This window comes from Diadema antillarum, unplaced genomic scaffold (genome assembly GCF_040938485.1).
Source record: "Diadema antillarum isolate AM-2024a unplaced genomic scaffold, OU_Dant_1.0 scf00000101, whole genome shotgun sequence".
NCBI lineage: Eukaryota > Metazoa > Echinodermata > Echinoidea > Diadematoida > Diadematidae > Diadema > Diadema antillarum.
The window spans coordinates 287,183-403,904 of NW_027270990.1; the positions used below are offsets into that span (position 1 = coordinate 287,183).

At 39.1% G+C, this 116,722-nt stretch overlaps 2 protein-coding genes across 2 annotated transcripts; one reads left to right on the forward strand and one right to left on the reverse strand.

Annotated features, from left to right (window-relative positions):
- Positions 1-4,815: 4,815 nt before the first annotated feature.
- LOC139718895 (exportin-1-like) lies at positions 4,816-36,663 on the reverse strand. The gene is made up of 23 exons (XM_071630343.1): positions 36,436-36,663; positions 29,944-30,139; positions 25,839-25,940; positions 24,529-24,663; positions 24,072-24,232; positions 23,115-23,229; positions 21,533-21,652; positions 20,434-20,562; positions 19,322-19,480; positions 18,929-19,129; positions 17,226-17,364; positions 16,744-16,847; positions 15,915-16,149; positions 14,108-14,271; positions 13,766-13,900; positions 12,751-12,855; positions 12,140-12,325; positions 11,297-11,419; positions 10,100-10,340; positions 9,396-9,530; positions 8,632-8,794; positions 7,749-7,845; positions 4,816-7,019 (listed from the first exon to the last, which is right to left on the reverse strand). Exons 2-23 carry the CDS (start codon positions 30,067-30,069, stop codon positions 6,873-6,875), a joined length of 3,222 nt encoding a protein of 1,073 aa, XP_071486444.1. The 5' UTR covers positions 30,070-30,139; positions 36,436-36,663; the 3' UTR covers positions 4,816-6,872.
- Positions 36,664-41,913: 5,250 nt separating this feature from the next.
- LOC139718896 (uncharacterized) lies at positions 41,914-115,561 on the forward strand. Its single transcript, XM_071630344.1, has 25 exons — positions 41,914-42,048; positions 45,582-45,984; positions 47,331-47,486; positions 48,351-48,492; positions 64,793-64,929; positions 68,625-68,697; positions 69,670-69,827; positions 71,184-71,335; positions 72,800-72,965; positions 75,155-75,358; positions 76,682-76,786; positions 77,779-77,942; positions 78,842-78,953; positions 81,919-82,014; positions 87,491-87,583; positions 88,382-88,459; positions 89,474-89,569; positions 92,348-92,680; positions 96,481-96,573; positions 97,877-97,939; positions 99,510-99,539; positions 101,639-101,857; positions 102,596-102,886; positions 104,315-104,482; positions 112,966-115,561. Exons 2-25 carry the CDS (start codon positions 45,622-45,624, stop codon positions 112,993-112,995), a joined length of 3,522 nt encoding a protein of 1,173 aa, XP_071486445.1. The 5' UTR covers positions 41,914-42,048; positions 45,582-45,621; the 3' UTR covers positions 112,996-115,561.
- The last annotated feature ends 1,161 nt before the right edge of the window (positions 115,562-116,722 follow it).

Consider the following 116,722-nt stretch of genomic DNA (forward strand, 5'->3'; position numbering starts at 1 on the left):
AAATTTAATTTTTTAAGTGATTATTGTTTGTGTCCTGTTCTCTAGACACTAAATAATTGCTGCCAAAAATATTGAAAGGGACTGCTAACTGCTACTCACTCAGTTTTTTTTTTTTTTTTGGGGGGGGGGTTTGCAATTGAGGAATAATGCAACTTACAGTTATGTCTTGTCAAAGCAATTTATCTAACACCTGTGATAGCACGCATAATTCACTGCGGCACAGAGCATGTGTGCAAAGGAGAGATTCTTTTTTATTACTCCTCCATCACCTCCCTGCTTACAATCATAGCATTCACATATTAGCAGCCACATAAAACAAATCAATTCAAGTTTTTTCAATTTATGAGTGTTCAACAGATTTGATTGATGGCTCTGAAGTAATATGTAATCTCATGGTTCCTATGAAAATATTTACTTCGAGTGGTAAGCATCACAGAGATATTAAGGAGTCAGTTCAATTACTGTAAAACAAGGAATGTTTGCGTACATTTTAATTTCGCAAATTTTGCGAGAGCCAAGATTCGTGAAATCAAAATGCATTTGAAAGTTCTTGTCTACACTATACGCATTGAATGTTAAGGCAACTCTCAAAAATTTCATGCCGCGAAAAAGGATGTCGCCTCCAATCGGCGAAAATTTCATGCCGTGAAAATATCATGATTTACAGCCTTGCTCAGTGCTTGAGTTGGGTAAATACAACCTTGAAGGCAGAAATGTATGGAAAACAAATGCACTTTCAATACTCTGAAGTCTTGCTGCAACATAGGTAAACATCCTTGTTGCAACCCGTAACTTAATCACTTCAACCATAAAATGTTCCTGGTCAGCAGTCATTACAAATGATTATCTGATCATCACTGTTTGCCAGTACTAATGGGAATGATTTTTTTCCCCTTAAATTTCGCTCACATTGCAGGTCAAAACAGGCGACCAACAGCACATTAGGAAGCTGCAAGCATGAGATACACACACACACACACCTACCCCCCCCCCCCCATACTTCTAGAGTATCTGCATGCGACACATTGATTCACAAGTGCAAGTTAATAACACAAACAACTGAACCACAAAGGCAATAATATGGAGCATCCTTCTTGGTCCAAGATACAATAAATGGAACAGTCGGCTCACAGGTCAAGATCTAGTTTGTTAAGTTTTTTGTTTATTTGTTTACATTTCCTCAAACATTCATTCATGTACAAACATAGGCAATAAGGTAAGCATAACAAAATATACAAATGGAACAAATTCATAATCAGCGTACACATGTGGGCTCACTCTTTGCAAACCAGCAGTTTTTTTCTCACTATCTCTATAGAACTCTCCAAAGCATTGCTGACTCCCTAGAAAGTCACAGCTGTATGTAAACCACTAAGCAGAGTTTTCGTTGACCATTCCCTTTGACCATTCCCCTTCCCCTGCTTTGCACTGTTAGGTATGGCAGCACATACACATTCACAAAATATTTGCAACAAATTCACGTTCTGTGTTTGAAAACTGTCACGTCATTTATGAGTAATATCTGCATCAGTTATTCAACTAAAAACATGTAGCAACCTTTAAGCAAGTTCTGCATCACAGATTTTCTACATAAATGTAGGAACACATTTTGCAAAATGAAACGGCGGCCTTCACAACCTTATAGAGTCAAGCATTTAACTGAAACACATGCAATGCCCAAGCAAGATTTCAACTGAAGGCATTTTATCTTTAAAACTGAGCAAAACAGCTGGCAAAGAAACTGCCCACTCCATGAATAGACAGACATTTCTTTTAGATCATAATCACAATAGCATTACAAGACCAAAAATATTATTTAACTATCCATATATCATCAAAACACATTGGTAACGCCTTGTCTTACATACATTTTTGTAATCTCTTCACATTTTCCTTCGAGATTTGATCAAAATACTACACTAACTCTTGCAAAACAATGCCTTCCATGTACAAAAGTAAAATATTCTGACACGTGTAGAAAAGAAAATATAGTTACACAGCATGTTGAGTACCTTGCCCAGCACAATATGATGAATGTCTTAAGCCTAAAGCATTTTCAATGCACGGTGTCCTTTACATATGTACAACTTGTGATATAAACTTTGGCAATTGCGCAGTAGCCTTGTAAGCAATTTACTCTACATCGTATTTGAATGAGAAACAATGTGCAACAATACAAATCATGCAAGTGAATTTAATCTACCACAACTATGGAAACAACACACCAAAATATGTCCTTTTGCTGCTGTCTACATATCGATGACAATGTTTTCTATTCTACAGTCTTGGGGGGGGGGGGGTCTGTAACTCTTTAAGCAACCAAATCATGGGGGGATATCCTACTCTACGGTTTTACTGTCAGTTACATGTTTTGTTTTATTTTTTATATTCTTGTGTATCGTATATCCTCCTCACATGAAATTACAGGGCTATGCAATGTTGTTTAGAACCACCCGCTTCTGCTCTTGGCAGCACTGTTGGTGTTGCATATCCGTTTTGGCAAGGTGGTCAGTCGGGAATAATGTTTGGTAAACTACAGCTTGTGAATAATCCGGCCTAGAATTCATTCAGCTCGGCCAACCTGAGCCATCTATACACATATATACTTGGTGTGCTAAAAAGAGCTGTAGCTCTCGAGAAATTTAACTTTTGGGATAATGTGTTTTTCTTGCTCTTGGTACATGTACAAATTTCTCAGTGATTAGCATTGCACTTTGGTGTATGCATTGTGTGCAAATAGATCCACTCTGAAAGATTTGGTGAGTTGACCACAGGATGTTTTATTCTTGATGACACATGATGCTGCATATTGTCAAGGGATCCAATTGCCTGTGAAAAAAGGAAATATTAATGAGAATTTGCCTGTTTGATATTTAAATTGTAGTTTATGAGGAAGGCACAGGAAGAGACGATGATGCATAAGAGCTATGATAAGACACTCTTACACATTGTAGTCTCTTTCAAAACTTCCACCATAAGTGGACATTTAGGACTTGGTGTGGGAAATGACAATCTGCGACAGGTAACAACTTATCCAATGATGCAAACAATGCATCATGAGGGAGTCTATCATATCATACGTCTACTGTAAACGTGAAAAGTTTCACGCATTTCACGCAACCAGAAACTAAAAAGCTTGCTATATTGTTAAAGTTACAGTAAATGATGTCTTGATTCCGCAGAATCAAAAACCTGCAAAATTCATCTTACCAAGCTGAGGATGGAAAATTACTCGAGCGAAAATATCCACATGTACAGTATTTCCCTCTGAGCTTGTTTCACTGTGTGATTGTGTGATTGTGTGTGTGTGTGTGTGGGGGGGGGGGGGGGGCAGCAAACCATTCTGGGCTGTTAGGCAGCTCTCATTGTGGGTCAAGTCCTGCTTCTGTGAAGCGACATCCCTACACCGTTTCATTGACTTGCTCTTTCATGATTATTGAGTAATCTAATCAACTCTAAAGGCATGTATAACAGCAATTCCACCAAGGACAACTTTGCAGATAGCAGTCATCTTGCTTTCATCCACAGACCTACAAAAATGCAGCACCCAATATCAGCTGAAGCAGTTCACTTCCAAAGTATAAACATCCAAAAGTTTCCAATGATATAAACTTTCAGGCTGTACAGAATCACTATTCCTACAGCTCACATCAGGATTCAAACTGACAATATATACAAAAACATTTTGGGAAAATCTAAACCAATTAACACTTGTTGAAAATATCCATGGGTAACTACACCACAGAAGGAAAAGCTAACAAAACGACTAACTGACAAAATTCAGTGGAAGGCATCCACACATGTTAATGAATACCTTACAAAAGGGAAACTATGTTTGGACTCCTCATGGATTCTAAGGGGGAAAGCATCTTCATAATCCTGGCACAAGGTTGTTTCTGAAAGATCTACGTGTGGTACTTGGAGAGTACCTCGACACTTCTGACAGTACTGGTAAATCAATAGTTAAAATACTTACTCATTTATTTACACACACAATTCGAGGATATATAAACTCAGTTGTCACAATACTTATAAGCACACAGTATAACGGGACTGTTAGAAATGGACAGAAAGTACAACAACGAAAGTCTCACACATGAATCAACAGAATGTCATCAACCTACCCATGCTACAGACTGAAATGAGTGGTCATTATGGATCTGCTCTACATTCTATACTGCTTGAATACAGTCAAAATCCTCTGTCCATTACATTGCAGTTGAGGTGGCATAGAACCAATGAATTTAACCGCTCCTTCATCACATACTGCCTACCAAATATGTTTGTGATTTGGGTCTTCATGAGGACATCCCAAGATCTTGCACTGTATGCCTCTCTCCACCCTCCCCCCCCCCCCCAAAAAAAAAAAAAACAAAGCCCCCAAACCGGCAACCTATCGCTCGGATGCTACTGAGCATCTGAGAAACTAGAGGATGCCCCATTATGTCAAGCTGCTTTGGAAAAGATCTTTTCATTTTTTCAAAAGTTATTTACACATTTTTGGTTACTTACCAGAGGGAATTTACAAGTGTGCATTGATTTTAAAGACAATGCCATGTGGTGACTATAGTTTGGCCTTGATTTCAGACCACTCAAAGAGATTCAATGTTCCTGTTACTGAACACACCTGTGTGTTTCATCCAAAATTAATTTATAATTTACTCAAGTCACAAAGTGTTGCATTGATTGCTTGCATTGATTGCTTTGCTCGATGCGTGGATATACTCTCCCACAGGTACAATGTAAGAAGATTTACCATACACTGAAAAGAATCTAAATGCTTGATCTTGGAGGGGGGGGGGGGGGAAGAAAAATGCACCCCAGCAATGGCCTTGCACCTCCCTTGGTGCATGTGGGTTTGAGTGCCGCCAACTCTCAAACATCTATGAATGTCATACTGCATTAAAAGGAGACTAGCACCTTGAACAAAAGTAACTGAAAAATGAGATAAATACACTGACATCATCTGAGGCACAACAGTCATCTACACATAAGTGAAAAAAAAAACCACAACAAAACAAACGCTGCTTCGCTGTGAATGTCTACGGAAGCAATGAACAATTTTGAACCGAACTCGACAGAATTTAAGATGGTAAGTTTTTTGCGAGAGGGAGGATTGCCTATCCTGGCTCTGTACTATACTGGATAATACTATTCACAAAACATTCCAGTTGGGTATCTATCTGCAAGTTTACAAATAAGCTACACTACAAAACAACATTTTTATTTATTTATTTGTTTTTTTTGTTTTACTTGTACAATACTGTATCTTAAAGTGGTGAAACGGACTGATAATATTGCTCGAAAATAAAATCCACTTGATGAAACACATAATAACATTTCAGTGTTCTCGGACAGCCATATTTTTGTACAAAAAAACTTAAGATATAAAATGAATACATACGACTTAATTCAATCAAATTTGTTCAGACCCAGTATGAGAGGCTCAAATCTGCCTGACTCTTGCTTTATAAAGATAAGAAAATATATGCCCCTGACACCAGCAGTGACACCAATGGTTTATCACCTGATAGCATATTCAGCATCATCTGACTTATTTGATGAGTAAATATTACACATATTCTTGATGCAAGACAAGCATTAGATTTAATTTATTTAATCTTTAGTATATATTTGTTTTCAAATCAACGTATCACCGGACTGATATGATCATGACACCGATACCCCTTCATCTCTTCATGGATCAAAAATAATCCACCTACATTTCTCAACTCTTAGAGTTGGGTTTCGTTCCGAAAGCTGCAGCGCTCTCGATCTGAAAACTGGAAATAATCAGTGCTACGCATCCACAGAATTTGGCAACAAAAGTACATCTACACTGGCAACAGCAGAACTTTGCACTGACCCTGAGCTTTGTAAGTCGTTGCAAATCGTCTGAGATGAGTTCAATCTAATACTTGCACATTTCTTTTGATTTACATTAACAATACAAGTGCATCCTGGAGGTACGGCCTCATCCCCTCCCCAACCCCAGTGCAATCTGACCATTATTGTGATAAGCGCTCAACAAATATGTTATGGTTTATCATATCCTAAAAGTGCCACAATAAATTGATGAACTCCAAATTCCAGTGATAAATCGTATGATTCTGCATCTGTGTCTGTACAAAATATCATCAAAAGATGTTGACCTAGTTTCAATGCCTGGTGCCGTGACAACCCTGATGTGAACAAACCCCGATGACAAATACGGCAATCATGCAGCCAAAAATTGACTTTATGTGTTGATTATGTTCAACGCAGCAAAGCAAAGATACGCCAAGTGACAAAATCATGCTGTCACCTATCTATGTATACAGAGACAGTCTGGATGAATTCTTCACTCATTCATGCATTGATTCTCACTGGGGGGAAAAAAAGCGCATGCTCTGCCAAGTCTCCACTGGCAAGGCTCTTCCCTCCAAAAACAATCCTCCACATCCTTTGAAGCTGAATGTGCTGCCAGATGGCAATACTTGAAATGGGTGTTGTCACATGGGACTCTCTTCAAATCTCTTCTCTTTCCGCTCTCTCTCTCTCTCCCTCTCTTCAATTCCTCTCACGACAGTTTATCTTTGGAGACTCCTGTAGGGATTCCAGCTGGCAGGGTCCTCCCTGAAGCTCGCCTCCTTCTCCTACAAGATGCCTTCTCTCCTTTCCTCTCATCACTGCTCCTCGCCAGTTTTCGACGAGGCAAAATGTTCAACAGAGTCTCTGGCATACAAGTTTGCACAAACCCCAAGTTTGTCCCTGGCAGTCGTCTATCATTGAGTGCAATGTCTTTCTTTTTTTTCTCCTCCATCTCATCTTGAAGCGACACTCTCTGTCTCCCAGTGCCACTCAAGGGTGGGATGATATGTTTGTAACACCTCCTAATCCTGCATCTCCTCTGGCATGTCGTGGGGATTGATGATGCCTGGAACGGATAGCTGGATCTTCCTCTTTTCCTCCTCGGCGTGCTTGAGGTCTGCCTCCCTCTCTTCCAGGAAGAGGTCGCTTGTGTCATCCCCAGCTACCTCCTGGTGGTCAACAAGGAAGAGAGAAGAGTAGGTAGATGAGTTACTACAAAGGCTACTTCAAGGTGCTATGCCACATTATTCATTACATCACATCAGAGCATGTACTTTAATGTTTTTATCATATTAGAAGCCCTTATGCATCATTTCATCCTAGAGCTGCTTTTTTCCCCTCCCTCCCCCCCCCCCTTTTTTTTTTTTGGGGGGGGGATATTTTCACTCTATCTCATCAAAAACAAAGGAACTGTTTGTGACATATATACATTAAAAACAAAGTGATTCTTACATACCCCCATACACACAATGTGTGGGTGGGGTATAAATATGTGCCATTCATAATATGTAACATCACAATGGAGTACAGAAAAGTGGCTATGTATCTCACATAGGATCTCTCATCACTTCCATCAAGGTTATGCTATTTCTGGCATCTGTTTTGTTTGTTTGTTTGTTTTGTTTTATTGCAAAGTTATAAAATTGATTTTGATGACAATTTCAGGATAGGTCTCTTGCAGTAAGAGAGACATGCCATTACTTTCAAATGGTGATACAGATCATGATCTGGATCTATGATCCCTCAGAAGGATACACTCATTTTCACAGCATTAGCAACCAACCTTACAGTCTTGGTGGAAGTTTGCCCCTTCAAATAATTCAAGTGTTCATATTGACAAAACTGCAATGCATGGAGTTCAACTGCCAGCAAAGAAGACATGCACTCAAACACCTTACCTTTATCTGGACCAGGAAGTCTCTCAGATGTTCCTTGAAAGCAGGTATGTCCTGGTTTAAGCTGAAGAGGCCTGTCACAAACAGCTTGATCTGAGGTCTGTAGAATTAGATAAGGTGAAAAGATCTCTGGTCTGAAATATTTTCACTCTATAAACTTCTGATACATTCGAAACATTCATTCTTTTATTCGTTCAATTAAATTTATTTCCTTCTAATTTCACACCCTCATACCACAGACATTATAGCATGAACCCAATAACAAGTTTAGTGTCAAGAGAGAAAAATGCTTCTCTGCTTACTTTCAAAGCCATTTCTACCTCCCGTGAAATATCTCTCTAGTGTGACAGATGAGCACTGAGCAAATGTTTGAGCCTCTTTCTGTATGAAGGAACAGATTTATAACAAATTTCACAGGGATTCTAACAGCAGACTGATCAAACCCTTTCACCACACACAATATTTCAGAACCATACCAATTCATTGAGCTGTCTCTAACACAGCACAACATCATCAAAGTTCAGTAATATTACGATGGTATCTCCTTTTCTTTTCTTTTCTTCTCTTACTCTCAGTCTGTATATTTCTTATCCACTTGTCACACAGGGACCTGTATGTTTACATGCACTGCTTATCTCATTTCCCCCTAACCAATACCCTACATACTTTTACTTCCCACTTTAAGTTTTAGGTTGGATAAAAATAAAAGAACCCAGTCATGTCATTCATCTTTTGTTATCTCTGTTTGCCGATGAATCACATAATGTTTATCAACGAATCTGCCACTTGAATGCAACTTATACAGACATTTAATCTGCACAATCAGTAATGAGACATGCTTCAAACTGACTTTCATCCCTGGGGGGTGAGGGGTAATGTTACTCACGCCTGCAGGTGGGGGAAGGCTGCCTTGAGAAGGCCGGCGGTGAAATCCTTGATGTAGAGCTCATTCGTTCGTTCTCCTTGGGAGGCATTCAGTGGCTTGGTGATCTTGTTGTTTTCCACAATGCTGAACATGTAGGCGAGGATAGTCGCGTGCAGGGTCAGGCCTGTGGAGCAAGATTGTGAACAGGTTGGCAAATAAATGCAACTTTTCAACTACAACAACAAAAAGGAAGTTTTGAATGAATCAATGACAGTAACTAGATGCTGACAAATTTCATGCAGTGAAACGAACAGCATGTTGATCAGGGATGTACAATTTCTGTGTGAAAGGCATACTCATAACACAAGGTATGCATGACATTGAAAAATACTGGATGTTGACCCCAACCTTTCATACACGAAATCTGACTTAATCACAACAACAGACCAAGACCATAGAGTTCTCATGAAAACTCTGGGATCCAGTATGTTTTAACCCTACATTAGGAGGCTGTCTGTTCGCATTTTCTTTTCAATGGCAAATCAACAGTTTTCATTACTGTTTAGCATGCCTTGATGTCGTACAATGGCATTCCTAGACACATTTGCCCTCCTTCCACTCCCCCCGAGATCACATTGTGGGCATGCAACGGATGCTGCCACTGAGTCAGCTGATTCAATTTTCTCCGCCAAGTTTCTTGTGGTGTGACACTCTCATTGGCGGCGACACAACATGGCCCTGACTCATATCCCAGGAGAACCTCGACAGCTGGCGGGACCTCTCACCTGCAGTGTGCGACGTGTCGGTTACCACGGAGAGGACATGTTGTAGGATGTCCGTGTAGTATGTCTGGTAGAAGCTTTGGGCCACTGAGCTGTCCTGCCACACGTTTTGTAACAGCCCATACAGAATGGATAAACCTGGTGGAGAACGCACATGAAAAGTATTTTGAAGCATTTAAATTTTGTGTTGATGCCACACAGATTCTCTTCGTATTAGTTTTCAGAGCAGGGCATGAACACATATTATGGAACTCTGCAAAGGACCTTTCTATCCGTTATGCTGTAGTTATTTTTTTTCTCCCCCCCCTTTTTTTTTTGAGGAGGAGATAAGTAGTAATTGCACTTTCAGAGCTCAAACTAACAAAGACTGGGCCTTGCATGTGGTAAAATTGATCACCACCTTTGATTTTCCTACTCTTTTCTCTGTTATTTTTTGTTTGATTCAGTTAATGGCATCACAAATCCTAGATCAAATGCAGAATTTCCGTATTACAAAAAAATTCTAAAATATCTTCATTCGATTCCTGTCAGCCATTTTGAGTTTTATTCATTTATATACTGCAGTGGTAGTGCATGACTTCTCTACATCTGTCTATACTCAGTATTCACACGTTCTGAGGGGTGGAACCACAATGAACTTCACTCAGCTAAAGCACAACCAAACACATAAAAAATCACATAAGCACAATAAAAGAGGGTAGTCAAACCTGTATCTGCCACATTCCTCATCGTGTGCTTCACAGCCCAGACAATGGAGTTGAGCACCAGCTTGAACTGGACGGCGGATATCTTGAGCAGGGCGGGGAAGCAGTGGCTGCTGACAGCCTGCAGGAGCAGGAAGAAGTTGGTCCTGTGCTCCGGGAACTCCTCAAAGTCCTTGTTGATCATCTCGAGGGTGCACTCGAAGACGGCGTCGAAAATCTGCGGGATCTCGGCTGTGATGGCCCCCTGGTGGAGGAAAGTCAGCGAAGAGAAGAAAGTAGTACAAAAGGCTAGATGTCCAGTTCTCCCCCAACGACACGCTCATTGCCAATCCAATTGCCGAGCAGAACTGTTTTGGGTTATCATCTATGTACTAACCCGTTGAGGACATACTGATTTTGCTTTAACATGCATTTCCCACAGACACCTGCTCAAGTGTTCTCGGGACTCGTCTTCAGTGGGTTAAAGCACCGGTAGCGTAGAAATTTAGGGGTGGCCTGATAATTTGTTCTCCAGAGTACAATTGAAAACCCTGAAGATCACTTGTTGGCAAAAAAATGTGCATCCAAAGGGTACACTTTGGTAATGGTTGACTCCAGTCGAGAAGCTTCGGCCGAGTGTGTACTTACAGAGAGATCAGTGATACAGCTGTACACAATTCATAATGGGGATTCTCAAATATGCATGAGCCAGGCCAGCCTTCTCACTCCATGGTATCCTCACATTAACAGGTCTTTGAATAATACTTGATGTTCATCATTCTTAAATGCAATGACATCCCCAGACTCAATTGCATGCACACTGTGATGCCAACAAAATAAAATAAAATAAAATAACAGGAGAATCTGTGTCTCTAAATGCTCAACTCTAATCGGCTGATGGACTGTTGCCTCTGACTGCCTGACAATCTTCGCTTTAAATGTAATAAGAGCAGTTAAGCAAATTCGTTCTTAAACTTATCTCATTATATCTGTACAATTTTCAAGAGACTTGCTAAAACATATCCTCTAAACTGAAGCACTTCCTCATGGTAGATTTAAATCAATCTACTTGGTACACAAAGCATTGCACGAAATGTACATAGACTGGCATACATTCTGAGCATTTTCCCCCTGTAAATTTCAATAATAATTTGAAGTGAAGAGAAAGGCAAACACATCCCTACATTGTAACACATGCCATGAAAAACTGAAGTTCCTCACCTCAAGCTTGTTGACAATGGTTGCCATGGTACTGAGAACTTCTGGTTCCCTGGAGTCGGGGACATTATTCCTATAGTCGATCAGCACGGCCTCCAGCAACGGTGGGATGAAATTCTCACAGACCTGGAGAGCAGAAAATATACAATCCCTGTTAATATTTGCTCATAGCAAATAATCACATACATAGAAGATATAAAAACAGTCGCAAGTTATGTCACTGTGGGGTCTAGTTGTTTTTTTTCAGCACGGAAGGCAGAAGAACATGAAATATAAATGATATGTTAATGTGACAGCTTCTGGAAAAATGACCACGGAAGGCAGAAGAACATAAAATATGATAAATGATATGTTAATATGATAGCTTCTGGAACTATGACCACAGAAGGCAGAAGAACATGAAATATGATAAATGATATGTTAATATGATAGCTTCTGGAACTATGACCACATTGAAAAAAAATTTTGCTTCTCGTTTCAGACTTGACCTCGTCTTTACACAATTTCACCCATAAATCTGATCAGTGGGAGGCCACTATTACCCTCTTGACAGGCTTCATACAAGATGAAGACACTAGGTGTGTCACGATTTATCATGAATGTTAACAGGACTTTATGTCCTCCATATGAACTGTTAAAACATCAAGTGAACAAGAGCAATGAATGTACATTGAACATAAATACCATGCTTGATCGAGTTCAGACTTTCCATCCTGACTTTGGGTGTAGAAAGTGACACCTCTCCAAACAAAGACTGTTTTTCTATCTTCTTCTGATGTACATCCGACTGGAAAGGGGTAACCGAAATGAAGAGAACGAAGTGTATTGAGAGACCGAGACACTCACCATGGAAGGGTCTGTTGACCTGCTGACCCAGCCAGAGATGAGCTTCAGGGTCTCTTTCTTGACCGTCCTCATGCTCCTGATGACCGGCTGCTTGGTGACCTGTACGCCGTTCTGCTGGATTGCCCCCGAGATGTTCTCACTCATGCACTTGTACACGTTCAGCATATCCAGGTATATTCTTCCCAGCTACACAACAGAAATAAGTGGAAGAAGCACAGATAAATAATTGACTTTTCACATTGAGGCTCTCTTAATTTGGGCAAATCTCCTCAACACCAGTGTGATGTGTTGCTTTGAGTGATTTCAAACAAATATGTGAGACAAGTTTTGAAATGTTATCACATCATAAGGAGTGGAGGAGTGAGCAATACCTCATGATTCTAAATATTAACAGCATGTAGAAGTTACTATGCCATGTGTGCTTTCAGTGGTTCAACATTGAATGCAATTACAGCAATGCGTCAAGAATCCTTTGGGGCAAAGGCATTACAAAAAAAAGAAATAGCATGAGAGTGGGAGAGTGGTATTGGGTATACAAACACAGTCAGAACTGAGGATAATGACAGAGCACTCCATAATAGTAAATAATTATTTTGGTTGACGCTTTTTACCTGGATCACAAACGGATGTCCGATGGCTTTACAGGCCCTCACATTTGTCTTGAGAATACTTCCAAGCTGTTTGACGATGTCATGGTCTTGAAGTTTGTCAACGTTCTGCACATGCATGTAGGACATAAGATGAACATGACAGAATTTGGAGTCATGAATTGGGAAATCAGTAAATGTATCCATTCACCCCTCAGACAAAACAAACCTGCCACCCATTCACTGCAAAACTTGCTCCTTTTGACTCCCATCTTTATTTTTTTCCTTGCCTTATATCAGCTGCAGGTGATTTTGCCATAAATCCACGAAAACTATCGAGGCGAGATCTCGAAGCGCACGGAGGCTCACAAATTGAAACATATCAGAGGCACCATCTTCACGGTTTGCTTCCAAATTGCGAGCATATTTCCAGTTATTTTGAATAGTAACATCAGTGCCTAAAAGCTTCTTGTGCTTCTCTGTCACAGGCGCTGTATACGTTGTATAATTCATGATGTTTCATTTTCGCGAATTTCATTAGTCACTAAATATTCGCAACATCAAGAACTCACAAAGATATTGCCTCCATCAACACAAATGCGTTGTGTATATCTCTGAGGTGAAAAATTGCTAACTTATCCTTTCTTATTCCATCAATGTGGTTCTTGCTTGCCAATTCAACCACATGCAAAATTGCTCCACAAATCCAAATTTTAAAAGTAAATGGTGGATCCAGTATTCAAATAATGGCACTCCATCCAGAGTTAATGCAGAGGAAAAACTGGAATGATATGCCAGTGATGTCCTTGTCCATAATTATAATCTCTTTTGGTGATCCCAAAATTCCTTTTCCACAAGAGTAACAGTGCAAAATTCTCTAAAATTCCTGATCATCTAATACTTCATCACTGCTTCTGTCTATCACATAGCTACCATCACTTGGAACCTGACACCAGTCATCAAACAACTTATACACAAACAAAGCCCTGCCGAAAGGCTGGGAGAGGGAACCTGGAATGGAGGTTGCCTTTATCCTTACCTTTGTAGCTTGCTGAATGATGTTATCCCAGACTTGGTTGGGCAGCAGCATGTACTTCTCAATCAGATGTTCCTGGACCATGCTTTCTGACTGGGCACTGATCATGTAGCCTACTGCCTCATAGAATGTGTGCACCTGTTTAAGAAAATCAAGGGTTGCTCTATATCAATGGCTTAGTTCTTGGGTGAGACAACCACAACACACTTTCATACACTTCCTTGTTCTCAGTTCTTGTTAAAATCTGCCCTTTCAATGTCCATTCTTTTCTCTTTTATTTTCTTTAGCTTAATCACAACCTTTAAAAGATACTATTAAGCAGTGGACATGCTCCCTGTCCCTCACCTGCTGGGGTTGAAGGTCACAGATGATGGTGTTGATGTTGTTTAGGATCTCTTCCACAAATGGCATCACTTCACCGACCTGTACCTGCACAAAGTGGCGCCTGCACTTCTGCGCGATCTTGATGAAGGTATCGCAGGCCATGTCCTGTACACCATCGTGGGTCTCTGTAAGTTGCAATATACACACAAAAGAATGAGCTCAACACAACCTATGACATATTGACCCACACAAGCTCATCATCCTGTATTGGAACAAGCAATTCAAGCACTTGCACATGCAAACAAAAAGAAAAAAATAAAGGTAAAAGTCAAACTGACCACTTTAAATAAGCTGTTTGAAAGGAATCAAGATCATTTTGTTTTTCCCTGAACATGACTTTAATGAGAACTTGGTCTAGAAAGAAAACACAGACATTCCCTGAAGAAAAGGCAGTTACCTTGCAAACATAAACATTCAAAACTTAAAAAAGAATAATTGTGAAGTTCAAGAAATATAGCTTTATCACCAAATGCTAACTCATTACAATTTATGCAAGATGTGCTGCACATGTCTTAGATGAAGGGCACATTAGCAATGACAAGTATATCTTGATGTGGAACGTACACCTGTGTTGGGTTCATTTGTATTTATTGTCTCTTTCATACGTGATAAAAGAAGAATGATTACACTGATAAACAAAGAAAAATCATTCAATAAGTAATACCCATAAAGTAAAAGACTTTCACATCCAACATGACATCAACAGATGCCTTTCACAAGGCAAAGTTTCCTCAATATCAAATGAAAAAAAAAAATTGTCATGCACATGACATTCATCATCAGAACGCAGAGGGCATCCATGGAATGCGTTGTATTCCTGATTCATGCACACTGTCAGAACTGATTGCCAAAATTCTGGGAACTCACTAGAAACATCTGTACTCTTTTCCACTGTTTCCCAATCTAATGTGTACAGACAAAAGTTGGAAAGACCATAAGGCACAAGGCAGATACATGGACAACACTGTTTTCTGACAGACAAAAAACGCACTTGGGTGTTCCCAAACAAACATGTGGCAGTTCATGCATGAATCAAAGCAACACATTGCATGAATTACCCTGCTGCGGTATAGTTCACAACGATCACAAAATACAAAACACACTCACAAAGCCCACACATAACAACAAAACAAGGATATAGGTCTACAATTAGCAGATTGCAGGGTACCCAGTCATGCAGTCATATCCAAAAGAGGAAATCCCCACCAAACTTTCCCTCATCTCTACCTTTCTTTCTCTTTCTCTCTAATAGAACAAATATGCCCACTGCTCTTTCTGCTTGAGGTAATTTGCAATACTCTTACTTTTGCAAACACAAAACAAACAATTATATAAATGTACATAGGAATGCACCATGTTGCATAATAACAATGCTTCATTGTAATAGTAAAACTGTCTCACAGTTGCTATGACATATAAATTAAAGGGGTAATTTTGAATTGTTGTTGTTACTAACATCATGAGCTATGGCATTGCTGCAACACAAACAAAGCAAGACAATCTAAGGCTTGCTTTACTATTACTTATGCCATGCCTCCCAATAGAGTGAATATGTTTGGGAGTATTCGCTCATGACACATAAATATTGCGAAGTGCTACACACCATTTCCACTACACAAAATTACACAATGAGACATGCATTACCAAAGACAAGCTATATTGTGGAAAACTTCTCACAAAACAAATGTAATCACATCACTATCTCATCTTACAAGCTGCCACACATAAAGCCACATGAAGGAAAGACAGTTCTAAGGTGGTATCTTACCGTGCATGAACTCAAAGAGCTTGTTGACGACCGTCTTGAGGAATTTCCAGTGTGCCCGTAAAAACCTCGGGTACTGGCCGACAACGTACATGATGTTGGAGGCAATGATAGCCTTGTTGTCCTTGCCACGCTTCTGTTCGCACAGCCCAAGGAGCTCCTTGATGACTGTGACCAAGAAGCGCTTCTCGTCCTCCTCGTGCATGGCACCACTGATGGAGCCTATCGCCCAGCAGAGCTGTGGGGTCGAAAGGGTTAAACACGGCCATTCAATACTGTGTTACAACATTGAGATATCCACAATAATGTCAACACAGATGTTCTCCCACGAAGATGGCATACTGTTATAAACCAGAAATATTTGCAGCATCAAACTTTCATGAATTACCACTAGCATTCAATGCATCATTGTGTCGACAAAACCTTTCGCATGCATCTTACTTCTGAGAATCCTGGCTCCTCGCTAAATTCATGAAAGCTTCATGCACCAAAAAATTATGGCTTTACAGTATCAGTACACTGGTTCACAGTGGCAAACATGTCCAATCAGCTTGGTCTGGCTGTGATTTGGAGAAGTATTCTGGGAAACATCCGGCCATATCTGAAAGACACTGTTTACCACACGCACGACAAATTGAAACCTAGATCATTCTTGCTTTTCATAATGCCCAGTACGATTTAGTCACTGTTATTTTTGTTTTTACTTCATTGCTAGGATTATGTAAAAAGTGAAAATTATGAGAAAATAATCACTTCTTTGTTTAAATTTTTCAGCATTTTTAACCACCTAAATGACACATCCAGCAATGCAAACATGCAAACAGTTACTCACAGTGTTGAGATTCTTCCATGACCACTCTTGCCCGTTGACCTGGAGCTGCAGTTTTTCTGTCATGATAGTTTCTGTGTCTGTGTAGTCCAAGTGGGTCAGGTACACTGCAGAATGAAAAGATCACAGACCATCAGAGATTGACCTCCAAACAAGTATCGGTGCTATGTGTCTGGTTGCAGACAATAAGATCAATTTACAGAAGTTCAGTAAAATCAAAGAGAAGCATACACATACTCTTGCATGAAGACACACTACATTCCATACATGAGCAATTATAAATATTAAATATTGGCATCTTTATTTTCCTTTTTTTTTGCCACTGGAGCACCATGACGACAAGATGAACAAGTTCCTTCAGTCTGTGAGTGTGGGTAGACACACAGTATAATGACTTTGGTTATTTACAAACATTCATGGAGCATCAGTAGAAGTAGTTGCAGGAGAGTAATTCCACTAACTTCTTTAATCATGGGTAAACTTACCAAGTGTCTCCCTCATGTTCTTGTACATGTTAATGGAGTCTGTGTCCTTCATGAACTCCCTCACAACTTCTCCCTGGTCATTCTCCACGACTAGTACTTCTTCAGGTTTGGCCATCCGAGAAATCATAATTCTTCTTACCTGTTTGCACAAGATTAATGAAAAGGACTTAATAATGTTCACAAACTTTATAATAAGTGAATGAAGCAGTGTGAAATATATGCAGTGAAGATATCACATGAGAGAATGGTCCAAAAACTCTCCAGGTATGTCATGAGAAACCAACAATTGAGTACAACAAAACGCTAGAAGTCTAGCAGCAGTTTACATTCTATACAACTGCAGTCAGTCTACACAGTTTACATTTTGTTGGCATTCACTGTCATAGTGGCTGCCTGATCAGTGGCAAATTGTGTAAAAATTGACGAGAACCTGAATCTATTATGTGATCCTTCTATTTCTACAAACAAAATCAAATGGATATATCACCAGAACAATGATTTGTCACAAATATGCACATGAGTTTGTCTTCACTAAACTAGAAATGTCGCTACAGCGACTGGTTATACCCCCGCCAAACAACATTTCATAAGCTTTGGTCAAAACAACATTTCATAAGCTTTGGTCAAAAAACTGAGGAAGTAGTTAAATCCGCAAGATCTTTCCTTGATCTTCTGCCATTAATATGCCGTTACCATGGCAACGTACTTTCGGGTACTGTCAAAAATGCGTCTTGCACATCTACAACCAAAGGCACACATCTGTACCAAGTTTCATGGAAATTGGGCAAAAACTGAGGAAGTAGTTTGCAACACAAAATTTTCCATCATTTTGGCTCATAATATGTGAGCTGTTACCATGGCAACATACTTTTTGTCACTGTCAAGAAATGTGTCATGCTGATCTATATCCTAAAACAAACATTCAATATGAATTCCATGAGAATTGGAAGAACACTGATGAAGCAGTTTTGCCATGAAGCATTTTGCCCTATATTTTACCAATTACATGCCGTTACCATGGCAACGCACTTTTTGCCACTGCGGAAATATGTGTCTTGCACATTAACATATTCAGATGAACATCTGTACCTTATTTCATAAAAATTGATCAAAAACTGTGGGAGGAGTTCGCGACGCAAGATTTGTACCCATTTTTGCCCATAATATGCCGTTACCATGGCAACGTACTTTTGGGTACTGTCAAAAAATACGTCTTGCACATCTACAACCCAAGGCACACATCTGTGCCAAGTTTTATGGGAATCGGTTGAAAACTGAGGAAGTAGTTCGCGACGCAAGATTTGCAACGGACCGACCGCCCGACCGCCCGACCGCCCGACCGCCCGACCACCCGCTGATTCCTATATACCCCCTTCAAACTTCGTTTGGCGGGGGTATAAAGATAGAACTGTAAATTATGTTACAGGGCTTGCTCTGTGGGCCCTGTTTGAACAAGATCTGGGTTGAAAAATATAATAAGAAAAAACACCAACATAGCAATGTTTCATTTCATTTTTAACAAAATTAGATACAATACACCCAATAAGATCATATGTTTACATCATTGATTTAACAGCATTTCTTCCATCCAAAAGAGCAGTATAATCCCACAGCAGATATGGTATGCTTGGGAATTCCTTTCAAAGTACCATTGTTGATACGTCTTACAGATGGTAAACCTGACTGGGCATGCAAAAACTCACTCTTGATAGTACGTGAAGGTAGAGCTGCCGACGGGGTGGGACACTGGAGTTGGCGCTCCCGAGCAGCAGGGGCGAGGAAGGAGTGGACGGGAAGGGGCTCTCACGGTAGAGCTCAGAGGCTAGCGTGTTCCAGTACTCCAGGCAGATCTTGAATATTTCTGTCTCCTCTACCTCGGAGATGAGGAGCAGGTAGTGGTGCGCCTGTGAGGAGATATGGAAAGAAAAAGCACACATATGACATGGTTACTCATGAATCACTCAAAAAAATAATTGTTTCCATACAAGACAGGAATCGACAGACAGGGTTCAGACTTGACGACGCGACATGATGACCGTGGTCTGTCTCCGCATTTCTTAAAACTGCACGAGTAATGACTAGGAAATCGTCCCTACCTCGAGCAGAATTTCATGAAACTCTGGTTTCTTCTCGATGAGCTCCACGTGCTCCTTAAAGAAGGTGCAGAGGAAGAGACTCAGGTTCTGGATGAAGTTTTGCTCCTCATCCCTCCCATTTGCATAGGCTTGCTTAATGTTGGTGGTAGAAGGCAGCATCTGGGGAAATAGAACCAATTTGCAGAAAGAAATTTTCAGTGAGATACAACCTATTATCAGCAGCAGTTGCACAAACACAGCTGAAAATCTACACATCTGTTACCACAAAAGTGACATGAAGAAATATAAAATGATGCAATGTGACATAAGCATTTATTGATATTGTATGGACAACCTCTGACATCTGAAAAGCGTACTATGTTAGTACTGGCCCTGAGAGGCCCTCCCTGGATCTGCCACAACAAAAAAATTTAAAGTAAAATCAATAATGTGTTTACTCGCAACATTTCTGGTTTTACAGAAGATTTTTTTTAAAATAGATATTCAAATTTGGGGATTTTTGGGGCCCCTCGGAGTCGAGGAGGGGGAGGATGGTGCCATTTGTATACAAAATATATATATTTTTTTACCCTAGTGATAGTACCTGCTAAGTTCAGTGACAAATTTGACCTTGTGTTTTCAAGAAGAAGATGAAAATGTGAAACTGGCCCTCACTTTGGTCTCATTCCCCCCCCCCCCCCCAATCTTAGAGGACATGAACCTCAGAATCAGAGAATCACCAGATTTTTTTTTTTTATCCCACGAAAAGTATTCTTCATACCTGTTGGTATATAATAAAAGCAATACGTTTCCTCAGTGGAAAAGTTCTGTCCGTCCCAAACACTTGAGAAAATGAAAATTAGTTATATGTGTGTGTGTGTGTGTGTGTGGGTGTGTGTACAATTCAAATAGAGAGCTGCTCAACAATGAGATCACACAGAGTTGTCAATTTGTCTGAGTACTCCATAAGCTTGTACTATTCATGATTTCTTTTTTTTTTTTTAATGTCAGATTTTCCCCAGCTTTTCACTGATATACTTTTCTTATTTTTTCTGCTCTCATACAAAGCAGCATATTAACAGGATGGAATTTTCCTTAAACCACAACACAACAATTCCACCGGAAGCACTGACCTGTTTCAGCTGCGTCATTGTGAGTGTGAAGAGCACCACAAACTGCTGATCGTATTGGCTAACGTTCACTCCAGCAATCTCCGTCAGGCACTTCAACGTCACATTCCGGAACATCGGCACATTCAGGAACTGTTTCACGAGATAAAATGCATTTCTACAAAATATAGAGAAGGCAAACGAACAATGTTCATGACAGAGCATTCACATCACCAGACAAACCCGACAATATCGACAGAGCACAATCATAGTAAAAGTTTACAAATTTGGGAACTAAACAAAGTGAGTCAATTTTCATGGGATTATTGATTTCCAGGTCTTTTTTCTTTTTTTCATGTTGGATGAAGCCTCAATGGAAAACAGTCTTCCATTAATTTTTCTAAACACGACAAAAGCAACTTGACTACAACCTGCAGCTACCTGTAAAGTGGGATGTCTCCATCTATCATTTATTCTAATCACTAGTGTGGCCCCTCATTTACAATTAGATGAAGTTCATAAATCTTGACTTTTTAACTCAAGTATGACGTAATGTCTGTTGAACAAGGAAAATATCTCCCAATTCATTACCAATTTTATGTCCTAAATCCAATCAACCCCTTGACCATTGCTGCCAAGGCGAAGTGACCACTGACAAGAATTTCTGACCTTGCCCATCGACAATCGCTTCATCTGAAGTAATTTTTCATATTTATATTTAATTTCTTTCTACCGAGTCATATCACGACTAAGCATTCCTATATAAAGTTACAGCTGCGAGAGACATTTTCAGCTGAAGTTCGTTGACCCTGACCTTACGGGAACTTCTTTTCTAAAAATCTGATTCACGCATCACGATCACATGTAGAACACTGTGAACAAATATTAGAAAAAGTTGCAAAGGATATTTTCTCTCACACTGTGCTAAAAGATCTAGGGTACCAAGACCGAGAGACAGACGGACAGATAGACAAGCCCAAACATCATGCTTTTAGAACCCTTAGCAGTAGAGGTATAACCCCCACCCCCAAAGAAAAAAAAAACAAACACTGTACATCAAACCACATACCACCACGTGGACACACAGAACAGATATATCGATGAAATGCACCACCGAACTCACCTTGTAAATAAGTGTGCTTATCAACTTTGTCTCGTAGATGTATCCGAGCGGAATCCAGTTGAGAAACCGTAGTAACGTTTCCAAGCATGATCCAACGAGTGCAGCATTTTGAGAATTATCCTGACGAGACAAGGTGACATGTAGTGTGTCAAATTACAGGCTGCCCTACGCTACATGAAACATGCCCCCAGTCTACATTGAATGCTGGTGATGTCAATTGCCATAACATGTTACTTGCGATGATATGTACATGCATTGTTTAAAACAACCCCCATAAGAGCAGGTCAAGTACTATGTCTTCATTTCTGCATGAAATCATCTATCTTTGCTTTAGGCAGTTCGATGACTAAGCAATTCTCTTTCTCATCCGGCACAGGCCAGAATTGTAAAGTCAGATTACATCATACGTGCAATATCACAGATCTACATCTACAATCTTCAATGCTTGTGTTATTTACTTCATGTCAAAGGTCTTTGTCACCCTATACACAATTTGTCTGGGGATTTGCACTGAGCACTTTAAAAGCTGCTGTCACGAGTGGTCTACTCTCGTCAAGTCAGCTCCAGTTGGATCACAGAATATTGGCAAGAGGCCAATGTTGACACAGCAGTCTGACAAGAATGCAATCAATGGTCTCTTGAATGCACTTATGGAAGAATGCTGTCACGATGCATGTGAAAATGTCATTCATTGCTCATTTCAGACTTGCTCCTCTACTCGAGGAAGAATTGTCTTTAAAACTTCAAAAAAATTATAAAAAAGAAAACATTGTTATACCATATAAAAAACAAAACAGCAAGTTGGAAGTACAACATGTATGTTACATCACTATAATAAAATGTCCTCACACACTGAAAGACAAATAATAACCTTATAGAATTAGAGATCTAAATTTGAGAATACATGTACTACCATTGGAAATTAAACTGAACCAATCTCAAAAGTTGCTAAACCCGATTTCAATCTAAGGAGGGTAAAGGTGCTACTGAACATATCAAGTCATAAAGGTCCATCTCTACATTTTGAAGAATCCATACTCACAGCAGTTATCTAATATCAGGTTTCATGTTTTTCAACTTATGCAGAATGTTTTCCCTGTTTTAATATGCTGGAATCTCAAGCTAGCCCAGCCTAAAACATTTTCCATTGATAGACATGAAATGACTTTACTTAGTAGAGCAATAATTATATTTGCAAGTCATCAATAAGTCTGCCAAAATTTTGGCCATGAGTGCTACAGTAGCACTTCTCCAAAACACGGTAAAATGCACGCAGCCATGTGAAAGGTCTAATCTGCATCTTTCTTGTGGGGTAGTACATGATAAAACATTGCTGTACATGGACACAGGTTGACACTTGGCTTATTGGGATACACAAGGGTTTCCAAGACACATTAATCTACAGTACACTCACAATCACATGGGCAGATGAACGTATGGATATACACACACACAAAAAAAAAAATCAGCAGACACATACACAAACAGACAGACAGATGACAGACAGACAGACAGACAGACAGACAGACAGACACACACACACACCATACAGCAACATGCCCAAGAAAGAATAGAGACCTACCATGACAAACTGGCACAGCTGAAACACCTGAGAGAACTCATTACACATGCTGTCCTTGAGATGCTTGGCCTTGGCCTGGGTCATCTGTCCACTGGAGAAGTCAAACACTTCCTCACTGCAGAGAAAAAGCAAACATCCAAGACCAGAGTCAGTTACTTCTATCCGCTCGCAGAAAAGCCTGGATTATCCAGGGTCCATTTTTTTTTTCCTCACCACACCCTAGTTACATCTTTGACCTGTATCTCATCATACCATAAAAAGGTCTTTTTTGTGTGTGCTCAGCTGGGTAATATGAATTTGCTGTGTTTTTTAATACCACGGTATCATGACATTAAATGCTGAAACATATGTCATGCAAACATATTCCCGTCATTTTATTTTTGCGCTAGGTTGTTGTGCGAAATGTGCAAAAATTTCCACTTTTACAGTTAGTCTGTAAAAGGTAGGTACATTTCCAGTATATATCTCTAGATGCTTGCTTGGTATCATAAGACAACTTGTATTTTTTTTTCCTATTCCCCTTTCATAACAGTCTCCTCCATCACCCCCCCCCCCCCCCCTCCTTTCAATCTTGGTACACACAAACCAAGAAACAACGGAAAGAAGCAATGATCTAGACTGACATTTAACATGGTCAACTCAGTCTTGGTTCTATGCTGGTGTATGGAAACTCAAAATTTTTTTTTGACAAACTAATATAAGACTTCCAGCACTTGACTGAAACACTGGGGGTCAAAAACATCAAAGCCCTTTTGTTTTTTCTTTTATCTTTTATCTTAGCAACAAAGCTCTGTGACTTGTAACCTGTATGATGATCAGCACATGAAGCACTGGTTCTGCAAAACAATACTGTCCATTCAACAACTTCCTGCATTTCCTTTCTTATATTTAGAAAACTACAAAAGGTGTCTATAGCTTCAAGGACAGACTTAGGTAGTGGTTGGTGTAAGGGCATACCTTAGCAGTTTCAAAATGGCAAGGTTATTCTGACACAGCGATTCGTTTGTCTTGCTTGCTCCAACTATGTCGCTGATGAAGGACGGCCAATTCCTTGGCCATTCATGCTTCAGGATTTGTACCAAGATGATGTTGAGTTTGCTCAGATACACTTTTTCTTTCTGGAAAGGAGAAAAAGAAAACAGATACAATAACTTCATCTCAGTTATAAAAACAAATAATAATGATGAACTGTACAAAAACAAATCAAAATCTGGTTTCTGCACCAATAAGGTTCAATGGGAAAATTCTCAAATTATCCTCCCCTGTTTAAACTGCCATGGTACTAGCAGCGTTTTCAAAACCGAAATTCATCTTGTTTGTACACATCTAATTTTATTTGAGAATAGTGACTATGGAGTGTTAACACAACCTCCCAGCCAAATACAAAGGTACACATCTCATTACACAAACTTACATCAGCCATATCCTGTTCTGATGAGATCTTGATGATAAGCCCTACTGTGTACTTCTTGATTCCTTCGCACTGTGTCCTCGGCAGCACCTTCCATCGAGTTTTGATGACGTTCTCAAGGATCTGTAGCCCATAGTACTGTTTAGAAGTTGAAACAACATGCTCAAAAATTAGGAAGTAATACTGAAACAGAGACCCTTATGTAAAACAAACACACATTAATGAAGAACAATTTGACTGCACAATTTACTGGATACCTCAGCAATCTCACAAATAACTATATTCCCCACAAATACAGCCCTTCATAAACATCTAGAGGAAGTTAATTAAATCTTTACCACAGACCCAGAGGATTGACTTTTAACTCTTCTCAAAAAAGGGAATACTAGTATTTGCCACATCATTGCTATCCATCATTTCTACATGAATATGATCTACCAGGTATTTTTATTCACTTACGCATAAGAGAGCTTTAGAATTTTAATCTTATCTTTTATGTATAAATTGTCGTTAAACTAGCCAGTCCACAGGACATCTGTAATCTGTGTATTTCTAAGGAGGGAAAATCTATCACAGAAGGCCTGAGGAGGCTGCAGTTTCAGTGTCATGTGTCCCATGAAGAGTTTACAAACATATACATTATGTTTATGAACTCATATACAAGTACCCTTTTTTAGACTGGGCCAAAGTCAATATTCGGAGTATCACCTTGGCTTGAGGCACACATTTTATTGATCACATGACACAAACGGTTCAAAATGCTATCAACAGCCATTTCCATACTCCACGATTTACCACATCCAGAAGCAATTCTTTACATGGAAAACACATACAGAACGGCAGTTAACTGCAGACAGATAGACTGATCTAGGAAATAGGCAGACAGAGTGATTATGAGAGACAGAAAGACAAACAGAGAACTTGCCAGACACTGAACAAACAGAAAAATGTTCTTGTTCCTTCCTCTATGGGCCTGAAGATACTTGCCTTTGCATTAATACTGGATTCTTTGTACTTGAAAAATAGAACAATGTTTATTTATTCTTCACTGGCTTCAATTTCACTTTCTTTTATTTGTGAAGCTTTAATGTAACATTCTCACTTTATCTTTCCAATTATCACTATGATGACAATGATCCTGACTATGAGAACTTTCATCATATAACAGACTTCGACTGACTTGGTACTTCTTCTGGGCTTTAATCCAACAGGGCCCTGGATGTATGAGCATTAACGAAAAGAGATCCATCTAAGGGCCAGAAGTAAACCGTCTATTTTACCATGTTTTGTCTCAAAATACTTGATGGACTTACTTTTGTTTGTTGATTGCTGGAGTATTCCAGTATGGTGTCCACTCTTGTCCATGCATCAGGATGTTCTTTTAGGCTGGTAAGGATCTGCTGAGCCATTTGTTGCTGGAAGAAATCAAAAGCATTTGGACATTGTTCATTCATGTACACTGCATATATTTTGCAAATGAGAAGGATGTACTCTTTTCTTCCATTTTTCTCACAATATCCCTTCTCTTAGAGACACTGAGTGGAGTGTAATGATAGAGCATTAACAAACAGTTCAATCAAGATGTATACCCTCAAATTGTAACATACATGTACACACTTCAGCAGAAGATTGCATCCAGTACGGAAGAGGAATGTACAATATAATGCACACTGTATCACTGGGGTGCTTCAAGAAGAGGCTGAAAAAGTAACAAAGTTTATGCAATGATCGCAAAAGCTCACTTCAGCCTTGGGATCAGGTAAGCTTTTAAAAAAAAAAAGTTTCGCAAAAACAGACATCAGTGTTTTGTTACAAGCCATATTCAGGCTCTTTTGTGAAAGAATACATTAACAAAGCAAACTGAAATGTGTTTATTATCTAATTATTCAATATATATAGTTTATATGTATGCATACAGCATAATACTTCTAGTGTGCCATGTACTTGCACACTATGTGCACTGATTGAACTATCATGAGCCAACAATTTGCACTTAGTAACCATGACTTACCAGGTACACTGCAAGTTGCTTTGCTCTAATACCACTGGGAAAAAAAACCCTAAAAACTAGAAATGTCGCTATGACGACTGATGCCTCCGCCATAATGCATGATTCTCCCAATAGGTGTATAGTGTAGTACAATGCCTTCACAATGTGTGATGACAGTTTCACATAAATGGCAAAATACTGAAATGACAGGTTTGTCAGAAATATCTTGAATGTTCACTTTCCTTGAACTGGGTTTGCTACAATTGTCTAAGAGTGCAGGTACACATATTTGGGGAATTGAGGATTTTTACTTGACTTCTGACCGACCCTTTTATAAGTTTATGCATTGAGTAATTCTCAAGGTATGAAAAAAGAGTGTAATTACAGTACAAAATTGATTTGTTTTTTTTTGCATTTAAACCTGACCTTTGACCCTTAACCTTTGACCTTCTGGCTGGAAATTTCCCAGAGAATATCCATTATGTAATACATGTACATAGTTTTAAAACTAATAATGCAAGCATTGCATATACTAGTACATGAGGGAAATAGTAAAATTTTGAGGAGTTGATCTTGACCTTCGACCCCCCTGACTATTGACCCATGACCCCTCAGTTCCCTAGATAATCCCTGCCAGTCACTACATCCGTATGTACCAAGTTCCATGAAAATACATTGAACCATTTGTGAGAAAAGGGAAATTGTAACATTTTCACCTCACCTTTGACCTTTCAACCTTTGACCTTATGATATATGAAACTCTCTCTGGAGAATCTTTACGCAGTAATACATGTCTGCACTAAGTTTCAAGAAAATACCTTTGAGCATTGCATAGATATGGGGGAAATAGCAACATTTTTAGCATTTGACCTTAACCTTGACCTTTTGACCTTTGACCTCTTGCAATGTCACTAAAATCTACTCAACTAATTGCCCTATCATACATTATCCTTGGACCAAGTTTGGTGAAAGCTGCTTCATCCAGTTTTGAGTTATCACGTAAACAGATAAATTTTAGGATTTGACCTTCATCTTTGACCTTTGACCTCTGTCCAATTTCACTCAAAAACTAATAAAGTGATTGTCCCATCACACATCATCCTCCGACAAAGTTTGGTGAAATTTGCTTGATCCAGTCTTGAGTTATCGCATAAAGAGATACAATTTCATGATTTGACCTTGACCATTGACCGTTGACCTTTGGCCGATTTCACCCAAAATCTAATCAAGTAATTGCCCCCATCATACTTTATACTTGGACCAAGTTTGGTAAAATTCCAGTCAATATTACTCAAGTTATCGCGTAAACAAATGCGGACGGACGTACAGACGTACGGACGGACAAACAACCCGAAAACATAATGCCTCCGGCACCACTTCGTGGCGGAGGCATAAAAAAAAAAAAAACACTAGTATGGGCCATGACGCGAGAAAAGGGCCCTTAGAGCCGCTGCGTGCAAACGCCACAAAACGGCGCGGAAGTTTGACAAAGCAATACGCGCAAAAAGAGATCAACTAGCTAACTGTGCAAACATGCATAGACGCATCAAAAAGTGACAGGATTTGGACAAAACATGTTTTTTTAAAGGACAAGTTCACCTTCATAAACATAAGGATTGAGAGAATGTAGCAATATTAGTAGAACACATCTTTGAAAGTTTGAGGAAAATTGGACAATCCGTTCAAAAGTTATGAATTTTTGAAGTTTTTGTGCAGTAACCGCTGGATGAGAAGACTACTGCAGTGTGTGAAAAACTTAGATGTCACATGCGTACAACAATATAAGGAAAATATAAAGAGAATTTCACAAAATTTCATCTTATGAAAAAAGTACACATTCCCCCGACTCGTTACCGACAAATGTTATGGATAATATTATTCCCCCTGCCTTTAGAAAGAGGCAAGTCAAGTGCTCTTTTATTATGCGAAAAAAGTGAAAATATGTTGAATTTTCTTCATATTTTCTTTATACTGTTGTACGCATATGACTCACAAGCTGTAGTAGTCTCCTCATCCAGCGGTTCCAAAACAGAAATTTTAAAAATTCATAACTTTTGCATCGATTGTCCAATTTTCCTCAAACTTTCACTGATGTGTTCTACTAATATTGTTGCATTCTCTCAATCCTTATGTTTATGAAGGTGAACTTGTCCTTTAATGTCGTAATTGGGGCATTTAGGAGTGGAATTTTAGAAAGAGGCCTGCATATCTGAATACGTCAGAGTCCTTCTACAATGTGGAGGTGGAAAATCATTTTCAGTATTCAATGCCCTAAGGACCTTTTTCTCGCGTCATGGCCCATATAAATGTTTTTGATTTCTGAATTACATTGACCCCAGCTCACAACAGCTTGTGATGCTACTTGGAATTTCAGTCTAGGGCATAATTGTTTAACCTTGTCTACTACAAAGACGTGCAGCTTGAACTAGGGCAGGAGAGATTTTAAAAAGCAGAATGTGATGCCACTTTCAGTGAATTTGACAACTGAAGTGTATTCAGGTGTAGAGCAAAGTCCTTTTATATAACTCTTTTTTGTACGACTTATTTTCTCCTAGTACGCTACACTGTAAAACTGTTCCAGAGATAAGAAACATATCTCAAAGGCAGTCAGAATAAAGTTAACTGCTACAAAAGATACTCTATTTCAAGTCAAAAAGCCAGCCCACTCACATTCATGTAGACATAGAGACAGGAGAAAAAGCAAAATCACAGAAAGGAAGAAAAGTATGCAATTGTTAAATTTCAATGTGTTATCATGGACTGAACGATGACATCACTTCCACCATATAACACATCAGCTAAATAAGGTATGAATGTAATTCATCTGAAATTTCTTCAGTGGTTGGTACTCAAAAGATGAAATTTAATTCTTACAACTTTTTTCACTACTTTACAAGATACAATTTCATAATGATTTCACATTTCCCCCCTCCATTTCAGAGAAAAGCACATAAACTACATGCTGTATCACTTGCCTGATGAGGTACATGGAAAGATTACTGATTTACCTCCACTAAATGAATGAAGGTGGTTATGTTTTTGCTGTTGTTGGCTTGTTTTAATCTGTCTGTTTGCATATAGCTAAAAAGTTACAAACTGATTTGGATGAAATTTTCTGGAAACGTTGACATTAAATGGCCAGCTTGCTTTTGCAACCGTCAGAGCCACTGTGCTGATGGCCAGAAAGTACAGTGGAAGCAGCAACGGCTGGTCGGCAGTGAGGGTATCTGCTGATGGTGAAGGAATCTACAAATGCAAATGATATGAATATAGTCGACTACAATATAGAGCAGAATCACATTATGGGTGGAAATGAGCTGTTTGGTGGAAGTCTGTGCTCTCCGAGTGCGATTTGAGTTTTTGCTTATGAATCCTTTTCTTTGACGATATCATCCTAATACAGTAAATATATCTAGTTGTTTTCTTACCTCAGGGCCTTCTCCATTGTACATGCAGCCCACCACAGTGTCTAGCAGGTTGATGTCGAGCTTCTGACTAAAGTCGAGCAGCTTGGCTGCCTGCTCAGCCAAGGTGGCCATACTTTGTGAAGGCATTGATCACCCAGGAGCAAGCAACACTTTCCGTCTTGGAGCTGTCCTTGGAGTATCTAGTGCCGACTCCCTGCTGTAAAGGAAGGGTGCAAAAAAGCAACTGACGCATAAATATAAGAGTGAGATACAGGTGGCTCTGTTCAGGTCAAAGTTATTTCTACAGCACTTTTTATTCATTTATTTTTCAAAGTGAAAAGGTAGAAATGCTAGTTTGGCCAGATCATACTAAAAAAAAGAAAAATAATAATAAATAAATATATGGGATAAAATTTGCTTTATGCCTTGGCAAAAACATACAAAAATCTTCCTGTGAAGCATCATAGCCTTGATACAGATTCAATTTATGTTCTTTATGTTTTGAAGCACTTTTATTTTGTGACATTCTAAGCCTTAACATGAAGGGCAACATAATGTCTATTACTGCTGATCTGATGTACATGTAAGTACAGAATTAATGCACTGCAGTGAGAGTGCCTCCCAGAATTCCAGACAAGAGTGTACAGTTAATCAAAACTTCTCAAATAAAGGACTCATTCAGATGAGTCAAACACTGCTCTTATCTCCATCTAGATTCTCAAATCATAAAAAACAACACAGTTGAGTACTTTCCCCCATCCTAGATACACGGTACTAATGATAAAAAACCCAGGCTGTCATTTGCATATTTGACTGCCCGAGGAAGTGCAATACACAAATAGGCAAATATTTAAAATTTCATCAACTTTCTCATTTTCAATAACATTCTAGGCATGCACAGTTCAGAATATTGAAGTGGTTAGCACTTGCATCAGAAAGTTTGTTTGTTTGTTTTGGCCAAGTGTGAACAATGGCAATAAAATTGAATTTTGCATTGCAATGTAAAAAATGATAACTCTGCATTGTGTTTGAATGGCCCTTTCAATCATTTTCACTGCTAGTGTTAGACATCCAGATGCAACCAGTTAGATGAATCCTATCTGATGCCAAGCATCAACGTGAGCTTGAGTCACATACTATTACACCAGTGAAGACAAGTGGAGAATTCAATGTACTGGTAAGTTTATTTCACCTTACATAATGTTCTCTTGGAGTGATCAATAGAACCGCCATTTTCACCTATAGATACTTTTAATACACTGTATACACCCCTTATACACAGTCTACATACACACCAACTGATGATTTCTATTACATTATCCATAATCATGCTTTACTTGACGATAACGGGACCATAGGTTCCACAATAATTCAGCTTTCTTTCAATTGAAGACAGGAACTCAAAACACCAATCAATAAATTCTCTAATTAACAGAATTTACCTGCTTGTACTCTTAACTCAAACAAAACTAAAACACTACACATACATGTAAACAACATATACATGTAGCTACTGTCAGCTGTAATTTAATGGACAATACAAACATAAAAAGACATGGCATGATGAAAATTCATTGTATCAGCAAATATCAGTAAAAATAAAAAATTGACTTCCACTTTAAGACGAAGGGTTTTCGTTAATCCCAATAAATTCGCCTTTATAGGCAAGGTTGACTGTTCATACTTGACAGTATCATCGAACTACATATTAGAACCATCAACATCCAACATAAAGTTGCAGTTTGCTAATACTTAAATGACTTTAACAAACTTTGATCTCCTGACCCAGAAATTTACGACATGTGTAGCTACTGACAAATCACTCATATTCCCCTTTCAATCAATAAAACTGTGTCTGCAACAGTCAATAAAACTGTGTCTGCAACAGTCAATAAAACTGTGTCTGCAACAGACAAAAAAATATAAATAAAATCAAGAACGAGACATGAAAACTCGTCACATTGAGGACGAGTTAGGTGATACGCTTGGGGTCATCAGATGACAGTCATCTGTGATCGACAAAGAAAAGAATGTGATATAGGCACCTTGAAGTTATATTGAGCGTGCATGGGAAACCGTTTCTGTAACCACTCGGCCACGGGTCATGAACGGAAATGGTTAGACAAATAAAAACAACAATGTATAGATATAACAGGGGGAAAGTCAATGCCCACTCAACTAACGTGGCCGTGTGAACATCTATTGCATTGCTAGACGGAAAAGCGGCCTTGTAACGACTGAGGTCGCTATGCCATTTCTGGCAACTTGGGAAAAATACGTCCCGCAGACATAAAACCTATAATCGGCTGGTTTTCATACCTTGCCTTTAATCACAATTTTCAGTGTAATGACGTCATCAAATTACAAAACAATGACATCGTCTTGAAAGACAATTGTTCAAAGTACAACACCTCAGTCGTCGTCATTACATACTATGATCGGTTTGACAAAGTCAACCTGGAAAATTTTGCTGCAGTCGAAGCAATGTGGTCTCCAACACACAAAAAAGAGGGATATGGCGTGTGTGTGTGTCTGTGTGTGTGTATAGGTGCGTTTATATACGAACGTGATTTCTACATGGACGAATATGTAATACAAAATTGAAGAAAAAAAAGTAAAATAGCTAAGTATTTTGTTTCGTGATCTTGTGGGGTTCGAACCCGCAACCTCACGTCTCTGAGACGTCGCCTTTAACCACTCGGCCATACGTCTCCACGAGAAAACATGAGGAACGCAAACTTATGTATGTGAAAGATGAATCAGGAATCGTTTCGTCCACATTCCATTCTCATTTTCAGTTTTAAACTGCAAAATTGTCAACCTGATGAGGAGATTTCGAAGAAGAAAATGCATGATTATTGCAGCTTATTGTCTCAGCTACAACATACTTAAGTTTCAGAGGAAATGAAGCAGAATCAGCTGAGATAAAGGTGCTTAAACGTTGTCAAGTCAATGCATGGTTTTAAAAAAGATCCCCTCCCATAGACATAACACGTAAACTTGTCCGATTTTGCGTCTTTACCTTTAATCACAATTTAAAGTATGATGACGTCATTAAATTTCAAAACCATGACATGGACCTGAAAGGCAAATGTTCAAAGTACAACATATCTGAATTTGGGATAATATTGAGCTTAAACAACAGAGATACGAGCAAATGAATGTCAGAAACAGTACCTCAAAAAAATTAATTCCACTTTTTTGATTTCAGATGATGATATGATGACGTCATAATGTAATTATGGAAATATTAATACTTGAAACGTTATTTCCAATTCATATGTTTTTGTAATATGCAATAAAAACATAGGGTAACCAGACGTTTTAAAGAGCTATGGCGAAATAAACAAAGACATGTTTTTCGCTATATTTGCACAAAGACGCGCACACGAAATTTCAACTTTGACGCCAACGCATTCCTTTGTTATAGGTCAAAATTGATCGGAAATCAATGGATATTGTTACTTAATGTATCAGGAATCCAAATCTGTCAAAAAATGTGCATTTTCAGTTTGCTTACGCGCACTACGCGCGAAAATGTGCGGACGGACGCGAACGCGCGAAACGCTTAAAATTGTCTGAAACTTCGAGATTTCCCATTGGTAAGTTGTTTTGAGCCTTTTAAAAGTTTGACGCGCGCGTACGCGCGCGTAATAATGTCTTAGGTAATTAGCATTAAAATGTATGATAGAGCGTGACCTGAACTTAATGTCCGCCGAAAATGATACAGACATGACCTTTAGATATGAAGTTATGATCGATCATGTAACATGGTCCGAAAATCACAAAATGGCGCCTAGATGACGTCATAGATATGTTACTGTCATGAAAACCTTATTGTGGCTAGATTTTGTCATGAGACATGTTCCCTGAAAATGTCATGTTATTCCGTAATGTCATTCTTGAGATATTGATGACACAAAATTGTCCAGAAAGAAAGAAGAATAAAAAGAAATAAAGAGAGATTTTGACAATCACAATAGGTGATACGCTGATAGCGTATCACCTAATTATAAACATGTTCCTTTGGGCGCTTTTTCATGCAACTGCAAGAAAAGTGCCCAAAGGCTGGTGGACAGCAAAATTCACAAAGAAAGTGAACCTGTAATACCTAATAAGTGATTACTTTGCAGAGAAACTTGAGTACCGGTAGGTACTCACAGTGTGGAATCGTAATTTGGAACAATATAAGGCCTATGCACAAGATCAGGTTAGTTCTGATTCTATTTTTCTCTTTACAAATACAATGTATTTGTGATAACAAAATTATATCAGACTTCAGTTTCATGGGGTTGATTCGTGTGTGGAGAGGTGAGAATCACAGAAAAAGGCGCCGAAAATTTCGAGTCGGATCAGGTCCGGAGGTGCAGCAGCTCTACACTGAGTGAACCCGCAGGCGCCCTTGCTTCAGTGGGTCGCTGCACATCAGTTTGTTTAAAAAAAAAAAAAAAAAGATCGTCAAAAAGTGCAGACAGAATTTTTCTTCTTCTTTTCATCATGGACAGTGGACATGCACGTGTATCAACAAAAATCACTGTGCAAACTACTGTAAAACGAGAAATTTTCGCGTGCATTTTAATTTCGCGAATTTCGCGAGCGCCAAAATTTGCGAAATTAAAATGCACGCAAAAGCTTTTGTATACACTACATGCATTGAATGCCAGTAGCAATTCGCAAAAATTTCATGCCACGAAAAAGGCTGTCGGCTCCAATTCGCGAAAATTTCATGCCGTGAATATATCATGTTTTACAGTAACTTGCAACAATGTCAGATGTGAGATGGGCGAGACGTGAACAAACCCCTCTTGAGCATCACGGACCAAGGGTCTCACAAACATCCCCACATTCAGAGACTCCAACCCCAAGCACCTTCTGATCTGGAGATTCTCCTGCCGGAAACCCCTAGCAAACGGGAGACTCAAAGTTCATCAGTGCGAAGTTCCTAGGGTTCTAGATGCTCTCTGGTGCTATCCAAGGCTTATTTTTTCAACATACGGTAGCTATAAGTAAGAAATCATTTCCAACGGGAGACACAGAGCCAGGGCGGGAGGAATTAGATCTCAAGCAGGAGAACGGGAGATTTTGCAAAAGTGGGTTTTTCGGCAGGAGATCTCCCGTCGAAAACGGGAGAGTTGGAGTCTCTGCACATTGCTCATTCATGAGGGGGTGCCTGGACTGATCTGAACCCATTAACTTTATCAAATTTTGTCAGGTCACAGATAAATGTTCTTCTTCAACCACATGCAAAAAAAAACAAAAAAAAAAAGACGAAAAAAAGAGGGTCTTTCTGTTCAGTTTAACTTGTCAGAAGTGGCTGAATGGTACACACACATGCATGTGTGGCTGTATATCCACAGATCGGTGATGTGATATCATCGAACAGCATGGTATTTTCAGACGTGCACATCTGTGTACAATAATGACATTCAGTACCATGGTACACACGGAACCTTGTAGACTAGTCTTTCAGAGCATTGCATTGTATGGGCCGTAATCGCAAAAAAATTGTGACACAAAAATGTATTTGTTAGAAACACTAAGAAATTCACATTTCATCTCAGATTTTGGAAGATGTCAATTTATCACAAGATTTTATTGCTTAGAGATTCTAAATTGTTTGAAATGTTCATGTTACATGTAGACTTTACACTGTCACTCTACAATACAAAATTTGAGCCTCATTTGCCAATGTTCTCTTTGTCGTCCGCTCGGTCCGAATGTGTACTGTAGTCTGTAATGTGAATCAAGGGTATTTACGCTTATCAATATTATGATTATGGTGCATGATGGACAAGATGTGAAAGACGTCGATTATTCCATTATGAAAATCGTGTCCGGAATCAAAATGCGATTTTACACTGCACTATGTTTTCTATAAGAAAACTTAAAATGACCCAAATTATCCTGGGCTGGAGCACGTAGCACCAGGTCCACATTTGTTCTTCTTTTTGCTCTTTGTCTGATCAGCTGAAAGAAATTTGTGAGATATCATGTGATCTGGACTCTAGTTAAATCTACCTAACCTTTGTTATGAGTTTGACTGATAGCTGCTAGCCCTAAATCATGCTAATCCATTATTAACGTTAGAGTCTGGACTTCTAACTTTAGAAGCGCGGGAATCTAGCCCTTCAATTCATCCATCAACTGACCTGTCGTCATTATTTTGGGCCGTGTAAACGGGGCAATGAAAATGACCTGGCCAGCTTACAAATAATTTTAGCTTTACGATTAATACGAATTCTATGTTTCTTTACAGCATGGACTATGGAGCACAGACTTCTAACGTTACAATGTACCCGCACTCGTACATCATCACTGTCATTTGAGGTAGAAATCTAGCAGAAAACCCTGCCGACGATGATACTGCTCCGTGCCTGGATGGGATGGCATGGCAGCTTCCACGGCAGCACCAGCTGGTTTTCATGGGGGCAAGTCGGACATGCTGCATGGTGCTCGAGAGTCAACCCACCCAGATCACGCTAACTAGCCAATGAGAATGGAGCATTCACTTACTGATTGGCACCCGCTCGCCGTCCGCTCTGGTACCCACGTGAAAATGCCGTGTGAAGTCCCCTTCTGGGTACGCTAAACACGTAGTCTGCAAAGCACTCCCAAAATTTAATCCACTAAAGAGTTTACGAAGCTACAACAATCATTATCATGTGTGAATGTTATAATTCCAGTCATTTAATTCAACAAACCACGCAGAGTAACGTAAATCCACGTCCGCGTTCGGCCGAAAATGCGTCTGGAGTGATGGAAATTTTTGGCGAAGAAAAACCGGTCAAAACCAGTTTGGCGCAGATTGCTATGCGCGGTGCTTGTCTGTTGTTTATTTCGCTCGGAAATATATGCCACGGGCCGATTTTGGGGGAGCAAAGTAACGATCAGACCAATCGATAATGAATTACATGTGTTGAGATCTTATTCTTTTATTCATGCCTTTCATTTTACGTGTTCTAGGTAGAATTCATATTAATTAAAGACCGATTATACGGCAAAGGTAGAATCTTGCAAAATATATTCGCGGGCAATGTTCGATTGCGAACGAATGGCGTGTGTAAACATATACAGAGGGCGCTGTTGGCGTTCAAGTCGTCTCTCTTGTGGCCGCCCGCGCCCCGACACTTCACTTTGCATGCTTGGCCAAATAGCCGAAATACCGTACTACCGTACACAGCAGTAATGTAGTTGGTACATAAACGAATCTATTCGGCATAAATTATCTGCGAATGTTCACTGTCCAGTTATAATAATCATGCCATTGTCAGTGATTTAGTTGATGGCGAAACATTGCTGAAACAGAGACTCGATTAGAAAGCCCTGAGATAGCGCAACGCGTCCTGTATGGTCTGAAACAATTTTGCTATCAGGCTTCTTCAAATTTCTTTCATTGCACAATCATAATCGTATTATGATCTGCCACTGCCCCGACATGCGGCGATAGGTTATATTTTTCTGCAAGTTATATCAAGTTCATTAATAGTACCTAGGGGATTTCCAGACTTTGTTTGTTGCAATTGTATCTTATGTACTCGACCACGAAATTAGCTAAGCTTGAAGACCCTGCAACAGTGCAAGAGAGGCCAGTGCGCAATCACGAGATCATCACGTGCAGCTAGCCGTAAAATGCTAAAAGCGTGGTTTTGCATTATCGTAGAGTTTTGACAGTGGGAGGTTGAGTAACTATTCGGAATGTGACTCATTCAAATTTCCACCATGCTGGCCAACATTTACGAGTACACAGTGTCCACAAACCTTACACTTTTTGCTTCGTGATCTCTAATGTTTGACTCTCATTATGATTCTCTCAGACTCTGTATCAAAGAAACCAGCAATATCTCACCCCACCCCCCCCCCCCATTAAATTCTGCGTCGACAGACATAATTATACGTTACACGTGCATAAAATCAATGTCTCTGGTCTGTCATCATAATTACTAGTAAGCAAATTATGTCGATATATTATGGACGAGCAGGAATGAAGGATATGAGTATCTTTATTGTTTTTTTTAGCCGTTTCGTACTCCCCTTCGCATCAGTTTTCCGTTGAGATGCAATTAACATGCAATCTCAAAATCTCTTGTTATAAAACTGAGTGTAGTAATCTACCTATGACAATTAGCAACAGCATTTTGTTGAGAGAAGATGAAACCAGGTTATTATTCGTTGTCACGATCACGTGGTTGCTCTTATTAAAGACTGTACCAAATGTAGGAAACAAAACATAGTGAGCTAGCCTTTGGAAATTTTAGCGACATACTATCATTTTTCTTTTTTTTTTAATGGTGTGCGCATTTAGCCTGGAATCTAATCTAGACACACGTACCATCAAGACAGTGATGAATAGCAGTCAAGTTCAGGGCCGGTGGAACACGGGAAGGGGGGGGGGGGGGGAGCTCGGGCCCTCCCCCACTTTTTTGCACCCACAAAGGAATACCCAGGTTTCACCACTCATGCTCCTCCACCCCCCCCCCCCCCGCTTTTTTTAAAACCCCGGAAGTGCGTATAAGTGGGACTAGAAAGAAATAAATAGAAACCTTGAAGTGTGAGCGCAGTGGCTTTATTTTGTTTTATTTATTTTTTGTTTTGTTTTGTTTTGTTCTGTTTTTAGTTTAGTTTAGTTTTGTTTTGCTTTGTTTTGTTTTGTTTTTGTTTTTGTTTTTGTTTTTGTTTTTGTTTTTTTGTTTTTGTTTTTGTGGTTGTTTTTTTTTTATTTTTTTTTTTAATTTTTATTTTTTTTTTTTTTTGGGGGGGGGGGGGGGTGTTGCTTGTCAGCTGAAGAAACCCGGAAGTGGCACCTTACAGAAGTTGGGCTGAAGACGAAAGTGTCACCAGAAGTCTGAAGTGCCCCCCCCCCCCTTTTGAAAACGTGGCGCGTCACGTCGAGGTGAAGGATGCTGAGTATAGGTATCATAGACCCACAATACGTGACATGCTGATGAAGTGCATGTGAATGAGGCAACCTGCTGCAATTCCATCTCGAAGTGTTCAAAACATCCAAAGGTCTTCAGTTTTCTCATGCACCTGCCTACTCTCTAAAAAAAATCGAGTGAAAATTTTCACTCTAAAAAGAGTGAATACAAAAAATACGTTAAAAAAGAGTGAATTTCGAGTGAAATTGGAGTGAATTTTGAGTGAAAATGCTCATTTTCACTCATTTTGGAGTGACGTCAGGGATCACTCGAAGATTTTGGAGTGATCCCTGACGTCACTCCAAAATGAGTGAAAATGAGCATTTTCACTCAAAATTCATTCCAATTTCACTCGAAATTCACTCTTTTTTGTATTCACTCTTTTTAGAGTGAAAATTTTCACTCGATTTTTTTTTTAGAGAGTAGTTCCATTTATAGGCATTGTAACGTGAGGTAAAAATCCGAATCAAGAATTACGAAAAAGGTAAAGAAGATGAGATTATTAGCTTTCATCGATTGCAGTTACCAAAAAGTGAAATGATATAAACCAAATCAGACGAGAAAAGCGTTATGATACACATGGCATTAATAATAGTGATAGAGATGTCATTCATTCATTCCTTTAAATGAGTATACAGGCTCATGAGTGGAATAACACAATGAACCATTAGAGTAAGCCTATTGTGCAGTTCGACACCAGATTCTGTTTATCCCGAATATACGCGTGATTATGATAATAGAGTATAAATCAAGCAATCAGCGATGATAAAAAAAAAAAATCAAACATAGGAGCGCTACGGGCTTTCAATGTCTCACATGTTTTCAATTTGATTATGTGATTTGATTCAATGTGATTAATTTAGATGACCCAATGATACCACCACCGCACAAGACTTCCGTTGACATGTGCATGCTCGTTAAATTTCCATCAAAGTTCTTTTAAAAAGATCAAACCGGAAATACGGATATGAAAGTTTGATCACAAAATGGGTTAAGATCCATTTTTAAACAACAAAACAAAACCTTTCCAGTAATACAATACCTCGATCACAGTCTTGCATACCATAACAAGGAATGCTTTTGAATTTATATGAGTAAAAAATTTCATTATTATGTTCGTATTCATTTTTTTTTCTGTTGCATCTTTAACCGTAAATATCTCACATTACCAAAATGGAGTAAACCTCCTTTTGCGATCAAACTGTTCATAAGTTTCTTAAGTAGTAGGCCTATACTGCTCCTTCGGAATCTTGATTCTTGGCCCAATGTTGATGAATTATATACTTGTACTATTTTGTGTGATGCGATCAAAGACTTTTTGACGTTTCGCTAACTTTTCAGGAAACAGTTCTGAAACAGTTAATATGAATATACAGAGTAGTAAAATTATGATATCATTCCCCGAAGTCACAACTTGTCATATAGCCTATCGTAGGTCTTATAGCTTGTACATAAAATTTTGGAATTTCAAGTGACAGTTTTTCGATCAAATGCAATGACGCCCAGTCTTAAATCCTCATCTAACTGATCATTATTCTGAAGTTATTCAACTGGGAAGTTCATCATGTTTTACACTTCAATAACAGAAATACTGAATTTTCATCACTTTTTTTTTTACACAATCAATGAAAAATTCTGAGGTGGTGACATCATCAGCTCACTCATGTACATATTCATTATCAAATATTCGAGAACTGTTCTGCACAGAAATTAGCAGAACTTCACAACGTCATAATTTTCCCAGGTATCCGATTTTGATCGAATTTTCATTGTTGTACATAAAAGATTTTACTCTTTTTTTTTGTTAACAGACTAACTTATAACTGGACTAAAATTCCTTTTTAACTCTATACAAGAAGTAATGATAACCGTTTTGTATTGTTTGCACTGTTTAGAGCTCTAAAAAAAAAACCACACAATGATGAAAATTCAATATTTCTGTTATTGAAGTGTGATGGGAGTAGCTACAAATATCTTAAATATCTTTCCATTTTTGCCAGGCGTGATTATCTGCATGTTACAGTATTTCAAAAAAGTGAGACATATTATCATCAATAATGTATTCTTCAGCGTATTGATCGCTATAATTGAAGAGTTTGTTAGGTCCATAATCAGACATGTTTAGCAAAACAATTAACCTTTTGGCACCTCACTCGTTACACGACAAGAAAATATTCTTGAAGTTATGATAGAAGTTATTATAATAAAAGTATATCATATCTTTTCATAATTTTCTTTTTTTTATAACAGCTTTGAATGGAAATATCACAGATCAATACCAATAGAGTTAACTCTTTTTTTGCGATCAAACTCTTGATGCTCTTTGGAAATACTAGTAGTGGAAAACCCATGTGCGAGTCAGAGGTTTGAGCCTCAGCGTTGACTCAGAGCGGGTTGATAGATACTGTATTTATCAACCCGCTCTGTGGGGAGGAGAAAAATCTCTTTGGCGTTGACTGTTCTTGCGCCATCTATGGCCACTTCGACGCAGCTGCGACACTTTGCATGAGTGCAAATATGTACCAGTCTCTTCTAAATAATATATAATCTAAATTGGATAAAAAATCTCTTTTAGTAGGATATCATGTTTAACAATTGCTTTAAACAAATTTTGATAAAATAATTGTAATCATTTTAATACATAAATGAAGATATTATGATAAAACTTTTTATATTTTAGGTACTTTGCCTTCAATAAGTCTATATCATACCTCTTGCAGTGCCATGTTGGCAATTGGCTGTTCTATCCTATAAACCCTTGACTTCATCACCCATTTTTAGCCATATTTCAACTCCAGTTTATTTTTTCAAATGTTATCAAGTGGCCATAAAAAGTGATTAGATAAAAAATTATGTCTGTGTTGCAGTCACGCAATCAAACGACCTCCAAAGTAGAATATAAGTATCACATTGGTAATTTCCAGCAGGTCCGCAGATAATGCTGAGAAACTATTTTTTCAAACAGCTTCTGTAATTCGACAAAATATATGACAGGTTGTCAGATCAGCCAATCAGCTTTGATCTATCACAACCCGGCTCTTCCGCTACAGCACACATCCTTTCGTAGGTACGGCACAGTTGCTAGTCGCTGAATGAATGAAAGTTCCACCATCGTTGATGAAACCTAGCGTGACTTTCCGTCAGGAATGGTTATGAGCGATAACAGAGCTTTCGTACCTTCTTGATTCCCCAACTACCATTTCTCTCTCACGTAAGTAAAGATTTCATGGTGAAAGAGCGTTCTTTTGCTGTATGTTTGTGATGGGTTACGTGCCCACTTACTTTCGAGGCGGCGCTTGCACTGACGCAAGCAGTAGGTAGGCGTAGCCGCGCCGACGCGACGGTAGGCCGTTGGTGTTGAAGAGTCGCCACAGGGTAGCACGTTTCTTTATGTAGAGCAAGTGGCAGTGCGTGCTAGTGCAGTGCAGTGAGTGCTTGTGTTCAGTGGATGGTGCAGCTGTATGTATGAAATGGATGTGTGTGTGATTGGCCGTTCGTACCGACTGACCTTGGCTTGGTACGGGACCATGTCCACGTGTGGTTGTGTATTATCATGTATTCACCTGTATTCACCGCACCTGTCAATTTTTGTCGGGCTTCTTGAAAAACAGTACCGTAGTTTATGGGTAAACTCGGGGGCCCCCAGTGCAGCGCGCGCATTTATTAAGTTGTAACGTGCGCGTTGGGGGCCAAGTTTACCGCTATGCCGAGTTTACCCATAACTACGGTAGTCTTGTAATGCCCTCCCACATTCAGCAAGTTTCCACTGTATGCAGAGGTTTTCGACGGGAGATCTCCCGCCGAAAACCAATTTTTGCAAAATCTCCCGTTCTCCCGCTTGAGATTTAATTTCTCCCACCATGGCTCTGTGTCTCCCGTTGGAAAGGATTTCTTACTTATTGCTTTTGTATGTAGCCTTTAATAGCACCAGAGAGCATCAAGAACCCTAGGAACTTCGCGCTTCGCACACATCAACTTGGAGTCTCCCGTTTGCTAGGGGTTTCAGGCGGGAGAATCTCCAGATCAGAAGGTGCTTTGGGTTGGAGTCTCTGTGTATGGGGTATGCCAACTTGATGCCTCGTCTTTATTGCAGAAATGACAATAAAGCTATTCAATGTGATTACTCTGCGGAGTATGAGAACTTGTTATAAATTTATTTCTTTGTAGACTGAGAAATTTTCTTCCTGCTTTTTTGTTTGCTGTGACATATCGTCGCTGGGGTGACAAGACCTCGTATCTACAAAATGTCAAATGTTCAGGAGAGCAAAAAAACATAGCACAATTAGCAGCCAAAGCACTGCACTGTATCCAATAGGATAGACATTCCTTTGACATGCTGTGGTGGCTTCATTTTGGGGTAAGACATCTAGGATTTGGACAGGACATCACTTAACTGATTAACTGACCATTAATCCAAAAAAGTCATTTTCACCAAAATTGCAGATACAAGGTCTTGTCACCCCTGGCCCCAGCGACGATATGTCCTCTGCAATTGGTTAATTATTTATTGATCCCCTGCGTGAGATGCAGTGCAGCTTCCACGTCCATTCATTTAAATTCATTAATAAAGGGAAAAAGTTTACCACTGGTTGCGTTCCGTTGTGTGCACAGCACCCTGTTTGTCTCTGCTCGATCATGCCGTGCAGGGAAGGGCGTTAGAGCAACCATGTGGTGTACCTTAAGTGCTTTCATTTACGCACGCACATGTTGACACATACACACACTGCATCCATATGCGAAATTTCAAACAGGCACACAGTACAGTAGTCGGTCCAGTACCGCCGGAACACGTGCTGCTGAACCCGTGGTGCTTGATAAACTCAAATTCGCACGCACTGCTCGTCGATTAGGGTAAAATCTTGCACCGGTAATATAGGGCCGTAAAATGCATGATTGCCAACTCTCAACCCTCAACTCGATCGCGTCACAACAGACAGAGGTAGAATCTACTATGCTACAAAAAACAACAGTTGCACCAAGGTTCGACCTCCCATTACAAAATTTAACTTTGTGCAAAAGCATATCTACAATTTTGTAGATTTCTATATGTAGCAGGCGATTGAATTTTGGAGGGCGTTATGGTCGAATTTAGGGCAGCTTGCAAAAAGAGTTTGAATCCTGTTTTACGTGAGTGTGATAAAGTATGCAAAATGGTGTGTATAAGAAGAATAAATCATGGAACTGATGAGCTTGACTTATTCCTTGAGTTCTTGGTATTGCCAGCAGTACAACGATACACCAAAGGTGGATGGACTGTATTGAACAGGAAGTAGAATATTTATAGAGATATGCATGCCAAGTTTTGTGATCAGTTATAACGGAAAAAAGGGAATTCTACCCCATTTCCTGCTTGTTCTCATTGGATAACTAAGTCCACACAGCAGAGGGAATGAAAGTTTAATATACAGTATGTCTGTTGTGAGGGGCCGACTGTAGTAGCGACCACCAACAGCGACCATCATTAACAAGAGGCCACTGAACAACAGTCAGATTTTTTGGTCTAGTCTATTACCATCTTGTGTTAGGTAAATGACAGTCTCAGTACTAACTTGCTCCTGAGGCCAAAGAGAGGCATGTCTAGTTCAAATTCTCTACCTCTGTGTACTCTTTGGTCTTATGGCTAGGTCAGCTATATGACCTTGTACTGATTTCTTCTCTACTTTTTTACCATTGTATGTTTTTATAATGTTTATAAATAATCAATTTTACTTTGCTCATTCAGATTAAACACAATCGCGAATGAAAGCTTGAACACATGAAATGTTATTTGATTGAGGAAGTGTTGCTTGTCACCAACACACACATGCTTTTGGCAGTCAAATTAGAATATTTTACTTGTGATGCCACAATTGAAAGGTGCATCTGCATGCTGACAAACTTACCAATGCTCAGTAGCTGTACCACCAGCTAATTCTCTCACATTCTGATAAATCTAAACATAGCTGCTATGTTTAGATTTATCAGAATGTGAGAGAATCAGCTGGTGTACCTTTAACTACCAATTCAGAGTTCCTTAATGTCTGAGCTTCATCCTCAAACTTGGTCAATCTCATGCATATGGTAGTTTACAGTGGCATGCGTGCAGGGATGGATACATGTAAATAAAGTATGGTATTTGACTTTATGGAAAAGTCATAAACTAAAACTACTGAAAATTATCAACATGTTTAAACAATTAATCAATGTAACTTAATTCTATGTTGAATCAAAGTATGTGCTTTCAGGGACTAAAATCATTGGCATAATTGAGTTGTTTATCAATGGGCAAAATTTTGAGGATGTTAAGTCAGCCTTTAGTACCCTGAATTAAGGTATTACAGGAAATTGTATAGTATTTTCTTCACCTCAGCATTTGCTCTATATTTGTAGGTCATATAATGCTCTATATTTGTAGGTCACATATTTCTAATGTACATATTCAATATTTGCTGTCTTCATCTACTGCAGCGTGTAGATAATGTGCTAGCCATTTCAACAATTCATTTTAGCTGATTTCTGAATTAGTGTTGTCCACAATGATTTATCATCAAATACTGAGCGAAACTCAAATGCAATTTGCGATCAAATGCAAGTCTCTTTTAGCAATGGAACATATAGATCATAGGCAAGTTGTTGGCAGTACTTGTGTTTTTGTAGTGTGTTGTGTTTGATCACAAGTCAAATTTCCAACAACAGGGCCCAGCCAGTTCAGTTTTGGATGAAAGCTTTTATAATCTGTAAAATTTGGTGTTCATATTTTTGCAGTTCTTCTTCCTTTGGAACGGACTAATTGTTCAGCATCATCATGGTTGTCGATCTGTACGAGCCGCAGAATCTGGCCCTCCTTGTGTTTGGCGGTTTTGTGGTGCTGTCCTTCGTGGTATATGCCGTCTCTGCCTTTGGGATCCAGGAAAAGTCCTATGAGCAGGCAGTAGCAGAGCAGCGAGCCAGACTTGAGAAAGAGCAGCAGCACCAGCGGGAAGCCAAACGGCAGAAGCGCAAGCCGTTCTTCGAGAAGAAAAAGCGCGAGCGCGAAAAGCAAGACAGCAGCCCTGGGATTTTACAGCAAGAAGTACCAGTCGTCCAGGCATTTGACTCCTATGTTGCCGAGCAGCCAGCCCCGCTGCCACCATCTGATGTGAAGAGCTCTCCAGCTAAGGAAGAGAAGGTAAAGGCTTAACACTCTGTTTGGACTTTATTTGTTTGTGATAGGTGCATACAGTATGTGATTTCATGTTTGTTTGTTTGTTTGTTTTGTAATTCAGTAGTTTCTTCAGTGCAGCCTAGTTTATATTTGCATGGTATGAAATTTATTTCTGCCAGCTAGCAGGCTAGAGACTTGTGGATACAGTTCCAATATATTTCCAGTATGGTGTTTAAAGGGATCTGTAGTTTTGGTTGAGACCTAATTTCAGGTTTCTGACATTTTTTTGGTGAGATAATGAAAAACCTCTTATGAAATATGAAAGAGCATGTAATTCCATGAGGAATTCAACGTTTAATTGATGAAAATTGGTTTTGAAATGGCTGAGATATCGAAAACTGGACCCACACTTTTATTACGATCGCTTTATTTTACTTTGTTTTTGGATGTTTCTGTTATTTCAAACCCGATTTTCATCAAATAAACTTTGAACTCCACTTAAAATGGTATGCTCTGTACTATTTCATAAGTGTATTCTTGGTATCTCACAAAAAGTTAAAAGCCCAATTCTCTTCTCCACCAATACTGTACCATCCCTTTAAGCGTTGGTAAACTATTTCAAATTATTGCTGTCCATCCGCATGCTTACAACAAATGCTTGGCACGGAGAGTAACCTACATGTACACATGAAGCACATATTATGACTCTTAATCGATTGAAAATACAGTGCAGACTTCATTGTGTTGTTGTATTTGTGGTATGATATTGTCATGGCGTACAAGTGTATAGTGTTCACTTTGTACGAATGACAGCAAACAATCAACAGAACATGTAAACCAGAAATTTACACATATACAGAGCTGTACATACCTACCTATCCAGACGTACATGTGTAGTTTTAAATCGTTTATGCCAAAAGGTATTTCTTTTTCACAGTTTTTTTTTTTTTTTTAATATGTCTAGTGTCTTATTGCATCAATGCACTAATGAAGTGTTGAGAAACAATCCTCAAATATAGAAATATGAGTCTCAGGCCAGTGGACTACAAAATCATGGCATTGTGCATCATGTTATTTGTTTATTTATTTGTTTAACAGCTGGTATGTATTGCACAACTTTGCTGTTAATTATGTCTGCTTTACCCTGAAAGATATTTCAGTAAAGACAGCCATGGCTGAGAAGGACTGTAGTTTCTGCAAGAATACTATCAATACCTACTCTCAACTGTGCTGCATGTGATCATTAAAGATGATTGCTAAAGTGCAATAAAAAGGCAAAATCCTCTATCCCTATGAATACCACCTACCGTGAACTAAAAATTGAATATAAATTGATAAATTGGACCATTCTCTGAACTCTTGAACACCAGACGAAGGTGAAGCCGTCCCCCAAGAAACCCAAGCAGCCCAAGCCCCCCAAGCAGGCAGTAATTGAGGAGACTGTTGTGGAGGACAAGGCTGCCCCTGTAGAGGAGTCCATCCCTCCACCAAAGGAATCGCACACAACGAAGAGCAAGCCACCCAAGGTACTCTTCATATTAATGCTAAATTCGACCGTTATCAGTAGGAATAGTGTGCATGTCGTAACTATGGAATTCAGTCCCCTCATGGCTTTGCCTTGTCGGTTGAATATTCCATAATTACCTTATGCACACAATTCTTAGTGATGCACACAGTCCTGTGTACCATTTGTATACTAGTACCTGGGCTACTATTTGAGTCTAGTGTAAGGTCAATGCACTATGGGAATAGTTATATGAGTGTATTTGGGTGTGGTTACAGCATTACAAGCATATAAGATGGGCATACTGTGTTTTAATTTCTTTTTTTTTTTAAAGGATGAGGCCTATGTGCTCTGAAAATTAGTTTGCATAAATAAAAGCAGTGAAACAAGAGGAATAGGAATGTAAAAGCTGATGATAAAATTATGAAAATTCTGAATTTGTGGTCAGTCAAGCACACAGTGGCAATTCCATGACGTAGAATTTGTGCTCATCTTTCCTGTGCATGAAATTCCATAAAATCTCTCTATTGCTTTATTTATCATTATTATTATTATTATTTTTTTTGAGGGGGGGGGGGGTTTATTGTTGATTGGGATATTTTTTTTTCTGTTTCCTTTTTTTTTTTGCATGGAGGAATGTGTAGAAAAATACCTGTAATGACTGTGTCAAGGTTTTGTTTGTGTTGTTTGTTTGTGTGTGTGTGTGTTCGTGTTTGTTTGTTTGTTTTTGTTTGTGTGTGTGTGTGTGTGTGTGTGTGAGTTTCAGGGAAATAGGAGGTTTTAAGAATGACTTTCAAAATTTGCCTTCTGGCCATATCATGCAAGTTGCAGGGGAAAAACAAAAACAAAATGATTGTAGCAAGGCCCTGTGTGTGTTTCTCTAAAGGTTGTCGAAGAGGTGGTGCAGAAGAAGGCCGCCCCTGTGGTGGCTGCTGCTGCCCCGTCCACCCAGGCAGCTCCGCCCCGCCCCGAGGAGGCATCTCCAGTGAAGGCTAAGAGCAAAGCCAAAGCTCCATCAGGAGATGCAGGTAAGATGCCGGCCATGTTTTTGTGTAATCCACAAGGGGGGGGGGGGGGGATATTTGGCTACCAGATAGATGACCTCGTGACCTATGTATTCAAGGAAATGATTTCAAGGTTGCAAGAATGTGATATGATCAGCTAACTTGTTGTCCCCGCCGAACGAGTTCGAGCAGGGGACTATGAAACGGGCTCCGTACGTGTGTGTGTCCGTGTGTCCGTCCGTCCGTGTGTCCGTCCGTCCGTCCGTGTGTCCGTGTGTCCGTGTGTGCGTCCGTGTGTGATCAAAATCTTCAATTTGCTACTTCTCTGTCATTTATGAGCCAATTTTGATTCTGTTTGCTTTATATGATAGCACTACATGGGAGCTTTGAAACTTCTACACAGAATTTCAGTCGTGACCTTTGACCTTGACCTTTGACCTATATTGTACATTTTGCTACAAAATGCTACTCCTTCGCCATTTCTAACCCGATTTCGATTCCGTTTGCTTTATGTGATGGCACTAGGTGAGGGCTTCAAAACTTCTACACAGAATTTTGACCTTTGACTTCTTTGACCTTTGACCTTGATTTTTTGACCTATATTGTACATTTTGCTACAAAATGCTACTCCTTCGCCATTTCTAACCCGATTTCGATTCCGTTTGCTTTATGTGATGGCACTAGGTGAGGGCTTCAAAACTTCTACACAGAATTTTGACCTTTGACTTCTTTGACCTTTGACCTTGATTTTTGACCTATATTGTACATTTTGCTACGAAATGCTACTCCTTCGCCATTTTTAACCCGATTTCGATTCCGTTTGCTTTATATGATGGCACTAGTTGAGGGCTTCAAAACTTCTACACAGAATTTTGACCTTTGACTTCTTTGACCTTTGACCTTGATTTTTGACCTATATTGTGCATTTTGCTACAGAATGCTACTCCTGCGCCATTTCTAACCCGATTTCGATTCCGTTTGCTTTATGTGATAGCACTAGGTGAGGGCTTCAAAACTTCTACACAGAATTTTGACCTTTGTCTTCTTTGACCTTTGACCTTGATTTTTGACCTATATTGTACATTGGCTACAAAATGCTACTCCTTCGCCATTTCTAACCCAATTTCGATTCCATTTGCTTTATGTGATGGCACTAGGTGAGGGCTTCAAAACTTCTACACAGAATTTTGACCTTTGACTTCTTTGACCTTTGACCTTGATTTTTTACCTATATTGCACATTTTGTTACAAAATGCTACTTCCGGCGGGGACATATGTTACGCACCGCGTAATTTCTACTTTTCCTTGTTATATATAGTTTGCTGGTGCGCACGTCTTACAGCAATAAACTTAAGCCAATCCATAAGCTTGATTCATTTGTTAGCCACCAGTTAACACTGCATTATGCATTGTTTACTCTGTGTGTGTGTGTGTGTGTGTGTGTGTGTGTGTGTGTGTGTGTGTGTGTTTGTGTGTCTTATTGTTTGCATGTATGCTTCAGATTCTTTCAAAATTTGTTTTAATTTTTACCCAGCCACTTGTTGCAAGTGAGATTTTGCAGTCTTCTAAAGATTGTCTGTTATTCAGTCATGCATGCAAAGATCCAAATGAAAAGGGTGCCAGAAATGCCGCGAGGATAACTCTACCAAGACATATCATGAAACCCATGATTGAATGTTACTTCAAACGAGATAACTTCAAAATGATGCGGACATTTTTTTCAGACTCCACTCTGTATAGAGAACATGTGTCTTATTCAGCACAAGTGGTTTCTACAAAGACACTATTTAGAGTGCGCTATGCCCAAACGGTGCATACTTTGTGTGGATGAATATCAGATGCACTGCACTGTCTGTTTCCAACGTCATGGTCTCTATCTGAGTGAAATGCGCATGCCAGATATTATGCATTCCGTTTGGGATGAATATGAATACAAAAGTAGTCAAATGATTCTGCTGGTGTATTAAGGTTTAATCATTCTAATGAACATTTGAAGTGTGTCTTGAGTGGTGGTAATGCAAAGTATTTTGGGAAAAAAGAGGTGTGATTGTGACAGTATTGTTTGCCGTAACAGAAATAGTGCTGCAGTGATTTACTTACCATAGTTTTGGCTTCCTGCAGGTACTGTAAAACGAGAAATGTTCGCGTGCATTTTAATTTCGCGAATTTCGCGAGCGCCAAGATTCGCGAAATTTCTTATCTACATTATATGCATTGAACGCAAGTGACAATTCGCGAAAATTTCTTGCCGCGAAAAAGGCCGTCGGCTCCAATTCGCGAAAATTTCGTGCCGCGAATATATCATGTTTTACAGTAGTTTTAAAAAACCAAACAAGTGGGGGGGGGGGGGGAAGGAGATATCTGAGGATCTTTTAAAATGAAATATGTGCCACACGGTTCTGTACGGACAGCTTTTTACACTGTAGTTAGTCTTACTCTGCATGGTTTATGTTCTTAGATATATGTGAATATTGTATGAACATATTTGTTGGATGCTGCAGCACAGTGGAGGTCCTCATACCACTTGATCAGAAATATTGCAGACTGACATCATTGTAGGAAATGTTGTGTTAAAGGGGATGGCTAGTAACTGATCAGTGGGAATCAGTGGGAATGCTGGAGGATGATTGTTCCAATCCTTGTGGGATTCATTTAAGAGTACATTATATATCTATTGTTGTGTGAATATTATTTGCTTCAGAATGGTCTCATATTCAAGTAATGTGCAGTTTAATGTTTCCAGGTTAGCGTGCCTGGTCAGTGACGGGGCATTAATCTGCACATTACTTGAATATGAGACCGTTCTGAAGCAAATAATTTTCACACAACAGTAGATATATAATGTACTCTTAAATGAATCCCACAAGGATTGGAACAATCATCCCTCAGCATTCCCACTGATTCCCACTGATTGGTTACTAGCCATCCCCTTTAAGGAAAATGGCTCTATTATTGGTATAATGGCTTCGTGTTTTGTATACTTCAATATAGCAGGAATAAACTCAGCTGCATAGGAGCTGTACATTTTTAATGGCAAGGAGGTTATTTTGATGTTTTTCATAGCAATCTTTCTTGCAGATAGGTATTTTTTAATTTCCTGCATCTGATGGTAGAATTTATAGATGCACTCTTTTCAGTAATTCACATTTCTTTTTCTATTTAAAAAAAAAAAAAATCGGTATTATACAGATGTCTTGAATGTGTTATTCTTGTACATAGAGGTTACTGTCGTACAAAACACAAGAACAGATGCCCGGTGCTACATTGATGAAGATGTCTGCCATATGGCATGATATCATTAGTGATACATTGAATCTGTGGTGTTGGTGGTGCGAACAATTGGTGGTATCTGTCTCGTGCGTGTGCTACTATAGTCTTTATTGATCAATCCGTTGAAGCGTCCATGGCGAGGTATGTCAAGCTCTGTCTGTGAGCAGGTGCAGGCAAAGTGCTTTGGAAGTACAGTGCGTGTATGTAATAACTGTGCAGTGATTTAGCAGGCAGATTTCGGTGATATTTAAATCCATGTTGCCTGGAATGACATTGTACCTGTACAATATGTAGGTTGTGTGAACTGTGAGCGAACACAGCAAAATTGATTGTACAAGTTGTAGGTCCTGTTGGTATGAAACCATTGATTAGGTGATGAGCATCTTCCACTGCAAATGAAAGCTTTCAGTAGTCTAGATTTATCAGAAGTGCACGTAATTTTCTAGTCAGTCAGTTATTTATTTATTTTTAAATCTGTCACCCATGATATGTCAACCTAGTCTAGGGCTACACACTTAGAATACAGTACGAGTTATAAGATATGTGTTGTAAAATGAAAAACACTTTACGAAAGCAATCACATTCTTTGTTCTACCTTGTGTTATCTTGTCTATTATTCCCAGGGCTAGTAGTGATACATGTAGGAAGATGCTTGTCATTAATGTAGCAATACATTTCAGTTGTGGCATTTGTTTGTTGCCCATGATTGAATTTTGGAATCACTTGATTTCTTGTGTGAATGGCTTGATTATAGATCTGTTGCATGTGGAAGAACAAGAAGCACCGAAATGCAAGCGAGATATGCTAAAATGACCTCTTTTTTTTTGGATGTCTTTCATATGTATGACCCAAAGGTTAGAGTTCTTTTGAAACGATGAAAATAACCTGATTCAATTTTAACCCTGTACATACTTTCTTTTTCGATGGTACAGTGTAATTTTTATATATAATATGTATGTATTTTTTTTATCCAAAAGAAGTTTATTTTTCTACATTCTAGCTTATTTACCCCCTGGTTATAGTTGAATTCATTTATTGTTAATTTGTTTGTTTATTTGTGTTTTTGTTTATTTGTTTTTTTTTATACAAGTAATTTTTGTTGTTGTTGTTATGGTTTTGTTTTGTTAAGTAAAAACTTAATGTCATTTGCAATGGGCCATACAGTGTTGATGGTTTTCATGGGTTGATCCTTATAACTAGTTGTGGAAATATAAGCCTTGTTGACTAACAGTGTATACTATGATGACCAAAATAATAATGACAAATGAAGAAAATTCCATAAAATTTTGCCCCAACAATCCCCCCCCCCCAATAATAGGTAGCACATGTCATGTTGGATAGTAGTGCTATCTCAAATTCGGTATGTGGCCTCATGTACGTTGGCATTTGCATGCAGTTTGATGACATTAAACATGAAATGTCAATAGCATTGATACTCTGTTTCCGGTCAGGAAATCAATATTTTATTTTTACTGCAGGAGTTACTGTTTGCTTCTAGTTCTGTGAAATGGTTAAAAAAAAACCCCAGAAAGCACTTACATGGAAGTGTGGTTTTAGGAGGAAAAGGTTATGAAGAGCAGAATTATTGTCATGTCATTGTCACCAGCACTCAAGGATTATAATAGGCCTATTTATTTCATTTGCGGTTAAAAAAAAGGCAAAACAAAATACAAATTTGATCCTCTATCCTGATATGATGCATCGGAAGCACATTGCTTACTTGTGTTTTCGTGTGTACACGCTCGGACGCGTCCTGTTTTTGATTGGTGTGGTAGAGGACATGATGAGAACATGGGAAATGGGAAGTATTTGTTTTGAAGCACACCGCAAAGGGGGGGGGGGGCCTTGGCCTTTGTCCCCGTGCGGCCACTCACTGAGGCTGCAGATGGTGACACTACGTTGGAATCTTAAATGAGTCCTGGGTACGTGTGGCTAAAGACTTCACGGCCTAACTCCAGTTCCTTGATCACCCCGTGGCCAGACTATTTCCTTTCGGTGGGGTCGAACTCCCGCCCGCCTGAAATAGACGCCCTCAAAATAGAGAAACGGGGAGAGGAAGCTCCGCTAATGACGGGCGAGTGCATGGTTGAGAAATCTTCATTATACAATGTGTGCATAGGCTGCAAGAGAGAGAGCCTTTATGATGCAAGATTGTGAAATCACAACTCTCATATCTTTCCAACAAATTCATGGAGAATTAAGTACATTGTAAGCACTTATGTGATTACTCAGATGAGTTACAACTCCAAATATTTCATGCAATTTCTGAGATTTTGAGTACACTTATGTTTGTGTGAATAAATAGTAAATAGTATCCTTATAAAAGAATTATGATCTTGATAGGTATACTCGTGCAAAATCCGATATATTTCGGTTCTATGTTTTAGACTTGGGTCATGATGGGATGTGTTGATGTCATGTTGTTGACGTCAGCAAAAAATGGTGAGAATTTCAAAGGGAAATTAATCCCACATATGAATAAATGAGTTGGGATGGCTTCATTTTGTATAATAATTCAGAATGTGGACACAGTGTTATATATTGATCATGGCTGGACAGAGGTGTGTTGCAGTATGAGTCAGTAGTAGTGCTACATGTATGTCCTGCTCTTGTTCATGTATTTGTGCAGGATGCTAATTATCCAATTGTTCCCCTGATGGAATATGTACACATATATATGTGAGAATCATGTAATGTAGATGTCTTAGAGTCTAACAGGTGATTTTGTTTGTTTGTGTTAAAATTTGAAATGGCCAAGAAGGAAACATCAAAATTATTGATTGAGCAAACTACTATGGGACTAATAAAAGCCCCCTCCAAAGCACTTGGCAATGAGGATCGGGTGCCTTGCCCCAGGGCACAACCACTGCTGCCAGCTCACACCTTGTACTTGAGCCAGGTATTTCACAGATTGAGAGTGCATGGTCTGAACCACTTAGCCACTTTGGCTGTAATGCACTATCGTATGTGAACTAGTTCTTTCCGCTCTGGTGGGCATTTTGTGAGACTTGCTCTGGAAAGAATAGGGATTGTCACTGTTGTACACTGTGCAGTAAGCTTCTCTCTGGAATGGGCTGGTTGTTGACCCCCCTCCCCCTCCCATTTCTTCTATTGATCATGGCTTTAATGACAGATGATCAGTTCCTCATTTTTTCTTAGCATAATGTATTAATTTGAACAGAGTATGAGTGAGGTTCTTTCTGGTTTTAAAAAAATATCAATGTGCCCATAGTGATGATCAAAAAGGACTGACATTCAAAATTAAGACCTGTTGAAAAGTGTTTACTGTTAAAAGTATTGATGCACATAGTACATACAAATTGTACTATGCTAATCAAGATATCCCGTAATGTGGACCACCCCAGTATAAAAGTACAGTAACTTGCTAAATTGTGTTTCCCTGTTTTTATCACATCTATGCTCGATGGTTTGCCTTCTGGGAGCCACAAGGGCAGATATTTGACATTGAGATGCAATATCCAAGTGAACAGTGTAGTGATATTTCTTGTGAATGTTATGAACACTTGGCCAAAAGCAGCAAGTACAGTATCTATTTCTAGCCGTGTCCTCCCCTTATCTTCTGTTCAAAGTGACTGCCAAGATTGTAGTAGCATATGACACTAAGTGCGTAAAAATGGGGATTGATATTCAAGTATTTTGATGAGCTTTCAGGAGCTGTGTTCATGTGTTTAGCCAAGAAGTGCACCGTCTCATGAACTTTTGCCAAGGTTTCCTGGAGTGTCACTGTTGTCATGTCATATCATGCAGGCTACTAGCTTCACTCAAGTGAATATGTGTCATGTACTGTTGGAATCAGTTTTTTATTCAGAGCACATCTGTTATGACTACTTCTTGTAGTGTATCCTGCTGTTGGGAGTGCCACAGCAAACACTAATGATAACTGTCACCTTTCAGAGATATGGAAGAGCTTTTTTTAATGATAAATGGGTTGAAAGGCCAGAATATGTTGATGACTGTACCCCAATCTACTGACAGATTCCTGTGTTTGATATTAATTTATTGGTTACAGAATGATGTTGACTTGAAGCTTCCTGTTTTGTTGACAAAAATCATATCAGAAGTATTTTTTTTTTCCAAATCAGCAAGCATGTGAAGACAGATTTGATGACATTAGTTTGGAATTAACATGTAGTGTACTCATACTTGTGTAGACTGATATGATTGAAGAATTGGTGGGGATTGCCAGCCACGGCTTGATTTGAGACATAGTCATGCGATGCGACGTGCCCTTCGTCTGGTGGGTGACCCAGTGCGGATCTACATGTGGGCTCGAAATGCGCCGACCCTCATGCTTCTATGTTGCTGTGATACACGGCGTGTGCAGTAACCGCCCTCTTCCTGCCAAGTAACGCACAATCCTTGGAATTAGCGTGCAGTCTCCCAGCGGGGCAGGCCTCTGGGTATTAGTCTTGTGCCTGCTATACCTTGATCTGTGTGCCTCTTGTACCCACTGTCTTGCTATCATGGAAAGACAAGGCTCCATTCAGTTTGTTTTCCAGGATCTCATCCAGTGGTTATCTCTCATTAGTCCATGATTAGACTTGCCTTTGTTTGTGATGTAAGTAGCGAGTACAATATGTAGTATGAATGACCTTAGAACAGACAGGATTTTTATCTGTTTCTTTCAGATTATGTGAATTCATGGATTAGGTGTAGAAGATGGGGAATCAAATGTAGTAAGTTTCATATGGGTTCATTTGGGACTAGGTCTGTACTACAAGGAGTACCAGGTAGTGGTACAAGAGTTGTTGCACAAATGATTTGGAAAATTATTGGCAATCACTGATATGAAAATAATGACAGTCTAGAAAAAGACTAGCACTATTCCCCCCCCCCCCCAATCAAGGACATGCGAGGTAACAGGCATCTTCCCGCTTACCCTACAATGTGGAGTGTCTGTTTAGCGTGACGCTATTAGGCCATGACGTAGAGCTTGTCGTCATCATCAAACTCTTTTGTATGACGAGAGTTGATTTAAGGGATGGCGCATGAAAACGCTCGCTTGTATATTAACTGAATGAGTCATTGCGTGTCTGCTGCATTCTAGAAATTGAACAAGTTGGGGGGGGGGGGACTTCAGCGCATATTTATTATTCTGAGACATGCGACTGGCTGTTACCTAATGATGTTGTTCGATGTCTGTACTGCACTCAATGTGTTTGAATTTACTACACTACAGTCTTCATCTTGAGTCGTGTAAGTGATAGGCAACTGCTCAAGTGAAGTACAATATAGTAGGACAAGGATTGATTGTCCTTCATGCAAAAGAAGAATGATGTCCCCCTGTATACAAATATTGAACTTTCCTCATATGATTCCAACCATATGTGTACAGGTACTGTATCTTGTTTGTAAAACTAAGATGATTAACCCAAGCAGGTTTATGCCACTGTTTTTGGTAATCATGCCCAAATATTCTGAAACATTGTGTGCTGTAGATCTTTTCTTGCTATTAAGGACTTGGACTAATGTCTGTTACATCGGTAGTGCTTTAGGAGGTTTGAAGATGAAGTCAAACCGAGTGAGAATGTTGCGATAAATGTGGCCTTTTTTTTAGAGACACCCCCCTGTTGGCAGACCATAATTATAATACATGGATGAAATTACTCACCTGTTGCTTAAGTACACAAGTTGTGTCCCTGGCTCATGTTTGTCTGTGTGTGTGTGGTTGTGTGTCTGTGGGGATGCTTCTGTGTGCGTAGTGGAGTGACGTGTGTAGTGGAGTGGCTTGTACACGTCAGACCTACTGAACATATGGCCTGTGTCCATGTGTACATGTGTGGTGGGTAGGGCACACGTGGCACATTTCATCATTGCTGTACTACTCTATCACATGTGGCATATCATTGGCTGTAGTGTTCAGGGAGTTTGTTAGTGCTCAGGAATATATTAAATTTAACATTGGGCAGTTGATTCTCTTTATCATAAGCACCATGAGCCCCTTCAAAGGCAGATATGGTACCAGTGGTATACAAGAAGCCATCATCATCATCATTAATGAGAAGTTGTGACAATTCCATATGTAATGCACTAAGGTGAATGAATAGGACCTATAGTATTTGGCAGTTGACTTGGTGAAGGTTTGTAAGGCAAAATTCATTGGACTGATAATTGAAAATATATTTGTACATGTTGAACATTAAATATTTATGTTTAAGGTTGTACATGTATACGTCAACAATTCTGAAAAGTCTAGTATGATTAGGAATGAAAAAAGAAACCAGAAAAATTTAACTGTTTTCTTCAGACAACTATAATCAGTAAAATGCAGCTCTGTAGATTGTGCAATTGTATGCATATAAACTCTCAATGAATGTGATTTTGGCACCAACTGCGATTTTGGTTGGATTTGTATAGGATATATTGATGCATGAATGCCTTTGATGCATTATTAACTGCATCAAATGCTCCTGTCTTGGTGTGGTCATATGGCATGTGAGTCTGTATTCATAGAATCAGTCATCTTGTCCAGATGTCCAGGTGTATGTACATGATACAAACAAACTCGTGTGCAGTAAATCCAGGGTAAAAGCTCTGACATTGACCATAAGTATCGCCAATCAATGCCGTGAGGTAACATCTGGCGTTTTTTGCCACTTGTTGTATTGGGTTGGCCCTTGATGGTCATGTCTTACATGTATTTCATTGAGATGCGTATTCACTGTTTGCTGTAAAATGAAGGAGACTTAAACAGGTAAATGTGATTTTAGGAATTGGACTATATAAATCTGGATTTTTTTTTTTTTAATGAGAACATCATAGGCAGTGTTACCCAAGTATGCTGAACATCTAAACCACTAAGTATACTTCTATGCATTTTTGTTGTACCGGTACATTTGCATTTGTGTCTACTGCTGTATTTGTGCTGGGATTACGAAAAAAAAAACACAAAAAAAAACCCAAAACAAAACAAAACAAAAACAAACAAGCAAACAAACAAACAAACAAATGCTTTCAGCACAAAACTGGTTTTCAGCTCATTTGTACAATCAAAAGGTTTACCAGGTACAATGTAGGCCCTCTACGAAAGTAATACATGTAGTCATTGTAATGAAGAAGACATGTAATACAGTTGAAACACATCAAGGTATTATTATATTACAATTAACTACACACACACACACACACAAAAAAAATATGGGAATGGTAAATCATGCATGACAAAATACATTGACATTACAATTATAACCCGAACTACATGACTAAAAACACCTAAAACAGGGAGGCCAAGAAAACGAGAAAACCTGTGGTTTACAACCTGTGATAGCTTTGCACAGACAGAAGAGGTCTACATGTAGGCCTATAGGCCTACGTTGTCAATGACGTTTGACCCTTAGGCCCTCACTGTTGTGGAATACCATTAATCCTTTATTTAACGACTTTGCAAGTGGTAATGAATTAGGCCCTACATAAGATTTATTTATAGAATGTGTAGTGGAAGGGATACTATGGATAATATGGTCTTTGTATTTGACTTTGACAAGAAATACTGCAAAATTCTATCATGTGGGAGGAGAAAAGTGTAGTTTCAATGAGCATCACAGGCTTATTATGACTAAAACAGACAGTGGCCAACTGTACACCAACTTTTAACATCCTTTCCTATGCATACACACGTTCAATGCCAGGATCTGGTGTGTTCCAAATCACGACACACTTCATGTTCTCTTGTACATTCAAAATTCCCATTGGCTTGTTTGAATGAAAAGTTCAAAACTAGATGGATTGTAAGAGGGCAGACAAACGCCCAAGGGAGCCAGGCTAGCTGCGGCAGTCCCCTCCTGTAGTGTATCAGGGAGGAAGTTGTGACCTGGTTGACCCTGATATAATTCCCAAGTTTTCCATGGTACATTGTACATGTTCCTGCCCACCCTGTGGAAAACTAATCGTTGCTGGCGAGTGGTGCCACTGTTTGGTGGGAACTATGCATGGCTGAAGCGCAGTGCTTTAGATTTATCGTGCAGAATGCTTGAATGCCTGGTAAACTAAACTTGACTAATTCTCATCATTGTTTCAACCCCTTCACTGGAGAAATGTCACTCAATTCACATGTACTACGTACATGCTTAATCTCAGTAGGGAGAACAAATTCTTTGCCTATGTACAGTACTGTAGAACCACAAACTCTTGAATTGGCTTGATCTGCTTAGAACCAAAACTCTTATTGTGATTCCCTGCAGTGCACCACTCATTCACTGTAAATTCTGGTTATTTCGCATGCCAGCTTTATGCCTCTAATCTAGTAAGTTGTTCATGCCTGTAGCACACTACTTGTGTTTTTCCTGTCAATGTTTCATTGCAGTTGCCCATAGTTCATGATGAATGAAAAAAATTCACACCTTATCCTTTGATAGGTAATTGAATGCCAAATGCTGCTGACCAGAGCTGTGAGAACAAATCAATACCATCACACACATATGGTTCAAAAACTGATTCATTTATTAGGGACTGTCTGTGGGGGCAGGCATGCATGGAGACATTCTACCCTGCATGGATGAGGTTTTGTGAGTTTTGTGTTGACCTTGCCACCCACAGTATTGACATTTCTGGTATGTTGCAAAGTGATTTGAATAAGCCAGTTCGCAGTTCCACCTTATGCATTCGATGAGCAGAAAAGGGTCATTTGTACTAACAGGCATGTTGATTTTAAATTCACTTAGATATTAATAGCAACTGCAATGTGATGGTTGTTCATGAAATCCTTGTGAATGTATCATGTAGGAACATCTAAAAAATCAAGACATTTTCCACCATTCCTAGAGATATAATGGAAGTTGTTACAGGTTTCTTAATAGTTATTACTCTCCTTGCAGCAGGAGCCTGTAAAGTCCTTCACGGTGTACTTTGCATTTAGGATCCGAGAACGCACAGGATGTCTGCTGTATACCTCCACACCCAGTGTTTATTACCATCATGGCTTTATTCAGAAATTTCCAAGCACAATCAAGGAGTTTAAAAGCAAGAGGGAATTTAAATGTAAGCTCAGCGTGATGTTAATATGATATCATAGTTAATTCGGGATTTTTTGTGTACACTGTATGCTCGTGGTTTGAGACAGATGTCTATGTATTGTTCAAAGCCTCAATGTGTGCATCCGGTTTTGCTGAGGAATGAAAAGTTTGTGACGTACCATCTTTACATAACTAGTAAGTTGCATTGAAATTGGACACAAGGGGATGTGATCTTTGTTAATCTGCTATTAATAGTTTTGTAGTTTAGTATGAACTCCTTACTCTATCTAGGAAAGAAGGATGTGCACTGGTAATATTGTACTTGCTCTGCAAATTGAAATATAGAGTCCTACCATCCATAAGTTACAACACTGAATGGATTAATGCCATATATTTAGCAAGTCTAATTTTTTGCAAATCGGGACTTCCCAAAGATTTGACGAGTGGTTAAATTGGCAGTCATGGAGTACAGTACTGAACGGAGAAATGTATCTGTGCATGTCACATTCGTGTCGGGATGAGAGTTAATATTTTTGCATGTTTTTAAATTTGTGAATTTCACCTGAGTCGCAAAATTTGTGAAAATAAAAACCTCACCAAATAGTCAGCATACAGTATTTCTGTGGCATAGCGCAGTATTCGATATAAAGTTGCGAGTTGATTTTTTTAGCTCACCTGAGCCAAAGGCTCAAGTGAGCTATTGCGATCGCCCTTCGTCCGGCGTCCGTCGTGCGTCGTGCGTCGTGCGTCGTCCGTCGTCCGTCGTCCGTCGTCCGTCGTGCGTCGTGCGTAAACTTTTTACATTTTCATCTTCTTCTTGAAAACCCCAAGACCGATTTTCATCAAACTTGGCAGGTAGCATCCCTAGGGGGTTAGGAACTCAATTTGTTAAAATGGGCACCATGCCCCACCCAGGGGGCCCCCAGGGGGGCCCAAACCCCCCAAAATTAAGGAATCTGTAAAAATCTTCTTCTCTAGAACCAGAAGTTATAGAGCTAAGTTAATACTATGAGTTAGTACATTGATGACTGTAGTTTCAAGTTTGTTCATGGCAGAATCAGGGGTGCCCCCCTTGGGACCCAGGGGAGGGGGGTGGGGAAGGGTTCTAATGGGGCCTAAATTGTACATTTTCATCGTCTTCTTGAGAACCCCATGACCCATTTTCACCAAACTTGGTAGGTAGCATCCCTTAGGGGTTAGGAAATCAATTTGTGAAAATGGGCACCATGCCCCACCCAGGGGGCCCCCAGGGGGCCCAAACCCCCCAAAATTAAGGAATATCTGCAAAAATCTTCTTCTCTAGAACCAGAAGTGATAGAGCTAAGTTAATACTATGAGTTAGTACATTGATGACTGTAGTTTCAAGTTTGTTCATGGCAGAATCAGGGGTGCCCCCCTTGGGACCCAGGGGAGGGGGTGAGGAGGGGTCCTAATGGGGCCTAAATTGTACATTTTTATCTTCTTCTTGAGAACCCCATGACCTATTTTCACCAAACTTGGCAGGTAGCATCCCTAGGGGGTTAGGATCTCAATTTGTTAAAATGGGCACCATGCCCCACCCAGGGGGCCCCCAGGGGTCCCAAATCCCCCAAATGAAGGAATCTTTATAAATCTTCTCTAGAATCAGAAGTTATATATAGAGCTGAGATAATACTATGAGTGAGTACATTAATGACTGTAGTTTCAAGTTTGTTCATAGGAGATCCAGGGGTGCCCCTCTTGGGTAGGGGGGGGGGGGGGGGGGGTGGTTGGAAGGGTCCAAATGGGGGCCTGAATTGTACATTTTCATCTTCTTCCTGAAAACCTCATGATGGATTTTTGTCAAACTTGGCAGGTAGCATCCCTAGGGGGTCAGGATCTCAATTTATCAAAATGGGCACCATGCCCCACCCAGAGGGCCCCAGGGGGCCCCAATCCCCCCAAATTAAGGAATCTTAATTGGGCCCTTATTGTACATTTTCATCTTCTACTTGAGAATGCCTGGTCAAATTTTGGTAGAGCTGTGAATAATTTAGATTAGTGACTGCGTGAAAGGTGAACTTGCGATACTCAGGTGAGCGCTAGACCCGCGGGTCTCTTGTTTTTCTCTCATGTCTGACAAGAGCTGCCAGCTTTGAATAGCATGAAAAAAAAGACTAGTAGTAATTGTGGATCAGTTTGCATTTGAGGGAAAGTTTTGCCTTACACCCCTCCGTTACTTGACTTGGAACATGAAGAGGAGATACATGCTTGAGAGTGATTTACCCTTGTCACTGCATGCTAATCCTGAGTAACAGTCGACCAAAACATCTGCTGGCAAATGAACATTCCTTTCCTTCCCCTTTTGTCTTTTGTCTAGATGTGTATTAAGAAGTGGTTACAGTTTATCTGTGCATGCTTTCCTGACTAACAGTTCACTGGGACAGGCACATGGGCATGGATATCTCTTCTTTCTTTTTTGTTTTGGGTGTTTGTGTGTTTGTGTGTTTGTGGTAGAAATTTTCCTCCACATGCTTTCCTGAGTAATAGTCAACCGCAACAGGCACATGGTATCCTGTCATTTTTTTGTTGTTGTTAGCATGTGTGTATATACATGTATGTGTGTGTGTCTGTGTGTGTATGTGTGTGCACGTTTGAGTGTCCTGTGTCTGTTTGTGGTAGAAATTTACGTACATTCAAATGTATGAAGTGCAAGTTTTACCCAAGGTACCAGGGCATAATTCAGTCACCTTGCAGCCTGCAGCCCCTGCAGCACATGGATGTATACACATCCTTCTTATCCTTTCCCTCATTTTTTTTTTCTTTGTTAGACTAAAGAGGAAGGAAACGATTAGACAGTGTCAGAGTTAAGGTGGCGCTATCTTTTGTGCCCATTGTTCCTCTGCGTAGTGCATGCAAAGGTGGTAATCTTCACACATCCAGTGTTTGTAGCCATCACAAAGCCACATGCTGAAAAGCAATTGCCAGCTTGCTCTACATGAGAACAGTGGGAAGTCAGAGAATTGTGAACCTGAATTTTTAATTTCACAACTGCAGTCATTTATAGATTGGTGTGGTGGGAAAATGTAACACTGAGGGTCATGGATAAAGATGATGCAAAAAGCTGTGAACTACTAATACAGAACTTTGTATAATGTTTATTTGTTAAAGGAACACATTTCATATTTTATCTTTGGATTGTATACTCTTCTATGTGTTGTTTTACACTGCCCACAAGTATAATGTTTTATTTTTTTCCCTTAATACTGATTGAGCCACCCTGAATGAGAATTCTGAATATGTCATGTATGCGAATAAAATACTACTGTAAAAGTGAAAATTTTCGCGGTGTGGAAATTTTTACACATTTTGAGCAACCAGAAGCTAGTGCGAAAATAAAAGCATGCGAATATTTTTGCATGCCATATGTTCCAGTAATGAATGTCCTGATTCTGCGAAATTAAACACATGCGAAGTTTTTCTTCCTTGGCCAAGCGCGAAAAATTAATCACGTGAAGATATCCACTTTTGCAGTAGTAGCAAACCAATGGGCTGAGACACTTTAAATTTACAGAGTTATATGTCTTATAGAGTAAGTGGTAGTAATAGTAAATAGGGATACCAATGTGGAGGTGAAATTTAGAATCTGGGAGCATTTGCTAACAGAGAGAATGTAGGGCCTAAGTGTGACTTCGTAGAATAACTACAGCTACACTATTGTAGCAACAGCTTAATGCTCACAATTGATGGAGTGTTGGTCAACTGTCACCACTGTATTTAGTAAACTCTAGCCGAGGTAAAGCTGCTGTTACAACTCTCCAGAAGGTGGCCTGGCTGTAGCTCTGTGTAGTTGTACACACAGTTTAGCATTTGGGACTACATTTGAAAGTGAAAGGCAAAATACAAAAAGATGAAAGTCATCATCTTGTAGGATTATAAAAGATGAGATCTATTGATATAGATACGAAACTGTAGTGCACAACTAGAGAGCCACAGTCTTGATGCAAGCAAAAAAATTGGGTATAATCAATGTATTATACACAAGTCTATGTGTCATTGTAGATGAAACACTCATATTGCATGTGCATTACATGCCTGTCTTTTGCTTGATCCTACCCACCCAGACCCATCAGCCCTGCGGGGGAAGTCCCTGATCTCGGCCGTGAAGACTGCCCCTCTGAAGGACTCTGAAATCCAGCAGCTGATAGAGATTCTCCTCAACCGGCAAGGGGGCTCTTCATCCGCTGACGACTGGGTCAAGGTTAGTGCAGGGGGGTTGTCGTCGTCGTTTGGGGAGGGAGGGTTAGCAAGTGAGAGCTCTGTTTTAGTGGGTACGGTGGAACTTTGTAGCGATACTCTCTGATATTTGCTTCACATACTGAATGCTGTTTGTAATGCAATTTGTACCCCCTCCCTCCCCCCCCCCCCCAAAAAAAAAAAAAATATATATATATATATATATGTACAAATATATACAGGTTTAAGGTAATAGATAAGAATAAAGGAAAGTATTTGTAGCGGTGTGTTTGTCATCTGTAATTTGGTATGTGATTAAATGCCAATAGTGCTTACTTTAAAAAACAAGGCCTACTATACATTTTCATATCAACAGTGTTTACATGTTCATCATGTAATTTGTCTAATTGTGCTCTTCTTTGCCAAAAACATTCCATACCTCAACAAAAGGTATACATTCAAATGAGTAGTTTATGGCTTACACTTTGGTTTGATATTCAAAATGTTTGTTCAGTACAGTAACACCAGAAATGACTGTTACGAAAGATGATACAGTTTAGAAGTTCTGTGAAAGTTAATTGCTAAGTCACTGAGGATATATTCATAGTGATTCTGTAATTTTTGTAAATGTCAAGTAGAAAAGGAGGAATACATTAATGTTTGTGGCACAGGTTTACACAGTTGCCAATTCTTCTTCTTCTTTTTTTTGGGGGGGTGGGGTGGGGGAAGAGTCAAAAGGGTGTTCATCGATACCTCTTGCCTACCCCAACCCCTTTCACCCTTTTCCCCGTTGGCAAAAGAAAGGGCAAAATTGATTTAGGGATTTAGAGTGCAGTTGTAGGAAGGTTATAAATGCATTGTTTGATGTGGCACCTCACTTTGACCCTGACTCAGGAACTTTCCGAAGTGATGTTGAATCACAATGCGACATGACTTTGTTAGACAGCTACAATGGTAGAATCAAAGCCCATCGATCAGTGCACTGCCAACAGCAAGCCTAAAAATAAACACAAAAACACCAGATCCAGAAAAGAAATTTCACTACTCACGCTTTGCTAAACAGAAGTAAGCAAAATGGCAGTAAACTTTGTACAGTTTTTATGCAGTATGACATTTTTGACAGCTCATGGTGTTGAGTTTTGAAGAAATCTGTGCTTACAGTTGTGCTGTATTTCACTTTTGTTCTGTCTTAGTGACATTTTCCCCCCATGCCACATCACATTTTCAGGTAGATAATAAAAGTAGACTCGCACATGAGCAGTGATGGGGCCACATTCACAGCAATCACATGATCCTGTTCATCAATTTGTGCATCCCTTCTTGACAAAATGGCGCCCAAACCTTCCTGTTTCTCTGTGTAGTGTGTACAGTATCCAACAACAATTTGTAACAGAAACAAGTTGGAATCGCTTGGTGACCTTTTTGCTGAAATGATCTTTCATGTAGCGGCCCTCCTAGGTGTACACTTCTGACACAATGATCCGGCAGCCATTTTGCCTTGAACTAGACAGTTGACCTCTCTAAACTTCAGTGCACAGCAGCCTACTGATAGAGTTGAAATATATTATGCCAAGCTATTAAACTGATATTAATTAAATTAATAAATGTGTATTGTAAAATACAGCCTGTTAGTATTGATGCTTTTTATATGCCACAATCTCAGACCACAAAGTAGAATGGTTGAAGCCTCATTACATAAAAAAGTATTTCTTTTTATGAAATGAGTGTAGCATGATTGCACAGATTTAATTTTTCGGTATTTGATTATGACCTTACTTAAACTTTGAAAATGACATTTATCTTGTTTTGCATTCAAAGTCTTCATGTTATACCGTGTATTTACATTGTACGCAAGAATTAAATGCAAAATTATTTTTATCTTCATTAAATGGATGTGTGGAGGTTGTGGCTAAAAGAAGAGCATGCGTGCTAGTAATGTATTTGCAGGCATTTGTTTGCAAATGAACTGCTTTTGTCTGTGCAAGTCAAATATAGTGCAGAATAATGACCTTGCATGTGCAGTGATCTGAAGAATATTTTTTGTGTCATCTCGCAGCGAATTCGAACACTCTTGTGGACAGATCGCCCACCCAACAAATAATTGGTAAAGAGTCTCTTCTCTTTACCAAGCTCTAAGGCTGAGAAGGATTTTCATAGTGCTGCTTGTCCTGTTAACAGCTGCACACGTACACAACCTTCTAAAGGCCAAACAGACCTGTGTCATGGATATCTGTATTCTTACACGAGCCTGTCCTTCACAAAGTCTGCAAACAGAAACCCCAAATCACTTTTGGGTCATGATTCAGTTTCTGGAGGCAGAACTCATACCAGTATTTTATAACAAAGGAATCCACCGCATTTTTACTTTGATTTGCCGTATGTACAACTAGGCAAGGTCCGTGGCGCTGTGAGATTTTGGTTGTAAAAGGGTTAAACATTTATTGATTGTGTTGATTTCCCACCTACAATTTGAACAGTTCATCTTTTTCATTGTTATTGTTGCTGCTCAGTTGTGCCATAATGATTCTGAATTCTGAATGGAATGAAAGAAAAGTCAAATAGGGTCACTTACAGTGCTCAGTTAGCTTCCTGCATTTTCACTGGGTCAGTTGTTTACCAGCCATGACCTGTCCTCAGAAATTGAGATGTCCAAGCCATCCCATTGTCAAATGACCTAAGAAATAGGGCGTGATACACACCATCATGGATCTACCTTTTTTTTTTTTTTCTGGAACAGTTGATAACTTGTGTAGCTTTTTATGCATTCTCATGAAAATTTTGTGTCCACTGTGGACTGTAAGGAGCATTCTGCACAAAATGCTGAGAAAGGAAATTAAATTCATCCTATTGGCAGAAAAAGAAAGACACTTTGTGTTTTGGAATTAAAATTCACTGAGTTACTGTAAAACTAGACATATTACTTCGCATGCATGAAACTTCTGTGAATTTTGCATGGAGCCATGATTCGCAAAACCAGAATGCACATTAAAGTTTTATTTGTCTACACAATCCATTGCGTGTAGTTTACTCGTAAGTTTTTTTATGATCGGCAATTCATGAGAGTTTGATGCCATGCAAAAGGCTGTTGGCTCCAACTTGCGAAAGTTTCACGCCCTGAATGAATGTATCTGGATTTACAGCATGATATTATAGCTGTCAGTTCATTGTCATGATAACAAAAAATGTTGGCCCCAAAATACCTACATTGTGCTATAAGCACTTAGATACAAAACAAAACAAAATACAGGTAATCTAAAGTAAGCCACCACCATCCCCAACAATGAAACCTAAAGTAGTAATAAAAACATATCTGCCAACTTCTGTTCACCAAAGTAAACATTCTTTTAAGCTATATTCAGGCTTCGATTTGCTATATTTGTAATTATCTATTGATAGTGAAGTATTTAAGACTTACTAAGACTCATTATTTGGCAATCCACTTTTGCTGTTGTCCTTTGAGCTGTGGGTTTGGCATGTCTGCAAAATGTTACTATGTTCTTGGTAAACAAGAACTGTGGAAGTTACAGAGCTTGGATGCATGATACCTTATGATATAATAATAATAATATTCTTATATGCCATTATTCCCTCTAGGAAGAAATCTATATACATTGTATCTTATGAAGCATAACTATAAATACCCTAAAAAGTTAATCATTTATAGTACAGAGTGAAGGCTGTTAAAGAGCTTGCTTGCCATTCTCTCTCTCTGTCTCCCAGGCCAATCAGAGGAACGACCCTGTGTCTGCCCTGAAGAAACAGCTGCAAGAGAAGGAGCAAGCCCTTCACAATGGTGAGTAGCACAGTGTATCTGACTTGTAGCCATGGCAACCGAGTAAATCTGGTATCCTGAGGAAGAGACGGATCGAATGTACTTATTGGGGAAAAATATAATAGATGATACCAGAACCACGTAGTAGGTGCATGAATAACAAAATAGAATCTTTAAAGGTCAAGTTGTATTTTGACATTGTATAATCCAACATCTAGAATATCAAAATATGATGATAATTTGCAATTTACAAAGTGTTTACCTCCATACATTTGATGTGATGTTTTGGAGCAGTATCTAAAGGTCTATGGGAGAGTTCTCTGGTGTGAAGGGCAACTCTGCAAGGGTTGTATTTTTCGTGGAGGATCTCTTTTCATAGGTGGAACAGTGTGTAAAGACTATTGTCTGCATGGCAAGGCAAGCAGTGACTTTAATCTATGAAACTGTAATGTGGTCACGGACACAAGTGGGCTGATTGGAAGAGGAAATGATGATGGTTGAACGAGATAACATTGCAGCTATCCCATCAAGATAGCTATACCATGTTTCCAGGAAAAAACATGCTCATGGCAGTCGTAGGAAATCACACGAGGAGATGAAAGGAAATATGTGGATTTTTTTTTCTTCGTAGTGAACATAATTGTGATCAGATGAGTGGCTCTAGCTAAAAGTTATGACTTAAGATGTTCTAGTCCCAACTGCTGTCTCGGGACTAACATCCGTAGAAGTCTCCAGGGCTTACAAGAGGAGATTATCGGCTCATTTGGGAAGCCTTCAAGTCATGTGTGTGAATTCTTTAATCCTTACGTGATCTGATGAGTGGGTTCCAGATGAAACACAGGAATGACAACTCATTTACAGTTATTTAAAAAAAAAAAAAAAATCATACTTGCACAATCATATGCAAATGTAAATTCGTGTTGGCATAAGGTGGTGTGTATACTTAAAACTTTCATCTGAACCATGTTCAATTGATTGTTTCTTCCGTCCCAGAAATGTTGCTTGCCCAGTCGGCCTCCCAGAAGGTCAAGGAGCTGCGCCACGAGCTCAACCAACAGAGGGAGCACTCCGCCACCGTGGAGGGACAGTTCAAGCTCAAGTGTGACACTCAGGCTAGGGAAATTCAGGCGTTCAAGGTCCGCATGCAGCAGGTACGCCTCCAGATATCCCGAGCTCAGTTGAATGACAAGATGAGAACAAACTTGGATGAAAATTCAAGTATAATCCTGCCACATATATATATACATGTATGTTTCTGTCAATGCTGAGTAGGTAGAGAATTAAAAAAAATGAATAAAAAAAAAAAATTGACAACTTGTGAGTTGTAATTACAGCAAGGGTAGCAACCACTTAAATTCTTACAGCTGCTTGGTAAATACCCAGTGTTGCCATGGTAGCTGCAATTATCCTGCCATACAAATACTTTGCACAACGGATGTACAATTTCTCTGCTTTTTCTGAAGGTACAATGATAGTTTTCCTGGTTTCTAAATCAAGTCGAATAAAAGAGAAATCCTCAATGAAATCAGCAGAACAAACTCTGATTGCCCTTGACATTTCATGTCCGTCATCTGCTTATTGCTACTTACGTGCCATCACAAGATTAAACACTCTGTACCATGATTGACATTTAGACTTTACTATTTCCCCAAATGTCGAGAGTTCATCTACAACTAGCATGTGTTCTCTCAAAGACATCGGATGAATTGCTGAATGTACCCAGTCGTAATTCTGTAATAGAGATAAAAGCATTCTTTGACGTGTGTGAATACTCTTACTTGGTGGAATCAATGAAAATGTCTAAATCCTTCCTGTTGTTATGTCTGTTCTCTTGACAATAACTGATAAATCATTAATATTTCAGATTGAAATGAATGTGACCATGATGGATTTCTCAAACCCTATCACCTTGCGGAAAGATGAATGAACAAAGTGATTACAGTAATTTGTTTCATAGCTCTTTAACTAGCACAAAGTCACCTTCAACTCATATCATTATATTGTGCGCATAATGCTATTTCAAGGCCATTGGCAGTAGCATGATGATTGTCTCATGGGATGCCATCGTAAGGGGGAAAAGGAATTGGTCCAATGCGCATTATGATTATGCTTTACAAGAATATCATATCTGTGAATGTTTCATATGAGTCTGGGTTGTAATTTAAGATAAAAATTGTGATGAATTTGGGTGTGCTTTGGTACTCTTTAGTCTGCTATTCAAAGTACATTCCTTTTCCAATTAAGTGAAGTATACTTTTTCCATCATTTCATTTTTTTTTTTTTGGGGGGGGGGTGGCTTGCCTTAACGTTGAATACATTGGGAGTGAAATCTGTGGACCATTTATCAGGTTTCAAATTTGAAACTAGCACGAGAACTTATACCAGTTCAGTCTACTTACAGCTTTAACTGTTTTTAATTGCCAACAAGACTCAGAGATCAAACATGCCAACTAGTAATTTGGAGATTTACGGGTCACATTTCACTTGCATGAACATTATTTCTACAGAGTCACGAGTCGCACACACATGAGATGCAGGCCCTGCAGAACCTCAACAAGCAGCTACGGGCTGCCCAGGAGGAGTCGCAGCCGGATGTTGTCGCTCAGCTGAGGGAGGAGAACAACCGGCTGAAGTCCGAGGCCAACCACAGCGCTCAGAAGTAAATTCTATAATCACTTCCTAACCCCCCTTAGCAACAAATGTACCTTGAAGTAGTGATGTTGCTTTTGTTTGACTGGGATTACTATTGACTGATATTAAGGTCCTTTGTATTGATGTCATACACTATTTTTGTGTCTGCAACTATTCTGCATGTAAACATGGTAATATTCTTGGGAATTATTGTTATGTGTTTAATCTTTATCTGCGATAAAACCTGATATTGAGTAGAATCACAATAAAAATTTACAAATATAGTAAGATTGATAGCCCCCCCCCCCCCACACCTTATTTGATGCGGAGAGTTATTCAAGTTGCTCATACCTTCCTACACATCTTTTGTATTTTTGTATTTTTCCACTGTTATTTTAACAATGAATTCACTTAAGCAAATGTAAAGGTAGCCAATGCAGCCACAGTAAAATAAAACATTTGAAGCTGTACAACTGGTATAGGCCAAACTCACTTGTAGATACTTTTCCCAAATGCCCTTTTTCTGTCCAGGACAGATTTGTCGTATGTGCCATGTACACCAGTCAAGACGTATGAATCTGTTTGACAGCTAGTTGTGAGTCACATGCCAGTGCTCCTTTCAAATTGTGATAACCCTCTCTCCAATTATATCCCCCTCTCCATGCTTATTTTCTCCCTTCTTATCTCCATCTCTGTCATCATGTTTGCCTTTTCCTATCTCCCACCCACTTCATGATGTCTCCTTTCTCTCCTCCTTGTATCTCCTTTCTTCACCCCTCATCATCCACCCCTCATCCTTCACCCCTCATCCTTCACCCTTCATCTTCCATCCCTCATCTTCAACCCCACATCCCTCACCCCTCATCCTCCACCCCTCATCCTTCACCCTTCATCTTCCACTCCTCATCCTTCCACCCTTTATTTTCCACCCCTTTTCTTCCATCCCTCGTTTTTCACCCTCATCTTCCACCCTTCATCTTCCATCCCTCATCCTTCACCCCTCATCTTCCATCCCTCATCTTCTACCCCTCATCTTCTACCCCTCATCTTCCATCCCTCATCTTCCCCCTTCATCTTCCACTCTTCATCTTCCACCTTTCATCTTCCATCCCTCATCCTTCCACCCCTCGTCTTCCACCCCTCATTTTCAACCCCTCATCTTCAACCCCACATCCCTCACCCCTCATCTTCCACCCTTTATCTTCCACCTCTTGTCTTCCATCCCTCATTTTTTACCCTCATCTTCCACCCTTCATCTTCCATCCCTCATCCTTCACCCCTCATCTTCCATCCCTCATCTTCTACCCCTCATCTTTCATCCCTCATCTACCCCTCATCTTCCATCCCTCATCTTCTACCCCTCATCTTCCACTCCTCACCTTCCCCCTTCATCTTCCACTCTTCATCTTTCACCTTTCATCCTCCACCTCTCATCCTCCACCCTCCTCCTCTACCCTCTACCTTGCACCCTTCTCTCACGCCCCCCTTGCAGGAAGGAGCAGCTGATGGGAGCGGAGCTGGCCCGCCTGCAGGCAGAGCTACAGAAGATGCAGTCCAAGCTCAGCAGCAATGAGAGCCAGCTGAGGCAGGGTGACGAGAGGAGGCGTGCCCTGGAGACCCAGATCAGCCAGTACCAGCAGCAGCAGAGCCAGTTTGATGCTGGCCAGGTAGGTCAAGACCTCATTCTTAGAATGCAAACAATTGAGAAGAAGAACTTGAATAAACAACCAACCAACAAAAAACAAGAAACAACCTTAAAAAGACACACACACACATGCAAGAACCTTAAACAAGTATTTTGGTGTCTGTATACTCATATATAATCTTTTTTTTTTTTTTTCTTTGCAAATTTAGTTTTATCCTGGGTGGCGTTGTCAGAGGTCAAGCACCGTTGCATCATGAAGAACTTGACCGTACACAAGCAGAACACAAACCCACCAAATCACCCTCTTGATCACAACTTAATGACACACGCTTACAAAAAAAATAAAAATAAAATAATGCCATATTTATGCTGTTTGCTGTCTGTAACTGGTCGCCTTGGTCAGACCACAGGGGACCAGTATTCGCTTGATTGCATAGGAAACAGACAGTATTTCAAGGTTTTTTTGCCACATTCTTTGCTGAATGGGAAGGCAGAATCCGTAGTGTTATATCAAAATCACTTTGAGCACTCAGACATCCTTGAGAGAGCGAGAGAAAAAAGAAGAGGCATAAAAATATCCACAACAAAATGCATTGATATTCTCCATCACACTGGGAAACTTCATTTTACATGCTCTCCAAGGGGAATAATCTCCCCCCCCCCCCCCCCCACCAATCCAACAGAGGGGAAAGCGTAATAGCAGAGAGCTTTGCCTAATCTAGTCTCACTGTCTCACAGTGACTCAAGCTAGCGTTCTTGTGTGTGTATTTGTGTGTGTGTGTGTGTGTTTGTGTCAGTGTCTGTATGTGCTGCTCAAATAGGAAAGAAGAACCAAAGCAACAACAAAATAACAGCAAATGACTTCTTACACATACATTTTCAAAGAATGAAAAGTGAGCTGATGTAAGGAAAAAAAGGTATTTTTATTTCGTTTGACAAAGAAATCCGTAGTCATGCTAGTGATGGTACTTTTTGCAGGAAGCAGTGTTTGGCAATGATCATGGGTTTTTTGTTTTGTTGTTTTGTTTTTGTTTCCTTGTTTATCCCTGTTGCTATGGCAGCCGGCATGATTGCCACCAAAGACATAGAACATTTCCTGGATTACATGGGGGAAAACTGTGCAGTTCATGACTTTGTCCTGTATTAGAGAGTCATGCAAGGTGATAGCACTACTTGATTGAAGGGTCACATGACTTGAATGCACTATGAGTATGCAAGCATTATTATATTGGTTTCATCAGAGATGCAGTATGAAAATCTTCTTGAAAGAAAACTAGTCAGCCGCAATGCAAACCATTTTTGGATCATATTCTAGTATCTTATTCTTTTATTTTACATTTCTGATGCTGTATGAAAATCTTCTTAAAGGACAACCAGTCAGCCACATAACAGACGCTTTCAGGATCACTTCACTTATTTGTATTTTATTCTTTTGTTCAAATCTCTACCTCTTCGTGGTAAACCAAGGCATAACAGACGTTATCTAATTATAGACAGATGGGCTTGTAGGTATCATGTTGATAGATTATTTGTCTGTTCCTGATCTCATTGTTTACGATTTAAGAAAAACCTTCAGTTTCTTTTCTTGGTACCTGGTCCAGGTATACATTATGAAGTTAAGATGCTCTGAGTAGATTCTTTGTGAAATCCCTTGAGGCGAAAGGTCACTGAACTATAGCAAAAGACTGGCATTTCTTAGTTGCAAAATCTGCTAGGAGTGTTCGGAAGTAATTTAGTGTGGTAGGAAGCGTAGGCAACTTATGAGCCGAAGAGGGCAGTGGTTGATAGTTGACAGTCACTGTACTTTCCAATGGTACCGTAATGTAATAACCAAGGTAAAAACAGTGCATGGAAAATAATATTCATTGATTGTCACAGGTTAGGGTTGAACGTCAAGGTCAAAGGTTATTGCTATACTTTGGCTGTCATCTTCATTTAAGAGCAAGGCTATGGTCCTGAACACATAGTATGCAAAGGCATCCCAGATCGCAGTGTGCACTGCAGCCACTTTGCTCTAAGTATAAATTGGTTGAAACTGCACATGACCCGTGATGTCACACAAACCTTGGGGAATATAGTTAAAAAAAAAAAAGAGACTATATTCCTCGTCTGATTACGCTCTTTGATGATGATCAAGTAGTGGTGTTTATGCTTGTTAACCTCATGTATTCCATTGCCACCCCCCCCCCCTCCGCTCTGCAGAGAGAGAGTGAGTCCGCCCTTTCCAAGCGCCTCATGGAAGTCAGCGAAGAGCTACGAAAGGCCGAGGCTGTCAACCAGAGCCTCAACCTGGCCAAGGACTCCGCCAATGAGGAGGTGGAAAAGGTCAAAGGTCAGCTGGCCGAGCGTTGCCGCCTGGATGGAGATCGGACTGCGGCCCTCCAGGCGATACAGGCCAAACTCACTGTGAGTCCAAAAAAAAAAAGAAAAAAGAAAATGACCAATTTTGCAATTGGGCTTTTGTATCGTTTATTTATTTGTGTATTTTTTGTTTCCGTTGTCAAGAAATGAGTTTTATTTTAAGCCCCATGGATATGCGAAATGAAATATTCTTTCAAACAAACCCTATTAAAAGCCTTGATCCCTGTACCACAATGCATTGTGGCATGGCAGATTGTACTCAGACAAAGGCTTACCACAGCATGAAATGGTCATGTATGAAGTGATCCTATGAAGAACATATGTGACCCTGCACCTCAAAACAAATAAAAAGTCGCCAGACATGAATTTTTAGTTAAGACCATATTCTAAAAGAGCAGACTTTAAGCTTTAAAATGATGTATATTCAAATCAAATGGACTCTCCTAACCTATCTAAATATTGGAAAGAAAGCACAAACTCAGGAAAAGTGTGAACTGAGAAAAGAGGCTCTGAAGTACAGTGTTTATTCAAGTGCTTAATCTTTACCAAACCGTGCTGGCTGTGCGGTGAATGGGACAAAAAAACAGGAAGTAAGCCACCAGAGTAACAACAATGAAGGGATTATCAGATTAAACTGAAATTAGGCATGCCTCATTAACACATTCTGTCCATAATTAATGCCAACTTTCAAAGCAGTAGCACTATCCTTTCAAAAGTTATTAAGAGTTGAAAGTGAAGAGTGTGGACAAGGTTTTTCAGAAATGAAAAAGGGATTCTAAACACACACCTAATCACACTATTCTACCAAAAATGTTCGAGATAAACTGCTAAAAAAACACACTTTCCTGCCCGTTTTATGATACCAAATTTTAGCATAATGTTAAAGAAGACCCGCTCTTTCAGAAAATATGAAAACGTCAAGTTCAGCTAGGTTGACCCATTTCACTTATTTTCAGTCCTCACGCAAAATCAGTGTGTGCGACTTTATGTTCGTTTTGAGGTGCACGGTCACATATATATTTTGAAAACTGATAGATTAAATAAAATGAAACTTCTTGTCTTCAAGGGAACCCTGATTTGCTCAATAGAAATAAGGGAATAGACTAAATCTTGGCTTTGGTCTTTTTCCAAATTTAGAACTGATGTTACAACTGGATCCCATGGAAGACCAGCTATTGTAGCTGAATATGGGCTATCCAGCCACCTTCTCAGGTGGAAATGAAACAAACAAACAAACCTTGTTACAGGATCCCATGTGTGTGTGTGATGAAAGTTGAACAACTTTTCTTCAATCTTGGTATACCCTCAAAGATGTTCAGAGATATGTTTACAGATGTATCTGCTTACCCCCTTTTTCCCGCTTTCCAGGACTCAGAGAGCAAATGCAACAGTCTGGAGGGGCAAGTGAGGGCTGTGGAGAACTTGTTGGAAGAGAAGCAGCAGCAAAAGACGCAGGCAGACCAAGAGCTACAGGTCAGTTTATACATGCTCCCCTGGCCACCATGGACAGTATGGTCACGTTCAACTCCTAAGGCCACTATCTGCCTACTCACACACATCCAGCCTATGTCTCCCTGCTTTTATCTAGCTCCCTCCCCCACTCCTTCCCTCCTTTTTGTCTCTTTCTTATTTCTCTTTCTTCTTACATCCTTTCTTCCCTCTTTTCCTCCCCTCCTTTTCTACCTTCAGACCTTCACTCTTTCTCTCTCCTTCTCTATCTCCCACCTTTTCTCCTTCCTTATTTCTCCTTCTTCCTACCCCTTCTCCTCCCTCTTTCCCAACCCCCCCCCCTCATTTCATACCTCCCTACCTATCTGAATCTTCCCCCTCCTAGAGCTTTATCCTTTCCTGTTCTTTGCCTCCTCCCCTCCCTCCTTCCTCAACTACTCTCCTTCCTGCCATCCTCCTCTCCCTCCACACCTATCTCCTACTTCTGTCTATCCCTACCCTGTCTTCCTTCTCTCCTGCCCCACCTTCTTCATGGCTCTACCTCTCTACTTCCCTCTCCATCTTTCCCAACCTCCTTTCTTTCCTCACCTTTCTTTTCCTGTATATATTGTATCTGTTCCTGTACATGTTGTATTTCAACATCACTCATCAACCAAGTGTTTTATAAATGAAGAAACGGTAACCATGGCAGCTCTGCGCTTTCAGCAAATGTTGTATTTCTCTTTGTATGACTGCTTGCATTGTGCGTTGCCTGTTCGACAAGAGATTCAGAAGAATGATACAGTAGCTGAAAGTTTGTGGAAAGTCTTTACTGAGACTTTGTGATTGTTACAGCGCTTGCAAATCAAATTTTGCAAGCAATGTGCCCATCAAAGTCTGAGCACCTGTAACTCCAGCCATGATTGCCATGTCTAGACCAACTCTGTCTTTTTGTGCTGCTCTCTCGCTATCTTCCTCCCATGTGTGTCCCATTTGTGTCAAGTTTGACATGGTGGTCTGCTCTTCCTTTTTTCCAGGCTCTGAAAAAGGAGAATGACTCTCTCCAAGGTCAGCTGCAATCCCGGGAGAAGAGGTCAGAAGCCGAGGGTCAGGAGGCCCCGCCCCCAGCCAGTGATAGTGCAGACCACACGGATTCCGGACCCAAGGAAGAAACTGTGTTGCTGAAGGATCACAACACCATGTAAGTTTGACTCACAGAAAAGATGGATGTAGTATGCATTCTTGACAGAAAAGCATTAATCAACATGTCATATTGATAAACTGATATGACTGCATAGCATTGAAAAAAAATTTGATTGCAGAAAACAAATAGAAAATGAATAAGAAGAAATTATGCAACATTCATGAAAGAATACTGGTTGATTACAGTAAAGATGCAATTATGTTATCAGAGAAAGTTTATATTTTGGGGCATGTTTAAGCATTTCATTGTTTCGCAGAACAAAGGCAGCTGATATCAGACATGAGCTGAATGTCAAAAGCCCCGTGTTTAGTTACACACCAGATGTTTCTTTCCTATATTGTGTAATTTTGTTTCTTTTACAATGTTATGATTTATGCAATTTTATGTCCATGATATTGAGATTAGATTTTGCTTGTTTAGACCAAAGGATGTTATAGATAAAGGCAAGTGGCAAGACATGTGTAATTACTTTTTTTATGGAGTATCACAGTCACTTATAATTTGCTGATATTATCCCTCTTAGTTGTTTGCAAAGCGAAACAGCAATTGGATCACACTGTCAAATAGCAGTTAACGACATGCCCTGCGCAAGTTTGTCTTGTTTTCAGTCAAGCATCAATTTATGATGTGTACTTTATTGTCTCTGTCACAGTAATTAATTCCTCGTTCTCCATTCTATACACAAATAAATTCCTCTATGTCATTCATAGTACTCCATCCTAAGCACTCTGTTTAGAATATTGGCGACAGATAAAGGGGTTTCAATTTCTCCTATCGCACCTGTGATTGCCCGTCCAAACAAAGCCCACCAGAAGTAGATACCTATGATGTATCACTCTGTGTGTGTGTGTGTATGTGTTTTATGGGATGTTGTTATCACCTGTGTATGTTTGCAGTGTAGCAGATAAGGAGAAGACAATAGCGGGACTGGAGGAACAGCTGAGCTCCAGTCGGACAGAGCTTGAAGGACTCCAGGCAGTGGTGGAGCAACAGAAACAGAGGAATAATGTAAGTCCCCCCCCCCCCCCCCTCCCCCATGCCCTTTGGATGTGGACTTTGCTCAGGTCCATTGTTTACCCCCTCGTGCTAGGTTATCTAGAGTAGCCAACCCATATTCAATCTCCACCCCCCTCCCCCCCCCCCCCAAATCTCTTTCGCCTTCCTTTCTTGTAGATCAAATATAGCTCTTTCCACAGACTGTAGTCAGAGCTTGAGATATGAAAGAAATGTCAATGATACTTGAAAAGGCAGTAGCTCCGTATGTCCCCGCATGTGTCCTTCGTGAAGGGGCCGAGAGCAGAAGAGATTAAAATTTGCTGAAAAGAGAACACCCCCCTCCCCCAACCCCCAACCCACTCTCTTAATACCCAGCAATCACAACAAAATAATACCTCCAAATTAGATATCAGAGAAAAAGAGAGGAAATCTGTGCATTTCAGTCACTCATCGTACATGTATACTGTACTTTTATAGACATTAATACATGTACACACATTCAAACATGCTCACATGGCCGACATGGCTTTACCTGAAAGGGGAATTCCAGACCAGTTAAAATGGGTCTGTTAAGGAAGAGTAGAATTTTACAAGCACAGTAGTGAATATTTGATCAAAATCACATAAAAAGTAAGAAGGTTGTGAAAGTATGAAGTTTCTTTAAATTTCACAAAACAGTTCTTGAACAGTCTTTATGAATATGCTAATGAGTGAGTTGATAATGCCGTCACCTCACACAACTTGCCATATAGTTTGTACGCAAAATATAGAAATTTTTTAGTTGTTGTTCAAATTTAATAATGCCCAGGTCTCAACTCACAATGTGTCTAACTGACTATCATTTTGAAGTCATTCAGCAAGGCATTAACAGTATGTTTTACTCTTGTGTAGCAGGCAAAAACAAAATGGAATTTTTGCCATTTTATTTTATGCAAGATCCACGAAAAATCTGTAGGTGATGACATCATCAGCTTATTTGCATATTCATGAAAACTGTTTGAAAACTCTTTTGCAAAAATTAGTGAAACTTCACAATTTCCTAGGTTCCTTGATTTTTATCCAATTTAATCATATTATCACTGTTGTGCTTATAGAATTTGACTCTTTCTTTTCAGACTAACTTTTTGCTTTTCCAAAATTCCACTTCATGGGCAACTATTTTGCATCTGGTATATTATAATATCACTTTGGAATTTGTGTGGAAACTAGATAACATTTGGTTGTTTGGCTATCAAGGACTAGCATAACAAGAAATATTGCATGAACGATGGCTGTTCTTTGGAACCATCCGCTCATTCTAGCCATGGTCACAAAGCTATAAAATCGGCTCAAGTGTTCATGAACAGGATGCAACTGCAGAGCACTTGCTAAGTAACTGTCAATCTATGGTAATCCACAGACATATCAGTGTTGGTTGGCTAATTTGGAATTAATATATCCTGGAAGTGGCTCAGATTGGTTGATAGCATTTTGACATTAAGTGTAGTAGCTTTCTCGTACAAAATGTAGGGGAAGGAAGGACCTTTACAGCAGAGAAAGGTCGCTTTGAGCTTAGAATGGCAGTCTGAAAAGAAAAAGAATTTATCTTAAATTTCCTTCTTGTGTCATATCACATGACATCAGAAGTTCTGTGAGTAGCTTGAAGCAAGTGAAGGAATGGGGGAGGGATGGAACAATAAAACAAACAAACAAACAAACAAATCTGTTATCCACTGGCAAATTGGTGAAGAGCTGGGTTTTGACTCAGGTTGCCACGGAAATGCATAATCTTCTTCAGGAACGTTGGGTTAAATCAGCATAGCTATTGCCATATAGAGTGCGGCCTTGAAGATTTTTGTCCAACTCATGTTTTACAAAGGGCAGTGTACAGTGCAAACTATCAAAAAAGGTGGAGGTAGAATTTGTCTGGGAAAAAAAAATATGTATATATTGAACCACATGCTTGGGTCATAATACACTATCTTTCAAATCTACCATTTGATATATTCATTTCTGTGCTGTACTGAAAAGCAGCTGTTGATTTTAAATAGTTTATGCTGGTATGGTCATTTTCGAAAATGACACAAATGTGCATGACCCTGTTAGTCTGCAAACAGTATGTACACATATTAGATGCCACATCTGTAGGTTTCAAACAAGTACTGCTTACATCCCATTCATTCTGTGGAGTGAAATTACTGAGATTAGTTTGTTAGCTTTGGTTGAAATTTGTGTAGACTCAACCTCTAATTATAGTCTTGTAATTGTATTTTTAGCTCCAAATCTGTTTATCCGATAAATCTCGGCCACCGTATTTCATATGTCTGACAACCATTAACAACTGTGATGTTTTTTCTGTACCTCCATCATATTTTCTTTGCTGGAAATAATGCCTCTCTAACATTAGCTGAATCATGGCTGTATGGCCTATCCCCTTGCTTCTGAAAAACTCCGTTGAAGTTTTCATTAATTCCTGTGAGTTGCTTTATACTGTGTCTGTGTTCTCACATCTGCTTCGGTACCAAAATATCTCCTCTGCACTTTCATCCATCCCAACCTGTAATGACATCTCCACCACTGTAGTCCATGTTTACCTGCTCTGCATTTATTCACAAACTGATTCCGAGATATCATGTGTGAGAGACCCCAGGGAGCATTGAGCGCATGTGGCTAACTTGGACGGACAGATGTCCCCAATGTTGATGTGTATTTTTCAGAATGTACTAATCATCTTTGCAACCTTTTCTGTTGATCATATATCGAACGAAAGGAGGTATGATTTTGTGCAACAAGTGTTCAATGAAATTTGAACTTGCTATTCATCTGTCTGTGTGGATGGGTAGCAGAAATCTTGAATTATCCCCCCCCCCTCCAACCATTTGACAACGATGTGCCTTTGTCATGTTCCAAAATTGCTAGTCAATGAATTGTTTTGAGGTCTCGTAGATTTTTCTTCTAGATCTTTTTTTTTTATGAACCTGTTTCCTACCGAAACCAGAACCTACGGGAGAAAAATCGGAAACTTATGGAGGTGGTCTCGGCGGCCGAGAAAACGAGTGCAGAATCTGCCACTCAGGCTGCGAGGGCAGCAAAGGTACTGACACGAACCTTTTTCCAAGATGTTGCAAATGTTAACCCCTCTGCAAATAGCCAAGTCCAGAGTCGCGTCTCCATGGCTGACAGTTATCAGTCAATTCCAAATGTGATTGTGAACCTCCATATTGTGTGCACTGTGGCGTGTGTTAAAACTGTATGGCGATGACTGTCACATAGTAAATGAAAATGTGAATGCTTGTAGACACCATCTTCAATCCCCCCCCCCCCTAATCGCACGATTTATGATAACCATCATTTGTATGCACTCCTCAAAGTTACATGTTTTTGGTTTACTGATGGTGCTGTACTGGTGTGCATGACTTGAGTTCACAGAATGTTATGAGATTGGAGCATGCCCCATATTAGTTGGATAATTTTATATTTGATCTACAGATACAATGAAACTTAGCAGCCGATTAAGATTGTATCACGTCTTTGTAGTCTATTGTTGATGACCCTGTGGTGTAAACACAGTTGTGGAATGTTATTGCTGCAAACATTGGATGTATGATCTGCCCCCCCCCCCCAATTGATACATTTTTAACCCAACAAGCCCCACAAATCTTATTCCCATGGTGTGGTGCTGTACTTTTTTGTTGCCATAATTGTTGTATTGTTACAATGTCAGTATTTCATAAATTAAAGTCAAAGATTCTCTTTCATTTGAGCAATTCGTTGTTCATTAATTCTTTGTTTCTGTTGCAGATAAGATCCTTAAATTGGCAGTGTTTTTGAGAAGATTAGAGTTATTTGTTTCTCTCTCAAATTGACAAATTTTTGTCAATTTCTTTTGGATTTTGCTCAGGTTCAACAAATTTAACCTGTTCCATCTAATCACTCGACAGTGTATGATAAGCAGCAGAATTTAAAGTTGCCAATTTGGTAATCTCTGCAGCAAAACTATCCCAGGGTATGATGGCATATGCCCTCAATTGTACTGCTTGTACAGTTTGTCAACATTTGTCCCACTCTTGCACTGGGTAACATAATATCATGCATCAGATTTCCACCAGAGAAGCACTTTGACAATGAGGTGTTCTTCATTGTTTTGTTGTTTTTTTTAATAGATTTTTTGGTAATTGTAATGCTTTAAAAGTGTGTTACAGTTTTGTTTGACAGGGAGTCCCATGTACTGCAAGAGTGGCTTGAATTTGTTCAGTCAAAATTTGTATTGATTTTGTGCTCCACAGAACTAATTTCTGGAGGCATTAAAGTATGTGCAGAGTTATTCTTATCTGCAGAATTTCCTCAGCATAGATAAAGCTCCCATGTCTCTTGCTCCTGAAGTGCACATTCAACTCCCAATCATTGTATTAATGCATGTTGTCATTGGTAAAGCCCCCGTTCCACTATGCCGTTCTCGCTACGATTTGACAATTTTCTCAGGTCGGGAAGGATCGGGTAAAACCTGAGCCGATCTAGACACAGTACGATGTTAGAACGCTTTAAGTACGCTGCAGTTACGACTACCAAGTGCTTGCTACGCTCTTGCTACGATGATCGGGAATGAGACATTACGATCTCTGCCGCTGCCGGTACGCTTTAGAACGATATAGCTACGCTGTCAGTGCGATGTTGCCGATGTTATCCGATCGATGCACGCTGTATCTACGCTCTTTTAAAACGATCTATACGATCTTATCACGCTGTTACCCCGTTCAGAGAGCTGAAAAGTGCCCGATGTGCCCCGATGTACCCCGATTCGACTGTCGGTCTGCAGTCAGTCAACTTATTAGCATGCAGAACCGAAGAAATATACTGTGGACCTCAAAGAGGCTCCTCAACTCACGGTTCTTTTGCAGCAATGCATTGTATAAACAAAGACGTGCTGATTTTCCAAGGCTTTTTCTTGATGTCCTTGCTTTTATAGTCCGTCTTCCTCCAGTTGTAGATGATTTCATATTCTTCAAAATTCTGCTATGTCCTCTTCCTCCTCTTTCAGCATCACGTGCAGTCTTTCTTTCTTCGCCTTTTGGGTAGCTGCTTCGCTGCTTTCTTCTCTTTTTCTTCATCTCTTCTTCTTCTTCGAAAATTACAGCTAAAATTACTTCCCGTTCTTGTGCCGATGTTACTACGCTCAGAAAGACCTTGCTACGCTCATCCCGCTGCGTTTACGCCGTCACTACGCTCTCCCCGCTGCGTTTACGCTGTCACTACGCTCTCCCCGCTTGCCGTACGATTAAAAATATGTCAATTTTGATCGGGGAGATCGGGAAGAAATTTTGAACCGGTTCAAAATTTCTTCCCGATCTGAAAAAATGCCCACTCCAACCCTGACCTCCACACGCTGCTGCTACGATGCTTTCGATCCCCGTACGCTTTTGCCGCTCTCTCCCGATCTGCTAGATTGGGACAGATCGGGGTCCAAATCGTGATAGTGGAACGGGGGCTTAAAGGAATGAACTTATGGGGGGGGGGGGGGGCAGGTTTCCCCAGCATATCATCTGGATTCAGTACATATATCCACAATCTATATACCAGTACATTATGAGTGAAACTTTCCCTTTGATGCCACCTGTAAGAGAAAACTTAATAATAAAAGAAACCTTGTATTAGCTACGGTAGTTAATTATCAGTCTACTTCAACCATTTTCATGTCAACCAGTGATAAAAAGTACTAACAGTGAAATGGATCGATTGCAACTCTTTTGGCAATGGCCATCTCTGCTCAAAATGATTGTGATTGTGGACATGATTAGTTTGTCTTTGTTATATTGGCGTCGTAGGTCGGGAAGGAGTCGTGGTAGAGTCAAGATCACTGTTGGTACAAGGGAGAGTGGAGTGTAATTTTTATACCCCCGCCAAACGAAGTTTGAAGGGGGTATATAGGAATCAGCGGACGGTCGGGCGGTCGGGCGGTCGGTCGGGCGGTCGGGCGGTCGGGCGGTCGGGCGGTCGGTCCGTTGCAAATCTTGCGTCGCGAACTACTTCCTCAGTTTTCAACCGATTCCCATAAAACTTGGCACAGATGTGTGCCTTGGGTTGTAGATGTGCAAGACGTATTTTTTGACAGTACCCAAAAGTACGTTGCCATGGTAACGGCATATTATGGGCAAAAATGGGTACAAATCTTGCGTCGCGAACTCCTCCCACAGTTTTCGATCAATTTTTATGAAATTAGGTACAGATGTTCGTCTGAATATGTTAATGTGCAAGACACATATTTCCGCAGTGGCAAAAAGTGCGTTGCCATGGTAACGGCATGTTATTGGTAAAATATAGAGCAAAATGCTTCATGGCAAAACTGCTTCATCAGTGTTCTTCCAATTCTCATGGAATTCATATTGAATGTTTGTCTTAGGATATAGGTCAGCGTGACACATTTCTTGACCGTGACAAAAAGTATGTTGCCATGGTAACAGCTCACATATTATGAGCCAAAATGATGGAAAATTTTGTGTTGCAAACTACTTCCTCAGTTTTTGCCCAATTTCCATGAAACTTGGTACAGATGTGTGCCTTTGGTTGTAGATGTGCAAGACGCATTTTTTGACAGTACCCGAAAGTACGTTGCCGTGGTAACGGCATATTAATGGCAGAAGATCAAGGAAAGATCTTGCGGATTTAACTACTTCCTCAGTTTTTTGACCAAAGCTTATGAAATGTGGCACACACCTTGATCTTGGTGGGAAGATGTGGAAGACATATTTTTCGGATGTGTCGGAAGCTGCGTTGCCATGGTAACGGCATATAAATGGCAGAAGATCAAGGAAAGATCTTGCAGATTGAACTACTTCCTCTGTATTCGACTGAAGCTCATGAAATGTGGCACACACATTGGTCTTGGTGGGAAGATGTGCAAGACATATTTTTTGGACGTGTCGGAAGCTGCGTTGCCATGGTAACGGCATATTAATGGTGGATGATCAAGGAAAGATCTTGTGGATTGAACTACTTCCTCAGTTTTTGACAAAAGCTTATGAAATGTGGCACACACAATAGTCTTGGTGGGAAGATGTGCAAGACATATTTTTCGGACGTGAAGGAAGCTGCGTTGCCATGGTAACGGCATTTAAATGGCAGAAGATCAAGGAAAGATCATTCCTTGGGTAAGACTGTCGTCATGGGGCGGGGGTATTAATCACCTTAAGTGATATTTCTAGTTAGTTGCTGAGAGAAACCCTGAAGACATACAGTAGATTTTGATTCATTCAATAAGCATGATAATGATAAGGTAGCTGATCTGTAATAGTCTAGTTAACTGGACTCACGGGACAGCGCATCTGAGGGAAAGCTTCCATGACCCAGGAATTATAAAACATGTGCTTTTGAGCATTACATAACGTTGTATTTGCTACTTCAAAACAAAACCTTTGGTGGAAATGGAAGGGGGGGGAAGCATGTAAAAGAAATTTGTAGTCATGTGCTGGAATGTTTCTTAGTTGACGTAGCTGTGGTTTGCCTGTGGCTTGAGTAGCTATTGGAGGTTTTATCATCTCTGGCCATCACACCAGTGTTTCTATGATACCAGTCACTTCACTCATGTGTACAGTTAGCTGTATGTAGCCGTTAATAGGACGCCCATAATTTGCATCTGGCTCACTTGTACCTCTTGTTATGTACATCTCGAGAGTGTCATTCTAACAGTCATAACAGACTTTTGTGTGTTGATTGAACGATTCATTGTATACATTTTATGAATTCATATATTTATATAGATTGTAAGCTTTGTTATGCTTTTATATACATGCATGCTTATACTATATCTTCCCACCTATTTTCTGTCTCCTATTTGGTTTGCTTGTTGCACTTCATGTAACACTACTTACATCCAGTTAAATTGTGGGCCTAACCTTTTTCAATACACAGCATGTTGTTGTCATCAGTAATACCGCTTGCATCTCATGTTATAAGGACTAATGAAAAATTCATTACCAATAATGTATTGACAAAAACAAACTTATATTGAGCAGTGATGTCAGACGATTAATTGCTGTTATATTGACGGGAAAAAAAGACATTATAGATTGCTTGATCTTGATACAAAGGCATTGTTATAGATCCAGAGGTAGAATGGTTTTCAGATTTTATTTTGTGTGTGGTATAACATTGGTTCATAATATGTGCCCTCAGCACTAGAATGTTGAGAAAATTCTTCAGAAATCACTGCGTTTTCTGAGATATTCTGATATTTTCATTCCCCACCAGAATTTCAGTGCAAATGATAACATTCTATTTGAAGTGATCAGATAGTGTTTAGAGTGTTGCATGATACACATACTTTTTACAGTAAGAATCTGTGCTATCAAAAAGAAAGAAAGAAAGAAAGAAGGAACAACATGAATGTATCTACCTTCTGCAGTATTTGTGCATTGACATACTTTGTATGTTGCTGTTCCAGATTTTCCCATACACACACACACAAAAAAAGTGTATCACCTGCATAAGCCTGGCTCCATTATAGTTTTGCAAATGTCTTGTTGCCGTGGAGATTGCTGTCGTGATGCTCAAAGCTCTCATTTTCTTCTTACCAGGAGGATGTGTCCTCTGCTCTTGCCCAGGAGCAAGCTTCAACAAAGACAGTGCTAGAAAGACTATTCCCTGGTGTCAGTTTAGAGTCATCCTTGGTGAGTCTAGTGTTGCATAATCTTCAGCAAGACCTAAAAATGGATAAATCAGTACTGAAAATCATAAATCGAGAGTTATCACAACTTTGACTTCCGACTTTCAAGTCAATGTTTGGTATATGGAAGCGGATGAAAGATAATGTTTCAATACAGCCAGCTATTCAATTGTTTAACTTGAATAAAAAACAACAACAACAAGGTGATGATGAAGTATAGTGTTCATACCACAGCACTCTCAGAAGTGTTATCTTTCTCTGCATGTGACAGACATGGCGTACCAGCAGGTTATACTTTACTTTACTTTACTTTACTTATAGTCAGTACATTTATTTTTATAATCATGATTATAATTAGGATTTAATATTCTCATTGGTGCTATTATGACAGTGATGATGATAGTAATCTCGCTATCATAATTATGTTCTTCACTTTGTGCATATTTGTTGTATTTTTTTGAATGTATATTTAGCAAATGACAATACAAAAATTGTATTGCTTCATTTTCTTTCAACACATATACTTACAGTACATGTTTGTTACTAGGCTAGTCGTGCAAGTTTCATATAATGCATGCAGTGTGTTGTAGGTAACTGTTTGGACCAGTAAATTTTGGAGACTCGTGAAACTTTCCTTATCAGGAAATGTCTAGTGAGAAGGTGACATTCAAGTGATGTTCAGTGGTTGCTTGCTCCTTGTGAATTAGCATCTTCTTTAATGAAGTGATGTGTAAGAAAAGGACAGAAAAAACAATCCTAGTAACCATAAGATACTGGTGTGTCTTTACTCCATCTCGTGTAGGCTTACAAGGACTGGTTAAGTAAGTTTGAGAAGGAGGCTGCACAAGTACTTAGCAAACAATCTTCCACAAGTTCAGAGGTGAGTTGATGAATCTCTGTTTAACTATGTTGTGTGGCTATCTATGCAGTCATAGAAGCTTGAAAATTGACATACTTGTTGTATTTGGGTGAGATTGAGGTATATGAAGTGTTTATCGGCCAGGTGATCAAGATTCTTGATGTGACAGACCTTGGCCCTTTGTGCATTATTCGCTAATATCAAATGTACCATGATTTTAGACTTCCACTAGATAGAAAATAAACTGAAGCAATTGGATCAGGGCCATTTTGAGGTGTATGAACATAGATGATTAGTGTCTTTTTGATGTAATTTAAAAATCATAATTTTTCCACTGTGCTTGTCTTGTAACTCATCAAGTCCTCAGGAACATTTGATGCAGAAGTTATCATGTCATGGCATAGACAGCTTTGATCCTCACTGCATATCTTATATTGGAATAGTTGATAGAATTGGTTAAATCTATAAAATATGTACAAAATCAAGAATAGTGTAAAAAATGTGCCAATTTTAGAGAGAAATATGTACTTTGATCATCTGTAGTGTGTTGCCAATAGATAATCGGGTATTAGATTAGCAATAAAAAGGTTTCTACTAATTCAGCAACCAGAACAAGCAACTAGTTATATGAACCTCAAAGGGTTCAATTGAAAGACAATTTTTGTTTTGTTTTGCTATGGTAACCCGAAAAACAGATATACAAAAGCACATTTTGGGTTCATTTTTTTTTTCCTTTGTATGTTTAATCACCTGATATTCCTTTTCTCCCCTTTTGTCTTTGTTTTTCTTATTTCTCTTCTATTTCTCTTCTTTTACTCATTTTTACTGTGTGGTGTCTTGTATATCTCCTCTTCTCCTCTATCAACATCCTCATCACCATGTTCTTTTTTTTTCTTTTCTCCTTCTCTTCTTCATCCCCTTTCTTTCTTTCTTCCTTTCCTCCTCCTCCTCTTCCCCTTCATATTCTTTATTTGATTATCATTCTTGCCATGGTCTACCTCTGTGTACTCTCTTCACTTGCTGTCATGATGTCAGGCTGAGGAATATGCCCTGAAGATCAACACGCTAGAAGCAGAGAAGGACCAACTGTCGTCACAGTGCCAGCATTACCAGTCCGTGCTTGCCGAAACCGTAAGTACCCCCTCTTAGGTTTCTATTCCAATGAGACAGAAAGAAGGATATTACTGGTTGTTGGTTTTCCAGCAAAGTAAGGTGTATCATTTCAGTTACGATTCGACTCATAAACATAAAACAAAACCAAAGGAAAGTGGGTGAGCTGTATCTCTTTAATAAGTACATGTATAGTTAATGTTTACATCATTTTTTACTTCAAACACACAAACAAACAAACAAACAAACAAACAAACAAACAAATAAACAAGAGAGAACATTTCAAATGCCAAAAGTGCTTCCTGGGAGAGAAATGAAACAGGATGAAAAGAATAAAAGATAGATACACAGATAGATAGGATAGAAGAAGCGAGAGAGTTAGCGAGGGCAATTATCGACAACACAAAAGGTATTTTTTAGTATTATTTGGCTCTTTTAATGTAAGCATTCTTAAGGAAAGAAAAAAAAAACTTTCTTTGCTGTGCATATCTAATGTTTTGTATATATTTCTTTCAATCAACTCATTTTATTTTATTGCATCCATAATTCTATGTCAGTCAAATGTGCAAATATGATATTTGATTATTCAGTACACACGTGTGAAACATATCTTGAGTATTTTCTACAGTTTTTAATCATAGAGAATATATTCATATTTCAAACAAGTCATCGAACTTGGTTTTTCTCAGATCTTTGATTTTAGAGTTGTTGTATATATGAGATGATTTCTTTTATTATATTTCTACTTTTTATCAAGTTTGGATGAAAAATTTCCCTTGTGTCGATATCACATGTTCATATTATGTCATAAATGATTGTCCACATATGTTTCACTTGATTAATATAAGACCCAAACAAGCTTGTGCTCTGTACAAAGTCTTGAGGTTTGATTGCCTGCATTAGAAAAATGTTTTATTTGTTTGTTGATTTTTTGCAAGGGGAAAAAGAAATTGTCAATGAGCATGTTCAAATGTAAACATTTCTGTCGAGTTTTGTTATTCAACCTGATATATGTTGAAGAATGTGACAAAGCATTTTAACAGGTCATATACTTTGCCTGGTATCTATTTACTGTGATTGTTTGGAATTCAGTTTGTAAGAGCATGGTGTATATTGTTTACTCGTTTATATTTGCTTGATATTAATAAGTGTTTTCTGTTTGTATGTATTTAGCATGTTGGTGTGTTATTCTATCATTTGCGTCAAGTGTTGTATGATGCATCTATTCTTTACGATCATTTCCTGTAACACTACCTCTAAAGATATCATTTGGTAGGGTAAAACTGTTCAGTTGGTTTACTCCTTAACTAGATTTATACTTTTTGATATGCAGTTTAGATATTTCATGTATATTGTGTTTTGTTTTGTTTTTATTTCAAGCATAACATATTCCTATAATTATGAAAGCCTACAAAAATGCAGAAATAAAAACACCTGCAGTTGAGTTTTGTAAGGGACTGTGAGGAGAGCATGTGTTTGTAATACATTATCTGCAGCAGATTACTGTATACGCCATATGATATATTTAGCGAGTCTAAATTTTCACGAATCAAGACTTCCCGACGATATCGTGGGTGGTTTCGCGATCATGGAGTCCTGTACTGAATGGAGAAATGTATACGCATACATCACATTCATCTGGATCAGAGTCAATATTTTCGCGTGTCTTTAATTTTGCGAATAGCAGCTGACTCGCGAAATTTGCGAAAATAGAAACCTCACGAAATATTTGTGGAAGTATCCTGATTTATGTTATCTTTAGTTATCAAAATATTATTTCAAAGACTTTGTATGAAGTTGTTTTGGAGGATCTTAAAAGAGTATATTTTACTTTAACAAATAGAATAATACATTTACTTGCTGTTTTATTTGTTTGTATATCTCTTTTGCCATGCATGCAAGATGTGTAAATGACACTTTTTAACAGTCATTAATCAATGTGTAGTCATAGGCTCTTTTTTATAACCTAATCATGTGTGATCGATAAAGCAGTGTGTCCCATTAAATTGCTGTAGTGTCAGAATTGTATTCATATTTTTTTAGACATAATCATTGTTCAACCAAGTCAAAGCATGTGTAGCAGTAAATGACCCTGACAGAGAGCTAAAGTAGTGTCTAAAGATGCATCGAAGGAAGAATAACTGTAATGCATGCTTGTGCTTTCACTGGGTAATCACTGAAACCCACAAAACTTTCTCATATGCCTCAACGTATGTGCCTGTCAAGTTTTCATAAGACTTGTTTGCGACTGGTGTTTGATAGTAGTTTTGAACTATCTAAAACTGCAGAGACTTTGTATCTCTTTTCAGGAGGTAGAATGAAAATTTGCTAAGGATTGATTTGTGACTTGATTGCTCATTCAGGCTTCTCCAAAAGCAGTGAGATGTCTGTTGGTGAACTGTCACTTCTGAAAAAGCGCTGAGCTGAAATCTGTATAAATCCTTGTGTAATGGGAGTTAAGCAAATCATGAGAAGTCAGAGCATGTTGCTGTTGCACTGTCAGTTGTCAAAGGTCATAGCATTTCTTTGTTTATGCAGTCAGATTTTTTTTTTCTTTGAGCGTTATACTGCATGAAGTTTTCACTAACTCTGAGTTGTTGTGATTCTATATAAAACTGCACGCTTTCGTCTCACGCACTCCATGTCTGTCTTGTTTCGTCTGCATTGTGGCTTTTAACGAACATTGTGAATACCAAACCAAACCCAACCAAACCACACCCAACAAACAAAATGAATGAAACCCCCCGCAAATTGTTGGACAAAAAGGGCTCCTACTGGTCGAACTGGTTGCTGTTACAGGAGGGCATGGTGAACAAGCTCCAGAAGAGTGTAGAGTCGGAAGAGGAGCGCTACAGGGGGCGCATCCAAGCCCTGGAGGCGGAAAAGGAGCGGCTCGGCTCCCAGTGCACCGAGCTCGGGGACAAGGCAGCCGCAGCGGAGCGGGCGGCGGGGGAGTCCCACCCTGGCCAGAGCGTGGAGGCCGTGGAGCGGCTAGAGGCAGAGAATAGGGAGATGACCAGACGGGCAGAGGAGGTGGAGGAGAGACTGACCGCAAGGTTGGAGGAGGCGGAGAAGGAGCGAAGTCGTCTCACCATCCAGTGCCAGCACTATGAGGTGGCACTGAGAGAAACAGTAAGCATACCACCTGCTTGCTACAGCATTACTGGGGGACTGCATCGGAATGGAATACATACATGTAGTCTTAACGCATGCATTGTGAATCTGTCTCACTAACAAACAGTAACTGGCTAAATTGTGTGGATGTTGATTGCTCTGGTAGCCCTTGTTTTGTTTTGTTTTATTTACTTTTCTTTTCTATGGGTTTTGTGTTGATGTGTACTAGCTACCTGTTTGCCTGAGTTAGTGTTTTGCTTGGAATTAAAAGATGTGTTTCCTATCATTCTGAATGAAAATTGATCCTGAATGTATCATACATCTTAAATTATTTTTAGGGTTTTTCCTCGTGCTGTAAATTGGAGGCACAATTGCAAGAAATCCAGATTTTCAAAGTTATGTAATTGAATATGAGCATGAAAATTCAATATCATTTATCACTTCTCTGTGCATAGATATGTATTGTCAAGCAATAATCATATGCAAATTACATTTTGTTACATGGGATGGCTAACACATTGGGAGTGGGTCCTGGGATCATATTGATATAAGAAATGAAAACATTTTACTTTCATCCAATGCTTATCTAAAAGTACTCAAAAAAAAAAAAAAAAAGAGTAGACCATGCAGCTTGCACCATCATAGTTTGCTGTTTGCCATTGACGTAGTACACTTTGGTATGAGTTGAGTTTGAAGTGCTCAAATCTTATTTTGACAGAAAGTTACTCATCTGCAGTGCGCATCCTCAAAGCAGATTTCCAGTGGCAAGAGCTCCATGCTGAGTTGATCCCTCACATCCTGCATAAATAATCTTGAAAATTTACTTTATTAAAAGAGAGGGGTGAAAGTCTCCATTCCAATGATTCTCTTAAAACTAAAAGCCATGATCAGCACTGTTTCTACCAAATACAAGGTATATTTTCTCTTTTCCATTACTGTGGTTTCAAATATTAAAAGCAGACAATTAAGTTAAACTGAGTATCTCTCCAAGATAGAAATGACTTGCATGCTATATGTTTCATGCACTTAGAGAGCAGATTGCCTGCCAGAACTAAAACTGGTTTATTTTACACATGCTTTCAGACAAATGAAATTTGAATTTTGTTCTCAGAAAAAGGCTCCCTCTGTTATTGAATGTTGAAAAGCACCACTGTTGTCACTGGAAACTGGTTTTGTGAAAATTTGAGCATCACATAATGATGACTTGTCTGTGCATTTCATTTAAGCTGTAGATTTGTAGAGAATTATTTTGTTGAAAGAAGCGAAATCACATTTCTGGTTTGTGTTAAATGTAGGCAGTGGAATGCCAGTAGTTGCATGAAACCCACATGATTTAAAGAAAAAATGCATGCTCATTGGTACTCATATGCACATGTGCGTGCTCGGGCGCACGCACGCACAAACATACTTATGTACTTAATTACAAGTTTCTTATTATCTTAAACACTGATACACCACAGGGCAAGGGACTGGAAAGAAATGAATTTGTTTTGTACAGAGTGACTTGGTGTCACATGTTTTTACAAGAGTCCATTTGAAACTAATTAATCCACTGTCTAATACAGATCTGAATGAAAAAAGTTTTGAGTGGCCAATTTTTTCTTCAGTTCTTAAAGAGGTTCTTCACATTTATGTACGAAAGGAATGTAAAAGTAGAAACAAACAATTAAAGTGTGTTCATATTTTTATGTAGCAGTACTCTTCTATACTATCAGAGTTCTGTAGAGCGACTGCTGTAAAATGCTACTACTACAACTACTACTTGACGGATGCTTCTGAGATCAAGTTTACTTTGCTTTTGCCAAGTATCTCTGTCCATTATCAGTAATATACTGTATCCTTAATTCATAATCAACTATCTTATGAAAAGTATTGGATATGATTGACAATCTTCAGATGTGTTGCACCTGTATTTCAGCTCTTCTTGTATGTGTGTGCATGCATATACATTATGGTAATGTAATTTGACGGTTTTATTTCATTTATGTGTGACTTTCTGTTTGTATGTATATAGTTGCTATGATTTCTTATACTAAAGTCATGATATCGTTCTGTGTGTGTAATTCTTTCAAAAGTACAGATATATTAGTGCATATTCTTGTCTTATAGATGAATTTATATTCTTCATTTGTGATTACTTTGCAACAGGATTTTTGTTAGTGAGGTTTTGTTATTGCACATTTCAATATTGATTATGTTTGAATTGCCATTCTTTCATTAAAAAGATATTTGATAATAGAAGGTACTGAGTATGATACTCATTAAATTTGATTGTTATCATCACCACTTAAAATGAAATCACTACCAGATATGTTGAATTGTGGTCTTCACCCACCTCATGTTAACTGCTGTACATTTGTGAGTTTCAAACATCAAATGTGCCAAAAGCCTGGAAAAAGCTGAAATCATTCTTCTGTTTATGTGTATTTTGTTCAATTTTCTTTTAGTCTTTCTAACACCTGTAATTTCAGTTTTGAATCCTTTTCATGGAAATATGTGTGTATTTTTTGTGTTTTTGTTTTTTAGTGTGGTTTTGAAGTGTTGTTATGAAATGTTTGCCATTAACCCACTGGGAACTAAATATAACAGTGCTATTGGCATTGTTAACAGACAGTTTACCAATGCAGAGCTCAACACTTTTTTTTTTTCTTTTTTGGTGTCTGGTGGCCCATTAAGACCATTAAAATCTTTGAATCTGAAATTTTGGTGCCTAAAATGGATACCGATATGTGTGATCTGAAATAAAAGCAAAAGTAATAATCTATTTTGAATCTTAGTCGACCAATAGGGCCGTGAAAAGATGAATTTAATCGCGCGACACCATTTTTTCGTGGCCCTGGGCCACCGGGCCACTGCTAATGTTGAGCCCTGCCATGCCTCGTGAACCCAAGAGGGCGTGGCACGCACTGACCACCAATGCAGCCTCACGAAAGTGAAAACAGTTTGTGTGCACGTCCGTACTATGCAGAATATCAGCAGTAACCATGATGTTCTATATGATTGTGATCTGGTCATTTTGTTGCAATTTTTTTTCTCAATAATTTACAATCACTTCAAGTTAGACTTATCATGGATACTGTGCACTTACAAGCACCATACTCACAGCTGATTGGTTGTTGTCTGACTGTTGTTATGGAAACTGCAATCACTGCAGTATGTTGTAATTGGCATAAACAGTGCCTGATATTCAGGCAATGGAGTAGTGGTGGTTGTAAGCATTACAAGCCCAGTTATGAGGATAAGGAAAAAAACCTAAGTAATTTCAAAGCATTCATTATAATTGTGTTGCGGTGTACCATTGGGTTACGTGATTTATTTGGTCGGGAGTTTCATGGCCCTCATTGTATATGCCAGTTATATCATTTTGTCCAGGGAATATTGCAAACATTCTTCATTCATTATTAAATTGCATTTCTTTAGATTGCACCCCCCCCCCCCACGCATGAGATATGGTTGGGCTGCTGAAGTGAATGATTAAAGTCACTCGTCTCTTGTTTTCTGTATTACCTATGAGGACTCTAGTGTATATTTTCTGATTATATTCCATTGAAATCACGGTAATCACAGGCAAATATTGCCTAGGTGAATGGTATATGGCAATTGATGCTGATACAGTGACCGCCAGGAGTGACAAACAAACAGGGTAGGATTATCACAAAGTGTATTTAGGATTCAATAGGTAATGCAATGCCTCACTCATGATATCACCCTCGGTATTGCTTGTGAAAATGTGTAGTTTACTGTACGACACTGCCCGACCTGTCACTTGATGTAACACTGTCTCACCATCTCCCCACTCCTAATCCCATCGTCTACAGGAGGGCATCCTCAACAAACTCCAAAACAGCGTGGAGTCGGAAGAAGTCAAGTGGGAGGAGAGACTAAAACAGACAGAATCCAGCCTGGGCCAGGTAGGTAGCCCAAAAGAATCTGGTGGCCCATGGTTTGTGGTTAGGGACCCCTTTGACTGGGAGCCCCCCCACCACATTGGGCCCACAGTATTGGGCCCTGAGCGTCGGGCCCACCCTCAATCTTGCTATCCTCTATGAAATAAGTGGGCGTAGAAACATTTAGTCCACCACATGCGTGTCTCTTCCTTACTGCACTACTTAGCTTGTCTTTTTTTTAACACTCTCTCCTTCCTGTGCACTTTGGGTGTCAATCTACTCTTAGCATTTTTCATTTATTTATTATTTTTTAAAGATGTATGTAGCTTAGCTTCCAGGCACACTGAGTATTTATTTTTTTTCTTCTCCCTGACCTTGTATTTTGTAACGTTGATATGGGATATTGGGTCATGTGGGACATCTACATGTTCATTGTTGAAATGTTTTCTCGTAAAAGTGATGACAATCAGTTTGATGGAATTCTGCTTATTTTCCTGTGCTTGTGCTTAGCATATGCCATTTGGCACAGCTGTAAAATTACAATGTATGTTAGGCTTCAGTTTACAATTCTTTGATTATGTTGCTAACTATGTCTTGCAGTAGCTTGGCGTTCAAGGATACATGTAGCGGGTTGTCAGTATCGGTGTTTGATGGCTATTGCTGTTTAAGATTTTTCTCTTTAAGTATAAACTTGATGTATATGTGTTTTAGCACTCCTGAGAGAGCAAATGTCCTGAGAAATCTACAGAATATACAAGTTTTCAACATTAAAAAAGTCTGTGTGGTCTGCTGCAAAGTTTGCATAATTTCTTTTTGGATGATGAACTTTGACCAGTTTGGCAAAAAAAAGAAAAGAAAAAAGGAAAAAAGAAAGGCCTTTTAGAAATGAATGGTATACATATTTTGATGTTTGTCTGGCAGTGTATTTGTATGTAGCTTAGAAAATTTATATTTTATATACACACCAGTTGCTGGCAAGAAAAGTGTGTAATTTGAGTAACGAATGAGCCAAATTGTTGCGAAGATATATGATAATGCTCCGAAAGAAAGGCAAAGAAGAAGCTGATCATCCAGGCTTTTGTGTTCTCTTCTGCATGACTTAAGTGGCTTAAATGGCTGAAGCACCTCCTCCCTTGCATGCCTAGCTAGCACCTTGCACGTTCAGGGTAGCCAGTTATGTGTCGAGTGTGAACGCATGAAATCACTACATTGACCCTTGACCCCTCTTGACCCTTTGGCATGAACTTTCTGTTGCTCTGCAAACCTATCCCTGTCCCTCTCCCTCTATCTTTCTGTCTTTGTCTCCCTATCTCGATGTCTCCACAAGGCGAAAGGGGAAGTTGCGACATTACAAGACGAATTGGATACGCTGACATCGAGTACATCACAGGTGAGTTGTGCTTTTCAGCTTAGATAATTAAACAAGTACCGGTAGGCCTATTTGTGTGACTTTCATCACAAAACCACAAAAAAATTGCCAGGCAGCATGTTGCATTCATGTCAGATTTTGAAATTGATTTTTAGTGTTCATAGCCTTTGTGAAGATTGTATATTAAGTCTTGCTGGGAGTGACAGTCTTGAATCTAGTTTATCCTTACTGAGAATGAATGGATCTTCAGATTTTTCTTTTCTTCTTGAAAGATAATTACACTACTTACTGGTCCTACAGGCTTTTCGAGAGAGTCATTCTCATTGTGAACGTATGCAGCAGAACTGTAAAACTAAATAAAAATGTAAAATAGAATGGAGAGCTGTTTTTCCAATAGTTTTGTTGATTTTTTTTCCATGGTGTGTGGTTATTTACACTGGATACTGTCACTGACCGTGCATATTTTTAGAGTACCGGAATGATAGAAAATGGCTATAAAACTCACAGGAAATGATCTTTGTCCTGGCTTTCTTTTATTTTGTTTATAGATATAATCATGTGAATTGCCCATCACTATTATCATCATTTTCTATTTTGTTATTGAGAATGGGGGGCACAACCATGACAGTCCACCCAATCATTGGTTTGTGCACAACACACCACTCAGACAGAACATAGAGTACTAGTGTAGTAACATTTTTTAACTGTCATGATCTCAACACACTCGATCATTTGGTACAACGATGCTTGTATGCACAGCAGGCATTAAAGACACAATGATTCTTGTTAACTAGTATGTAAGATGCATTGCACTGTAAATATGAAGAGTTTTCATGCCTTGATACCCAAGAGAATTATTTATCCTGGCTATTTCTGAGACAGAGATACCACCCCCCCCCCCACATCTCCCATTCATATGTCAGAAGACATTGCCCGATACTGTACCTTGGTTGCCTCTGAAACATGCCAACGTTTCATATACTAAAATTCACAGCAACACCCTCTTCATGTAAGCAAGGGCTTAAAAAGACCAAAGATATGAATGTAACTTGACCACAAAAAGTGATACTCCAAGGGAAAAAATTACCAAAGCTCCCTTTATGATGCTCCTCATTGGGGCTCGGGTATATTCTTGCTGAGATCATTTCTAATATTTCAAGGGGTCTATAGCTGAAAGCTATAGAAAAGGGGGGGGGGGAGGGAGTTTTTCATGGGAAGTCATCACTTGAGTGCCCCAAATTTGAGGAAATTATAATGTGTAGAGGGCCTTACCAAGCATGAAAGATTCATGACTACAAGCATGCCAGAAAATTCCCCTTAAGTTGATAACATGATGGAGAAAGAACTTCTCTGAAAATGTTTAAGCTTCTTTTTGTAGATCAACCTTACTGAGCCAATCACCAATTCGTAAAAGTTTCTCTTTGATTATTGCTATATGTAAAAGCACATTTTCCATGAGACTTATCCGCCATAGCAAAAAACAAAAATAAAATAAATATAAAATCAAATAAATAGATAAAAACTGCTGCTTAGAGAGGAATGAATGTTTTCTTATTTTGCATCAATTCATGCCAAAATGTTTTTCACCTAGGTTTCAAGAGAAAAGGGTTTATCAGATATGGTAAGCATGAAAAGTGTAGCCACTGTACACCCTAGCTCTCTGTAGCTAGATTGTCTTATATGAGTCGTCATTCACATATTCTTCCATCTACTTGACTTTGTGTGGTCTTTGTGGAAATTTGGCAGAGTGACCTCTATCATATTGCTGTGATTTTTTTTTTCACTGTAGCACAAACACTTGTTCTTAAAAAAGAAAAAAAAAATCTGCAAATTTCTGTATGTCACCAAGGAGCAGCTTCGTTTGGTACAAGGGGTGTGTTATATGTATTTTTTCATCTCTTTGGAATGATGTTGGTTTGGGGATATATTTAAAGTATAGTGGCAGTCCAATTTTGTCGCAAGAGCATTCTCTGCGTATATCCTACATACAAAACCTCATAGTTTCTACAAAATATATCATTCAGAGCTATCAGTCATCAAACATAAGTTAAAGAAGGTGGTGATTTACTTTTGTGTATATTTCTGCAGATTTTAGTTTAATATAAAGAATCTACTGTAGCACACCCTGCTCTTATTGGCTTAACTTTGCTAAAATGAAACAAATTCAATTTTTTTTTTGTCTGAATCTTCTCCATACCCTCTGCTTTGAAATATATTCAGCTTCAGAACAACATGCATAGTTTCAGGATTCTTTCTCTTTTTCTACCTATCACCTTTCATAAAATTGATCAAGTTTTAGCTGAAAATGACATGACAAATGTTCCAAATCCTGTTCTAGGTGTGCACAAATTGCTGATTGCCACACTGAAATTAACACAGCTAAAATGTATTCACACGTGCAGTGACTTTTGGAATTACTGTATTAGCAAGCAAATAAGTTCAAACATATCTTTCCCAATTTGTGAACGTATCTACACATCAAATTTCTCATATATTTCCCCAGCATTTAGCTCATCTGTATATTAGCATTAACCCAAAACATGCCCCCTACCCACCCATCCCCCCTTATATTCATCATTTCTAATTCACCACATGATATACTAAACATACTTGAGTAAATGTCTGTGATTTTCAGAACCCAACTCTCCCCACTCACTTACGCAGTAGAATGTTGGCCCATGTAGTAGTGTGTCTGGTAGTGTATGCTAAAGCTTGAAAGGTTTCTGTATCCTCACTGTGGGGTTGAATTTTGATGCATATGACACCTGTGCAGTGTTGGGAAGTAAGTCTCCACAGCCATACATGAAGAAAGAACGGAAGAAAGGGTTAAACAAGTCTGTGCATGGATTGTTGCATGTGTGCAGAGCTATAACTTTCTGCACTCCTGGACGTGAAGGTTGAACTTTAGCATATTCCATCTTCTCCAACTCCTCCCATTTGCTTGTTCAGGAAGCTTGCATAGTTGCTTAACAATCTTTTCTTGGTGCCTCTTTCACTGAGTCACTGAGGTAACAAAATGGAAGTTTCAGTCTTCTTTGAAGTAAAAACATAGTTCTCATATGCCTGCACTGCAGAATTGTCAATTTTTGCTCTAAAATACACACAAATGCAGAAATGGTGCTGTACAGTTGTATCAACACAATTTCTGTTGGGTAATGATGAGAAAATGCGGAATATTAGCCAAAAGGGTTTGCCGTAAGTACTACAATCTCGAAGCTTACCTGATTGTGGTTGCTTCGTGAAGTTTTATATTCAATTACATTGACTTAAGTATACCGGGCCATAGTAGTATCCGTCGCACATGAGAGTGCAGTGCATGCATGCAGCTTATTAGCTGCATGCAACTCAGTAGTACTGGTAGGGCATGATTCGATCATCACATACAAGTAGCGTTCATACGTACCCACTACTGAATGGGTAGGGCGCTTTAGGAATAAAGTCGGGTACAACGACTTTTATTATTTCACACATTTGATCTCAAAATACTCCAAATCATTATCCTGGCAAACCATGTCAGTGTGGTAAGTTTCTTGGTAGGCCCTTTCAGTGTATTGTGAGCAAATTCCAAATGATGGAAGATGAATTTTGAGCCCTTCTGAGAACTATGTTTTGCTTCAATAAATGCATGCCACAAATCTTTTCTGGTGAGCGGCTCTGTCTCGACGAACGAAAGCAACATCTTTTTTTCTCTCTTCCGTTGTTCGCCCTCCCATTTTCCAGACCTCCAGCGAGAACGCGAGGCTGGCGTCGGAGCTGGAGGAGGCGAACGCGACGATAGGCAAGCTGCGGCAGGATCAGGAGGCAGCGGCCTCCGGCTATGAGACCACCAGCCAGGAGCTGGTGGAGTTAAAGAGCCAGCTCCATCAGCTGAAGGAGGAGCTGGAGGCGGCCAACCTACGGGCAGGGCAGAGCAACGACAAGGAGGAGGAGAATGCAGAGGTAGCTCTTCATCCCAGACGCCATCCTAGCGTCTCCACCTCCAGACCAGCTCTCCCTGCAAAGGGGGCGGTGACGTCGCCCCCCTTTTAGGGATGACTCCTCTTGATCGGATGCAGAGCAGTTTGAATGAGCAGATATCCCAAGAAACGTGTCATACTGACACCCTACTCTGACCTCAACCCTTGTCAAATAACAGGCTCTCTCTCTCTCTCTTTTTCTCAATTCGACAAATTGCTTCCGCTCTGCTAATTCCACCCAGTTCTTGTAGTGCCCCTTGCATGTTGCTTTTCTGTCGGTTGCATGTGTGTCTAAGCGGTGTTCACTCTTTATTTGTTACTCTGATTTGGGAATTTTTGTTTATGTGTATATATACACCGGTATTCGTTGGCTTCTTTGTGGTTTCGTAGCTGATAAACTGACTTGTGTGAAAAGAAATGCCTCGAGACCTTCACACTATTTCTTAATTGTTGAAGTATTTAGATCTGATTAAAACAAAGAGAAGACATCATGTGATACCCAGTGGTTACTACAAATCATTTGTGATTGGATCCTAAGTTCTCAAGCTTTAACGAAATGGGTAAATTCAGCGTATTTTAGTGCATGGCAAGAGATGTACTGAGAAGGTGTATACAATATACCTTGGCTTGAAAAAGATGAACCGTTTCATGTAGAAAATGATTTGTAATAAACATATGAGATGATCTAATTGTGATCTGCTCCACTATTATTTTGTGCCAGACCAAAAACAGATTGGCGTCCTCGGAGGCGGCGGTGAAGAGATTGGAGGCGGATCTCCAGGAGGCCAGGAGCGGCCAGACAGAGGCCACCTCCCTTCGCAAGCAGCTGGAGGAGTCGGCGACTCAGCTGGAGGCAGCCAGGGCCGCGGCCCAGGAGGCTGGGAAGGAGGTGGAGGCGCTGAAGGCGCAGCTGGATGGTGCCTCCAAGACAGCTCCAGCCGGTGGGGAGGAGCTGGCACAAGCTCGGACAGCCCTATCCAAGGCTGAGGAAAAGACAGCAGCTCAACAGAAGGTATGATGGCCATGAAAAGGACAAAACAAAACAAATCTTGATTTTCAGTGGTTAGGTGGCCACTTCATTTACTTGTTGTGTGTGGCCAAATGTACTGTCAAAGTGGAAGTTCTTTGTTCTTTGCTGTGTTTGGTGTGTATTGTAATACCATGTGGTCTGTACCATGTCTTGTGGTGATGCATACCTGGATCCCGTTTCATAAAGCGTGCTATTGATAACAAGTTACGATAGTCGTTATAAGCTACTGACATCCTTGCATCTGATTGGCTGAGAGCAGATTTGTCATAGAAATGTGGCAGTTGTTACTGATAACAAGTTTTATGAAACGGGACCCAGGAAAAGTAAAGTAGGGCATACTGGTACATTTTGTTTTATTTCATGTACATAGTCAGTCTATGCCACTTGATATCCCCATATATCATGCAAAGAAAAATATTTGCAAAACCTGTGCTCAGTTTACTTGTCACTGACATTCTATGTGTTGCAAAAGGCAAAAAAAAAAAGTTTTCACACAACAAAACAGGGCACTTGTATTTTACCTGTATGTCACTGCATATAGATTATGGGATAGATGCTGCCCATTATGATGCATGCAGGACTGAGATTGAACACTAATGTGAAAACTTGTGTTTATTGACAATAAGACTTGAACCTTATTTTTTTTTTTGCAAAAAGTGAAGTAAGACTGAGCATAAGGCAACTTTACTTGCAGCTCCCAATGCATAGGAGTACAGACGACCTGAGCCAATGGCAGTGTCAACCTAACAAGAACTACCTAGACATCATCAAAATTCTTCATTGATAAGAAAGGGAAACATGCATGATCTAACATGTGCAAAAAATATATATATACCATATGTCCCCCAAAAAAATTACAATGGTACCCTTTTCAACAATAACTTTAAAAATAGTGAATCAATCCAAATACAATTTCAGGGGATGAAACTCTAACTCATTGCCCACATCTTTCAGAAAACCCCATTCGATTTGCTTCAGTGGTTAAAGAGAAATGAGGAACATGTCAGGAATCTCTTCCCTCCAAGTTCCGTCTATTGTGTTCATACAATAATATGCAGTTCCAAGAGCATCCAAGTGCTGAACTTGGAAGAATCAGACTCATGACATGCCTTTACAACAATCCACATTTCTCTGTGACCGCTTACCAAATTGAATGGGGTCTTCTGCAAAATAGAGCTAAGATGTTATATTTTAAGACCCTGAAGTAGCATTTAGACGGTTTAATCATATTGGGTGTTATCAATGCGAAAATCCGATTGTAATTTTTTTTTTTGACATACTGTATGTTATACAATGCAATATAAAACAGAAGCGACATAAAATGATAGTGCTCGATGAAAGCACTAGAAGAAGGAATATGGTAAATTGTTGTCATAATATTCCTCTCTGTCCCCTTCCCCTGGTAATCAGGAGATCAGCACATTGACAGAGAGCTTAAAGAAAGAGAAGGGCCTAACCCAGGACCTGGGTAAGGCTGCGGCCAAACTCCAGGCCATGCTGAAAAAGACGCAGTCCGCCCTCACCGTGGAGAAGGAGACCGTTGCTCAGCTGAAGATGCAGAACGGTGCGAAAGAAGATGTAAGTTTTGCTCTTGTCCTGTTTTTTTCGCCTTCACATTTTTTTTTCTTTTTCTTTCAGCCCCTAGATTTGCTTGGTAAGGGAAATGCAGTGGTAAAGGGGAACAGAGAATTTAAAGGACAAGTTCACCTTCATAAACATAAGGATTGAGAAAATGTAGCAATATTAGTAGAACACATCATTGAAAGTTTGAGGAAAATCGGACAATCCGTTCAAAAGTTATGAATTTTTTAAGTTTTTGTGCAGTTACCGCTGGATGAGAAGACTACTGCAGTGCACGATGTCACATGCGTACAACAATATAAGGAAAATAAAAAGAGAATTTTGCAAAATTTCATCTTTTGAAAAAAGTACACATTCCCTTGACTCGTTACCGACATATGTCATGGGTAATATTATTCCCCCTACCTTTAGAAAGAGGCAAGTCAAATGCTCTTTTATTATGCAAAAAAAAATGAAAATATGTTGCATTTTCTTTACATTTTCTTTATACTGTTGTACTCATATGACATCACAAGCTGTAGTAGTCTCCTCGTCCAGCAGTTCCGACACAAAAATTTTAAAAATTCGTAACTTTTGCATCGATTGTCCAATTTTCCTCAAACTTTCACTGATGTGTTCTACTAATATTGCTGCATTTTCTCAATCCTTATGTTTATGAAGGTGAACTTGTCCTTTAAATGTTGGTCGGCCAAGGAGTTCCCTCGATGTCCCAAATTTGGTTGTGTGCGTGATGTCAGCACTCACTGCAGCATGCATCATCCATTTTGTGATGGCCTTGCATGTGATGTTGGGTTTGCTTGGTTCCTGCACAGACAAACCTCAGCTGCATCTATGGTCTTGTGGAAAACACGTTGCATAAGTCAAAAGCAATTTTGTTTGAATTAAATGCTTGATTCTACGCATTCTTTGAGTGATAGAACTAGTGTATTTTATTTTCATATTCTACCTTTTTCTTCATTTTTTTTTTTTTTTTTATGCCTCCGCAACGAAGTGGCCGGAGGCATTATGTTTTCGGGTCGTCCGTCCGTCCGTCCGTCCGTCCGTCCGTCCGTCCGTCTGTCCGTCCGTCCGTCCGTCCGTCCCGTTTTGTTTTTGTCGATATCTCAAGAACCGTGTGGTGGTTTTACATCAAACTTGGTATGAAGGTATATCCTTGGGGGATAATACTTTGTGTGGATTTTAGGGTCACAGGGTCAAAGGTCAAAGGTCAAAGGTCACAGGTTATTTTGTGAAAAAAATTGAAATTTCATGTTTTTCTCCATATCTCGCAAATGGTTCAAGGTATCTTCATGGAACTTAGTATATATGCTTGTACCGATGGGCAGTGATTATCTAGGGAAGTTGGGGGTCATGGGTCAAAGGTCAGGGGGGTCAAAGGTCAAGGTCAACTCCTCAAAATATCACTACTTTCCTTAAAATGCAATATGCCTGAAGGTTGTTTTTTTTAAAAACTTGATGTATGGCATGTATTACCCAATATATATTTTTGGGGAAGTTCCTTGCCAAAAGGTCAAATGTCAAAAGGTAAAAGGTCAAGTGAAAGTGCTAAATTGCACTTTTTCCTCCATATCTCGAAAGTAACTCAAGGTATCATCATGAAACTTACATATTTATGCATGTTCAACCTAACAGTGATTCTCTTTGGAACTGTGAGGTCAAAGGTCAAAGGCCAGGTTTAGATAATGCTATTTTCCCATTTGCTACTGAAATTATACTTTTTCTCAATACCTTGAAAATTACTCAATGCATAAACTTATAAATGGGTCAAAAGTCAAGTAAAAATCATCAGTTCCCCAAATACCTGCACTCTGACATTTTAATCATTCATCCAATTGAACCTAGTTCTAGGAAAGTGAACATTCAGCACATTTGTGTCAAACCTGTCATTTTAATATTTTGCCAATTGTGTGAAACTGTCATCACACATTGTCAAGACATTGTACTATAGACCTATTAGGAGAACCATGCATTATGGCGGAGGCATATCAGTAGCCGTAGCGATATATCTAGTTTTTTTTTGCTTTACAGCTGGTATATCTGGTGCTAAGCAAGTAGTGTAAAGATGATGTTAGATCATTCTCTTTTTCTGCATTAATGCTTTGAAATTTTGCAATGGGTTGACTAGCATGGCCTGCAATAGGGTACAAAAGCTCTATGCATGCTCAAACTCTTCATTATTAGGGACTACATGAATTTTACCCACTGAACAGCATAGTGGTACTTCTGCAGTACACCGGAATTCAAGCGTGAAGTGAGGTGCAGAGATCTAAGCCTTGATACATTGGAGAGTGAAGGGAACCAAGTCTGACTGGGATAATGAATTCTGAACGAACAACTTCAATTTCAGTGAGGGCATGTACCATGTGGCAGAAATACTAAGAAATGAATGTATTCATGGCCCTTTGAAAGATGTCTACGTACAAAGTATGTACTTGATGATGTCTTATGTCTTTCTGTCACGGCATCCTTCAAAATATATAGATACATTTGTTTGGTTATAGGGAAGTGAAATCTTGAGAAAAAGTACCGAACAAAGTGGTGCTCCTCTCCCCCCCCCCCCCCCCCCCCCCCCCCCCACTTTACAGCAACTCTTAGTCCTGGCATAGACTTGGGTAATTGCTTTTTCGATTGAAATGAAGTAAATCCTAACCTCTGTGTGTGTGTGTGTGCGTGTAGATACAGGTCTAGTTGTTTCATCAGTATTTATGCCCTCAACTCTCCCTGTCTGAGCATAAGCTCCTTTGTTATCTTTACATCTAAAATTAAATTTAATGAGACATGAAATCTCTCCCCACCCCCCCCCCCCAAAAAAAACAACCAACAACAACAATAACAACCAATGACACAAACTAACCTGAAATGAAGCCCCTCCCCCAAGTATTGCAAAATATGCATTTGAATTAGAAGTAATAGTGACTTTAAATAATGGCGTTTTCATGTTGAGGAGTGACATTTAATTGTCAGTGACATCCATCCCATCGACAGAACTGATTGACACTAGAGAGTTTGTAGAAAGCCATTTGAATGCAGAAAAGTCTACAACATCAGAAAAATTGAAAATAGACATAAAACAACCCATGCTATGATATTTAATGTTGGAGATGGTGGTAGTTAGCACTTACCAGACCATGGACGGTGACCTTGCCATTGACAATGCCAACACAATGACAAGCTTTAAGTTCATCGATAGGGAAAGCTACCATATGTTGTATGTTTGGGTGATTGTGTCCTTGTTATGTCTTCTGTTACTCATGGAAGTGCACCCACGTGCCCTCATTCGTACTGAAAATGATAACTCTGGTAAATTTCATACTCGGTGCACAGACAAAACATATGTGAATGGGAGAGAGGTTTCACATAAAGAGAGAAATGGAAAGACATTGGTAGCATTTTGAGAAATTGAAACAAAGTTCTGTGATCATTCAGTCTGCATGTTAGTTTGTTTTTGCAAAAAGTGTGAGCAGTCTGATTTCAGAGAAGACACATGATTATTCAACAAGGCCTATCTGCTTATGAACAGAGAAAAAAAATGGGGAAAAATAGAGAGAAAGAAGAAAATGTGTCTTAGCCGTTTGTATGTTTTGGGGGCGGGGGAGGGGATTAGGTATAGCATTCACATCCCATTCTCAGTACCACTTGCCTCATGTGTGTGAAAACTTTAAATATATAAGTAAAATCAACGCAAATTGCTGGTGTGTATGTATGCATTGCCAGTGAGTGAATTCTTGAGTCATTTCATGTTGTCAAATGGAAGCACAGAAAAACGATGAAATTTCCCATTCAGATATGCTGTTGTCATATACCTGCAAACCATTACAAGTGAAGTTATTACCAGTGTGAGTGCTTGCATTACCACTGATAAAAGTGTTGAACCATCCATTTCACACTGTCAGAGTTGAACGTATCATTCATTTATGTTGTATCCACTGTGTTTCACTATTACTGCCCCACTACCACCTCGGAGGAAAAAAAAAAAAAAAAGATCCATCGCAAAGCTTGTGTGGAATGCCCACTCTGCATGACTGTATTGGAATTCATATAAAAGGATTGTCTATACCATCAACAACTATGTCAAGGGTCATGCATGAACTTACTTCCATTCCTGTATAGTTGCACAAATTTCAAAGGAAATATTCAGGGTGTCGATATTAGTATTTTTTGTTAATACTAGTTCTCAAGAAATAACACAGCACCAAACAGACACGCACAAAAAATAAAAGAAAAAAAGCATTTTCAGGAATTGGCAGCTTTCCTTTTACTCCTTTCGCCTGTTCTATTTTTTTTTTAAACTCTTTTATTTTGTGGGACTTTATTTTCCCCTGTTTTTCTCTTCTGTTTCCCTCCCCCGTATCCCCTCTGAAACAGGCTCTTGGCAGTACCTCATTGACAGAAAGCCAGGTAGAATTGCAACTAGCCGACGCTGCAAATGAGGAGGTACAGGACCTTGTTCGATTTGAGGATGTTTTCCATAGTGCCGATTAATTTGAACCGGATGTAGGGAATTAATGGAACAGTTTCAAAAAGTTTTTTTGTTTCCGAGGTGAATCCTTCCACTACCCACGATTGCTTCAATTTAGCGTCAAAGCAAAAACGAAACAGTTGATGTCTTTCAATTTCATTGTCGTGAATGTCCCATTGTATCACCATTTGCTTTGGCTTCCAAATGCATGCTCCTCTCATTGTTTCATCTGCCAAGGCATCATTCCATCTCTCACTCAATCCTTCACTCTATCATAGCCTGTTTTGCATGTGTCATCATTTCGCTGTTCATGTTCATGAAGCAATGCGGGTTGCCAGAGTTGTGTAGCATTCTTTGCCAGCCCCATCTTCTGCTGCACCAGAAGATGTCGAATTCCAGTTTCAAGATCCCTCGTAACAGCAACATGGTTGGGATTGCTAATGACCTCACGATCAGCTTCTACAGTCATTGGTCAGCATTGAGTGACAGCTGGTCAGCAAAAACAAAGGGGGGAGTTCATGAGTAAACATGCCAAACAAAAATTTAAGGACTTTTTATTCCCAGAAGAAAAATACCCAGTATGCTTTTTTCCTACTTCGTACCCGAGGTCATTGCTCATGAAGAAACAAGTTTTATGTGGGACAAATTTATTGGAGGAATTGTTTGTAGACAGCATAGTGTAAGGGACACTGCATTAAAAAGAAATAAATTGAATAAGTAAATAAAAATACATATAAAGAAATCAGTTAATGAGGCTTGTGTTCATTTAATAGATCAGTATCATGTAATAGCTACAAAAAAAAAAATCAAGTACATTTTCAGTAGATATTATGGCAATCTTATATCAGTCATGTATGACATGATTCATTGCTACTCTTTTCGGTGTGCAGTATTTTAACATTTTATGAGAATGTTGATTATATATGCACAAATAAATTTCATTTTGTGCTAGGTTTTATGAAAGTTTGAACAACAGGCAAGTGTACTTTCTTTCCTCGTCTTTTCTTGCCCGATGTTTTGGACTGACACACCCTTTCCATTTTCTGCAGTCAGGTTCCAAATTTTTAGTGTTGTGTCATGATAGGTGTTAGCTTGCTTCAATGATTCTTCAGGTTTGGAGAAATAGTTGCTTTCACTGATTCAAAGGGTCATTAACTTTTGAGATAGTGACCCTTAGCTAACTTTCATGTTTTTGTTTTCTGTGTTTCATTTGTTGTAATTGTTGATAACTGTTATATGTGGCATATGTTTGTGTTCATTCTTGGAATTAGAAGTTTAATCTCTGGCTGTCTTAGCCAGTGAGTAATTTGATACGAAGGGAGATACTTTTTTTTTAACTTTGCTTTATCTCTATAATATCAATTTTCTATGATTAACTTAAAAAAAAATCACAAATTCATTTCTATCATTTCAACTTTCTATGATTAAATAGTATTACATTTTTTCATAGTTAAGTGCATTCATTTCAATAATTTGTGTATGTTTGTTAATTCATCTATGTGCATGGTTGTTGACATATCATTTCATCTTATCTGTAGTTTTATTTGGGTTGTATTGTTACTTTATTTTGTTTTGAGAGGTTCTTTTTCGATTTGATGTAAACCAACAGGTAAATAATAGATAAATAGATACTATCACTACTGGTATTTGTTAGGACACCACTTTTGCTCGTGCAACATTATCATGTGGGAATGATGAGAATTCAAACTACTAGGAATTAGAAACACTCTCATTTGCATAGATGATGACCGATGTGTAAGGAAGCATACAGAATGGTGTATCACACAAAAGATACAATACTACCGGTATTTAATTAAGAGATATATAACCTCAAAACCGTGATGATAAAACACTCTGTTTACCTGCTACAGTGCACTCCCATTATAATGAAGTCCTCGAGACCGGCAGTTTTCATTCATTATTTCAAGATTTCGTTTTAGCCAAACAGTTTAGTGTATAAAGAAATATAGATAATTTTTGGGCCTGAATTTAGATTTTGTTGTACTGAGATTTCCATTTTAACCGTGTTTGTTATAACATTCGTGCACTGAATGACAAAAAATAATCTGGAACATTTTTCCTAGCATCACCTACAAGCTTGTGGCATGCACAATTGTGACAGCTTAGCCTCTTTATTGTGCATATTACTACACATGGCTTCCCAGAACTATATTTCTGTGCATGCTACAATTTATGCGTGGCACAGCTTGCAGCTCAGGGGGAAAAAAATACAAGAAAGTGTTATATCAATTGCACATAACATGCAGTTGCTCTGTTGTTTGCTATTTTTGCTTAATGTGAAAAAGTCATTTGAAGGAAGAACATCCAAGAGTGTTTTGCTTATGGGGGAACATTTCAAATGGTCCATTATCGTGTAATCAATCAGGTTTATCCACTTGCTGGTTGGTTTTTGAATAACCCATTTACATAATTTTACCTAAAAATGCATTCACAACTACCCAGAGCAGATTCCTTCGTGTCAGCTTTATAACTCCTCATGGGAAAACTGCCAGTAATATATTCCCACCTACATTGTATGTTACCTCCACAATCTTACCTAATGGGGTGAATACATGATACTAGAATTGATGGTTTATGTTCATTGTGTTTGCACATACCAAGCGCTTATTTTTGCAGCCATGTCAGAGGGGGTGTAATTTTTGGAATGTATTGTTGAGGGGTTTGTGCACCAGACAGCACCAGGGTCTCATGCACCAGACAGCTTGAGGGTCTAAAGCATTGTCCATTAAACCAATTTTAAGTTCTTAACATTTTTTTTTTCCTCAGATCCACATCTGTGTTACCACATTCATTACTAAATTGACAAGTCTATAATCGTCATTTCAGATATTTCAGATTTTTTTTCCCCAGGTATTCAGTACCTAGGGGTTTTGATAGAGAGCTAGGGAGAATTCAATGAATATTTTGTGATGTGCCGAAAAGAATGTTTGGCTTTAGGAAACTGTTCAGACAGTGCCCAATAATGACAGCTTTCACACTTTTCTTAAGTTCTTCTGTTGTCACCTTTTTTAAAGAACTTGCATTTATATGAATTTGGTTCGATTTGATTATTCATTCAGTTTTGGTTTAGATTCACTGATCTTTGATTTTATCCTTCTATTTTTCATTTGAATAATTCAATTAATCCTATTTAAATCATTCAAAATGGAAACACTCATGATTCATATGCATGGGGCAACACTAATTTTTGTCCCACCAAGTTGTTGTTGTTGTTGGGTTTTTTTTTTTTTTGGGGGGGGGGTATAAAAGATAATTTTGTTCTATGGGGCATCCAAGGGTTCTTTTCCTAAACTTTTGTATTTTAGAATTTACTGCTGTATGCATTGAGTGACAAAATTTTCTTGATTTTTCACTCGGTCTCTCAATTTATAGACGGAAGTTTAGTATCATTCAACAATGAGACATTCAAAATGCTGATCAATTTTTTTGTATCAATGAAGATCATGTTTGTTTTGGTGTTGTTGTTTTTGTTGTTGTGCAGTTACTTTCTTTCAAAGATTGGTAAATGGCTTGATTAAACACAATATGTTAGGTCAGATACATTTGACTTGCCTCAAACACTGATGTCCCTCCAGTAAAAAGATCAGAATAGATAGGAAATGACCTGGAGATGTCCTCTCTTAGTGAAACTTGAATGCCATAAATGCAGTAAGATATGGGCAAGAGATCAATATTTTTGCGAATGAAATCAAACCGATGTATCTCATCTAATCACTGAAATGTTAGTATGTCATCGTACATGGCATTCCCTCAAACATGGCATTGCCTCAGACTCCTGATCATGTGTCACCACGATTTCAGCAATTTCATTCTACATGCTAAGTTTCTAAGTGGTGACAACTAGTGTTCATTCCTGACTGGATCTTTCTTTTTTTTTTTAACATGGTATGTTTAGCTTTTGTCTAGCTTTTGTGTGATAATCAGCACATACAGGCTCAGAATAATCAGTTGTTATAATTATGTCTTCTTCTTTGTCTCTCCTTATTTCTTTTGAATACAGGCCAAGCAAGTTGATGGCACAGGAGTATAACTGGCAGTGCTTACCGGCCGCACAGTTGACGTTGTGGAGACCAAAAAACATAACAAGAAATGTAACACACCTTAACGATGCCAACAGCAGCAGGAGACGACTTAAGAGTTAACAATGCAACTCATAATCAGCAGAAAACAGGCCTACGTCTGAAGCCATATCAAATGTGTATTAATTTTGTAGATAACTGCATGCATGTTAATCCTAACGAGGAAGCGAAACAAAACATATGAGCTCTCTCGACAGAGATATCAAGTAGTGGAGCATGTATACTCTCAGTCGTACAGTCCAAGGGAGTAGGTTTCTCTTTCATATTTGAGAAATTGATGGTATTATGAAGTATTATGTCCTTTATGGATGTAGATTAGTCAGGGAAGTTGCTTCTCTCTTTTTTTTTTCATGTTTTTTAATTTTGAATTTGATTTGTGTCTGATGTTTACAGAAACTGGCAGAATTTACCAAAATGTCACCGATGTGCTCAGATAGAAATTCAACTGCTTCATTTTGAGATTGAATAATGAATATTACTAATTTTGTTAGGTTTTTTTTTTTGCCTTAATATAGGCATGATTACTGAGAAGATTGATGCAATGTGTTTTACATGTGCATCAATATTCTCATATTTATCGTCACAGTGAATTAAAGCGCTTCCACCGTATTCTGTCGAGCACTACAATAATCTCTTTTATGTACCAGTAGTCCTTCGTCTTCGTGTTAATCTTACACATTCAGACACATCAGTGTGCAATTGTGTACTTCAATCAAAGGTATATGTACAAAACTGCAGACACAGTACAAGCTCCTTCTGTGCTAGGATGTACGCATCTATTATACATGGTCAAAGATCCTTCTCATTGAAAGGAAATCATCTACAAATTCACACTGCATTGATATTGGCTTTTATTAAGGAGTTTAGAATTATTTTGTTTGTGACGAGAAACTGGAATCTGACAAGGTGATTACTTCTTTGCATTCCTTTTGCCAAGTCTGCATCAGGTGGTAGGCCGATGAATGAGGAGTCCTCATTTTGTGTACAACAAGGATGGATGCCATTTGCCAGTGCCTCATTTCAGGCTTCTTTAATTTGATTCATTATTATCACGAAGAGATTTTAGTGTTAATTAAATTTTGTCTTTTACAAGTACGAATAGCTTATTGTAGCCTCTCTTTTTTTTTTTTTTTTTGGTCAGGGTCACAACTAAAGCATCACAGGCATCTATATAAGGAAAGGGGCTGATATTTGCACTGTATGTTCTCTAGAATGAATTAGAAGCTTAGCAAGCAGCCAGAAGATTTCCAGAGATTTGAACAGTAAATGCTAGTTCCACAAAATTACAACTACCTCTCACATTTTTTTGTTTTTCCAGCGGCTCCCTGTGAGCTACCGTCCCTTCCCTTCTCCTTTTCTGTCTATCCCAGTGTGTAATGCAAAATGTGCTTGGAAAAAACAAAAGTTTCCAACTGAAGGAAATTTTCACATGTTCATTCCTGTTACTCAGGCTTAGGTTTTCCCGAGAGTGCTACTGTCGAGACCTGTTTAGCTACGTTTACTGGTACTGGTTGAGGTGATTGTGTTGAAGTGCTGACTAGGTCGTGCTGAGAATTCTCACTGCATGTCCTCACAATCCCATCATATTTTTTCTTTCTTTCTTTCTTTCTTTCTGTATGATTGAAACGGGCAACTAAGCTATGGTTAGCATCATTTGCCGGGAGAAAATGTCTTTTTAGAGGTGATTTGGGGGCGGGGAATGGAAAATTGATATCACATTTTCTTGTGCCGTTATTGACTACAGAAAGCAGCAATTTATGGAGGCAATCAGTGAAATGCAAAATCGGGAGTGGATGAGTTTGCTGATCTGTAGTGAAAAAGTGTCTGCAGATTAGACTCAATATGTAAAATTATATTGAGCCTGTTTTGTGAGGAAAAAGGAAAACATTAATCGACATTTTCTTATTTTAACAATACCAAATGGAATATGAGGACAACACTGCCACTGACTTGCTTGTTGGTTTAGCTTGAACATGTGGAGTATAGTGTCTACATCTCATCTTAATGTTCTAAATATCATTGAGAGGAAACCCCAAATTTGAGATCATGCCGGAGAATTCATTGGTGACTAGGAGCTACTTTAATAACAATGAATCGATTGTAAAGGGTGATGAAAGAAATCAGATGTTACCTGTGATTACAGTGATTAAGAAATTCAAACTGAAAAAAAAAAAACATTCCAGATTTAGCTTGCAGTGATTTCTGCGTACAACACATACAAGGTAGTGTGCTTTGCCTGCTCTGCTGGTTGTCCGCAATGTGTAGGGAAAGTAAATGTATAGGGCTTTTTTCCTTTTCAGTGTAAAAGCTGTACAGCAAACTGCTTTGCCTTGTGTACATCCTCTCTGAAGACCTGTTGCACATAAATACTGTATTCTGCCTGATCATTAAAGGTGCCAATGTCCAGTGTAGATACATTTATTCCATCCCAGCAGCATTAGTAAACATTGTTTACCACAGAATGAATTTTGCAAATGAATTTGTAGCTACCAAGCTGATTTTGTCTTCTCTCCTCAAAGCGAGAGAAAAAAAATATGATGTTGGTGTGAATATCTCTCTTTTTTTTCCCACAATTTTTTTTTCTCCAAATGTGTATTTTCACCCTGGCTGTCCAGACGTAGTATATCATTATATGTTTTAGTGCAGGGTATAGAGACTCAAAACCTAATTGTCTATAACAAAGGAGTGGTTTCTGTTCAATTCACGCAAGAAAGACATTGATTTCATTTCAAGTGTTTCATTAATTTCCCTGTAGAACTCACCTCACAAATGGTGTGTCAACTCCATGGGAGCAATTCAGTACCTTTCACTAGAATGAATAAATAAAAAATGCATAAAGCAAAGTGCTAGTGCCAGTGAATGTTGACATTCACTCTAAATGTTAGTATTCACCCTAAAATTAATTTTGAGATATTTTGAGGTAGTCTGACTGAATTGATGGTCACAATCTTTTTTGGTTTTTTAAAAATATTTTTTTGCCTATGTCTTGCTTTGTATGTAATATGAAGACTTCATAGCTTGGATGTACTAAAAAGGCCAGGCCAAATACGTATAGTTAGATTCATAACTTCCATTTTTTTTTTCTTATTTTGTGTACATGTTTAGATTATCATTACCTGCTTGGTATCTGTTGAGAACAAAGCTGATTTCATTTATTTGTCGACATCAAAGAAACATTTTGTCTGAAACTGAGTTGTGGAAAAATGGTATAGAGGAAGCCGTAGAAAGTAATATAAACAAAATCTAAAATAGATATATACACACATATAAATATATTATATACATTCTCTCTATTTGTAAACATTTCTCTGTAATCATTCTTATTTCTTTTAATTTGTAAATTCATATTAGCGTAGTTAGAAAAGTGAATGCAAGACAGTAGCATGACCTTCTTGACGCATTCTTGGTGAGATACCAGTCATTCCTGATTTTTGTATTGACGTATCAGTTGCAGGCCAATAGTGATGAAATGTCTGAAAATGTACTCGTGCTCAAGAGTTTGTGTAGAAGCTGTATGTTACAAATTACAGTGTAGTAACTGTGCGCTTGCACTCTAATGTTATGTGTTTGCATGCCATAAATGTAGAGCGATATCAAAGAGTCCTACGGCCTCGCTTCTCCGTGACTGAATTCTCATTGGCCCTCTTTGTCTTGCGTAAATTTTCCAAATGCACTGAA

What these genes read in the sequence shown, in the direction of transcription:
- LOC139718895 (XM_071630343.1), bottom strand. Translation starts at nt 30,069, where the DNA reads ATGCCTTCACAAAGTATGGCCACCTTGGCTGAGCAGGCAGCCAAGCTG. An exon ending in CCATTGTCAACAAGCTTGAG is followed by an intron (nt 10,341 to 11,296) that starts GTGAGGAACTTC and finishes TTCCTCCACCAG; the next exon opens with GGGGCCATCACAGCCGAGAT. An exon ending in GCCTTCCCCCACCTGCAGGC is followed by an intron (nt 7,846 to 8,631) that starts GTGAGTAACATT and finishes CTAATTCTACAG; the next exon opens with ACCTCAGATCAAGCTGTTTG.
- LOC139718896 (XM_071630344.1), top strand. Translation starts at nt 45,622, where the DNA reads ATGGTTGTCGATCTGTACGAGCCGCAGAATCTGGCCCTCCTTGTGTTT. An exon ending in TCAAGGTCCGCATGCAGCAG is followed by an intron (nt 69,828 to 71,183) that starts GTACGCCTCCAG and finishes TTATTTCTACAG; the next exon opens with AGTCACGAGTCGCACACACA. An exon ending in AGACAGCAGCTCAACAGAAG is followed by an intron (nt 102,887 to 104,314) that starts GTATGATGGCCA and finishes CCTGGTAATCAG; the next exon opens with GAGATCAGCACATTGACAGA.